This window comes from Tachysurus vachellii, chromosome 15 (assembly GCF_030014155.1).
Source record: "Tachysurus vachellii isolate PV-2020 chromosome 15, HZAU_Pvac_v1, whole genome shotgun sequence".
Lineage (NCBI taxonomy): Eukaryota > Metazoa > Chordata > Actinopteri > Siluriformes > Bagridae > Tachysurus > Tachysurus vachellii.
Genome location: NC_083474.1, coordinates 10,978,693 through 11,088,284, shown reverse-complemented (window position 1 = coordinate 11,088,284; position 109,592 = coordinate 10,978,693). Strand labels below are relative to the sequence as shown.

General features: G+C 37.7%; 6 protein-coding genes across 9 annotated transcripts; 4 read left to right on the top strand and 2 right to left on the bottom strand.

Annotated features, from left to right (window-relative positions):
* The first annotated feature begins 200 nt into the window (after positions 1–200).
* pitpnm3 (PITPNM family member 3) lies at positions 201–50,423 on the top strand. Of its 3 annotated transcripts, none has more exons than XM_060887711.1 (21): positions 201–501; positions 11,845–11,940; positions 18,811–18,915; positions 25,074–25,144; positions 25,459–25,679; positions 32,811–33,000; positions 33,687–33,809; positions 34,018–34,202; positions 35,518–35,672; positions 35,889–36,059; positions 39,505–39,696; positions 39,855–40,003; positions 41,077–41,193; positions 43,192–43,308; positions 43,416–43,564; positions 43,840–43,989; positions 46,041–46,224; positions 46,349–46,477; positions 46,604–46,985; positions 47,900–47,997; positions 50,405–50,423. In XM_060887711.1, exons 1-19 carry the CDS (start codon positions 477–479, stop codon positions 46,922–46,924), a joined length of 2,850 nt encoding a protein of 949 aa, XP_060743694.1. In that variant the 5' UTR covers positions 201–476; the 3' UTR covers positions 46,925–46,985; positions 47,900–47,997; positions 50,405–50,423. The 3 variants fall into 3 exon arrangements, with proteins under 3 accessions (XP_060743694.1, XP_060743693.1, XP_060743692.1); XM_060887710.1 differs by lacking the exon at positions 50,405–50,423 and adding an exon at positions 48,485–50,172; XM_060887709.1 differs by lacking the exon at positions 50,405–50,423 and having other exon boundaries at positions 47,900–50,172.
* A 7,873-nt stretch (positions 50,424–58,296) lies between these two features.
* On the top strand, positions 58,297–65,341 carry slc47a4 (solute carrier family 47 member 4). The gene is made up of 17 exons (XM_060887712.1): positions 58,297–58,800; positions 59,213–59,314; positions 59,444–59,512; positions 59,909–60,057; positions 60,703–60,745; positions 60,965–61,009; positions 61,093–61,190; positions 61,298–61,395; positions 61,545–61,658; positions 61,726–61,793; positions 62,643–62,751; positions 62,863–62,938; positions 63,082–63,151; positions 63,661–63,793; positions 63,896–63,990; positions 64,086–64,184; positions 64,256–65,341. Exons 1-17 carry the CDS (start codon positions 58,660–58,662, stop codon positions 64,559–64,561), a joined length of 1,815 nt encoding a protein of 604 aa, XP_060743695.1. The 5' UTR covers positions 58,297–58,659; the 3' UTR covers positions 64,562–65,341.
* slc47a3 (solute carrier family 47 member 3) lies at positions 64,779–70,587 on the bottom strand. Of its 2 annotated transcripts, none has more exons than XM_060887713.1 (17): positions 70,431–70,587; positions 70,113–70,214; positions 69,946–70,014; positions 69,147–69,295; positions 69,021–69,063; positions 68,843–68,887; positions 68,671–68,768; positions 68,462–68,559; positions 67,950–68,063; positions 67,750–67,817; positions 67,556–67,664; positions 66,427–66,502; positions 66,015–66,084; positions 65,712–65,844; positions 65,542–65,636; positions 65,414–65,456; positions 64,779–65,306 (listed from the first exon to the last, which is right to left on the bottom strand). In XM_060887713.1, exons 1-17 carry the CDS (start codon positions 70,530–70,532, stop codon positions 65,098–65,100), a joined length of 1,623 nt encoding a protein of 540 aa, XP_060743696.1. In that variant the 5' UTR covers positions 70,533–70,587; the 3' UTR covers positions 64,779–65,097. The 2 variants fall into 2 exon arrangements, with proteins under 2 accessions (XP_060743696.1, XP_060743697.1); XM_060887714.1 differs by having other exon boundaries at positions 70,457–70,533.
* Positions 70,588–77,173: 6,586 nt separating this feature from the next.
* Positions 77,174–84,599, bottom strand: slc13a5b (solute carrier family 13 member 5b). The gene is made up of 12 exons (XM_060888128.1): positions 84,476–84,599; positions 82,621–82,749; positions 82,389–82,525; positions 82,047–82,258; positions 81,723–81,900; positions 81,460–81,582; positions 81,147–81,359; positions 80,900–81,006; positions 80,704–80,795; positions 80,207–80,368; positions 78,056–78,193; positions 77,174–77,780 (listed from the first exon to the last, which is right to left on the bottom strand). Exons 1-12 carry the CDS (start codon positions 84,575–84,577, stop codon positions 77,655–77,657), a joined length of 1,719 nt encoding a protein of 572 aa, XP_060744111.1. The 5' UTR covers positions 84,578–84,599; the 3' UTR covers positions 77,174–77,654.
* A 2,993-nt stretch (positions 84,600–87,592) lies between these two features.
* Positions 87,593–100,354, top strand: wdr81 (WD repeat domain 81). Its single transcript, XM_060888968.1, has 12 exons — positions 87,593–87,825; positions 88,829–89,339; positions 89,946–93,484; positions 93,611–93,718; positions 93,854–94,047; positions 94,654–94,835; positions 94,946–95,111; positions 95,334–95,499; positions 95,587–96,432; positions 97,089–97,234; positions 97,397–97,579; positions 98,474–100,354. Exons 2-12 carry the CDS (start codon positions 88,981–88,983, stop codon positions 98,798–98,800), a joined length of 6,216 nt encoding a protein of 2,071 aa, XP_060744951.1. The 5' UTR covers positions 87,593–87,825; positions 88,829–88,980; the 3' UTR covers positions 98,801–100,354.
* Positions 100,355–100,917: 563 nt separating this feature from the next.
* Positions 100,918–107,222, top strand: serpinf2b (serpin peptidase inhibitor, clade F (alpha-2 antiplasmin, pigment epithelium derived factor), member 2b). Its single transcript, XM_060888581.1, has 9 exons — positions 100,918–101,069; positions 101,592–101,663; positions 101,776–101,850; positions 101,931–102,207; positions 102,944–103,087; positions 103,226–103,414; positions 105,942–106,084; positions 106,223–106,427; positions 106,633–107,222. Exons 2-9 carry the CDS (start codon positions 101,607–101,609, stop codon positions 106,965–106,967), a joined length of 1,425 nt encoding a protein of 474 aa, XP_060744564.1. The 5' UTR covers positions 100,918–101,069; positions 101,592–101,606; the 3' UTR covers positions 106,968–107,222.
* Positions 107,223–109,592: the final 2,370 nt, after the last annotated feature.

Below are 109,592 nucleotides of genomic sequence, written 5' to 3'. Positions count from 1 at the left end.
GACTGTGCACGAAACGCATCATGAATTCCTGTATTCATGAAAATCGTGAACATAAAGAAAATTGTGTTTTGACAAGATGGGATCTGAATTTGCGAAGAGTCACAGTAGTAAAAACGACGAGCAGTCGCATGCGCCGCTGGAGGCAGTCGAACATAAGGCACTACAACACGCACACACACACACACACACACACACACATTCGCGCGCGCGCTGGAGAGGGTCGGCGCAAAAGACTGCACAAGTACAGACCCCAGCGCGCGCGCGTGCGTGTGTGTTCAGCAGAAGCCGTGTTTCCTGACTCCCTAGAGGCAGAATGCGCTGAGCATCCAGAAGCAGGGATTAGTGTGTGGAGGTCTGAGTCGGCTTGTGTCTCTACAGGCTGCTTCCCCGCTGCACTGAGACGTGCACGCCGTCCAAACTAACTGACACTCTCCTGTCTTCTGGACGGCGGGGAAACACACAAACACACCTGCGAAATGGCTAAAGAAACAAAAGGCAAAGGTGAGTCCCAGTTGCATTTACCCTTTTTATACGTAGCCTCGGTGTTGATATTCTGTCATGCTGTATTTCGTTAACAGGTAGAAACAGTCACCGCAGCGCGTGCGCTACTTTTCCTCTCTGATGTGCAGGAATGCGTGCAGTTAACAGTAATCGCAGTCAATACTAATCACGTGCTCAATGAGCATTTATAACAGGATTTACTGTTCACAAACTTAGATTTCGCACACACTAGAACGGCTTGAATCGATGTATTATTTAAGTCAGAGGGATAAAAGTAGCATAGGTTAAGATTTATTCTTAATTCAGATTATTGGGGATTATGCATGAAGTACATTTGCACAGATTTCTGGAGTCATTGTGGTGATTTTGATTGTTCTCTTTTTGCTTAAAATATTTCTCTCGTTTCTCCCTTTAAACAGTAGAAAAGCAGTTACAGTATATTCGAGAATTTAGCAAGATTGGAAGAGATCATTTTAAGGCAGGATGCAGTTTATAAATGGTTTATAAACAGGCCTTATTTTGGAGTTCAGATGCACAAGAGGATATGCATGATGCACATGAGACCCCATGACTATGAGACATACCTGACAATCAGCACAGGGCTGTCATTGATGGGTTTGCTTTGCATGCCATGTATACCATCAGATCATTGTTGTTTTAATAGATTATGACGGCTGGTAGTTTGCAGACATTTTCTCTATAGACAGTCTCTATTGTTTACAATATGATGTGTCAGCATCGTTTATAACTACAGACAGTGTAATGTTTCATAGCATTTTTCAGTCCCAAAATTTAAGAGCACGATATTGTAGGCATTTATTCTTTTTTCAGACAGATTTACAAAATGGTCAGCTTTCTCAGAATTCATTATTTTGTGTAGATTTGCTGTGCTTTTGTTTGGAATGTGTATGTACACACACACATACACACACATACACACACACACACTCACACACAAGTTTCTGCCGTTTTCCTGAACCTCTCTTACCATTCTGAGGTTTTCTTGTCCTCTCTATCTGGTTTTGTGCCAAAACCTATAAACCAATATTAAGCTTAACAAAAGAAACTGCTACCACAATGCTAAAGTCTTATTCACATTGGCAGAGCAAACTTTTGCCATGTTGTGTATAATCACAATAAGATGCTCACTTTGCATCTTACAGGCCTGTTTAGCATCTCGCATCTGTCCACATCTGCTGCCTTTAAACCTATATTGAAACCTTTCACTCTGTGGGTGACACCATTATAGAGTTCAGTGTTTTGGACCAGCATTAGTAGATCATTAGTGCACTATATTTGTAATCACACCTCTATAAGGGAATTCCTTCAACACGAAATAGTTATAATGACTTGTACTATCCTTAATATTGAGTTTAGCTGCAACGAAGGATTAAGTAAAACTGTTCAAAGGACTAACTGACTGATAATGTAGCAGTTATTTCCCTGTTTCAATGATTATACTTTAATTAAACCTACACTTAAGGTTGACAGATAATTTGAATATTCAGCTAAATTATGTTTAATAGCTTTTTTAAATGCAGAACATTGTATTACTCTGAATGTACTCATGAACCTTTCTGTAATATAATCCATGACATGCATCCTGACAGATGTTTGCAATCTTGTGTATATTATAACATCTTTTTTTGGTGTTGGTTAAGTAAATAACACATGAACTATTCAAATCCTTGATGTAGTTTTAATAATTCGACAATTGATTTATTTTAAATTAAATAAGACTAAATATTAAATAATTAGATTTGTGACTTTTAACTGCCCACTAGTACCTCAGTGAGACTATTTGGGAGCAAGTTCATTGAACATTTCATTCTGACTGGTTGATAGTTCTCTACAGCGTATGCCTGAGCAGGATGATCTTCAGTGTTCACAAGTATTTTTGTATGAGAACAAAATAAGCTTTGCAAGAGAAGATGGAATCCTGCTTGTGAATTTAAATATTATACTTTTGAATGTTCAGGATAAAATAATGAAAGTGATCTTTCATAGCAACCATTTGATTTAACATAGTTACCTTTAAGCACTATATTGCATTTACAGTATGTTGCATTTTATCTGCTGCTGTATGAAGGGTTTTTGCTAACAGCCTGTTCCACATCCACAGTTCATTTCATTACAGGGCTGTTCCCATCTCTCTCTCTCTCTCTCTCTCTCTCTCTCTCTCACACACACACACACACACACACACACACACACACAAACACGCACACACACATACACAGACACACACACAAGCAATATAGAAATATCGCTGTTTTATAACAGATTGATGTGGTGTATTTAAAATGAAAGAAATGTGGAGAGATAATTGTGGGGTTTTTCATTTACAAAGTAACAGGATTTCCAACACTAAATTAGAGCCATCTGTTTTTCTGCCAATCTTTCTTTATCAGATCTGTCATAATGTAGTCAAGTATCAAAAAACACAATTAATTTGACACATGGGTGACTGCACATCTGTGATGGTTAAAAATAATGTTTTCTTGCTGAACATTTAATTTTTTTTGTAAAACATCAAAGCAGACAATTGTGACAGATAAAAGCCTGATAATATAAATATACGTGTCTATTGTATGACTTAGTGAAGTACTCAAACCCTAACCCTAACCCTACCTATAATAACATAGAATACTGAAGGTTTCCATGATCCCTTATAGGAAATACCATTATCAGTGTGTATAGAGTATTCATTTTAAGAGCAGCATGGTTTGCCAGTAAATGCAGTAAATTAATTAAAGGTAATATGGAAACCAAAATTCATGTAAAAGATTTTGGTGTAATTTAATAATATTATAATATAAATAATATAATAAATCATTCTATAAAAAATAGATAAAATGATCTTTAATGTTGTGTTAGACTATAATGAAATACAATATGTGCTAATAGACACAAAATAATTTTTTTATCTGCAACAACTAACTTTGACAGGGGATCAAAAGCAGAGTTAAAAATAACATGCTGTGTTTCTGCTTTTTTCTGTTGTTGCTATGGTGATGTGAATGACTTCTCAAATGTCTAAATTGCCTAGCTTAAAAGAGTAAAGCATATGTAGATCTTTGTTACAAATCTTTTTCACTTGTGCCAGACTCAATGACAAGAGACACCAATTAATGATCTTTCAGTCCCAATGCAAATGCAATATGCATAATGAACACCCATGTGTTTTTGTGTAGATATTTATATTTTATTAAGGCTCTAATACAGCTTAACTGAAGCAGTCTTGAGATAAATAAATTAAGTCAGATAAATATTTCATTTAATATAATCAGAAACATATATGTTTAGTATAAGCCATTATCGTTTTAATGGAATCACATTTCATCAATTATTTTGATTTTTTTTTAACAGTGTTTATTATATTAATATATGTAGTGTATATAGTATTTTAATATATAATATATATGTTTGGGATTGATAAGGTAACACTATATCCAACGTTCTTAAGGGCTTTAAATCAAACAATCCATTTCAGTTCTCTCTAAAATGTTTGTGTGCACTGCCTAATTTGCACAACCATTTGGATGTAGTACTGAGCTAAAAATAGACTTCCATGGGAGGCAATAACAGACAGCAGGTCCGTGTTCGCCACTACCCTGCAGTCTTTTGTGAGCAGGAGATGGAGAGTAAGTTAGAAAGACAGGGAGCAAACAATCCCACAACCATTCATGACTGCTTCAGACACTGCTGTTTAGATATATCCGTGAGAATGTAAGAATGAGAGCTATTTCCTTTTGTAGCTATGGTTCTGTAAACAACACTGTTACTCCTCGTAGAGTGATACGTCATGGTAGGGGATGGGTGTTCAATTTGTCTGGAGACAAAGGGGGCAATCAATTCAGACACATATTCTGACATTGGTGAGGCAGGAGCTGAACATGGGGATTCAACTACTAGGTCATTGTCTACTTGAAATCCCCCGGTTGCATCTAAAGACATAGCATTCTGGTACTCCATCAAGGAGATGCTGTATCTTTTAGATGATCAATGCTGAAGCAGTGAGCATAGCTGGTACCCATTTTCGGCTTCAGATATCAGTTGCACAGGCATGAATTTTGCAGCCTGGATTTCTACAGTAAGCCACACATGGTATGAACCCAACAAAAAGATCTATTGCTGTAAGCAGTGAACTGTGGAGTCCAATCACTCCTCATGGATAGCATCCCCAGAGTCCAGTTCTTACGATGATGCATAAACAATAAAGAGAGCAGAGTTTAACATACTTATCAAGTTTTGATATCAATGCTAATTGTGTGAAATGCCTGCTGAAAATGGACTAGCTTTAGGCAATGATTTTGATGTAATTCCTTAAAAATCCAGTTACAGATTAGCAGATGAATACAGCTAACCATATTGAAGCTTGTTTGGATTTTTGGTTTCTGAAAAACAGCAATCTGAACTTAACTCCAAACCATATGACAATTAACACCCCTAGAAGATACAAGAAGTGGCTTTAGATGATAGGAAAACTGTAGCTCTGATTGAAGTCAGAAGCTGATATGCACAAAAATACAAAAAAACAAAAAAAACACATGGTGGTTAGGAGTGGTGTAATAGTATTTAAATTTATTCAATCAATTATATCATTAGAAGAGTTCGTTCAGCCAGTCGATTATAGATTGTACTCTATACAGTAGCATATATTGTATTGTGGGCTACTGAGACATAAAGAAAGTTGAATAAGGACCACACATCCAGTATTTGTAACTACCTCAAAGCAGTGACAGAACAATAGTAACAGTCTGTTCATTATGTTGGAACTGTAGTCTTTATATTTATTATTTACGTTTCAAACTGGGTGTCTACAACTGTACAGTACTGTCAGTAGTTAAAAGGAGTCATAATTGGATTTTTCACAATCCACATCACAGAATAAAGAGGTGAGATCAGCGTTTCAGACAGTTTCTGGAACAACGGCTCCATAACAACTGGTTTCACACAACACAAGGATAGAGCCCTGAGGACTGGGTTGAGAAGCACTGCTTTATAAAGCCTTTCAAGTGAACCCGTTGGTTATTCCAATTCAAAATCTATTAACTTAGAAAACTAGAATCAGAGAGAATCAGTTTGTATTGTTATGTGCAAGTTTGTATCATGTTATGACAGCTTTATTATTTTGTAGCAACACATTTTTTGAAATCTCTAATTTAACCCATGCTTGAGTATTTTTGTATACTCTATTGATATTATATACCATTTTTGTGTTTCCCGGTAAACTACTCAAACCCATTTAAAGCAGCTCAGTTTGAATTCATTCAGTGCTGTGACCATGTAATCAAATTTATAGTTGTTTTTACTTCCCAGCTTGGCTGCTGTCTCAATAGCCCCCCAACATCCACCCCAACCCAATTCTTAAAGTCATTTAGTCCGCATGCTTCCTGTGTACGGTACTTTATGTGTCTTGTTCTACTTTGCATTCTCTTCCAAAAATAATATCTAACTAAAGAATGCAGTGTAGTGATGTTTTTGTCTTTGAAACATAAGCACACTTGAACATTTTATTAGCACCTCAACGTTTTCAGGGTTAGAGGGCCATATGCAGCATTTCACAGTGGAGAGTGCCACTTCAGGCAGAGAGCTACCAGATGGGAGTGTTTACCAGCCACACTGCACATATGCTGTGGGGAAACACAATCATAGAGGTGACATATTTGAAGGTGTGTGTGTGTGTCTGGTGTGTGTGTGCATTTTTTTTGAGATGCCACTGGTAGTTTAGCAGAAAAGCTGATTGTCATGTTTAATGGTCCTCACTTCTAGAAGCTCAGACCTCCAGATAGGAGTGAAATTAAAAGACTCAAATGGATTGACTTTATCTTACAATCTCGTTATCTAAATGGTTCTAAATCAGGAGCATGCACTTAAATGTTGCCATATCGTTTGAAACCGTCTAAACATAACCGCCTCAGTAATCTATTAAGCAAGTATTTAACCGTTTTCAGATAACGTTATTACAGTTGTCGTTTTTGAGTGGAAAAACTTTATCCAGTTTTAACAATATACATATTACCATTGCTCTCTTATTGCCATCATTTGAAATTCAGTCTGTGGGATTTATGCTATTTCTATTTATGGTGCATGTTTACATTTACAGCATTTAGCATGTTCAGTGTGGGCAGACAGAAATGAAGATCACGGAGCACAGCCTGTGTGACCGTTATTTTTTAATAGCATGCTTCAGTTATAACTTCAGTTATTTATTCCAGAGAGAAGCAAGTACAGCTTGCCCCCTTTTTGTTTTCTATTGCTTATGCAAGGGTTCAACTAAAGTTCAAATAAAAGCAGCATGAACCCTTTTCCCAGAATTTGGTCCCATCTCCTAACTTGCTATAATGTAAGTGAGCAACCTTTATATTGAAAAAGAAGTCAGGCCCTTTGCTTCTAGATTTTATTAAAAAGAAAACAAAGACTGTCTTAGAACCATTTCATCACTTTTCCTTTATATTTATGAGTTAGACGGAATGAAAACAGGCATGCAAACCAAGCTATGTGGTGAAAAGAAACAGCACTTCCACTGCCTCCAATAGCAAGAGACTGCCTAAGCATCAACATTTTTGTAAAACATCTTTGTCCAATTTACAGGAGATTTAGAGTTTCTTCCTTTTAAATGGACATAGAGTGTTATAACTGAGGACATTTTTGTGTGCATGAAATAGTATTAAATTTCCTCCACTAGAAAGTATAATCTCCCTGAAAACATACTGTGAGCAGACCAGCACAGCTCTGACTCCGTTAGTCTAAATTAAACTATAAACTATATAGAAAACAATCAATGTTCTTCCACCTTGAGATACTTCTTTCACTAGTCTAAGTCACTCTTTTGTGTTGTTAGGGTTAGGGTTTAGATCACAAACGAATGATCTTTGTAAGACTAGACATTTGAGATTTGACAGAAACTAATAAGCTGCAACAAATGGTACGAGATGTGCTTATTGAAAACAATGAACTTACACGACATTTTCAAAGGCTGGTGAACACCTGATCACCTGACCTGAACATCCTCTTCCAGATTTATTTCCCCTTTTGCTGTTATGACTTCCACTTTTATACAGTAACTGATTTAGACTGATTGATCAGGTGTCCACATTTGGCAATAGAAGTGTATGTTTAAAAAGATTTTTATTTTGATGTTGATTTTTAATGTTAAAATATATATTTAATTTTACATAATTTGTAATAATTTAGCCTTAGAAATCATATAGCAAGACTTTGTTAAATGATGTAATTATCAATAAACAAGAAATAATACACTTTTTATACATGAAACAGTTTTTTTATCAACATTTATTACACAAAAGTAAGTACATTTTATTTATCCATATTTTTTGGGATGCAAACAGTAAACCAAAAACCCTGTAACTGGGTATAAAAACGGACCCAAACGTAGGACAGCTAAACAAAAACAGGATTTATTAACTAAAAGAACACTAAACAGGACAAAGACAAAACCAGACGAAGACAACAGTAGATTCCGTGCTGCACAAGGCCACGTGGCACAGTTAAATAGACAAAGGTAATAACAATGGGAAACAGGTGTGTGGAGACGGGAGGAGCAGACAAAGGCGGGGCAGACACGTGACGAGGAACATAAACAAATCCACGTGGCCAAAGTCTGGGCTAAGTCCTGACAGTACCCCCCCTCAAGGCGCGGCTCCCGACGCGCCAATCCGTCCTGACAGTCCAGACGGGGTCCAGGTGGGGGGAGCAAGGCACACGGCGAGGCAGGCAGGGGGAGCAAGGCACAAGGCGAGGCAGGCGGGGGGAGCAAGGCACACGGCGAGGCAGGCGGGGGAGCGAGGCAGGCAGGGGAGCAAGGCACACGGCGATGCAAGTGGGGGGAGCAAGGCACTAGGCGGCACAGCCAGAGGGGCCAAGCGACGTCCACAGCCGAACAGGAGGGCCGAGCAACGTCCACAGCTGAACAGGAGGGCCAAGCGATGTCCACAGCCCAACAGGAGGGCCGATAGTGCGAGGCGGTATGAGACGGGATTGATCTGCCTGAGTATTCGGAATGGCCCCACGTACCTGGGGCTGAGTTTACGGCAGGGTAGGTGGAGGCGGATGTCGCGGGTTGAAAGCCAAACCCACTGACGGGGTTGGTACTCGGGATGTTCCCTGCGGTGTCTGTCAGCCTGGGTTTTCTGTGCCCTGATAGCTCTCCGTAACTGTCGATGTGCCGCAGCCCACGTCTCCTTGCTCCAGCGAAACCAATCGTCTACGGCTGGCAGATCGGTGGGTGTGTCGGACCACGGGAATAAGGAGGGTTGGTAGCCTAGGACGCACTGAAAGGGTGTTTGATTAGAGAATTTTGGGCATATTCTGCCCACATCAGGTACTTATTCCAATCATTTTGATTGTGTTGACAATATGTATGGAGAAAGCGGATGACTTCCTGGTTGAGGCGTTCGGACTGACTGTTGGACTGTGGGTGGTATATTTAACCACCTGAAGAAGGCCATCCAGACCCGCGAGGTGAACTGAGAACCCCTGTCCGAGACGATGTCCTCGGGCAGACCATAAAAGCGGAAAACGTGGTTACATAGCATTTACGCTGTCTCGAAGGCGGTGGGGAGCTTGATTAGTGGGATCAGTCAGCACGCTTTCGAGAACCGGGCGATGACGGTCAGAATGGCTGTGTGGTTGTTTGATCGAGGCAGGTCTGTGATGAAATCCAGTGTGATGTGTGACCAGGGTCGTTGTGGCACTGGTAGAGGCAGTAACAGGCCCGCGGGGCATTGATGCGAGGCTTTGGAGGTGTGGCATACCGTGCAGCTTCGGACGTACTCGCGTGTGTCCGCGGCCAGTGACTGCCACCAGAACTCATTCTGGACCAGGTGGGTTGTTCCCGTGATGCCGGGGTGACCGGAGGCAGGACTCGTGTGTAGCAGGTTAAGGAGCGGAGTGCGCAGGTGCTCAGGCACGTATGTCCTGGTGGTCGGGCATTCGATCGGTGGCGGCGTTTGTGTGTTGGCTTGGGCGATCTCGGTCAAGATGTCCCACTGAATGGGTGCGTCAGGTGACAGAATGATTCGCCAACAACTCGGACCCAGCAGGATAGCTTTAGCTTGGACCGGGCAATGTGGGAGCATTTTTTTCTTTTTTCTTATTGGACCTTTTTTCCATGGACTTCGCGGTTTATGGTGATATCGGTCCGCATTTTTCCAGTGAGGGACGCCGCTCCGCTTCCGGTTTCTCCGCGGGGGGCACCGCCTCACTTCCTGGATGCGGGCCAAGTCACCAGCCCGATTTTTGTTTTGTTTTTTCGCTGTCCTGTCGCTTCACCTTCGGTTTCCGTGGAGGACACTGCCCCACTTCCTGTCCGCGGGGGGTGTTGCAGGCCCGTGTTTTGCACCTTGGATTTTTCTGTTCTGTGGAGGAGGATTTATTTATTTATTTATTAATTATTTATGGACGGCGCTCGGCCCCCCTGTTCGGCTGTGCCTCGCCGTGTGCCTCGCTCCCCCCATCTGCCTTCGCTGTGTGCCTCGCTCCCCCCATCTGCCTTCGCCATGTGCCTCCCCCCCTCCTCCTGGACCTTGTCAGGATTTGGCGCTTTGGGAGCCGTGCCTCAAAGGGGGGGGTACTGTCAGGGATCAGCCCGGACTTCTGGCCATGTGCTTCTGTTGTTGTTGTCATGTGTCTGCCCTGCCTTCGTCTGTTCCTCCCTGTCTCCACACCTGTTCCTAATTGTATCTGATTGTCTTTTGTATTTAAGTGTGCCATTAGAATCAATAGTTATATGTGGTCATGTCTAGTCTTCTATAAAGGTTAGCAGGTCTGATTGTTTACCATGATAGTGTCATACTGTGTATAGACAATTAAATCATTATATCACACAAGACTAATAGTGATACTATAGCTAGTAAACATTTACAATTTTTTCCTTTTTACTTTCTTTGCTGATAAATTTGTTGTCACTTTAAATATCTGGCTATTTTCTAATATAAAGAACCACTTGACATGGTGTTGCACAAAAAAAAACAAATGCTATTAGACTAGACAATGGAAAACATTCTCAAGTCAGTCTCGGTGCTAAGCACTGAAGTTCATTTTCAGACCAGACCAGGCTGTAAAACATTTTGGAAGTCACAATCCCTGTTGTGCTTTTTCACCCACACCAATGTAGGCACTTTTATTTCTTGCGATTGGAAATAGCAGCTGAGTTCAATGGCAAAAGAAAGGCTTCTGACCCAGCAAATGAACAAAACACCAGCATAAGCAAATTAAACCTACACCTTTATGAAAATTGAGCCCATTGTTATTGTTTTAATTAACCCTATTGTCTTTCTCTGTCATTAAATTAAAAGGCTATTAACATTGATTTGAGTGGATCAGAACAACAGGGACCTTTGCCCTGACCCTCAATTTATGAACCCATTAAAAATTTTATGCCTTTATGCCTAAGGAATTCATAAGATTCTGTACATCTCTGTTATTATGTTGGCTTTGTAGAAGCCAAAATTCTGATTTCCTATTTAAGCTTAGACAAAAATTTATCAAATTTAATGCGGCCTAGGGCTTTCGAGCCACATGCGCCAAATTCGGATATGTTGTAGAACCTGGTCTGAAGTTTGTTGCTATTACTTTTCTAAGCGATCTGAGTATTGGTACTTCCGGTATCGGGTCTCAAAGTGGCCTTTTTTCCCATAGACTCCCATTATAAACTTTGGTGGTTTATAACTTGGCAAGCCTTCGAACTATCTACACCAAACTCGGCCAGCTCCTTTAGGGTGATACTCTGAACAAAGATTTAAATTGGTGTACCGACTGGCCTTCTGGTTGTGCCGCAGCCCCGCCCCCAAAATATGCAAAATCAAAAAACTTTTTACAACATGGACATGTGACATATCAAAACAATCAGAACAATAAGGGGAACTTCCCCACGTGTATTCTGATGATGTCACGTGATGTCACGTGAAAATAAATATTTTTGCACAACATGGGCATGTGATATATCAAAACACTCAGCCCAATGAGCGGAACTTCCTCAGGAGTATTCGGATGACATCACATGCTCATCTCCACTTGCCTCCAAATGTTTTGTCACCCTATCTTTCTGTCCACTTGCCTCCAAAAGTAACACTGACCCTAATGTCGACTCGCCTCCAAAAATCAATGGCCTTTGCGAATACTTGCCTCATCAAAGCCAACATCAAAGTTTGTCGCGACGAACTTTACAAATCTAGTTAAGTTTTGCATTTTAATTAGATACTTTTTGTTATTGTTGAATGCACTATTTCAGTCTGGATTAACTGTCTGACCCACAATAAACACCCTTGTTATTTACATAGGCTGTTTTCTGTTCTCATTTTTCTTTCTTCCCTGTAGTGACTTTACGCAAGCACAGCACGTCCCACTGGTGTATGCATAACATCACCCAAGAATCCATGGACAGCTCTGATGATGAGTTTTTTGATGCCCGAGGTTAGTGTCATGTTCCCCTAATGGTGTCCGTAATTCAGTTTTTCATCTCTGTTTTTTTTTCTTGCCTTTTTTGCATTTTTTTTTCTTTAGCCTCTTTTTAGTTACTCAAGGTGTTACTCAATAACATATCTTTAGATTTCCTTTCTGTATTTGACATATTGAAACCTTTTTTAGCAAAGTAAATATAGCAAAGTAAAACATAATTCTATGCTTGATTTTTTTATTTTATTTTTGATCTGACGTGCATGAACCAAGACTATTTTACCAACAGGACTATTTTATAACAAAAGCATACTATTTTACCACTTAGGTTATATGACATAAATGACATTCAAGACTTCCTCTATAAGCATCAAAGTAATGATAGAATATGTATGCATATTACTCAGTGATTCTTTTACTTTATATTTTGCTTTTGTTTTTGTTCATTCCTGCTAATATTCATCTTGACTCAGGAATCATTTTTTATTTAGCTCAAAATGACACTGGCTGTTTATTTACTATACTACTTCATTCCACATCAGTGCATCACTCTCTTCTCCCACTAATTCCCTGTTCCTCATTTCACTGATTTTGAAGGATGGCCTACTGTATGACATTTTCTTTCCATTGTTTTTCTTAGGAGTTCATAGGAGTTCATGTGGTATTTTTATCACCAAAACATGATTGATATTTTTTTCCAAAACCTTGTCCTAGACTTGTTTTTATAGCTCCTTGGTGTTCTTTGGTTTTCTGGAATACATTCTAGTAATTATGTAATTTCTGGTTATATCAGAATTAATTCAAGGGGGTGTAGGTGTTTGTATATGATTTCCCTATGATTCATTGCCCACAGACAAAGAATTTTCAAAAGGTTTATTTACTTCCCTCTGAATAATACAGTTCACCAAGTGGTTCACCAAGTGGCTTTAAATAGCCACTGGACCCAAGCCATGAGAAAAGACTTATGTCAACATAGAGCATTAAATGCAGAATGTAGAAGTAATATGCTTGCATTATCAACACTTCAGGCACAGAGAAGCGGCCTCTGTATTGACCTGCTTGATAGTCATGTTCTCAGTAGAGCTGGGAAATTGCATAATTCAGCATTTTCACAGTAGAGAATTACTATAAAGTACCCCTCAGTGGTGATATGGGGAGTTTATATAATTTTAGGCATACCTTGGTAAATTAGTAGCTGTATCAAACTACAGAAAGGCTGCAAATCCCAGAACAATTAACTGAATTTACCAATAAAGCTGATGCCAGCAGATGCATGGAAATGCACAGCAGGTGCACAGCTTTCATTGTTTTGGCCACTACGTTTCTCAGAAGATACATGTGGCTAAAAATGATGTCATTTTCACCTTACAAACTTTGCACAAAACTAATTTTGTATGAATGGTATAATTGCTTATGGGGGTTCTACAGTTAAGGCCAAAAGTTTACACTTACATCTGTGTTAAAGTTTTACAATGTAGAACCTTTATTGACATCTAGACAAACTACTATTTTGAAAACTTTTAATGAACACAGTTGCCCTAAGTATATTTGCAATAGACCTGTCTATTTGCTGTAATGTGTAATATGAATCCAACATGAAATTATACATAGCATCCCTTAAATGTATTTATTTATATTTATATATCTCTGAAAACCATTTTTCTTGTGGCTGCTCACTTATCTACTCCTTGCTTGTTTATCTCTCTATAAATCATTAGTCTAATCAAAATCTATGTTGAAAGACATCTTTTAAGATTCATTTAAGATTGAAGGGCTTGTCGAATGACTTTATAGTGTAGGTGGGATTATATTGTGTGGGAAATACAGCCTTTCGTTTGTGTTCAGCATCAGGTGTTTGGATTGGATCATCAAATCTATGACTATGATAGGCAGATGACAGCAGATCCCCTGGCACTCAGATTTCCTAAACAAACAGATGGACTAATCACAATCTCTGAATGTGTTTACAGAACAGAGTGTGAACAGTCATGTCATAATTTAGTTGTCTAATAAATAAAATATTGTCAGACTCTATAAATGCCTGTTTTTATATTATTCTGGTATTTTGTGTTATTGGAGGGTCTATATAGCACATCTCAAACCAAATTTATTCCTAAAATGCCTACTATATATTATAATGATTTTCTTTAGGGTGCACTTTTAAACCTCTCCAAACCAAAGCATGTTATTACTGAGACGGGCAACTACTGTATTTAGGAATATTTATAAGCACATCTCAAGTGATCATTGCTATTCATTATTTGGACTATTTTAGTCCTAAAATACAATATAGCATGACCGAATGACGCAGATACAGGTAGCAAAATATTCAGCAATGAAGGTGGCAAGAAGATTGCGAGTGATGACTATTAAATTTTAGCAGCGGCAGTCCACTTAGTCATACTAGTCATCAATGTAATTTTCACTTACTGTAGTCAAATGAGCTAGTGAATGACATGCCCATCAGAGGGAGATGAATTTTGCAAGTCAATATATAACCTTGATATAACTTCTGCTCCACATTTTAGCACGTGCTTTAAAAACGTCAATAATACCTTAATAACAGCTTTACTGTATTACTATTGTATGGTTGCGTTTTAGTGTTGCTGTCTGTAAGTTCCAGAACACATACTATTTTTAATGGTTATTTAAGGGTTCATTGGAGGGTCCCTAGCATGTACTTGGAACCCTTCCTGAAACACTGTATTGTATGGTTCTACATGAGGTTTTAGGTTGTCAAAGTGGCATTTTCTAATTTTCTATAGCAATACAATATTGTATCATAGTTATTAATATTGTTATTAATATTTTTTTATTCTGAGCAGTCTGTCTTATAGTTCAGTAGCCATGTTTCTCTTATCAAAGTCTTGAAAATGAGCAGGATGTAATTTAGCTTTTAACTGCTTTTCAAGGTATCTTTTTTCTTTTAAATATTGACTACCTTTGGTTGCCTTTATTTTATTTCGAATTATTTAGATAACTGTATGATATTTTGCATCATGAATTTCTACACCATATCATTAATAATTTCTTATGTGGTTTCTTTGATTGCCTTCTTCACAAGAAGCTTTTTAAAGCAACCATTATATTTGTTATGGGTGAGAGAGGGGATTATATATGGTGGTTGATGAGGTTGAAACGCGAGTCCGGTGTGTGTAATTAGTACGCCGGCGAGCCGCTCCGTGCGGGCGGGGCACGCACGGGAGAAGAGTCAGGTAGCTCCCTGACACCACCCCCTCCCCCAGGGCGCCGGGCGGTGCGGGTGGGCAGCATGGAACTCTGCTAGCAGACCCGGGTCCAGCACGTCCTGCCGTGCTACCCAAGACCGATCCTCAGCGTCGTAACCTTCCCAGTCCACCAGGTATTCGAGGCTACCACCGTGCCGTCTGGAGTCACGGGGCCACCTGGAGGGCGAGAAATGGGCGAGACACACGGTTTCAGCAGGGACACGTGAAAGGTTGGGTGTATGCGGTACCTCTGTGGCAGCTCCAGCCGGTAGGACATGTCACTGATCTTCCTGGAGATCCTGAATGGCCCAATGAACCGGGGGCTGAGCTTGCGGCACGGCAGTTTCATCTTCAGGTCCTTTGTAGAGAGCCACACTCGATCCCCGGGGCGGTAACTAGGAGCCTCCAGACGTCTCGCGTCAGCGTGCCGGCGGGTGTTGCGGAGGGCCCGACACAACTGGGTGTGCGCCGATTGCCAGACCCGGTTGCTCTCCCGGAACCAGGCGTCCACCGAAGGCACGTCGCTGGGCTGGTCCGACCATGGGAACAAGGGCGGCTGGAACCCCAGCACGCATTGGAAAGGGGTGAGGCCCGTGGAGTCCTGGCGAAGCGAGTTCTGAGCATACTCCGCCCAGGGCAAGAAACGTGCCCAATCTCCCTGATCTTGGCTGCAGTAAGTCCTCAAGTACCTGTTCAGCTCCTGAATCTTGCGTTCCGCCTGGCCGTTGGACTGAGGGTGGTAACCTGAGGTCAGATTCACTGACACTCCCAGGAGCTGGAAGAAGGCACGCCAAACCCGAGATGAGAACTGGGGCCCACGGTCCGAAACTATCTCCTCCGGGAGACCGAAATTCCTGAACACATGATGAAACAGGGCCTCGGCTGTCTCGAGGGCCGTGGGCAGCCCCTTCAGAGGCACAAGTCGGCAGGCTTTAGAGAAGCGGTCCACCGCTACCAGGATACACGTGTTACCCCCTGACCGTGGCAAGTCGGTCAAGAAGTCGATCCCTAGGTGTGACCAGGGGCGCCGAGGGACGGGGAGCGGCACCAACTTGCCGACGGGCAGGTGGCGAGGTACCTTGGCCATGGCGCAGGTGGAACACTCCTGGACATAGCGGGTAACCTCTTCTGCCATCCTCGGCCACCAGTAGCGAGCCTGAAGGAGCTGGACTGTCCTCCTCTCTCCTGGGTGGCCCGTGCCCGGTACCTCATGCACCGACTGGATTAGCCCACCACGGCAGGATGTGGGAACAAAGACCCTTCCCTCAGGGCAGCCTCCGGGGGCGGGCTCCTGGATGGAGGCAGCACGGATCTCGCTGTCCATGTCCCAGACAATAGGTCCCACGACGATCGAAGGGGGAAGAATGGGGTCCGGATGTCTGGGTTCCTCAGGCCCGAACATCCGGGACAGGGCGTCGGCCTTTCCGTTAAGTGCCCCAGCTCGGTAGGTGACGTGAAATTGGAACCGAGTGAAGAAGAGGGCCCAGCAAGCCTGCCTGGCATTGAGTCTCCGGGCCTCCCGCAGGTACTGGAGATTCTTGTGGTCTGTGACCACAGTAAACGGGTGCTCTGCACCCTCCAACCAGTGCCTCCACTCATCCAGGGCGAGCTTAATAGCCAGAAGCTCACGGTTCCCGATGTCGTAGTTCTGCTCTGCCGCCGAGAGCTTGTGTGAGAAGAAAGCGCACGGGTGGAGCTGTGGTGGGGTGCCTGATCGCTGAGAGAGAGCGGCCCCCACCCCCGTCGAGGAGGCGTCCACCTCCACCACAAAGGGCCTTCGGGGGTCTGGATGACGCAACACGGGAGCGGAGCAAAAGCGCTGGCGGAGCTCCTCAAACACCCCCTGGGCCTCCTTGGTCCACCTCAGGGTCCCCATGCTGACTAGTCTTGAAAGATTGGTTGTTTATGTATTCATAGCCTTTCTAGTGTTTTACCTATTACAGTCCAAAAGCACAGCTAAATACTATGGGAAGTAAAAGGTACATCCACCTTAAAAAGGCACAATATAGCAATATTGAAAGATGATTTAGACAATAGAAAAAATGTAATATAAAATAATTGGTCAAATAATTTGAGTAAAGCTAGCATTCCAAATGTCTGGAAGTTTCACTCTTATTATAGACAATTCCCAAAGGGCCCATTACTTCCTCCTTTAAAGCTACAACCCCAGTGTGCATTATTTTGACATTACATCAAAGTAAATACAACAAGAAAATCTGGAACTGCTTTTGGAAGAAAAATTATTGAGGGAAATGTGGATAAGATGTATGTTGTATAGCTGTATACAGTATCTACATGCAATTTTCTATGCCAGTTAAGAAACTGGTTATCTCATTAGGCTTTAATCTAAGGAATTGTTAGAAAATGCTTCATTAATTAATGAGCTGGCCATGAAAGGACTAAAGCAGTACTATGTTGGGAATAAAGTCACTTTATTGCAGAACTAAAGGATCTCTGTTTTGGCACTACAGTATCACCATGCCAGGTCTAAAGCAGCTCCATGGCTGGATTAAAATACTGTCCATGGCCAAAGGTTTGTGGACAGTTGACCATCACACCCATATTTGGTACTTCCCCAAACCATTGCTAAGAACTTGGAAAGACACAACTGACCACCAGATCTGAAATGGGATTTTCAACAAGCACATTTAGTGTATCCATATTAGCATATTAATTCCCAGATCTTTCATTCAGGGTACTATGAAGTGCTTATTATGTACAGTCCTTACAATTTGAAAATACAAAAAGGTAAAATACAAAAGATAAAAATAATGATCTTCCTAATAATCTCCATGTTACTTCCTTCCTTCCTTCCTTTTCTTTCTTCTAATTTAAATCTAATTTTTGTCTGATTTAGAATTTACTTTGATCTCTTTTGTTGATCTGATCTTTTGATCTTGTTTGTTTTATAAGATCTGATCTTTTTTTTTGTAGGAGCAATCTAATGCTTTCATTGAGGTGCATGATTTTTTTCTGGGATTCATCTCTCTACCTTTTATTTCAGAAATTCTTCAAACAGAAGAGATCACTTTTCTTTCTCTTCTGTATATCCAACTATATTTCACAATCTCATACAGCTCTCACTGTTTCATTAGCTAGAATGATCAGGTCCATTACTTGCTAAATGACAATAAGATCATAGCCATTGGGGCTCTTTAGAATTGCTGCAACTGTCATTTATATTAGTGTGAATGTATGTCCAAACTGTACAGTCTACTGAATGCATTGAAGTGACAGGATGTGGGAGAGTGTGAGGCGAAGTCCAATGGCAGCAGAGCTTGATGGAGGCAAGCAGATCTGACAGAGGGCTTTCACAGCCTCCCATCCACATTCTGCACTCGAGGAGAAAATTCTGAACATGTTGCTGTCACACAATGCATACTGATCTGTCAACTGTTCCATCCTGTCTTGCACAGACATGCTCTGTGTCTGTTGTCTCCCAAAAACAGTGGCTTGTCATTAGTCACATTGACAGTGCAGTTGGAGAACATAAATGGACTTTAATCTACATTTGATGTCTGCAGTTTGTTTCTCTTCTCAGATTACTACAGCGCAAAAGACAATAATGCAAGAATGGATCAGCCAGAAAGAAGTCTTACTGTATGTCATTTGTCTGATAATCCTCATATATAAACTGTTGTCTATATGATGTTTCCTACAGAGGTGTTAGAAGGGAAGACTGCTATGCTGCTGGGAATGAGTCAGTGGAACTCTAATGACCTGGTAGAACAGATTGAGACTTTGGGCCAGATTGACCAGACTCAAGGTAAGAGCAAAGGGACTGTGTATCCAGTTTTGCTGTCACTCAAACAACTCCCTAAAGCGTCACTGCTAGAAATATTATTATATCACGTTAACGACTAAGAACAAAACTGTAAGAACAAATACGGGTGCAGAACGAATGTTTGTGTTTCCCACGTTTGTTTTTAGGTGTAGAACTATTTTATTGATATAAAAGTTTTAAACATACACATTAGATAGTGCTAATGATTTAGCTAGCTCAAATAAAATAACTATATATTAATATGATGGCTATTGGCTAAAATGGCAGAAAAACAAATAGAAATATTTTATGGAGGAAAAAAGTATCTAATATGTGAGAGGGCTACAAAAAATATCCAAAACATCAGTTGTACCATAGAACACTTTGACGGACCACAGTGACATTATAAGGATGTCCCTCTAAAACTGATGAAAGGACAAAATGCAAAATTTAATGAACTGAAAATTAGGCTGTCTAGCTAAAAGTAAAATGTGGCAAATTTGTTATGATCAAAGCCCAATAGAAATTTTTAATCATACATACAAAACAAGACAGCTTATCACCCAGAAAACACCAAGCATACCCGTGGTGAAACATGATGGTGGCAGCACCATGCTATGGTGCTACTGCTTCTCAGCTGGGAATAGGACTCTAGTCATGAAAATCAGCATTAATATCATGTCATTCATCAAAAATACACACAAATTATTGAAGAGAAACAGCAGGACTACTAAACTCTGGCTTTCTACATGTGCATGTCCATGTACAGTTTTTTTTTAATGAAATGTGTTTATTGGTCTTATTTAAATTTGATACAGGCCTTATTTAAGATTCTCGATGTACAGGGAATGCAGCGATTTGGATCTATTTCAATATGAACAGTGAAGATGAAGAATGAAGTTGTATTTTGAACAAGCAATCTGAACTTCTTAACAAAAAAACTGTATTTTGCATTTGCTCTCAACGAATTCATAATGAGTCATTGGTGTTTTGGAGTTGAAAATTTCCCTGATTACTCATTACATTTCTGTGGAGCGTTTTTGGTAACTGGATTGCTCATTAACTTCAATCCACGTCAAATGTGAAATTCATTGTCACATCTTATTCTGATTGAATAACTGAGATATGAGGTGGGGAAAACATGAGGCCTATGTACATTTGCTTAAGTAATCATATCTGTCCTTCAGTTACATATTGAAGTAAGATGTGATTTTTGAAAGCAAATTAACCAGGTTCAATTTCCACTTATTGCTTGTCTCTCTCTGCTACTTGGCTCCTTGTTTCCTATATTTTACTGAGTGTTATAGCACCAAATTTTATTTAAATGTTTTGGAAATATAATATTCTATATAAAAATTCATAATAGAGTTCATATTTATTATACCACATGCAATGCAGTGGAATTTTTGTTTTTTTGTCTTTGTGTTCTTGCACACTGGGTTGAAATGGAAGAAAGCAGAGAGAGCAAGCTTGGATTCCATGTTTCTAAATGGACTGAGCGTGTAAAGGAGTAGGTGTTCAGTGGGTGATAGATTAATTAGTCTGTCAAAGCCTGGTGTGCCAAAGGCAGACATTAATTAGGAAATGCTGCAGAAAAGGCTCTAAAATGCCAGTGGTGGGTGTTCCAGTGCTAGCAGACACAAGCTGTTAAATGTTCTGAGCTGTTCTTCAGGGTTTGCAGTTCATTGCTTTTAGGTATATTCTTTTACACAGTCTCTGGAGTTTCATTTTGCAGTTCATTTCTATCCTGTGTAATTTACCGTTTATTTGACTTTTATGCTTTCAGAGGTTTAGACAGTACTATTTGTTCTGTAATGCTCTGTGTGAAAGCAGATGTCAAATGTTTGAGAAAATATTTTACACAGATGAGAAAATGAAGATGCTCTAAAGAGAAATCAGATCATTTTTCAGCCACACCAATTGCCGACAGATGTATGGATTTACACACAGCCATGCAATCTCCGCAGGGCAAAAACTGGCAGTAGAACGGGTCAGACTGAAGAGCTCAATGACCTTAAGCGTAAATGCACTTGTCACTGAGTGGGCAGACATCCACACAGTTATGCTTCACAGCTGGGATTTGGGGAGGGGATAGGTTGTAGACTTGAAGGGTCCAACAAGCTCCTGTAGGTATAATTGTCAACCTTGTATTCACTAAATAAACACAGTGTTCTATATTCCCATGTTGGTACATTTTATTGAAAGTTGGAGTGTGGCACCAGGTATAACGACAGTTAAGGACATGAGAACATGTTTCTTCATGGATGTGAGTGGAGTGCTTCACAGAGCTGCTGCTAATTGGTTAAACAGAAAGCATATATGTTTTGTGAGATGTCTGTGCGACAGAGAATATATGCATTTATGATCTGACAGATTAATTAAAGGATGGCTTGATTGATGTATAGATAATACCACACCCTGTGCTCTATCGTGTACACTGTCATCTTCAATACTGCAACTTTACACTCTTGCTTAGTAAACTTTGGATTAAAAGAAATTCCTTTTACTCTTAACTCAACTGAACTGGTCCGGTTCAGACAATCTGTCCTTTAATTAATTAATTTATTTTTTTTCTGTAGCTTCCATGTTGTTTAGTCATTTATGTTAATGTATTGGTAATAAAGTAATCAAGTTACTAAAGTAGTTATATTGCACGTAGATGTTATAACAGGATAGGAGTCTTTCAACCTAGACCTTCAAATTAAGAAAACATACCTATTCAGAAGCACTATAGAAAAAGAACACCTGTTTTGTTTCCAGCAGGTCAGGGTCAGACTAGAGCAGATGCCTGGAATCAATAACTAAGATCAGAAAGCTAATTAATCCAGAAGCCTTGTGTAGAAAGTAAAATGGCCTCCAGCTGGTTCCAGACACCATCAAAGACTTTATCCACTCTGGTCATATAAGGTTTTGGCCACACACACACACACACACACACACACACACACACACACACACACACACACATGCTGCTTATTTGTGTTTGTAATAATACAAGCTTCAGTCAGTTTTCTTTTAATTATAAGCTGCTTTCTTCACATATCCCAATTCACTATTTTTTTTCTTATTTAATTTGCCAATGTTCCCATTGCAGAATATGATGAGCAGATATGAGACAAAGCTACAATGCAACAAAGAAAATTTAGGGTGTTTAAGCACAATAGCAAGGCTGTCTTATTTTGGAGGCATGCTTGATCATGTGGTCAATGATTTTCCACTACTCCAGAAGCATGGCTGCATTTTTTCCACTCCTGAGAGGACAGTGATGTAATGGAAGGAAAATAGTCACAGATAAGCTCAATAAACATAAGCACACAGTACAAATAAAGAAACAGTTGAATTCACTTATGTGTATTGTATAAAAGTACTAAAGTTAAATTTAATGTATATATTAAATATAAATAAGCTGTATTCTCGCTTTCTTGAACATAATTATCATTAACACATTTACATCAAACGCAGTCTACAGTATTTCCTAAATAGGATTGTTGAGAAACAATTGTGCCATTTGTGTTGAACATAAAATGTGTCTTGTATTTACTTGTATATCCCTGTTCCTCTGAGGTAGATAGTCATGTTAGCTTTACTCTTGAATAAAATTTACTTCTAGGAGAAGTTTTGAATACAAATCTAGTCTTTGTTGTGAATACAAAAATATACTTTAGGAGAGAATGTCAGTGTCTGTGATTAGTCAAGTTATTTATTTATTTATTTATTTATATATTTATTCTTTTCTTTTCTTTTCTTTTCTTTTTTTTTGCAAGCAGTTATACAGTATTTGTTCCACTAAACTGAACAACAAAATATTATCAGACACAGGCAGTTTCTATTGTCTGAAATCCCACTTGACCCCTAGCCAGTATTTGTCTTTGACTTGGTACAAATCTCTTTGAGGGGGTTGTAATTGCCCCAGTGCTTAAAGGGGTGCATAAAACTAGCCTACAGTGGTCAGTCTACCTTGGGTTCTTCTTCTTGGCTGATTTGTTCTTCTGCTATTGTAGCCCATCTGCCTCAAAGTTCAATGTTTTCTGAGTTCTGAGATGTTTGGTGTTACTATTGTGAGTTCTGTGGTGATTCATGTTATCAAAGAAATCCTGTCAGCTAAAAGAAATCTGGCATTCTCTTCTGACCTCTCTCATCCCTCTCTCATTCCCCTGACAGAATATTTTTGGGTTGTTGTTTTTCTTTTGCACCATTCTGTATAAACTGTGCATTACAATTCCATCAGATCAGAGGTTTATAAAATACTCAACCCAGCCTGGCACCAACATGCATACTATGGCCAGATCATGTGTTTTTGGCTGAGCTAGCATTCATGGCACCATGCTGTGAATATGGATAGTTTCTTCAGAAAGTCTGATGGTAATTTAGTGGATCGATATTGACTCGGGTGAAGTCCTTTTCACTTAAAACAGTAAGCTATACCCAGAAGGTTTTCCAGTTTTTAGTTTGATCCACATATTTGGTGGCACACAATCTTTTATCGAGCTGTTGAGGACAGAGAAGGATTCTACAGTATGCCTCTATGCTAAAGTTAAAAATAGGAAGTGCATTATTTTCTTGCATTTTATGTTTGTTGATCAGAGTTAGAAAACTAATTAAGATTATTTTAATGGCACAACATTGTGCCAACATGAACCATGATGTTATTAAAAGAGTAACTTGAAATGATTCTGTCCACTTGCTGTAACTTGGGCTCAAGGAAAGCAATGAATGTCGAAATTATATTCAGTTTAACTTTCAGAACTTAGAGTCACCAATGGTGTTCAGTGGCTGTGATGAAGGTGATGATGAGAAAGGAGAGCTTTAAAACTTGAATGTGTTTGTTAGTGTGAATTCTGGAAATGATGGTGGTAGAGAATCAGGCTGGGTGTGGTGACATTGGCCTCTGTCATTATACCCCATCTGGAACCCCGAAGACAGGATGCAAAATCCAAGTGGGACCCACAGAGCTACGTCAACATCAGTCCTCCTCGAGTTGAGCTGCGCCTGCTGCTCCAGAAACTCTAAACATTGCAAAGCATGAATGTCACAGAGGGCAGCTCAGTGTCAGTGTGTCTACTGTGTTTCATGTTGCTTCCTTGTAATGCACTTCATTCTTTTTACTCATTTATTAATCACTCAGAAAAAAAAAAGTCTTCAGCACAAACACTGGGTCTCCTCCCACTTTCCAACAAGGATGGTTCAGATCACTTACAAGAGGAGGAAAGGTCAGGGAGCAGTCATATCCTTGAACAAAACAAGATTATGACTGTAAGATACCCATTGCTGTAGTAAACAAAGAAACAGCACAGTCTGTACTTCAAAAATCTTTTCTCAAAGGGAATGTTTTCGTTTTTGGACAACCAAAGTGAGTTATGAGACAATAAAAGACTTTTATTTCAGATGAACAGATACAATACAGGACAATCAGGAGAACTTTAATGGTTTGGGCTTAGAGACACTGACAGCACACGCTAGATGAGTAACTGAATTGTACACTGAACTCATGCCACAGTTTGTCCTGCACTAATCGCTAGTCTGTGTGAGCAACTATATTATGCCTCTTAAGAATTTTTTTGTGTTTTTGATTGTGATTTTATTAAAAAATAAAATGGATATTTGAACCCTTTTTGTTATAAGGTTGAACCCTCTTTATCTTTGCAGACTTTTTTTGAGTTAATAATCAAGAACAACATGTTAAAATATTACCTTTCATTGTATTAGATATTGGAGAACAGGCTGGGATTCAGAATTCACTTGAGAACATGAGATGAGCAGTGATTTATGGCAGAAGAAGAGAGTGTAGAACTCTCAGATGAACAGATACAGGACAAGAGGCTGAATTGTGATGGTTTCAGCACAGACACTGATAACACACTTGATGGAGAACCAAACTTTGCACTGACTCATCCTGTACACTATCCCTGTAAACCTGCACCTCCTGTAAACTCACGTGAGATGTTCTTTCCTGTGTCAATTTATTTACAGATTCTGTCATTTTATTTAGGAGAGGACAGTACTGGATCTACTGTACTGGAGCAAATTTGTACCTGTGAATTTACGTGACATTACCTGTTACGGTTACTGTATTCTCTCTCTCTCTCTCTCTCTCTCTCTCTCTCTCTCTCTCTCTCTCTCTCTCCCTCTCTCTTCTCTGCTCCCTCTTGTATGCTGTTCAGAGAGCTTGTGCCATAGTGACCAACCTAGGTGTGTCCACCATAGAAGCATTGATGTATTAGGAAGCCTTGAGGTAAAACTCAAATTATCTATTTAATGTTCAGTTATATCAATAGTGTATGTGCTATTGATAAAAGTACATGCACAGTGTTCCAGTCTCTGTAAAGTTCATCATGTTTACTTTGTGTTAACAAAAAAAAACCCTCTTCTCCCTGCATAGCACATGTATTTATAGGGTACATTTAGATCAATGTGCATAGCTCTGTTATCCTTTAAAAAGTTGAAATATCTCCACAACCTGTTTTTTAACAGTTTTTAAAAAAATACAGCCTAGTTGTCTCTTTTATTTGTTTATCTGAGTCAATTCTCTCTCCTGTTTGCTCCCAGACAAGATGCAAGACCCAGGTGCTTGTGTTGGTGGTGCATGGAGGGAACATTCTAGACCCAGCCAGTGGTGACCTGCAGGCAAAGGAGGCAGACGTAGCCATTCTGTCCTCAGTGCTGGAGAAAGTGGCACAGGCACACATTGAAGCTGCCACACACCAGATACTAATCAAGCTGGTGCCCTGTCCTGCTGTATGTGCAGAGGCCTTTTCCCTGGTTTCCAAGTGAGTCTTGATGTAGCATTGTGAATAAGGATATCATACTGTATTAAAGAATTATAGCATTTATGTAAATTATAGAATTCAAGTGTTATAGTATTTCTCTGTGTTGAGTAAATATTTTATGGTATTTTGTATACATTCTTACTTTTACCTAATGATATTATAGATTCTATACATACTACAAATATGTGTGACATCATTTGGTGGATAAAGGAAAATTTCTCATTCTCTCTGAAAATCATGATATGCTTACTTGGCAAAATATGCAAATGTGTAAATTGTAAAAAAAAATATGTAAAAAAATTGATTGGGACAAGTTTACAGTTGCTCCTTTGACTGAGTGATTCAGTCCATACAGATAATTGGACATAACTGATGAGAGACACCTCAGTGAACATTACTATGATAAGTTCTACTCTACTTCTCGTACAAATGACAGAGAGAATTTTTGATACTTTTGATATTAACATAAACAATAATCTATACATGAAAAACTGAGATTTTTAAGAAATGACAAAGTTTTTTTTTTTTTGAGGTTTAAGAGATGACAAAGTTGTGGGAAATGATCTAGTGTTGTCTTGGAACCTATATAGAACAGGACCGAAAAGGAAAGAGGAAGTGATCCAGGACAAAATTAGGACAGTATTAAAATAACAATCCTTATTATAGCTCTGAGTTAATGTAAGAAGGCTCTGTGTAGATCAGAGTATGGTCCACATATAGGTGTAAACTGGCAGTGGTAGAACAGAACAAATTTCTTTGCACCCTGTTTGTTCCAGTGAAGGTCATCATTTTAGTCCACACTTCCTTCGTTTTGTTCCAATCTTTTTGTCTATATAATTGTCCTTCCTCCTGAAGATTTTCTTTTTCATTACCAGCCTCACAAATCTGATCATTTTCTCCTGACCTCAAGGACTATATCTTCTAATTCAGCATGTCTTTATTTTAGGTCCTTTTTGTGACAGACCTTTGTTGGAACAGTAATATTCAGGGTCCTCCCAATGCACATAGCCGGAAATAACTATGCATGAATTGAGGTGATCTTTTGTGAGTTTGCTAACCAAAGGATGGACTTGGCTTGCTATGTCTGTGGTGTCAGCAGAGAGTAGGACACACTCAACCAAAGCAATGGCATGTGAAAAACTCCTGAGGTACTAACAGTACTTTGGCTGCAGTCCAACAGTTACTGTACTTGCTATTTCTTAGATAAGACAGCTAACCATTTTTTTTATCTTTATTTACATTTCTACAAAGAGAAAAAGGAAAGTTAAAGTTGATTCATCGTCTTTAAGAGAAATATTCAGTAAAAAAAATGCACAAGGTCACAAAAGCATTAATCAGTCATAAAACAGAGATAATATACCTGCTAAAGAATTCGTTTTAATCTCTGCATACTGTACAACCTTGGGGCTATAACCTGCATTCACAGAAAGCTATGAACACAATTTTTCATTAGGTGGAGATTAAATAGCATTCTTCATTCATATTGTACTGCTTTCTACTTGGAGAAAATATTACAGCATTTGGCAGACGCCCTAATACAGACTGATAAAAATCTTTTTATCTAATTTTATTCAACTGAGCATTGTCAGCTTGGTGGACAAGGGATTCATTTTATAACCTTCCAATCAGTAGTCAATCACCTTAACCACTATGTTACCACATTCCTAATAGTTTACGAAGTAGTTAACTTCCTACTAACACTCTAATTTAATGTCTTATTTAACTATCTTGCTACTGGAGACTAGTAGCACAAGGTGAAAATCTACAGAAATCTTCAAGTGCATGACATGACGGCTCTGTTGTTATACAGGCATAGGAAGAATACAAATGCATACCTAATTGGTAGAACAATTATCACTTATAGTTAAAATTATTGTTACTGCCAGCGTTTAATTCATGTCTCTGCTAATAACGCTCTTTCTAAGTGGTATAATAAGATAATAACGCTCTTTCTAAGTGCAAACTTCAGCAGTCTTTTTTAAAGAGCTTCTTTGTATTCGGTGGTGTAGTTTCTGAGAACTTCTTTTCTGCTCCTGTCATGTTTCCATTTGTTGCCTTTTGAGATGTCAATGCATGTGCATTGTGCATTGTATGGAATCATTGTCTTTTGAAAATGAAAGTAATGAAACATTTATTATTGCTTGATCTTTGCTCTGTGACAACCTTGAGCCCATTGTTCCCAGGATAGACTTCCATACAGAGTAAACGTGATTAGGAACATTTGGCACAATTAATGACTTTAAATGTACTAAAATAGATGGCACTAAACTTGGCAATTCTAGCAGTATACTGGGGCTTTTAATGCATAACCACTTGAAAGTTGTCATTACAAAGAACAGTGCAAAGTACAGAAAACTATCAGTGGTTTGTGATGTAGTTGATAAAAACAGCTTGTGAATCATAGCTGTGCAAGTAAACATACAGGTCACGTCAATGCAGTCATCTGAATTAAACATTAGTATGAATGTTTCATATATTCATGTGTTCATTCATATGTACTGAAGTGCTTTATTCTGATCAGGGTCACTCTCAGTGTCATCTCAGAATACACTGACTTTAATGGATTACAGCAACTGATGAACGGTTAAAAACAAGAAGTCATGTTTTCATTTTGTGCAAAATGCTGTTCTGATACACATTAGTACAGTTGATATTCATTAGAGAATGTTTTAAAGGCCTGTCGGATGATTGGCGAACATTGTTGCTAATCAAGGTCTTATCTTCATTGGTATAGTCATTTACATTCAGATTGGCCACCAGTCCACCAAACAATCTACAGTACCATGTCATTAAGCATGGATATATCACTCAGTGGTCGCACAATTGACAAAATGATAATTTTTCTTGCTTCATTGGCCTTCATATTTACCATATCTGAACCCGACTAAGCTGGTGGTTCTTTGTGGCCATGTGCAGGTGTGCAAATGAATATTTTGCAGAATCGGTCATTGTAATCTTTAGAACAAAATCTAATGCAAATGCATGCTGTTAAACTGGATGTACTGTATGTACCATGTTCAATAATTAATACCAATATTATCTATAAAAATACACTTCAAATTTAGACTAGAAGTAGGTGTAGGTTCGGGTTTCCTTTATAATTAAGTCACATTTGATTTCACTGTGGATGAACATCAAATGTAAAAGAGATTATGTGCTTGATGCATCTAATGTTTAGGAAAGAACCTTTGATAAGTTTCCCGAATGAGTAAATTGAAACATGTATCTGGAGGTGTGAACTTTTCTTTGTAACTTTAAAAATTAAATAATTCAATGTCTAACTTATCACAGTATCCTGATGTCAAAGTGGTGGCAGCGTCAACCTTACAATGAGCTTTATTAAATTTTACTTTAAAATAACAACAAAAATCAGCATCCACATGGCTTTCCCCTAAGAAGTGATGAGCAGAAGACTGAACCCCTCAGGGAAGAGTGTTCTATTAGCACACATGTATCCTTCCGATGTAGGCACAACATGAACAACACTTATCATATGCAGCTTGTTTGCTAATTGGGGAGACGTCAGTTTCTGGTGGTAGTCATTCATGTAATATCCGCCTTACCCATGCTGCTAAAAGGTTATGCTAATTAAGGCATGATAAAAAACACGATGTGCTGTCATTTCCCCATTTAGCACACAAGGTTGTTGTGAATGACATGCTAACATGTCTGGTGTCTAGAGTGGTTTAGTAGTTTAAAGTTTAACACCTCTGTGGTTTGTTATCCTTTTATGAGATATTCATGAGAACAGGTAAACCTAATAAACCTCTAACAAGGTATAGCCATTGAAAAATGGTGATATTGATTGTCTTGCTTAAATCCAGCTAAAGCTTGGCTATTTTGAGAGCTGACAGATATCACCTGTAGAGTGTCCATGTAGGGAGCTCAGCATGCTTTATTTCTAAACCTTTGAAGATTTTGTCTTTCAAAGCACAGAGGCTACAAAATACATCTCTCTAGGACTGATTAATATATGACCATGGTGTTAATGAGGGCTACAGTTACAGTTTTCCAGGTGTCAGATCTGCAGTCAGGATAATTATGTCCTTTAGGAAAAAAGTCACTGTCATCTATATGGAAAACAGCATATTGTGCTGGAGTCATTATGATACCACGTTCCAGCACGTGCATATTCCCTGTTTCAACAGCAAAATAGTAGTGTATATTTCTTCAAGCACAGCAAAACAGTGACAGCATTTTACAGTACCTCTACCAGCAACTGTTTGCGCAATAACCTAATCGTATAACTTAAATAAATAATGGCAACACAACACAATTTTAGAACCTACCCTACCTAGTGCGGCTTAGGGACTAAATGGTGCTCCGCGTAAGAACACTGATATTTATCAGATGCGGGTATGCACAGTTGAACATAACGGATGTTGATTCCATGGCCATATACTTTTGCTTTATATTTCCCTTTATAACAAAGAAGTTTCCTTTAAAATTCCCTGCTCTGATTGTTACAAGTTAGCGACTGATTGTTACAAACAACACGGAGCATGTTATAAGGTCAAAGCAGGTGAACTTTATTGACCAGGAACTAGAGATATTGTTGCACAAAGTAGAGCCAAACAGAAATGGTTTATTTAACAGTTTTTAAGTACCTTTGGCAAAAAGCACTAGAACAGAGACCAATTAAAATTTAAATGAAAAAACCAAAGCAACTGATGAGCCACTCATTACTCTCCACAGTTTTCTATGCTTTCTAAAAACATCTTCCTCTCTGTGACAAGGCTTCAAACAAGGCTCATTCCAATTGATCCTTTGATGTGCTTTTATATGATCTTATTGTACATTTCATCTGCATCAGCTGTCTGCACCTTGTTGTGAGAACCATAATTATGTAATTACTCTCTCAATTATGATGATGTAATTGACAGTAAGTGGGATAGAAGCATCTCATACTCAGTGCAGAGTCAAGATTTCAGGCACAACAAACCTTGATAAATCACATTCTATGCATGGACTTTAGGTTTGCAAGGCTGGTTTTCATGGTCTTCGTGCATTGTTTGTCAATGTAGGTCAATGCCTTGGATAATATAAAAAAATCAACACAGACACAGGAGTCTTTTGATCAATACTCATACACAAGACATGATATAGGTCAAGGCTAGTTAAGTTTCAGAAACATTTTTATTAAAGGCATTCATTAGGTCTTACATTGTTCTGTTTTTTTGCATAGCTCTTGTTATCTTACTGAAAGTCAGTGAGCTTTATAAATTCCATCTGTCCTCCTATGTGAGGAATCCAGCAGCTACAGAGTTATCATAAGTCTGTGACTGATCATTCATCTCACCCAGATTTTAAAATGAACAGCTGCAATAATATCACTGCTGAAAATGTACCTTTATAAAGATCAAGCCTCACTCCAGACACAATTTTCCTCCCATTTTTCTCCCCAATTTGGTCACCTGCCAATTCCCACCCATTAGCAAAGTCTTTTCTGTCATCCAACTACTACCAACTGGGGTAGGTAAAGGCTAACATATGCCTTCTCTGAGAAATGTGAAGCCAGCCAAATGTATCTTAGCTGCTATTCATGCTGTGTCACAGGCATGTGTGTGCCCTCTTCCACATACAGGACACCTAGAGATGCCTGTGATCGGCTAGTGTTGCTGTGACTGACAGAGAGAGACTATCCCATCCCTGGGGATTTTGCTTTTGTGACTCCAGCCATATTTGAGTCCGGCATCAATCTTGTGATCCACTCGCATAGAGAGATGATGCCAAAGAGTAAATTGGGAGTTTGCTGTCAGATGTTTTTTTGGAAAATAAAATTAATAATGAGCACTGTGAGTGAAGGCTGCTGTTCAGCTATTTATATGATATACATTACTCCCCCGGTCCAAAGACATGCATGGTAGGTTGATTGGCATCTCTGGAAAAATTGTCCCTAGTGTGTGATTGCGTGAGTGAATGAGTGTGTGTGTGTGCCCTGCGATGGGTTGGCACTCCGTCCAGGGTGTATCCTGCCTTGATGCCCAATGACGCCTGAGATAGGCACAGGCTCCCCGTGACCCGAGGTAGTTCGGATAAGCGGTAGAAGATGAATGAATGAATGAATGAATATATATATATATATATATATATATATATATATATATATATATATATATTTATATATACACATAATAAAGGTAACTTTGCTTACATTCCATCTGCATGCCTTCTTCAAATGAAGGCTGCTGAATGAGACTGCACTCCTTCCTTCCGCTGAGCCTTATACTGTAGCTGCACAGAGACCTCAGATGCAGCAGGCATTTAAGAGAGAGAAAAATGTATGCATTTATTAATTGCTGAGCCAAGTATTCAGTTGGAATCTAAAAATAAATACAACATCAAAACCGAATAGGAATGCAATACTAAAACGTAGACCTTGGAAATAACATTCAGATAGGCACCGGGGCTTGAATCATACAGTACATGCATGTTGCTCTAACTTAACTTAAGGAACAGCAAGGAAGGCATGTGAAATTTTAGCCTCAGTAAAACTGAACAAAATCTAGCAAGTTAGGACTGACAGTCTGAACGTATGATGCTTTTTTCTGCCAAGTTTGTGATTGTCATGATAAGCATTTACTTTTACTGCTCATGCCATTGCTAGCATTGATGTGAGCAGAGCTGTTTTAATTGTGTGGCTAAGGTTTACATGTATTACAAGCACTAGATTTGGCTACAAAGCTTTAAAACTGGGTAGTAAATGTATGTAATAATAATTATATGGAGTGACAATGCATGCATAGTCTTCCATATTCTGATGCTTCATACAAAGTGTTAAAGACATCCAAGGAACATCAAGCTGCAATATTGCATGATCTTGAGTGAATATACTGAGCTTTCTGTTACTGCTATGTTTTTGACCTGAATTTAAAGGGCATATGTGTCTATAATTGGAGAAGACCCAGTCCCTGGCTCTGACACCCTCTCAAACTTCATCTCTCCATCTTCTTGAGCAAGGAATTCTTTCAATTTTGTCGCGTCAGATTAAGTTTGTATAAGAAGGCAGAATAGTGTTATCTCTGGTAAGGCTAGCCTGGCATCTCATCTCATGATCAGGGTTGTATTTGCAAGATTTGTAACCTTGGTTTTGTTTACATGACTGTTATCTGATCTCTATTTCTGACACAGCCTGAACCCCTACAGTTATGATGAGAGCTGTGTGTCAAGCAGTGTGGATCACCTTCCACTGGCAGCACTTCCTCTCCTCGCTATTGCTGCACCACACTACCAGGATGCTGTGGCAGTAGTTATCGCCCAAGCCAATCAGGTCTACCACAGCTTCCTGCAGTCCCCTGAAGGACAAGGCTTCCATGGCCAGGTTGGTCTACTGTGGATCAGAAAGCAAACTGTTTTACTAGACTTCATTATGTAATTATAATAGTCGGGTTAGAACTTTTGTACTGAGAAGCTGTTCAGAGCTGGTCTTAATGCAGCATTAAAAGGCTGCCTTCATCACTGTAGTAATAGGGAGAATTTGGTGGGGGTGTGTGAGTCATCACTGGATGAGTCATTTCACAGTGGGAGAGGACTCTCCCTCTCTCTGCCATTTGTCCTTGTTTCTTAGCTCACTTTGTAATTGTAGTAGTACATGACTCTTAATTTACAATGCACAAGTGATTTCAAAAGGAAGTGTCCTTTATTTATTACAATTATATTCACTGTGCATCATCTGAATGGACCCAACCACTGGGCTACTGCATGACTAACAACCCTCCTGATCAAGAAAAAAAAGATACACAAGATTTTTCTCATAGGCTTTATCCAGATTCAAATGAAATCCAAGCATAGTTAATGCATGACAAATAAGTAGTTAAGAAGCCACAGCAGATGTTTTCTTGCTTTAATTAAGGTTATTGACAGTCTTATTGAGCTGTGCCCACCACTAAGATGTCCAACTGTGGTTTTACAGCACATTGTTTTTGCTGTAGGTTTTGACTTGTGTGTGTGTGTGTGTGTGTGTGTGTGTGTGTGTGTGTGTGTGTGTGTGTGTGTGTGGTACACTAGGTGTGTCTGTTGGGTGACTGTGTGGGTGGTGTGCTATGTTTTGATGCACTTTGTTTCAGCAACAGCCCACAACATGACAGCCCTAGTCACAGAGGGAGACACAGCAGTATGGATAGCCTAAGGGTATGTATTTCAGCCTAAAACTTCTCTGTAGCTTGAGGCTGGATCCTGACTATAAATTTTACTTAGATTAACTCCACAGTTGTCTCACTCCCCTCTTATCTGTCCATTACCTCAGCTGGTTATTATTTTTTGGTTTACTTGATAAAAGTGCTACTTGTAATGGGGATTGTTTTGTCCCAGCTGTAATATATGTTCCCATCCAACACAGAATAACCTTGGGCTTCTAGAAGAGGCCAACTTGGGTCTGTGCTCCAGTAAGCGTCTCAGCAAAAGTAACACTGACATCTCAGCCCCTGATGGGAGTTGTGTGAGGAGGAAACGACTCATTCGCAAACAGAGTGACTCGTGTGCTATTAACTCCTCCAAGAGACAGCAACAGCCAATACTCAGCAAGTAAGCTTCACAAACGAAAAAATTCTTTATGTTTTCTGTATCAATATTATGGCATATTCTCATTACAGCTAGGATAATACATGATAAGAATGCTTAAAATGTCATACAAGCTTTTAAATTTGCATACCTCAAATTAGCCTGGTAAGCCTGAGCATATGTGTGTAGCTGGCACTTGGCCATGGTCTCAGTGAAAGTGTCAGTCTCCTGCACCCTGCCATTATGTAGCCCATCTGCCTTATAGTCTCTGTTCCTGTGTAAACATGCAAAATGTGCATTTTGTGCTGTTTTGAAATTTCCCCTAGATGCCTGAGATTCTCTATGACGTAGACTAAAGGATTCCAATCCTGGATACTTAAAAATTGGAAAACTGGAAGCAGCGATGAGTTGAATATCTGCCCATTAAAGAACCTGTACATAGTTGTATAGTACAACAAAACACAATGTAAAAAATCTGCAGACTCTGTTGAGTCTCTCAGTTTGCTTTTTGAGCTATGAATGGAATTTTAAGATATTGATATGAATCTCTGTGATTAGAGACCATAGCTTGGAAACTACCATCCTGGTCTTGGTCAGCAAATAGCAAATAATGGGAAAACAATGGAAAGTCATCAAAGCTCAGCTTACTCCAGGATGTCTGCTCAAGATTTTATTTGATGCCGAGTTATTCTCTGGCTGACTCCTTGCCTCTGATAAATAAGTTTTTCAAGACATGTTTGCATTCCTGGACCATTGTTGGTAACTGAAGACAAAATCAAAATGAAGAAAGTATTGGAAAAAACCCATCTAGCTTTCTTTCTATTAAAAATGGAAAAAATGTTATGTTATTCCTCCAAGGCTAACATTTTCATCTTTTAAACTGTCTACAGGTACAATAATGTATATGGAGCGTGACTATGAATGATTGCAAGGGGTTTATATTTTGATAGACCTAACATCTCATTACAATAATTTCTTTGACATCCAAATTTGTAATATAAATTCCGGAAATGGACCTGTTGATACACAGCAGCTACATCACACAGCTCACTGTTTGAAGCTAAAAAGTCAGAGGTAATTTTTCTGTATATATTTGATTGTCAAAGATGATGACTGAGGCTGCTTATGGATGATATTGCTGACTAAAGGATTTGCTAGGATTATGTTCAGGTTTAATGTCTGTTCCAGACATTCTAGACAAGATTTTTGTATGTAAATCTTATCTATTATGTTATTATCAAACTATTATTCTGTGAATCTTAAATTCACAATAGAATGGTAAGGATACACTAGACATAAAAACACTGATTTACACATACTTTAATATGTTTATGTGTAGTCAGGTCCAGGATGGAATAGACCCAGGCCCTGGAGGAAGCAGTCCATTGATGAATCCAGGCCGTTTTGATTTCGAGGTGTCAGAATGTTTCCTGCTCGGCTGTCCACTTGGACTAGTGTTAGCCATGAGACGCACCGTTCTTCCTTCAGTCGAAGGTGAGTGTGTCATACTAAAGCACTGTACAGTCTGTGACACATTGTCATCTCCATGCACTGTTAGTTTACACATGTTACACATGCAGACAGTTCAAGCTTCTCCAGAAAAGTGAATTGCAGTGATTCCCATTACAGTGGCTTCAGTGTCACTCCATTGCTCTATAGAAAACATAATGTTTATTAAAAAAAAGTAATTGTTTCATTTCTTTTTGGCAGTGACTCAACTACAGCCTGCTTGCTCTCAGATCTTCAACCTGTTCTACCCTTCTGACCCGTCAGCCTCCAGACTGGAGCCTCTTCTGCATTCTCTCTTTCACCGGCTGCCTCCATTCTCTGTTCCACGGTATCAGCGCTACCCGCAAGGCGATGGTCGCTCTACCCTGATTGGTGAGGAAAATAGACTGAGCCTTGATATGCTTGCTGGGCCATTTATTGACCACCCAGCAGTTTTTATGCATGCACTAATAACCTCTCCTGTTTAAACCGTCTCTGAGAGAATGTTTAATTTGCTAGATTGCAAGGCACAATTTGCTGTCCCAGCTAAAAGCAATTAAATAGTATAAATGAAGTCATTTGCAAACTTTGAGTAATGGAGAGACAGTTATGTAGCTTCCAGAAAATACCTCATTCTTACTGCAAAGTCATTGATACATATATATTTATGTTTTTTATTATATGTTAATGTATAATTTTATGTAACCAACTAAAGATATAAACAATTAAGAGCTTAATATTTTTTTTTTTTTTTTTTTTTTTTGCCCAGCCACCACCCCCCCGACTTCGGAGGACAACTTTATTTTTATTCATATGAAGGTTTAACAAACATAAAATTTTTTTTTAAAAAAAGGGATTTCAGGGGGGTACACACCAGCTAGGTACACATATACAGACAGACAGACAGGCAGACATAGAGAGACATAAACAGACATAGATAGACAGACAAAGACAGACAGATAGATAGAGACAGAAAAACAGAGAGACAGACAGACAGGCAGACATAGACAGACATAAACAGACATAGATAGACAAAGACAGACAGATAGATAGAGACAGAAAAACAGAGAGACAGACAGACAGACAAACAAACAGACAGAGACAGACATAGACAGACAAACACACAGACAGAAACAGACAGACAGACAGACAGGTGAGAATTTATGAGTGTAGGGTTGGTATATCTTATAAGATCTTAAGATTTAAAGTATTTTTAAATGTGATTAAAGGGGTATGACTGATAGCCTCCAAAAAAATAAATTACAGTTACAATTATGTGACTTAATGAACACCCTATTTACCGTAAAGGGAAAAAAAATAATTATTTGGTGAGGATAGACATCAGTAAACATGCTCCCACACATTCTGGTTTAATGCAGTAATTAATTATTTTAGCCACATGGTGTGGCTCTGGAGCCGCCCCATGGGTAAGGTACTTTCTTCATTATAGTCATCAGAGATCCGCTCTTCAAGTCTGTAAATGTGATTAATGTCTCTAATATCCAGGAATAGCTGGCCTGGTTGTTTGTTAATGGTTTTCTGGACATGCACCTTGATTTTGTTTGTGGGATAGTTCCAAATGCAAATAGTTTATTCTACAATTATAAATTATGACGTGTTTGACAGAGAAAAGTTCAGAAACCTTTTTTTTTTTTTCAGAAACGTTCTCAAACCATCACATTAGTGGAGTCTCACAAAATGCTGTCTCCTACTTTTTGCAGCTTTACCAAATTATTTTTGGTCTCGTCTCTAAACTCCATCCTCCATGTACAGAGAGTGGAGCCCCAAGTCTCTTTTCAGCTGGTTTTCTCAACACCAACAGTCTCTTACTTTTTCCTCTCATGCCGTCTTTGGTCTCTCCCATTATCTTTCATCTGTTAATATCCCACAGTCTAATACAGTGTTAGACAGAAGGCAGAAAATAGAGAAGACAAAATAGAGAAGCATGCAGAATAGAAAACAGTGTATATAGGATACTGGTGTTTATGGCACTGTTCAGACTTGGTATTAACATCCATCTCGGGCGATCATATCACAAGTGGATGGCAAAGATGAATAGCTGTTCACACTAGGTATTTTCTTGTACTGTATCTCAAAGACATCTGCAGTGACCATCTGCAGAGGCATTGCATGCAGGTTGGTCACATTATAGGTGCTTTTAGCAATCACTTAAGGAAAAAAAGAGGAAAGTAAAAACTAAAATTTTAATTACACAAAGTGTATAAATTTACATTCTGGGTTGAAAACAAACAGCTCAGTTATTCTACAGGGTTATTACAATGATCTCTATTTTGGTATTGTTTGGATAATGAAACTAATAACCTAGTAGCTGTGTCACACCACCAGCCTGGATACTGGATAATGTTAATGTAGAGAGATAGAAACTGACCAGCAAAATCACTCAGCCAAGCATTTGTGATTACTTGAGTCATATATTATTACAAAGCCTTAAGTGCCTTAGACTTGTTGATTATTCTGTTTTCAGGAATATGTAATATTTGCCTATTCTTGGTCCTGGAGCAACCACTGTCTTGTAAAATTTTGTATTTTCCTGCACGCTAATCAGCTAAAAAACAATCCAGGGTTAGAGTATGTTAGAGCAGGGATAGGACCAGGGTTGGGATCCTGTGATATATAAAGACTGCACCACTGCATCTGTATTCTTCGGCTAACTCCAGAATCTCTAATGACCTCTCTGATATCTCCTGTGCTGAGAAAATGCATCTCTGGGAAATTCTGGCTTAGAAAGCAGTGATTTTTTCATCAGAACTCTAAGCAGTAGGCAAAATGGTGCAGTTGAGTTTGCAGAGTCAGTAACACATGCAGGAGAAGGAGCCTGATGTAAGATGAAGTATGTCAGCAGTGGCACATCATTAACTTTTGTTCTAACCATACAGTACCTGTCCCAGCTGATGAGCTCAATGACTAAAGTAATCATCGCTTTTTACAAGGTACAATTTTACTGTACTTAAAATTACCGGAATATATTAAGACTTTGCAGCAAGTGGCAAGTAAATTAGCATATTTCTACAGATGGGAGTGTCATGTGAGAGTAATCAACGATGGCTGAATCGGGAAACTGAGAGTTTCAAGCTCATCTATAGGATAGATATTTCAGTTTGTGTGAATATAGCAATCACAGACATATTTAGGTGGCATTTATCTGTCTACCTATTATTTTTTTGAGAGACAGAACCATGGCTGAAACGGAACACAATCTTATGGGCCTGTGTAAAATTTACACATATTTACGTTTGCAACCTGCTTTCTACATCACTTCTGTCTTAACAGGCTTGCAAATAAAAAAAGCTAGTCGAAGAAATAGTTGTTAGTTTGCCTCTGTGCTGAATAATAGTCGGTGTGGCAGACAGGTAAAGGGATACATTAATTCAGAAAATTCAGTGAAGCATTAAAGCTAAGTGCTTTCATTAGACAGCCTGTTGAAAGGTTTAAAATCTTTTTTTAACTAAACACAGAAATAGAAGTAGGGCAAGAGGATACCTGTGAAATCGGGTCAATTGAATAAGGTCATTGTTTCTATTTACAGAAAGTGGTTAAGAGGTTGACTGTTTACTCTTTGTTTTTTTTTCCCACTCAGGCATCAATGTGCGTCAATGCAAAACATCTAATTTGCAATTATAATGAGAAAGAAGTCTAATCCAGATTAAACAGGGAATGGATAGGAAGTTATTAATTATACAAGCCTGTTGAAAAGATTTGCCAATGTGTTGTGAATAAGCTGCAAAGCATTAAATTGTATCTACATTTGTGGAGCACTGATTCATTTTAACCGAAACATTGCTCGCCATGCTGTATTTTTACATTTCTCACCTTCTAGCTGATGACATCCATAGCCACCCTGATGTGTTCCTGGATGAAGAAACTGTGCTCTCGTTCTCTCCGAGGGTAAATGATGCAGAGGGAACAGTGAAGCAGGTGGTTGGCAGAGGCCGCAGGGCAAGTCTGACCAGCACAGACAGTCAAGCATCCGGCTGCTGGGAGAGCAAGCTCAGCTGTATCATTGCCAACAGTGAGTGTGTAGGCTGACTCTGTTATACAAGCTAAACTCACCCACACCCACTCTGAACTGCTATTCTCTCAGATATACTCTAAAGGTTAAGCTACAGATGAATTACATTTACAGTTAATAATTTATTATTTTGCATGTGTCTGTGTATAATCTTTTAGTCTCCAGTAACTGGTGGGGCTCTAAACGGCTGGACTATGCTCTTTTTTGTCCTGATGTATTGACTGCATTCCCTACTGTGGCTCTGCCTCAACTCTTCCATGCCTCTTACTGGGAGTCTACTGATGTGGTGGCCTTTCTGCTCAGACAGGTAACACATCTATTACATCCTAGATCATTCCTCTTGGTATTATGGCACAAATATAACTCTATTTTGTTGTGTAATATTTCATGATTTTACTTGTTTACTTGTTTAATGACTTCATGCTGATTGTTTAATATACTTAAAGCAAGATGTAACATTTCCCCAAATTATGAGGAAACTGAGGAGATGCTTAGAACAAGTTGAAAGGTGTTTTATTGTTTTTTTTATCTCTACTTTCACTTTTCAGCAAGTCACCTATAAACACACACATATACATGGCTCTGTGCTGGACTCTCTCTTTTACTCTCTCACTCTCTCTCTCTCTCTCTCTCTCTCTCTCTCTCTCTCTCTCTCTCTCTCTCTCTGTCTCTCAAGAGACAGGCCTGGGACATCTCAAAATGCATCTCTTTATTTTCTTTTTTTTTCCATTTCCTTTCTTTGCAGCAATTTTATGCATGTACACACACTCACACACACACATACACACACAGATCATTTTGGTCTCACTCTCTGTCTTTCTCTAAAGGCACTTCTCTTTTACTCATAACAACACTCACTGCAATTTAGAGCATTCTTTAGTAAAATACCTTGCAGTTGTTCAATCCTCACGTGTTACCTGCTCCCTCCATTGACAAAGCAGCGCTCGTGCGCGCCCCCACTTCCACACATCCGCACAAAAGTTTCCGTTTATGGTGTAAAACTGTACTGCAGCTTGTTTTCCTGTGATACAGTAGGCTCTGGATCTATGATTAGATAAATGAAAGAATTCTGAATAATAGGAGGAGGGGTTTTAACGTTTTTAACTTATATCTTAGACAAGTATGCAAGAAAGTTGTCTTAGTTTTAGTTTATTATTGAAGATATTTTCTAATTTATGGTCTCAGAATTTAAAAATCTAAATACAGCATGAGAGAAGGTACATTTTCAACTAAATTTTTTTATTATTGGGACAGAGAATGTTTTTGTAGTCAGGGGTTTTATCAATGTCAGAAAACATATTTACGTTTATAATATAGTGTATTAAAAATGAAGAAATATATTGATCATTGGTTGCCCATGTGTGTTTGTGTGATTGACAGGTGACACATTGTGACTGTGTGAAGTCTCAGGAGGCAGACAGCTCAGACTGTACCTCCTTTTCTCCTTCCAGCCCCAGAGAGAAATGGCTACGGAGACGAACACATGTTAAGCTTAGGGTGAGTGGAACATAGGTTTCTCTGACTAAACCCAGAAGTGAGTCAACTGCTGAGATAAATATATGTCTAAGAAATAATGTCTTAAAACAGGATTTTTTTTCAGCTTATTATACAACATCAGGAACTGATAGGCTGATAGTTTTTTATTTTGAATACAGTTCAATGTTCATGCCTTACATTTTTTACTTACCCCATTCTTCCATTATTCCATTATTTGATCATTTGCCTATCCCCAACGAGTACAGTAACTAGATCTACACTATCATGTGGCAACTACAGCCTAGGGAAGATGAAATCTAGTACTGTATGTACCTCCTTCACAAGATGTAAATACAGCCACTGTATCGTTTCAAATGATTGCTCATGCTGTGTCACAGTGCAGCTGTGCATAGTTATATAAAACCTAGATGCTGCTTTGGGCTTGGCATATTTTTATTCCCGCCCTTTTGGTGGGAGCAAATATTCAGATTTCTCCCACTAAGGTAACTAGAAATCATATGATCCATGAAGATAATAATGTACATATCAGCAGATTGGGCAGTGTTTGGTGTGAAAATCTTTCTTCACATATCCCAACTTTTGGGGGTTGACGTCTGAGCACAGGGTCAGCTATGATACAGCACCCTAGAGCAGAGAAGGTTAAGGGCCTTGCTCAAGGGCCCAACAGTGGCATCCCTGGGGCTTGAACCTCAATCGTCCTTGAACAACCCAGAGCTTTAACCGCTTGAGCAGCTTAACCCTATTTCGCATATCCTTCTTTTATCAAGCCGGGGTCTGAGCACAGGGATAGCCGTGGTGCAGCACCTCTGTAGCAGGTGGGCCTAAGAGCCTCGCTCAGGGACACAACTTTGTTACCTTGGCAGTTTGGAGGCTTGAACCGCAACCTTCTGATCAGTAACCAAGTGCATTGACCACTGAGTCACCACATCTCCATATAATAGTTGGTGGCTCATATATGGTTCAGTAATTGTAGTTGGATTTTAGATTTGAGATTGGATTTGTGATTGAATGCACAATTTTATTTCTTAATTATTACTGTAAATTTATCAGCTAGGCTATATATTATCTACATTTTATTAAGCTAGTTTGAGACAGGTTCATGCTATATTTAGCTTACATCCTTACTTTACAATTTATATGTCGTAAAGCTATTTTTAGGTGAAGCTTAGTGTGATTTTGTACAATTGAAAGGTATTGCTCATTTATTTTACCTTAACTAAAAAAGTTCCTGGTTTAATTTGTTATTAAGCTTTAGGCTTAATTTTATTATTAAATATGCAGTAGTTTCAAAATAGTTGTAGTCAGCAGGCCTTGGTTTATGATCTGTTATATCCTAACATACATTTGCAATAGGCTACATCACACGGCTTGCAGGGGTGAAGCACCAGGTTGTAAATGACTGAGTGGAAAGGACCTACACCTGTGGGGAATTTTTGTTCAAATATTTTTTTGTTTTAGTAAGCAAGCAAATAAAGGAGGAGAGATGAGGCACATTTGAGAGAGAGAGAGAGAGAGAGAGAGAGAGAGAGAGAGAGAGATGAGTTGTGTGTGTGTGTTCAGGCATATGTAAAGTGAAATAAAATTGCTGCAAATAAAAGGAAAAATGAAACATAAAGATCTGCCTTTTGAGTTGTCCTTGTCTCTTGTCTGCTTATTCACAGTTAGCTCTGTAACGGTGTCTCAGACATCTCTTCATAGCCCTCCACTGGCTAATGAGTGATGAATTAGTGTTACTGTTAACAATAACTGTAAGAATTTAAATGTTAGTATTCTGGTTGCTTTGTGCTTGCGGTCAGGGTGTCTCAGTTGTTTCCCCAGTTGTGAAATGAAATTTACTGTTGGAGAGTAGCATTTATACAGAAGAATCCATGGAGTGGTGACACCCTCTTTTGGAAGGAACCTGAATTGCAAGAAGCTGTATTTTTGTGACTCATATTATATTCCACTGAATAAAGAAAGCAAAAAAAGATATGCGTAAGCTCTGTTTCTCCTTTACAGAATGTCACCTCCAACCACAGAGTGAATGATGTCATTGCGACCGAGGAAGGGCCGCAAACTCTGGTTGGTCGCTTTATGTACGGCCCTCTGGACATGGTGACTCTGACAGGGGAGAAGGTATGACAGCAAACGATCATTAACCTCTTCAGACAGAAACACTTGTGAGGTCTGTATAGTTTAATCAGTATATTTTTGTCTTTTTTATCAAACTCTCATTTCTGTAGGTGGACATATATTTAATAACACAGCCTCAGTCAGGGCGCTGGGTGCACTTTGACACTGAGGTCACCAACAGCAATGGCAGAGTGTCCTACACTATTCCTGACAGCAAAAAGCTCCCTTTGGGAGTTTATCCTGTTAAAATGGTTGTCAAGTATGTTCATGCTTTGTGCCTATTTTTTCAAGATTGTTTTTTTTTCTGTGATGAATAGTTTTAGCATAATTTGGCATAATTTACTAACTCGAGACTGTCTGTGTAGGATTTGCTTAAAATGAACACATTTCTAAAACATTTTATTCAGGGTGGATGCAGAGTAACTCTGCAGTAGGTGATTGTGATTGTTTTCAAGGCCATTTATTTCATTTACTCTTTTTTTATATTTATACCCCTTTTATTTCTCCTGACTTATTTCTTGACTTGACCTGCAGGGGAGATCAAACAAGTGCAGAAGCTTTTCTGACTGTGCTGCCTCGGGGAATGGAGTGTGTGGTGTTTAGCATTGATGGGTCTTTTGCTGCTAGCGTCTCCATCATGGGCAGTGACCCTAAAGTACGGGCTGGTGCTGTGGATGTGGTCAGGTGAGTATTAATGAATTAGAGAAAATAAACAGTTACAGAAAAATAAAAGCAAGTTCAGGTTAGGAAGAAAGTGGAAATAACATATAGTTAAATATTTAACTATAATTTTATTTATTATATTTAACTATAATTTCCTTAATTAAACATCAGCTGGGGGGCACGGTGGCTTAGTGGTTAGCACGTTCGCCTCACACCTCCAGGGTCGGGGTTCGATTCCCGCCTCCACCTTGTGTGTGTGGAGTTTGCATGTTCTCCCCGTGCCTCGGGGGTTTCCTCCGGGTACTCCGGTTTCCTCCCCCGGTCCAAAGACATGCATGGTAGGTTGATTGGCATCTCTGGAAATTGTCCCTAGTGTGTGAGTGCGTGAGTGAATGAGAGTGTGTGCCCTGAGATGGGTTGGCACTCCGTCCAGGGTGTATCCTGCCTTGATGCCCGATGACGCCTGAGATAGGCACAGGCTCCCCGTGACCCGAGGTAGTTCGGATAAGCGGTAGAAGATGAATGAATGAATGAATAAACATCAGCTAGCATAACACTGTTGTTTGGTGGAGGTCATCCTCAAACATAATGTGAATTAAATGATCTACAACTACAGACATATTTTTGCACTTTGGGCACCTTCAGTCAGTTAAAAGGATAATCTCACAGTGTTGGTAGCATTCTGCTCAGAGAATAGTAATGCAAATAACCCTCTCACTCTCACTCATTTTCTACCGCTTATCTGAACTACCTCGGGTCACGGGGAGCCTGTGCCTATCTCAGGCGTCATCGGGCATCAAGGCAGGATACACCCTGGACGGAGTGCCAACCCATCGCAGAGCACACACACACTCTCATTCACTCACACACTACGGACAATTTTCTAGAGATTCCAATCAACCTACCATACGGACCGGGGGAGGAAACCGGAGTACTCGGAGGAAACCCCCGAGGCACGGGGAGAACATGCAAACTCCACACACACAAGGCGGAGGCGGGAATCGAACCCCCAACCCTGGAGGTGTGAGGCAAACGTGCTAACCACTAAGCCACCGTGTCCCCCAATGCAAATAACCATTCATTTCATTATTCAAAACGTTAAAATTTATTAAAACCAGAAATATTTTTTAAAATACAACATATAAAAAACATTTAGTTTTTTCTAGAAAATAAAAAGATTCCATCCAGAATGGTCATAAGACAAAATGCTTCTTTGCAGCATATATTTGACAGCATGTGGCTTTAAACACTGTCTCCTTAGCAACCACATATCATTTTAATTTTGGTTGTCTAATTACGTTAGTTATCTGCTCCACCTCTTCAATTATCTGTACAGTTCAGTTTACCAATTCACTTTCTTTACTTTCTTTTTTTTTTAATGATTCAAACTGTGTTCTTTGTTTTAGGACTAGAAAAGAAAGCAGGTCTTTTTACTTTTAACCATTTTTCGTATGTATCTCAGTCTGGCATTATTGCAAAAATATTAGAGAAATTATATAACAACTATTATTATAATGTAACTTTCTACCTCAAACTTTGAGCATTTGTCCTGGTCCACCTTTGTACAGTATATCCTGCATTAATTTAGTTAGTGTTGTTTTTTTATTTCCCTTTAATTGTTTGTTTTTTTGTAGATCTTTATGCATATACACATTTTTTTATTATTATTTATAACCTTTGTTTCTTATATTTATGCAGCTTCACTATTATTACTACTGTATGTACCAACACACTTAGACAAATTCTCGTACATGTAAAGTACCTTGCAATTAAACCTGATTCTGATTCTGATAACGAGGAAGAATTTTAAATTTAAATATTATAAAATCTAAACTTCTATATAAATAAAAATCCAACATTTTTTCCAGATATCGTAGTGTCTAGAAGTCTGAAAAGAGCTCATGATCATAATCGAAACAAAGAAGGGGTTGAACTGTAGGCTCTTGGTTTGTAGCAATAATCTTGGCGTAATTATATTCTGACATATTAATAAATGCTACATTTCAATTCAATCCATCAAGGGGAGGATTACTACAATAGTATCTAGGATAGATGTTGTGTTTTGTTTTTAGACACTGGCAGGACTTGGGTTATCTTATTATCTACATCACTGGCCGTCCAGACATGCAGAAACAGAGAGTGGTGTCCTGGCTTTCACAGCACAACTTCCCACAGGGCATGATCTTTTTCTCTGAGGGCTTGGTGCATGACCCACTGCGGCAGAAAACCATCTTCCTTAGGAACTTGATTCAGGAGGTACTGTAAGATTCTCTTGGTCTGGTGTTCTGTCCTCTCCTCACTATTAAATCATGCACATGCACCCTTTTGCATCACAAAATTCACAAGAAGGTGAAAAATGCTTTTTTTCATGTTGTTATAGTGTTACATTAAGATCAACTCAGCCTACGGCTCCATGAAGGACATCTCTGTCTACAGCATGCTGGGTCTCAGCCCCAACCAGATATATATAGTGGGCAGACCATCCAAGAAATACCAAAACCAATGCCAGGTGAACAAATATTTATTCATTTTTATATGTACCAGATATTGGGACTCTTGTTGTTGGTGCTTTGCTTTGCTTCCCCTTCTGTTTCCTTGCATCCTGACCTGACTGTGAATTTACTACTTTGCGCAGTTCCTCAGTGACGGCTATGCAGTGCACCTTTCATCACTGCAGTTTGGCCACCGGGCCCGGGCCAAGAAGACTTCATCAATGCGGATGGTGCTGCGTAAGAGCTCTTTTGGCTTGTCTTCAAAGCCAGATTTTCTTTCCAAGCGCACACACTTGCGACGCACCATGTCTGTGCAGCAGGCCGAACCTCCCATGAGCTTGATCCCCAAACCGGAGCGTGCCCAGAGCCAACCTGAGTCCAATAAAGATAATGGGGGTAGTGAAGGAGGTAGCAATGTGATGTGGGTGCGGGCAGGCATGCACCGGGGTAACACCACTCCCTGATCACAACGAAATCCAGAGGGATAATAAAGGAGAAGACATGGTTTCTCCTTAGAGTGTCATGGTAAGTGTCTTCTCTTCTGACAGTTATTTATACTGAAAGTAGCAAGTATTGAGTGTTAATTATGATTTTTCTCCATACTGTCCCTCTTGTATTCTCCATACTGTCCCTCTGTTATTCCTCAGAGGAATTCTTGGTCTTTCCTATACACACTGACTCACTTTTCCATGTGTCTGAATCTTGTTTTCTACTGCACACTGTGTTCATGTATTTCCCCCAATGTGATGCACTTTAACTTTAAAATAAATGCCTCAAACCCCCTCAGTACTGATTTACCTACAGTACACTATACCGAGTTTGGATTTCCATCATTGTAACTTAGGAACTAAAGCATTTATGAATGCATTGCCCTACTAGACTAGTCAGTTACAGCATTTGGCAGATACCCTTAACCAGATCAATTTACATTTTATACCACTGAGCAATTGAGGGTTAAGGGCCTATCACAGGGGCCTAGCAGTGGCAGCTTGGTGGACATGGGATTTGAACTCACAACCTTCTAATTGGTTGCCCAACACCTTAACCGTTTGGCCACCACTTCCCAAACAATCCATAGTCCATAGTTCAAACAATATAGAGGGAAAGCTTCTTTTCATTTTCTCTAATAGGCAAGTTTTCCTTTTTTCCAGGAGAGCCAAATTGATATTCATTACCAAACCCTAAGTAGAGCTATTATTAGGAGCAGCTTTCTGCTTGTCTGCTCTGTCCTTGCTCTCAACGATGCTGAATTTTGAATGCACATTTCCATTTTAGCTGTCAAGGGTCTCTTAACTGAAGACAGATTGTTCCGGCTTTCTCCAGTTCACTTTTTTACTTAGTGTAAAATGATGTTTGCTTCATGAGATTGTGTGGGTTAACTGATTATGTTCCTGGATAAATATGTTCCTCGTTTCTGTTTTTCTTTTGAATTAATCTAGGTATTCAGATGGGCTTTCTTTTGAGGATTTGCACCGTCAGTGTTCACCCTTCAGTGCTCTTTTTCTCTTCTGCATTATCTTCACATCTAAGCCTTTGGGTGAGGCACCACAAATCACATCTCTGCTTCAAATCTCACTCTGTACAGCTTGCTTCATCTCCCTGAGGATTTGACTCATCATACAGTATGTTATGCAAAATCTGTCTATTCCTCAAGTCCCCTGTTTGAGTCAAGGCAATAACAAAGGTTCAGCAGATTTGAAATGATCAGTAAGTATTAATTAATTAGTAATAATCATAACCTGGAAGTATCACTATCCAAGTTTAAGACTGTTTGTGAGTTTCATATTTTAAATAGTCAGCAACACAGAGGTATTTTTGCTTGGTCTTGTGAGGACTTGGCTTGCTTCCTGGCTATTTCTTGGTATTCTGCCAGGCAAGAAGATAAAATATAAAATTCCAGCTGAAACATCCAGATGTCTAAAGCCCAAGGAAATTTACACAGTTGAAGAGGAGAGCTTTAACATGCTGCTTGGGCAGGTTTTTATGCTGACTCCTGCAATAATCCTTCTGTGTAAATATTGCAGACTCAACACTGCATTTTGAATATCTGTCCATGAGCTAGCTGCAGAGATGAACTGCTAGGCTGACCCAAACCTGCTGTTTCATGGCACAGCTCATAGCCAGAACAGTGCACATGACAACATGGAACCTGTGCTAGAAGAAGTGCTGAACGTCTCCCTACTTCTGTGTGAGGTCATACCTTATCTCCCATCTCTCATGCCTGTTATATCAGTAGCTGTACTGTAGATTGACTACCAGATGAAATGATTATCATACATCAGTGGCTTCTGTGCCCAATATTTTCCCTGCCCAAATCTGCTTTTTTAAACTGTAATCTGTCCAGGAAACATGATTTTGAAATATTTAAAATGGGGAGCAGCTTAAGTGTATTATATGTATTGTGTACATTTGTGATATTCCTCAATTTCTCACTTAGGTGAATATTGTAACTTGCACTAAATCAAATTGATTATGGTACTATAGGTGTAATTGTTTTATGGCTGAATACAGCGATGTTTACCATTCAATAATGGTTTTGTATTTGTATTGTAATAGTGGTTGTTGTTGTTCATAAGGTTGTGAGTGTACTGCCCTGATATTACACAGTAATAAGGTAATTGTTTAATCTGATATTGATATTGTTTACATATAAATGGTTCATGCATAGACTTAACACTACAGGCCAAAGTTTGAATGTAACACTACTTTGGGGAAAAAAGAAATGAAAGAACTGGTTACATATTATGCTGGTCAGTGTGAAAATAAAGGTCCAAAAAAGTGGTTCTTTAAATTTTCAGACCTATATATATACCTTAATGAATTAATACTTGAATAATTATTATTTTTAGCTTGCTTTAATTTGGCAAGATTTATCAGTCAAAAAGATCTTTACAAATCCATAACAGTTCTTCTATGGCACTCGGATGAACCATTTCTTGCACTTTTAGTTTAAAGGGTTTAATGGACTGTGATCAACAAAGATCCTGAGAGTTGTTTGTGTATAACACATCAGAATATGGGTATTACTCTTAGGTTAAATTAGGTTGTTAGTGATATGACATCACTTTAAAATATTTTTGAAACTTGAAATATTCATTGCTTGTTTTCATATTGACTTATACAATCTATATAAATTAAGATCAGTATGGCATATGAGATGTTAGTCTCTTGTGTTGTATTAATTGCTTTTTTATTAATGAAAACTGTTTCTTTTCTGAAAGAGCAGAAAACTGCAATGTTTCTTAATTTGCTTAACCAAAGTTACACTTGTATAACGGACATATCCTTTATATAGACCACTTAGTGTGAAGTGTGTGTGGGTGTGTGTCCATGTGTGTGTGCATGTATGTGTGACCATACATGCAAAACAACATGTCTGTGTTGTTTTGAACTGTTTTGTGTTTATTGTAAATGATTTCTGTCCTTACCCAGAGGTCATGTGACTGATAAATACAGTCTGAAACTGAGCCTGCAGTTTGAGACTATGTGACAAAGGAATTTTAAGACAGACCTTGGTTTGTATGAGCCTTTGTGAAGTGTGAACATTTGTCACTTTCTGAATTAGTATACTCAGTATAGGATTGTATTTCCAGCCTTATTGACGTGTGTATAACCTTTCAAAGATATAGACTTATCTGTATATTCAGAGAATATATTTGTATTTTATTCAACTTATTTATTTTAAGATACAATAAAATTGCTTTTGGCTCAGTGTGTGATGAAACCATGTATCTTTCTTCTGTCTTATACCTTCAAGTAATCTACAGTAAAGCATTCGTCACATCTATACAGTTCACCAGAAGTTCAAAATAAAAGTTTGTATTTAATGTTTAAAATATTTACAATTAGCAGAATATTCCTGATTTTATAACTCAAATATAATTGATGTACTCTGAAGTGCTACGAAAACGGACAAAGGAACAACACATTTTTTTCTTCTTAAGGGGTCTCCAGTGTCACGCGATCATGAAGTGCAGACCCAACCTAGACATCCTGGTAAGAAATTAAAATTATTATGATTTAGCTACATTTACATTTACAGCATTTGGCAGACTCCCTTATCCAGAGTGGCGTACAAAAGTGCTTTTAAGTCTCATTGAATACATTAACACTGGTTCACTAGGTTACAGGCATAAGATACCATGAACACTGTTCACACATGAGCCTAACTGTACAGATGCAGCGGCTCAAAGTTGTTCTTTTCCAACATGTGACTGACCTTAGTCAGACTTTCATCACACCTTTATCACACGTTTAGCAGACTTTTGTCATGAGCCCCCCTCTCTACAGGCAATGAAGGACGTGTGAATATTCTAATGTAGCCACCCCCATTTTTAGCTGTTGTAATGCAATTCCAGGGCACAACCTGAAGATGGGGCTTTGCTCACAAATACTTTCTGACCCTGACTTTACAGGTCAGAGACAACATTTTTTTAAGAGTATAGAAGCAGTTTTCTCTTTCACCTTTTACCTGTCCAGCAGGAAGATAGTAGGAAGGACCTGAAACTTTAATGTCATTATCACACACTGGAGAGAGACAGACATATGGATGTTGTATTTGGTGACACTGTGGGTTTTGAACTTGTGCAAATTAAAGTCAGTTTTTATTATATATATATACATATATATATATATATATATATATATACATGTGTGTGTGTGTGTGTGTATGTGTATATATATATATATATATATAAATAGATAGATATATATAAATATATATATAAATATATATATATATATATATATAAATATAAATATATATATATATATATATATATATATAAATATATAAATATATATAAATATATATATATATATATATATATTTGATTTGAGCCAAGGACAAGATCTTTTCAGGACATGCATCTATGACCTGTTTAGACTTTAACCCTCTTATTACAGTATGTTACAGGTCAAACTGACCTCAAATTGCTAAGGTTTGTCATTGCCATAGTACATATGATCTTTATATAACCCTTGTGCAGACATGGGGTCTATTTGACTCATCTGGAAAGTTTAATGTGTCATAACTTGGGTTTCCTTCCACATATTTGCCTGAAATTTACCAGTACTGTTCCAAACTATGAACATTGCAAGTAAAATTAATACTTTCCTCCTCAAGTCCTCCCGAGTCAATTTGACCCGGCCACATTTAGTGGGCAATAGGTCACACTTTTGCCCTTTTCAGCGCAATGAACATACATACAGACACAAAAATGCACACATAAAATGTCCACTAACACACACACTCGGACCCCACACACACACAAATAGGGCATTGCATTTCATTAGGCCTCCAGAAAAAAAAAGCCACACATTTGTAAATATTTCACACTTTTGATATGCCTTTGCCTAGCAGAGGGCAAAATATGATCTAATGAAATGATGCTACACACACACACACACACACACACGTTGTGTTTTCATATTCAAATCATATTTAATGGTCAAAATGGTTTCAAAACAATCTCCTGGCTTTCAAAGAGACAATGCCCCGAGATAGATTCATTTCAATTATGCAACACCTTCTAACAGACAAATTTGCTGCGGTCTCCGACATCTGGACACGCTTCAACAAGAACTGTGCTGAGAGTTTCACTCCAGGAGAACACTTGACCATAGATGAACAGCTGTTCCCTACCAGGGTTCGTTGTCCATTCACACAGTATATCGCAACCAAGCCAGACAAATTTGGGATCAAGTTCTGGATGGCCACGGGTTTGGAGACCAAATATGTCTGCTATGCATCTCCTTACTTGGGAAAGGACCCCAGTCATCAGAAGGGAGAGAGGCTGGCAGAGAGCATGGTCATGAATCTGATGGAGCCATTTTTGGATGATGGCAGAAATGTCACGTCGGTCAATTTCTTTACTTCACTGTCACTGTTCTTCTTTTGTTTTTCTTGAAGACCTGACACACCTCATCTTCACTGAACTGAATTTTAGGTGTGTTGGATTCGGTGTTTACAGGAGGTGAGAATTGGGCTTTTTCAAACCTACAGTAGAACTCATTCAGGTCGTCTGCCAGTTGTTGATTCACCACAGTGCTGGGGGATGGTGTCGTGTAGTTGGTGATGGCTTTCAGACCTTTCCACACTGAAGCTGAGTCGTTAGTGGAAAACTGAGCCCGTAGCTTTTCAGAATAATTTCTCTTTGCCACTCTGATCTCTTTTTCTAGTGTGTATTTGGCCTGTTTGTACAAGACTCTATCCCCATGAGCACTTTGCACAAAAATGCTGAAAGCAGCACATGTGAGAACCAGAAACTGAGGTTTGTTGGATGGATATGTTTCCTACTGTAAGTGCAACGTGTCAAAGCGGTACAAGAGGTGTGATTCCCCCCTGTTGAGATTTTCACAGTTCTTCAGCTCGATTCTCCTCCTGCTTTTGTTGTGCAAACACACCCATCACCTGTGAGGCCAGGTACATTTGCATTTGTTCACTCAGAGTAGCCCAGATCCAAGGCAGGGGAAACCTCTGTGTGTGACATGGAAACATTCAGAAATGCCCAAATAAATAAATGCCTAAATAAATGCAAAATAGTCTGTTTTGTTTATAAAAAATTGTGTGAAAACAGAATGAAAAGTTGCTAATACAATGACATGGGGTCTATTTGACTCATCCGGAAAGTTTAATGTGTCATAACTTGGGTTTCCTTCCACATATTTGCCTGAAATTTACCAGGATTGTTCCAAATTATGAACTTTGCAAGTAAAATTCATTTTGTCTATTTTCGTTGAACTATTTGTTCATAAAATAAACACTTTACTCCCGAGTCAATTTGACTCGACCACATTTAGTGGGCAATAGGTCACACTTTTGCCCTTTTCAGTGCAATGAACATACATACAGACACAAAAATGCACACATAAAATGTACACTAACACACGTACCCAAAACACACACACACACGCGTGCGCACGTGCACTCACACACACACACACACACACACACACACACACTCGGCATTGCATTTCATTAGGCCTCCAGAAAAAAAAGATACACATTTGTAAATATTTCATACTTTTGATATGCCTTTGCCTAGCAGAGGGCAAAATATGATCTAACGAAATGATGCTACACACACACACACACACGTTTTCATATTCAAATCCTGTTTTCTCTCTTATTTATGAATTTAGTTGCTTCAGTCAGCTTTGACCTGGGGATGTTTGACATACACCAACCAGTGGTTATCCAAAATAATATTTAATAATTTTACTCAAAAATATGGCATAATTTCATGAGGTTTGTTGTTTATAAATTAAATATAATAAAAAGCATAAGAGGTGTAAAGGAAGTTTTATTCACAATAAATTATGCCATGTTTTTGAGTGGTGTGTGTGTGTGTGTAGCCCGTTTTTGGGTGATCAGATGGCATCTGGTAGGCAAAATAGACATAAGTGTAAAATGTTTACAAATATAAGCTGATCACGCAGAATGCTGATCATTGTAGAATTTTTGATTTATAAGCATTCAAGTCAATTTGACCTGGAAAAAAACAGGTTTTATTATTTACTGACATTAAAAATGGTCAAAATGGTTTTAATTTAAATTTAGAGACGTTTCATTGGTTAATGCCAGCAGCTGTTACACTGATCACGGCGCCACCTGGTGGATCAACGTGTCATTGCAACAGATGCGCGTAGGGGGCGTGAATAAGGCAGCTACTCATTAACTACGTCAGAGCGAGGGAACAAGATCATTGTAGCACTCCTGGTGGATGTCTGGCAGAATCACACAGTAATCATGCAGTGATCATGCAATAGTCAAACAGCAATTCTGAGCTGCTGCATCAGGTTAAATACATACCTACAATAAACAGGGGATTAAGTGCTAGTTCAAGTATTTCATGAAGAAGTCTTCAACCGTCGTTTGGAGATGTCTCAGCTGCACGGACCCCTAGGGGAAGTTCATCCCACCATCTCAGTGCCAGAACAGAAAAGAGTCGTGTTGTATACTTACCTCTTAGCCTGAGAGATGGTATTACCAGTCGAGCAGTGCTGGTAAGGTTGGATAACGATAAGGGCTTTGAGGTAAGAGGGAACTGGTCCATTTTTTGCTTTGTAGGCAAGCATCAGTGTTTTGAATCTGATGTGTGCAGCTAGTGGAAGCCAGTGGAGTGAGTGCTGTGCTAGCATAGTTGGATCTCACAGAACTATTCTGTTGCCCCGATGAAAAAGTTAACAATGTTCATTATTCGAAGGCATACCATTGAATTTTTTTTTAATATTTAACTCTAGTGTATTTCATGAAATGTAGCCTAATATTACTGGCATTATTAAATATGACTTTTTGTAGCTTGCTGGTTGACAAGCAACAATGGATTAAATGCCTTTTATGAATCAATATGATAAATTTTTACCTACAGTAGGTTTAACACAGCCACACCACTGTAAGGTATGGCTATGCTGTAGTTTATAGGTAGATTTTTTGTCAGGTTTTTACAAAACAGTCAGGCTCAATCTAAAAAATTTGGTAATGCTCAACCATACAATTAGAACAATTTTTGAACCTAAATATATCCTTATTAATAAATAGGGTTTTTATTCTACCATATATTCACATCCAGAGACATCTGCTCACAGTTACTTCTGGACATTAGAGGAGGACTCTAAAGATCAAAAATCTCTCTCTATCCTGGCCTCCAAAACACAGCATCTTACATAAGCATGTTACATAAGCACTGTTCTGAACTGCAGGTTTGACCCAGCAAACTCATGGGGATTTGTTTCCCACTGACTGCTCATACTGGAAAGTCTTGCTCTGTGCTGATCACTGCACTATTAGTTATTAAAATGACTTTAAAAATGTTTGCGTCCCCTGACTGAAGAGTTAAACAAAGATCATCTGTCTTAATTTGCACAGACAAATATTGACTAATAACTAAAATACTTACTGATGCAGTTTATGGATATAAACTTTAAAACTTTAAAAGCTGTCTTTATAAACTGTCATAAATTAAGTCATAGATATATTTATGGCTTGAGTGAACATGTACTGTAAGCAACAGATTTTATGGGTTGTAGAAAATGTAATGAACTCTCTATTTCATCAGCCTCAAGTTATTATTATGTCTTTGGTTCAAAGGCTTTTCTCTTGTGTAACCCATCATTAATATTTAACTTAGTGTAATGCCTTTATGCCTTGGCAAAGTATTTTACAGCAAATTAACCCATTTTTTTGCATACTATAAATACACTATTTGGCAAAAAGTAGTGGTCACCTTCAGGAACATGCAGCCCTTCCCTGAACTGATGCCATAAACTGAATGTGTTTGTATGATGATGTATTAAAATGTTCTTTTCTTTAGAGGATAAGCTTAAACATGTTCTAGCATGACAGTGCCCCCGTGCACAAAGCAAGGGATTGGAAAAACACAAAGGGCCTGACCTCAACATCACTGGGAGAAACTAGAAGCAAATCCCCAAAGCCACTCTCCAAAATCTAGTGGAAAGATTTGGAAGAAGTGGAAGAAGTGGAAGTTAAATCTGGAATGGGATGTTCAAAAACACATGGGTGTAATTAGTCAGATGTCCAGATACTTTGGGAACAGAGTGTGCAGCACTCACTGTATAAAAACTTTTATTGGCCATTGGATCACTTGAACTTTGCACATTTTCTAGTGATTGATATATTACTTAACCTAAGCGAGATTCTGGATTAATATTTTAGACAGTTCTCTGTACCATTATCATAATAACACCAAATAAAATGGATTTTTAGAATGTTTTATCCCCCAGGACAGTTCCAGAAGCTTGTAGAATCTATGGCAAGTCACATTGAAGTTGTTCTGACAGATTGTATTGGGCCAACACTTTACTATCACACATGCATTTTGATCCACAGGCTTCAAGGGCTTAATAAATGATTAAATCAGTATGAATATGATGTAAATCATTGATATGATTTAGCCTTCATCATAACCAAATATCAGTCCAATCCATATGAGCATCAATGGGAGCCGTTATATAAACTGTGCTATAAACATTTTTCCTTTAAACCTTCATTTGATGGGAAACTGGATTTTCCAAACCAAGAAAATCCAGTTTCCCATCAAATGAAGGTTTAAAGGAAAAATGTACCTTAATAGCTAAGAGTGAAACCTTTGTGTCTGTCTTATAAATTGATCACAGTTTATAGTATTGCAAACCATTATGTACTGTTTACAGACATACTGTACAAATTCTGTGTGCATTCTTTCTATTTTAATGAGCTCTAATATCTCATGAGTCTTCAAATGAGTTGTTCCTTTCAAATGTTATAAGCCAGTGAGGCTTTATTGTGCTAATTGGGAAATCTTTAGAAATGCTAAAAAAAAAAAGCTTTGTCATGGTGACCTGTGACTTACAGCTGTGGCAAAAAGACTGACTCCTGTAGTGACTGTGGATTTAACTATAAAACATAACATTGTTTGTTTGTTTTTTTATTGACAGTAAAAGTTGAGTCCAGTTCAAATGTGTATCAAAATAAGTCTGGTTCCTCACAAGGTTTCTTCCTCATTAAATGCTAAAATGCTAAGGAGTATTTCCATTGTTGAAAGTACAATAAATAATTTTCATTGACTTGTTTGTTATTTTAAACTTTGTTTCAAATCCTAAATAGTTGTATATATTTATCATAACAATGTTATATATAACAAAAAATTGTTAACTCTGCGAAATGTAAGGTTAGTAAATATACATTCTAATAGATAATAGGCACAGTTAGCTTTCTGCTAATGATAACAAGCGCCCAAACATTTATAACAAAAAATAAAAGATTCTTATATAGATGCATTGGCACTATATGAACATATAGATAAAGACTGGTTTGGTGAAATACTGGTAAGATTTCTGGTATGATGACCATAGGTTTATTTCATTTAAGCATAATTTTAAACATATGAATCTTGTCTGCTTTTAGGAATGTATTGTGTTTTTCTGTGGAATACGAATGAAATCTTTAAATGCAGTTTTATAACTTTTCATTTTTTGTGCATTTAACATGCTGTAGTTTTTTTAATTTCTCATTAAGATGATGAACATGCAAAGGAAACACATGTTTCAGTACAGGAAGTATAGATATTGTTGAAAGTTTCCCCATGTGAAGTGTTCTTGTAATGTAAAAACTGAGTGGTAAATTGTTTGTATGAAAATGATATATGTGATTATCACTTAAAGAAAATCAAGATTCTTAGATATGATTTCAATTTTATTTGAGAAATCTCCCTTGAGAAAAACTCTTGAGAAAAAGTCAAACAGTTCAGTATGAAGCCTTTCATCTCTGATCTCTTTGTTTCCCGAGCTCATGCAACAGTTCCTGAGTTTCCTCCTTTTCTTTGAGGAATATTTTTTCACTATTGATCTGGGTAACCCAGTTCAGTCATTTTAAAAGTAGACATGAAATGTTTAACTTAGCAATACTGCACCTTTCATTATGGTGGTGATTTCCTTTTTAAAAAGCCACCTTTGTCCAACTTCGAGGCAATACGCTTGCTGTGGGGAAAAGCGTTCATGCTGTGAGTACACTCTTAAAACAAGGGTCAATACTGAAATATTAACCTGCTTTAGTTTATTTCTAATTAAGATGATTAACATACAAAGGAAACATATTTCAGTTCAGGATGTACAGTATAGATATTGTTGAAAGTTTCACCATGTGAAGAGTTCATATAATGTATAAACTGAGTAGTAAATTGTTTGTATGACAATGATATATGTGATTATAACTTAAAAGAAAATCAAAATATATTTTGTTTTGAATATTTAATAAATTGTATGGAAGGTTTACATTGAATATTGCAGCTGCTTAATGCAGTTTTGTCATATTAATGCTTTATTTTCAATTGAATATATATTCATTTATTAATATAAAATATTATATGCTGTAGCAATTGATAATTGAACCTTATTAAAAGGAAATATGTTTTTAAAGCATAGTTATCTTTGACAAAGCTCTGAATATTATTAATAATTATTAATTACTTTACTAATACTAATGTATTCAAAATGCAAATTGAAGTTCTAGCCACTACTACAGGCTTGCAGTTCCCATTGCTGATTGAATCAAAACTCACCACTGTCTGCATCTTACTTAATCAGTGAGCTTTTAAGAGTTGTGAAACCTTTTCCCTAGAAGTCAGAGGAATGCAAAGCTGCAGCTGAGACACTGTTGCCTTTGGTGAGCTTTGGTTTAGTGAGGACCTCTGAGACGATCATGGATGGATCTAACCGCAGAGCTGAAGCTCCTGCCTTGGAACCCAGTTCCAAGCTCTTCTGCTGTCCCAGTATGAGACGCTGCCTCCCTCTGGCTTACCGAGAGGAACTCTACCACATCCTGAGGATGACTGGGCCCCTGGTGAGTGATTGCAAGCATATGCAAGAGAAAGTATTAGCATAATTGCATGAGCTAGTTTTCTCATTGAGCCTCAGCATAGAATGTTTGTCTTGTAGAAAAAAAAACAGAGAATGATATTTTGGTATGAACAGTTGTTCCTGACATTTTATTGAGCAGTTCTTGCCATTTTTATATATAGTTATGTTGTTGTTCTTATTGTAATATTATCATGACTGTAAACATGGGTAGTGGTGTATAATTTGGATTTTACAAGTGGCCATAGCACAGTATGAAGAAAATATAAAGAATCATATAGGGAAAAAAGATCAATCGAAATACAGTGCTATTATTAAAATTTTTTTTTTTTAACTCTGGACAGTTGTTTATTGCCATTAGAGTCTTTCATGTCTATTGGTTGTGTTTGTTTCCCCAGCTTGTTTGCCGGTTCTTGAATTTCCTTCTTTTCTTTGTGGTCACAATGTTCTGTGGCCGCCTGGGGAACACTGTACTGGCAGGCTATGGCATGGCTTCAGCTGTAAGTGGCCCACTGTATCCCTCTTTAAATTAATGATTTTGCCGAATTTGTCAGAATTAATTATTAAAATACTCTTTCTTTCTATCATGCACATTTATGATAAGTGAATTCCAATTTCTGTATTTTTAGACGATAAATATAACTTCTGCAGCAACTGGATTAGGGCTAACTATGGCCTGTGATACACTGGTTTCACAGGTAGGTGAATAAAATGATCTCTTTTATTGTCCATAACTAAAATTATGGAATTATTTGATAAATATTTTATTTTAATACTTTAGAAATGATTTTAGTCTACTTCATTTACTAAAGCAAGAAACCTAGCAGATTACTGATTATATTCATGATAGCAGTAAGAATGTGGACTCATTCACCAGACACCCTTATCCAGAATGACTTACATTTTATCTAATTTTTATACAAATGAGCAATTGAGGGTTAAGGACCTTGCTCAGGCACCTGGGATTCAAACTCACAACCTTCCGATAGTTTGTCAAACAGATTAACCACTAGTGGCAAGGTGTAGCAGCCATACCATAAATTTCATTTGCATCAGTAATTAAGATTCACATTTATATGTGCTTATGTACACAGACATTTGGCAGTAAAAACCTGCTACATGTAGGAGTAATCCTGCAAAGAGGCATTCTGATCTTGCTGCTCTTCTGTCTTCCCTGCTGGGGTGTGCTTATTAATGCACAGTCCCTCTTACTCCTACTGGGACAGGACCCTGCTGTAGCCAGGTCAGGCATACTTTATATTTGGTCATAACAGGTTCAAATGATTTATTTTAAACAACTCATTGGGGAAGCACAGCCTTTTTCATAGCCTTTATTTATACTGTGGGTCGAAGAAAGGTATAATGGTCTTATCTTATCTTATCTGTATACTGTATATTTGTAGTGGTAGAGGTGGCAGAGTTCAGTATAATACGCAAATTTCTATTGAAACGGAAAGTACACAGAAAGAGTGCTGCTGAGGTTGTAATGAAACCAGTTGACATTAATAATGCTATATACAGTATGTTACATATATAACATGGACTACAGGTGTATATTATTGCCCTCATTCTAACAAGTTATTGTTCATCAACACAGCTAATCAATTTTACCAAGAGAGGCTTTTATTTCTCCTGAACTTTTAAATGGTGTTGGTTTGTTTAATTTTCATTTTCTCCTCACATCATCCTTAAAAAGCTGGTTGCTGTATAAGGAATTGACAGCTAACTTAGACTAATAAACAAATTTCAGAAATTAATGCAAATATTCAGGATATTTTGATGTTTGCAATGTCAGAAATGTTTACACCCAATTTCCTGATATAAATATTATCACAGGGTAAATATTATCATAAATGTTCCTGTTATTTCTCCACTGTTGTTTTTTTAGGGTAGCCCAGATCTATGTTGAGGCATACCTTCCTGCTATTCCAGTAAGATTAAATTTACTATTTATTATAAATAAATATTTTACTATATATTTATTACTATAAATATACGATTATTATTATTATTATTATTATTATTATTATTATTATTATTATTATTATTATTGTTGTTGTTGTTATTGTTGTTGTCATTATTATGTAAACAGTATAATACATACATGTGTAGGTCTATGCTCATATTTCTTTTACGTTTGATGACTACAGGCAATATTTCTGTACCAGCTGCAAGTGTCTTACCTCCAAAACCAGGTTTGTATGATGGAGTGAAGTCTCTGTTATCAGTCAAAAAATGCCCAAAAGTATCTGGGTCTTATATTGGTTTCTCTGTCCAGGGAGTGATTATACCTCAGGTGTATGTATCTGTGGTGTCCAATGTTGTGAATGTGCTGATCCACTACATTTTGCTATTTTGGTGGGATCTTGGAGTACAGTTAGTATTTTGCATTCATTCATTCATTCATTTAACATTCCAGTCTACTCCTGAAAGACAATGGGTTTTCTCATTTCTGTGTGCTTGTTTTTGTCATTTTATTTCAGTGGATCTGCAGCAGCCAATTGTTTTGCTCAGGTCTTTTCCTGTTTCAGTTTATTTGCTTACATTCGCTTTAAGAAACTACATGTTAAGACGTGGGGAGGTGAGCATGTTCCTTTGCACATGACAATACATTTTACCAGTTAATACTGATGCTAATGTGCCCTACAGAACATTCCTCAGTTAGATAGCACTGAGTCTGTACAGTACTGTTACGCAACTTTCATTCATTTCTAATGCTTTTCATTACAGGCTGGTCCTCAGAGTCACTGCAGGAGTGGGACGGCTACATGAAGCTGGCTATTCCTAGTACACTAATGTTATGCTTTGAATGGTGGATCTATGAAATTGGAGGATTCTTAGCAGGTGACATCTTTGAATATTAATTGGAGTGTTACTGTAGAAGCATAACTAACTGTGCTCTTTCTCACAGGAATGCTAGGGGAAATCGACTTGGCTGCTCAGCATGTGGTTATAATGCTGGCCTATATAAACTACATGGTAACACAATCTGTCTTGCTATTCTGCTTTGAATGAAGCATTATTCTGCATTAATGAAGATGACTCTGTTGTGTACATTCATTTTAGTTTAGCATTCAATGAAGTTTAGAAAACTTGTGTACATTTGTAGATAGATAAGTGCCAAACGAAGTGTTGAACACCCCTGGCGCTTCTCCATTAAAGTGTTTGTATATGCTACAGTAAGCAAAGACAAATATAAAAAGAAGGATGTCCTTTTTGTCCCAAGGCATGAACTCATTTTATTTGAAAAATTAATTTTACTTATTTGCCACTCAATTGGATGTATTTAACCACGTTAGTCTGTTTTCTTTGCTGATGCCAGGTTATATTAGCATTGATTCCAGTAACTAAAAAATTACTAGGCATTAAATCCAAGTCTAGCTAATGTTAAATAATAGATATGTACATGATATTTAACTTGTTATTAATTAATTATCAAAAAACATACGTTTAGTCATGCCTATGTTTTCCGGTAAAATCATTTGACAATTATCCTATCCAATTGTTATTGCTTTTTTACAGTTACTTTTCATTTGACATTCCATAACTAACCGAATTTCATCTCTTGAAAAGATTTTCTGTTTATTGTTTAATACATGAGTAATTTTAAAAGTAGCAACCTTCATACTTGACTTGAGTATATTTATGAGTGGATACTTTAAGTTTTCCAACCCTAACCATAATCCATACATGTCCTTCTTCTTAAGCAGAACTGTATGCCGTGCTTGTTTTCTGCACATATTGTGTGTGTGTGTGTGTGTGTGTGTGTGTGTGTGTGTGTGTATGTGTGTGTGTGTGTGTGTGCGTGTGTGTGTGTTTTACCTGTAGATACCAGCTGGAATACAAGGCGCAGCTTGTGTGCGTGTAGGTAATGCACTAGGAGCTGGAAATACAGCTGGAGCCATTCTCACTAGCAAAGTTTCTTTCATTTGTGCAGGTAACAACACTATACACTTATATATTTCCTATATAAGCAGTACTCATAATCACCAGTTTAAAGCACTATTGCTTGAACAAAGGCACTTCATTGATTTGACTCCCTTTCTAGCTGTATTGGCAGTCATTCAGGGTGTAGTGCTTGGTGGTACAAAATCAGTCATTGGATTTTTGTTCACTTCAGATGAGTAAGTACAGAGATCTGTTTTTTAATATTTCAAACATTTTAATATTTGAATAAGTTCATTTTTCTGTGAATATTAATTAAAGGTTATTTATAAAATACAAAACAAGAAAACATAAAAATTGCTTTTTGACTCATTATTTTCAGGACCATAGCAGAGTTGGTTTCTGAACTCATGAGCATTTACTGCCCCCTTCAATTCTTTAATGGACTGCTGGTGAGTTTTTAATTCCTCTCTACTCTATTATATGCACTATACACTACAATGGGTTCTTAAAATGTTGTTGACTTCGACCATTTAAACTGTTAAAGAAATTTAACAGACCCCCTTAGTGCAGGACTGTTTGAACATCAACATGATTTAAATGTTTACAATAATATTATGTATAATTAATAGATTCGTAGATATTTCTCTTCCTGAACTTGACACCAACAGAACACAGGTTCAAATTGATATTATTTCTAGGCAATCTTTTTTGTGTTATTGAAAACCTAAAAGATATAAAAAAATCAAGAACCCCTGGGGGTCATTATGCTATGCTATGCTATGCTATGCTCAAGCTTCAGCCCTTCTCTTGACACATTAGTGCCTAAATAATATATAATTGTCTTTTACTAGTTTGTTTAAACTTTCTGACATTTTGGCATGACATGACAATATTTCAGTACCTACATCAGCCGTGATTGCGTTTACTAGATGTGAGATTATGACTGTTATTTCCTCAGTGTGTGGGCATGGGCATAGTCCTGGGCACTGGGAAGCAGGGGATTGCAGCCATCGCTAATCTAATTGGTTATTACTGCATTGGACTTCCATTAAGTATTGCTCTGACCTTCCCAGCAAAGTTACAAGTCGCTGGTTTGTATTTTTCAAAATAATTGTGTATAAATAATATTAGTATAAACCGCATTGTGCTTCATCTCTAGGCAAAAATATTAAATCTCTTTTCATTGATTACAGGCTTTTGGTGGGGCCTTTTTGTTGCTGTCTTCTTGCTGTCAATCTTTTTCATTGTCATCATCTTCAAATTAAATTGGAAGAAGTTAACAGAAGAGGTATGTCCTGTCATGTGTGTATCTCAAAGGAATTAGTTATTATGGCCATAATAAAATGGGTTTCATAATTTAACGCTGGCACTTATGCATTAAAGGCTATTGAACGTGCTGGAAGAGGGAAGAGCAAAGGCATAGAGTTTAGATCCAGCCACCGGCTCTCCGATAGCTTCTTCCTTGCACTCAGTAACTCAGAGGTAAGTTTCACTTCTTTACTGGATAAATATTACCAAGCACAACGAATAATATATTACTCACTGTAAATCAGAATCAGAATGGCTACACATCTGTGAGCTCTCAAGATGAGGCTGAGGAAAGAAGCACTTCAGTGGCTCAGCAGAGATTGAGAGAGACTCAGGAAGGAGAAATGAGAAAAGTAAACCAACTCTCAACCGCTCAGCTCATCATCAGGAGAGGTCTGACTGCTCTGACTGCTGTCTTAACCCTCAGTGTAGGGATGATGGTCCACTTCATCCTGCCTCTGCCCCAGGTGCCTTCCATCACCAATAGCACTTTGGACTTGCAGAACTCCACTTTATCTTCTCCCACTGCCACAACAACAATGTCTTTTTGAGACTGAGAGATCCTTGCTGGATAAGTGTTTTTGTTTGGTATTGGTAGTATATACTGTATTACCATTATAGTGTATTGACCTGTCTAATATAAACTACCAGGATAGAGAATGATATATTAACTTAACTAAACTAAAGTTGATTGCCACTTTTCTTTACTTCTGGAATGTGAGAAATGTCACCAATGTATATGCAGTAAAAACACAGTGAAATTGTAAGTAATCCAACAGTAATTATCTCTTTATGTAAAGAAAATAACAGGTTAATATTGTTTGAGAGATTGCACATCTTGTAGTATATAAATAATGGAACAAACTGCCTAAACAAAGAACTAATATTGTCCCTTAAATAATTGTAACAAAATATGCATTTCTGTAACTCTTGAAATATATGACAAGAGATTGTAAAATTATTGTATGCAACATTATACCTTCATGTAGGCTTTGGGTTGAAGTCTGCTACAGACTGAATGTCCATACAATAAATTCCTTGTGACTATAAAGTCTTTTACATGGCTTCAGGCCAAATAAGCATATTGCTACCTCTTCACAATCACACTTAAAGCAATCCCTACAGCCAGAATAATGAACATAGCCATTAGAGTCAGGCTTCTGCGGACCACCAAGACCCCTAAAGGTAGCGGCTCCCTCGTTGTAGTCATGTTTTTCAGATTCTCCGCCAGCCTCTCAGTGTCAGTGTGAGGGCCTTCATCGGTGACATGCATGTTGTCAGACTGCTCTACTGTATCTGCCAATAAAAAGATTCTGTTAAATGTGATAAAAGTTTGCCCATTTCTTTTTACGGTTAATTTACGCTTACTAAACCAATAGTGCCAAGCAGGACAGGATTCTTACCATCCCCTGTGCAGTCCAACTGAATTCCTGCTCTTATCAGTGCCTGTGATCAGGGCATTATGTTAATGTCACTGATGTAGAAGGGGTACAATGATAGATGCAAATCAAATGATTTTTAATTGTCTCACCTCCTCTGTGGCTTTCAGCCAGTTTATCTTTATTAGGAGAACAATGAAGAAAATGGACTGCATGAACACACAAATTAAAAGGCCAGTCCAAAGACCTATGAGACAAGAGAAACGTAAAGCATGAACTTACACAAAAAGAGAGTGGGTTAGATAAAAATTTATGTTCCTACCAAATATGCCCATTTTAGCAGCAAACATCAGAGACACTCCAATAGGAAAGCCTATGCCATAATATCCAACCAGGTTCCCAGCTGCCCCATACAGCTGCTTTCCTAAAGCTCGGACAATACTCCCACCAGCTGCCTGATAGAAAAGAAATAGAAATAGAATAAAATAAATAGTTTTGATACATTCTCAAAGTACAGCTTTGACTAGTCTGTAAAAATGTTTTAAATAATACAATAATAACCATGAATTATGAAATTCTCCATGAAGTGTACAGAATTTAAACTATAACATATCTGATTACTCACTGCTGTTGCGTCAAGGACATGGAAAGGGGCATAGAGCACCATTACGCTACTGACTCTCTCTCTGATCTGTCTGTGACAAGATACAGAAAGTTTGTCAACTGACCGTTTAATTATTTCTCACTACATTGTATCATATAACCACTCCAAAACCAAAATGTCATGTATTATATGGGCAAAGTTCAGCAAGAAGTTAAGTCATTATAAGAAATCTGAGTCATAGCAGTAAAACTAGAGCTTACAGTGTATATGATTTTAAGATTACATTCATATGAATGAATAGTAGACAGCGCATTGATGATTTGAGGGCATCTAAAAAATACATCTAAAACTGAGTGTGTAAAATGACAATCATAAACTGATTTCATTCACAATGCTTTGTAAATTCATAATAGATTAAGTGTGGGGCACTCACTCATCATTTGAGAAGATGTAAGAAATGACATCTTTGCTACTGCCCAGGATAACTGCCAAGCACATGGAGACGCAGACTGTTGCAAAGCACAGTATAATTAACAGAGAATATGTCAGTGAACTATGGGATTGATACAAGTGTGCCAGCCACACAAAGATCACAAGTTTATAGCCTTAAGAATTCTGCTATATAATTATACAACAAAACAAGACTTTTTAATTGTCTTACACTTTACTGTAATTAATGATTTAATTCATTTCTGGTGTCTTTATGCCACTATAATGTAAATATGGTTGTATGTTTAGATAAAACATGATCTAATGGTGAATAACAAACAATTTCTAAATGGTGGAAAATATGTTGCATACAAGCTTGTTTTGTGAGTGCATCCTAGAGTAAAATATTTTTTTTTGAATGAGCACCAGGTCCTTCTTTGAACCTGGCAAAAATCGGTAAGTTATCAGATCAATTCCCATTTAGACGTAAATCTTACAGCTCGATAAACAACTGAGGCAGTATAAAAAGGTGCCCATATACAGTGTATTCAACAATTTCCAACAGAAATGACCTTCGATTGGAAAAGAAAGCACGGGATAATGATTTTCTAAATAGCAGGTCATGGAAAGAAAAACAGGAAAAGAAAATGGGGAACAATGTTGCACAGAGTGTGTTTTTGTTGTCTCACTTTTCTCAAACAAGAAATAATTTCAACAAAGACATGCCATCTAGGTGCTAATAGAAAATGGGGTGTTTGAGAGGCATTTTCGATGCACTGTGGGCTAATCCTAACCCTGGGCATCTGAAATGCACTAATAATAATAATAATAATAATAATAATAATAATAATAATAATACAGTAATAATAATAATAATATCACATTTTAAACAAATGTATCAAAGACCATTTCTATAAAAAAAAATGTCCACCTTCTGCTTTTTGAAGCACAACCACATGCAAGACCCAAAAGAAGAAGTGAAAACTGTATACATATCAAAACTGTACATATTATCAACCAACTAAGAAAGAACATCACGCTTATCACCTCTATAATTTTCTATGCAAACATAATATAATGAAACCTAATGATTAATAACAATCAGTTCAAATAATCAATGCACTGAGAAGTACCTGCACAGGCTATAGAGATCTTGGCAGACAGTTTGGCTTGTTCAGCATCCCCAGCACCCAGAGCATTCCCCACTCTCACACTGCCTGCCACACTAAAGCCTATAGGAAACTGGCAAGAGTTTGGATAGTCTTCATACATTAATACATTAATAACACAGGGAAAAACTTCATCAGAATATCCTTAAAGTAATTACCATATATGCAATATTTGCCAGTATATAAGTAACTGATTGGGATCCCAGCTCTACTTCACTTATCAAACCTGCCATGTAAAACACATGCAGAGAAAATAAGCAACACCTCAGGATGAATTTTAGATTGAAACATTACCTATAAAGGCTGTGGGACATTAACATTAACTAAGCATTATTATGTTATTCAAAACACATTTTACCTGCCAAAAATGCACCCAGCTCATAGGTCCACCACTCTGCGCCCAGCATTACCATGCCTGGAATGCCCAGCCGCATAAATTCATCCCATTCCTGAAGACAATCCATGGACAAGCCTGCACAGAAGAGAAGGAAGAAACATTGGCTGTACATATTAGTTTGACACAATCATAGTGAACCCATGAGTAAATAATTTCATGTCTGGATTTACATGTAGTGGACATATATGTATGCTTAAAAAAGTTCACCTTGAATTTAGTTAACCTCTTTTGACAATATTGTGACTTTTGTGAAAATAAATTGAGATATATATATATATATATATATATATATATATATATATATATATATATATATATATATATATATATATATATATATATAATACAAGATATTCTTGTGTGTGAGCAAATCAATTATACTGCTAACATCGCCTCATCTTGAGTGAAGACGTGATCAGTTGAACTACCACTGAAACCACTACAAAACATCTGGTTCTATTATATGAACTCACCTTCCCAAGTGTCCTTATAAAGACCTTTATAGATGATGTAGACAAACAGCATAATAGCCATGGAATAATCTGCGGCAACACTGGCTGCTGCTGAACCACTATAAATAAAGGCAACATTAATAATTTGTTTAATTATATTATCATCTCTTTACACATAATATAGTATGACATTTCTATACTTTTAATCATCACTGATTTTCTATACTCACACAATGCCAAGATCCAAAACAAAAAGGAAAATATAGTTGAAGAAGGCATTGATCACATTGCCTACAACTCCAGAGATGACCAATGGCCATATGACACCCTAAAAGGACATGCTTTATTAAATGTTTTTATTAAATGTCACAGCCATACTAACTTTTTTTTTTACTTACTTACTTGATTTTGCAGATATGTTGCCTCAGCTATGTATGTAAATAATCCCTTATAAGGGAAAAAAAAACAAAGTATATGATTCCTCTTTGCAAACTGGGTTACTAGTGGTACTGAATACTGAATTTCAGTATTTTTTTGTTTTGTTTTGTTTTAGTGTCATCAAGTCATTGAATATACTTACTGGAAGAGCAGCCATGTAAATGTTCACATATAGCTGAGCTTGTCTGTAATGAATAAACATAGCTGACTGGATACCAAGTATTCAAATAATAAACAAAATAGACATATTTATTTACAATAAACCTACCTGGCAATCTCAGGGTTCTGTTTAACAGCAATCATTATTGACTCTGTGTTTATTAAAATGGCCCAGCAAGGAAAGCAGGCCAACATTAAGATGAGAAATGTCCTCTGCAAGATCACACCAACTCGCTTAAGGTTCCCACTTCCAAATGTCTGTTAGTATCATTTAACAGAAATAGTAAAGGTTTATTAACAGCAATCAAACATAGTGAATGATGGGATGTTAAATTATGCACAGACGTATATAGTGTTTCCTGTAACATATGCCTCCCTATAAATATAGTGTTTCCTGCAACTTATGCCTCCCTTTCTTCTTAGCATCTAACAAAATACTTGTCAGTGTGTATCCCTATAAACTGCGCAGTAAATCTCCAACATAGCTTTAGGGTTTGTTTGTTTTTTAGCTTAGTCCTGCCAGAATAAGAATAGTTTTAGTCTACAAGACCACAAAAAAAGTTTGACTAGATCAGTATTTAAATAGACTTATGTAAAGGCAAACAAAACTGCCTTGTGATTTTAATGCCACGTAGAACAGTGTGATTAATATAAATTCGGTAGAAACTTTAGTATATTCACTTACTGTATATTCACAAATATTATAAACAATTTTGGCAGATATACCGCTTAGCTTTTAAGAGATAAACATAACATGTATTTTTCCCTAAAAGGTGTCAGCAGTCAGTTAATCAATTTAGTCCAGACATTTAGAGGTGATTAGCCAAGTGCTTGTATATAGTAAAGGTAAACGTGAAGAAATCCATCAGTGTGTATGTGTGTGTGTGTGTGTGTGTGTGTGTGTGTACTTGAGATATTAATGTGGCACAGGCTGTTGCCAAACCATAGCCCACGGAAGATGCTGACACGTTGATAATCTGTAAATAAGCCACCAGAATAATACAGGTCATTAATACTAGTCATACTGGTTAACCAGATAAACATGGACTAGAGGGAAGGGTCTAAATGTGCTTACAGCTGCAGCAAGCGTTACCCCGTCCAGGGTTGTCCTTCCCAGATGTCCACAAAACACAACGCTGACAAAACTGATCAAGTAGACCATAACGTAGGACAAAAACTGGTGTGATAAAACAAGTCGTAGGTTATTAAAGTGAACAAAGACATTTTAAAGGCTGTTCGACCAAGGATGTAGTATTGTCATTAGCGAAAACGCATAATAGCCACGAAAGCTGGAACCTCGTGAACGCAGCATGGCACGTCAATAGATGCAGAGCTCCCTAAACAGTAAACAAAGCAGCTATATATAAAACATACACAGTTTTTATATACTAACCACAGGGAATGCCAGAGTTGACATACATTTCACTTCTTTTTTGAACTCGACGGGTATGAAACGAGTACACCGGAGGAAACCTCTTTGTAAACTCTCAGCCATCTCTTCAGCTTGTCGGAGAATCCGATTGACGAGGACTGACTCTTAGGTGAGAGGGTTATTACTAGACAACGCATTTTATCAGACCGTTAGTGAACTCCGCCCCCAATAAAGTGAACACTAAAGCACAGCATAGGCGTATCTGAATTATCAAATAATACAGCAATGTGGTGCAGTGTAAACTGCTTTACTGAAAAGATGTATGCAAAATAGTGGTCACGGTCTGAGAAGAGATCCTTTTATATTATTATTATTATTATTATTGTTATTATTATTATTATTATTATTATTATTATTGTTAGTAATGTTTTATTATTATTATTATTATTAGTAGTAGTATTAGTAGTAGTAGTAGTAGTATTTATTATTATTATTATTATTATTATTGGTAATAACAATTTATTATTATGATTATTATTAGTAGTAGTAGTAGTATTTATTATTATTATTATTATTATTATTATTATTATTATTATTATTATAATCACGAAAGATGGGGAAATAAACGTGCTTTTTATTTATTTTTATGGTTTATTATCCACTTATGGACTGGATAGAGTCTATAGACTTTATAGGGATTTAGGTAGACTTTTATCTACAACTCAAACACACACACACACACACACACACACACACACACACACACACACACACACACACAAATACTTTTTTTTTTAACATATGTGACGTACCACTAGATGGCAAGATGACTGTAGGTTTTTAGAAAGAGTTCTCACTTTTCTATAAACTGTTGACCAGCAGGTGGAGCTGCTTTCACAAACTGCAAAAAGCTCAAAGGCGAATAGAGTGATGTGACCCCCCTCACTAGTCACATTTCCCTTACTACAGTATATATACAGTGGATATGAAAAGTCTAAACACCCCGCTTAAAACTGCAATTGCAACGAAATGATTCTGATTAAACTCAAATAAAGATCAACTGTTTCTGTAGAATGTATGTAGGATTTTCTTGGTTGCATTCAAATGCTCAGGAAACAAAAGAAATTCCAAAATGTTGGATGTACCATGGTACATTGTGAAGTTCATCAACAAGTGGAGAAAATGGGGCACCACAGTGACCGGGTCACGTTCCAGTCTTGTCAGCCAAGAACAAAAATCTGAGGCTATCATGGGCACAGACTCACCCAAACTGAACAATTAAAAACAGGAAAAGCTAAACTGTACAGTTTTAATGGTCTTATACCTATGATAGAATCAGATTCTTTGTTATAGACTTCTTGTCAGCATAAGCTATACATTTTCTTGCACCTCAAATCAGTCTGGTTATTCTCCTCTGGTATGTCTCATTAACACTGCATTTCGTCCTACAGATAAAGTCACAGTCTCGCTGATGTTAACTCAAGCTCTTGACCTGATTTTATGCACTATGCTGATACCACATGATTGGTTGACTGGATAACTGCTTCAATAAGTTGGTGTGCAAGTGTTCCCATTAAAGTAGACCAGTGTATACTGCAACTTAATGGGGAAAAATACAGCACATACACTGTTGTACATTGTGTAAAGTGTCAAGTCTAAAGTATCAAGTGGCAGAGGGAGGAGAAGGGGGGAAACAAATGAACAGTTTGTCAATTGATTTGGTGATATTTATGATGCAGATGCAGGCCTTCTTTAGACAACCTCTTAGTGATGGGATGCTCTGAAAATGTTTTCCAGATAGCAATTCAGACAATACACAGTAGACAAGAGACAATAGATAGTGTGTTGGGTGACTGAGGTCTGAGGTGATTTTGTATGCTTTATTCGTACCACGATCAGTAGATATCCTCTTTGATGAGTTCTGCTTGAATTCATGACTTTCTGTTGAGTAACTGCGTGTAACTGCATAAAGTAATGCACCTAGTCAGGATGCTCCCTGTGGGACAGCAGCAGTGGGGTCTTTGAGTCTAAAAACATGATTAAAAGGAAAAAGACACCTCCATAAAGGTTTATTTAATTCATAAGATGAATTATATTTTCACAGTCTTAAAGTTCATGATTTTTATACCTTTACATAATCATGATATAAGTCTATATTTATTGCCTCCATATCCTTCTCATCTCAAACACCCTTCTTTTAGCTCTTAGCTCATTTCCCCTGTTCCCTAGTTTGAAACCATGCCCACTTCCCAAGTCTCTGCCAACACAAATTGCTCAAACTCATTGGCATTCTCAACAAGTTCAACTTTAACTCATTAGACATGTGAATATATAAATACTGCTCAATTTATATGCATTCCCTGCTGGCACTGCTAAGTCATTTTTACTCATGTTCTAATTTGTATTTGTTGTGCATGACTTTCCTTTGGTTTTTCACCAATTTGTACTTACATCCTGCCCGGTTTGTTGTTTTGGAGACTGTTACCTTCTTGTTTGTCTTAGGCTTTGTTTTACCATGGTATAAACAAAAAACCTCAAAGTTTATTTTAACTTGCATATGTATCCTGCTGTCTGGTCCAATCCTGATGCACTTCACAAAATTAAATAGTATGTTGCACACCACAGTGCCGTTGAATTCTTAAATCTTATTGGCCAGAAGGTATTGATTCATTTTCATCAGCTCTGACAGTCATAGCCTAATGATAAACACATTTATAAACATGTTATTTTTCCAAGAGGAAAATACTATAATGATTTTGTGTGAAGATACATTTATTGTGAATAAACTTTTGGTGTCAGCCTTTCATCATAGTTGTAATTTTTAAATATATTTTGAATTGCAAAAGTACTGTTTTTAACCAAATCATGGTCAGAGGAATAATACAGATTTGGTGAAAATAGGCTGTTGTCAGACATAGGCAGAACAAACCTTTGTACAAAAATATATATCTGAGAACACGTTTCTAGCCAAGAATTATTCCTATTATAATTCAATGTAATGACGACTCAGAAAACAGATATACAATATATTGCTTTAGATAGTAGGTTGTTGGTTTAATGGGATTACATATAATGGGGGAAAAATCTCTTAATGTAAATATCACATACACAGCAATGATTGAGTGAACAATGGTTCCAATAATTTTGTAACATTTACTTAATTTTGAATGATGAAGCAGGTTGATATCTTGCTAAGAGTTCATGATTGAAATGACCCCTTGTCATGCCACCTCAGCAAAGTAAATTCCTTGCTTACTTTAGTTTAGAAACAGACTTTCATGTATAAATAGGCCTAACGGGTACACACCATACATGTTCTTGTTTCAGCTGGATAATGAATGGGTGTTTGAAAAACAGTAAATGAGAGAAAGGCACTGTAATTATATCTGCCCATGTTCCCAGACTCATGATCATAGTGTTCAGAGTGGCACTGCACATCCAACTGCTTGTTAACTGCTTATTCGTTAGGCGTCTGACCTCTTAATTGCCTCAATAGTAAAATGAGATTTTGTGGTCAAAGGCAGGGCATTGACTTTTTTACAGTCACGCCAGTCTGCCTCTCCATGTTAAAGCTAATGGTGTATATTTCACTGTAGACCCTCACTGTGGATCAAGAAGAGTGCCTACCTTTGTGTCGCCCTGCTCTCAGTGTTAATTTGATCTGATTCTCAAATCGCTTCAACCTTTCCTGACTAAAGGTCTTGTTGGTGTACAGGTAGCATGTGTGACCACATAGAAGGAGATTATAATGGTTGTGAAACCAGGTTTTTGTAGGAGCTGTTATTATTTAACTGCCTCTGCTATGTCTATGCCCATGATGTCATCTGATATAATTACTGTGGTGACATATTTGACAAACAGAGGTTGGATTTGTTTACTTAAGCCTTTAAAAAAAAATCAAATCAACAACAGCTAATAAAATGTCTGATGTGTCTTTTGAGCTTAGCATCTATTTGAGTATATTCTGGTTATGAGACATATTTTGACACAGTTTGAAATACACATCAAATTTTTGAACCAACATTTTCCCACTAGAACTAATATCCATATTGCTGAGATTAGTATTTATATGTATCATTGAATTTGTTATAGTTGAAGACAGTATATTTGTTTTGATTGTACTATAAAGCTACAATTTAATAATTCTCAATCCTTTAAGTCAGACACTGCAACAGTCTTTCAGATCACAGCTTTGCTTGATTAATTTGTCTGCCCAGATCTTTTCAATTCAATTCAGTTTGTTTGTATTGCACTTTTAAAAATTCACACTGCCTCAAAGCAGCTTTACAGATGTATAGAAACAAAAATAAGTATAAAAATAAATACATACATTTAAAGTTTAAAATGAATTTAAAAATATTCATTTAAATGTATAATACTATATATATCTTTAACATCTATACCTAATGAGCAAGCTGGAGGTGACAGTGGTGAGGAAAATCTCCCTGAGATGATATGAGGAAGAAACCTTGAGAGGAACCAGACTCAGAAGGGAACCCATCCTCGATTAGGTGATCTGTTCAATAAAACTTCATCCAAACCTTCTTGGGTCTGACAGAAATCTTTTTCTACCAAAGATGATGACAGTTTGTTTGGAGACAAGTGTACTTCATCTCAAAAATATACCTTTACTTGTGATATCATCAACCAAGTACCATATTTTTGAAACTACCATAGCTACTACCCACAACCCTACATGATCACCACAATGATAGAAATAATACATAAAGTGAAAAAAAATCACTATTTGCATTTATTTTGACTAAAAGTAGAACATCCCCAACATCAAACAATCCCAAGAAATTCTGGCTACAACAATGTCTTTAGCAAAACCACAGCACTTGCACAAACCTTGTATTGTCCCTAAGACTGATTTTTTGTTTATCGCATGTCATCATCAAAAGAACAGAACTATAGAGTATTACATTTCTGAAGATTTATTGAGCCTATATTTGAAATGGACCACCTTAAATCAACTTGTGTCTTCACTAGCCTTGATCTCAGAATTGTCAGATTGTAAGGGCCATGAAAGAAGACTGCCTTTAGCAAGTTCCTAGTGTTCCTTTAACTAGTTCAATTTCCAAGTGTTCCTTTAACTAGTTTATGTTCCTAGTGTTGCATTGTGTTAATGGATAAGCTAAGGGGCATTCAGTAAACTTGCCAACACCCAAAATATTAAAGGACCTAAAAAAATGAGCTTTGTCCATAACCCACCAAAATCTAGATAGGTCCTTTAACATTTTTGGCTCAATTCAAATATTTGAGATAAATAAGTTATATCTTCTCACAGTGTTGCTGGCTCCATTGTCTCCACTGAAACACATCCCATGATCCTCAGTTAAGTTTCTGGTCTTTTGACCTGTTCACCCACATACACAATCCTATAAAAGGCCCGATCTTCAAGTCTTTGAAACTCTCACTTTAAATCGTGAGCAGTGACATTTTTGACATTTTATTCAATGACTATTGTATATCTGGTTTTTAATGTGTTTTGTTTAGTTTTTGCCTTTACCTATCTCAAAACCTTTTTCTCAAAAAACATTCCTGGAGATTGTTTTGTCCTGTTCTTTTTTAAAACCTACCTGTGAAAATATTTGGTTGAAAAACATATGTAAGGTATACATCCACCATACCTCATCTCTATATTACTGTACCACAGTTAAAGAAAAATACACATTTAATTAAAGAGCATGACTGGCTCCACATTAAATACTGTAAATGGGTAAGAAGTAATTATAGATCACAGTGTACTTTCCACTTTGTTGATGTTCTTGGCCACTGATGTGCTATGGTCACTTTTGTCCTGTGCCATGATGGCAGTGTGAGCTTGACCAAACTTTAAATTTGAGTTACATTAGGATCCGTTTGAAGTAATGTAATGTAAAAAGTCTGAAGGTCTGCACCACAAAGTTACATAATGCTTGAAGAATAAGCAGTTAACAAGTGGTTAGATGTGCAGTATAGTCTGGGTTCTACTTTCATGTTAGAGATCATAGAATATATTTCTTCACTTTCTATAACTGATTAAGATGCTTATTACAATTCAATAAAATATGGCTTATATTTGTCTTTATCCATCTCTCTGTAACTATAGTATAAATTTTTTTTATTAAAATGTAAATTATTTTGAGTTAGTACACATGGTAAAATATAACAAAATGGAACAGATAAGAAAACGTCAGGTAATTTGGGAAAAAATATAAAACGAGAAATGTAATAAACGTTTTTTATTAAAGATCTTGCAACAGAAATTGAAGTTCATGTTTCCCTTTAAAGTGCTAATCAAAAATCAATTTTTATACTAGTGAAACTAGTGATTTTTTTTCTATTAAGACTGACTAAATTGTATGATTATTTTGACATTTAAGTAATAAATAATCTTAAACTTCACAAAAACTTACAAAACTTAAAATCATATTTAAATTTAAATTTCTTTAAACACTCACACTGACCCTGTTGAAACAGGTCCCAACCTGAAACCTTAGGGTAAATAATTACATGTAAAAAAAATTTCATACAGTACATAAAAATAGCGCACAATGTTTTTAAAAACAAACACACATACTGCTGGAATGTCATAAGCCATGATGTCCGTATTTGTTAGGCTGCTAAGGAAAATATGTTGATGGCAATAATGAGCATAGGGTTCATTTAAACTGACAAGAGAAAGTGTCCTCATTGGGATTTCTTATTATGATCCAAGCAGTAAATCCTTCTTAACAATATGATATTGAATTGTACTAAATATAAACTATGTTTGAGTATTAATAAATATGACTAATAATATATAATAATATTAATCCAAAATTGACAGAGATGATAATTTCTACAACAAATGCTGGCATATGAATCTTAGTCAAAATAAAAAACTCAACTTAGTAAACACAAGACTCATAATTATAATTGCACTTCCCTGGTGACACATAGACTGAGATTTAATGACTGTTTTCTTTTCAAATGTAATCCATAGTTACCTTAAATATGCATTATATTTATAGAAACACTAATCAAACCCTGGCATCAATGACTTGGAAGTTAATTTCTGTAATATACAATTCCATGTAGATGAAAACATTTGCAACAATTGCAACTTACTGAATCAGGCTGTTTGTGTTAATAATAGGAGCTGTAGAAAAACCCCCAAAACAAAACACATGGCTAGCCCATTACAGATGGAAGATGAAAAGCCCATATTTGGGCTTTGAATTGTTTGCTTTGTCTCTTTACTTGCATCTCTCATGGCTTTCACAAGCCTGTGCTGTTGGCCCATGAAGGAAACGAGTCCAAATGGAACATTGCCTTTCCCCAGGTGTTGATGGCCAGTGTGATGCAGAAGATCCCTATAATGTTCATCATTATGCCAGCTTTTGCCTTGAATAGATAAAAACCACCAAATGATTAGATGAAAACAAGAATAAACCCAACACCATGACAGTAGAGCTTATGTGACCTAAGATTAAATGTATAATGGTCAAAGGCAAGGTCATACTGTATGTAGTTCTAGTTATTATATACTGTGTTAATAGATTTTAATAATAGATCAAATGCAATGAAGAATTCGTGATCGGTTAACCTAAATAAAAAGTGGACAAATTACTATCCAATCAAAGACTATAGCTTTCATGAGCAAAAGAGAGAAGCCTCACCATGTCCGAAACCTTGAGGTAGCCATAGGAGAATACAATGGCATTGGGAGGTGTTGCCACGGGTAACATGAAGGCAAAAGAAGCACTGAGTGTGCAGGGCACCATGACATACAAGGGGTTCATTCCAATGGAGTGTGACTAAAAAGCAAAAAATGAAACATTAAATTCACTACATTCGGTTAACCCGTTACTATAATTCTTTAATTTAGATCACTAATTTAAGTGGCGGGTTTCTGTGCAGCGAGCCATTATTTAGTGTGTGTAAATAAGCTGGGATTCTTAAGGATGATACATTCGAGACTGACTCATGTCTGCAAGAAAGCAGCCGCTCCTTAGAACTATTGCACTTGGGGAGCAAACCATAACATAACACCTGACGCATAGTAATTTAAGCTTTTGAGACATGGCTTAGATCTTTTTTGAGTGTAAAAGAAGGAAGGAGGTTGAGGCTTTTTGTATGTGCTTGCAAAATGAACATGACTGTCACAGGTAAGACCATATGCTTAAATATGATTAAACAGGAATGACCTTAATTAAGGCAAGACACTACAAGTAGGAAAAACAATTCAAGGCATGTCAGACATTTCTTTATATAATTCTTGCATCATTTTTTACCACTGTAAATACATTTGTTTTTCAAAATGTTTTTTCTATTTACAGAACCAAAAAAGCTCTCTTTATAGATTAACTACATTCATGACATTCAGCAGATTTATTCCAGTTCTTCCAGCCCTAAATAAGAAGAATATTACACAGGAACATTCCCAAAATTGTTATGTCTTATATTAGTACTTAGTATTGTATTGAATAAACAATACAGAAATAAGGAAAGAACAATTCAACAAACATATCTGTAAATGTCTCGATATCATCTTCTACGGTGGCCGAGAAGTGCAAAACAAATTAACAAATCCGAAAACAAATTAACAAATCCGAAAACAAATTAACAAATCCGAAAACACATTAACAAATCCGAAACGACAAGTCAGACAACCTGAAAACGGTACAGTAGGTATCGTTTTTGAGTGGAAACTTACCGATCATTGGACAAGACACCTGTCACTCAAGATATAGAGGTATGGAATCTTATGTGTAATGTGTAAAGTTCTCCGTTTAAATATAAGAAAATAACAGAATTAATCCACAGTAATCCATTCCATCCATCCATTCAAACTTTTCCCTGCGGCAGACTGTTGAACTTCATGTATACCTTGAGTGACAGGTGTCTTGTCACAAACTATACCAACCTCTTCCGGGTTGTCTGAATTTTCGTTGTGTTTTCGGATTTGTTAATGTGTTTTCAGATTTGTTAATGTGTTTTCAGATTTGTTAATTTGTTTTTGGATTTGTTAATTTGTTTTCGGATTTGTTAATTTGTTTTCGGATTTGTTAATGTGTTTCCAGATTTGTTAATTTGTTTACGGATTTGTTAATTTGTTTTGCACTTCTCGGCCACCGTAATAATCTTCACATTGAATACATCTAATACATAAACTCTAATCAGTAGTAATCTTGAGTGTACAAATTTACTGTATTTATGCATTTGTAACTTATTTAATTAAATATCCATGTACTTGAAAATATATTATATATTATATCAATATTCAACTGTCTGTGGTACTAAAATTAATCTCTTCTCAAGCATTTTTACAAATGAATATGTAGAGCATGTAGAAATAGTACATGTAAATACACTTGGACCTCATTAACTCTCAATTTTGAACTCCTTTTGTACTCCCCTTTATCCCTCTATTCGTTTATGTGCCTTGAATGTCACTCCTGCCTGGTCCATTTGCAGCCAAGTCTCATTGTAGAGCTTGGTAAGTTAACTAAAGAACAGCAGAGTAGCACAGTTTGGGGAAGGAGATAGGACAATTTGCCTGTGAGCACAGATAGGCAGCTGAATTGGGCTGCTTGAGAACTTGGCTGACTGGTGAATGGGTCCTCTAAAAGGGACTGAAATAATTCAGTGAAAAATGAATGGACAATTGGGTGTTGTGGATCTGGGCCAGGGTAGTACTTTAATACTTTCTGTGCTGGAACTCACCCACATAGAGTGTACACTCACTACTACTACTGCTGCTGCTGCTACTACAGTAAACTGCAGAATAGAGTCTGTTTAATCATGACTTTATTTCATTTTGTCCTTACCATGGAGGCCAGAACCGGGAGGAAGAGGGTAGCTGTTGCCACATTGCTGGTGCACTCAGTGAAAGTGGATATCAACAGACATAGGACAACAGCTATAGCCCAAGGAGGAATACTATGCAGAGGTGTCAACTGATTCCCCATCCATCTGGATAGACCTGATTCCTGGAGCAAAATATATTTAAAAATAAAGATAATGGCCTCTTACACTTTGAGAGCAAGTTATTCAAAATTTTTGCCCACCCCTTAATTATACATCTACAATATTTTACACCGATCTACATTTTTTTGAAAAAGGGTTTATCAAAGGATCTTGAGGAAATTGTTGGAAAAATTTCTAAAAGGAAAGTCAGATTTTATTCTACAAATAAGCATTAAGACCGTCCAGAGAGACAAACTATAAAACTCTTTAATGTACTATATGGAGTCCTTCATTAGAAAGCAGAATGCAAAGGTACACATTAGGCAGAAGGAGAAAATGGTATACGGTTACATATTACCTCACTCCCTTTGGCCAGTGCGAATCCTCCCCCAAGGAGCAAAACTATGTTCCAGGGCATTTTCCTCTGAACTACCTTCCATGTAAGCAGAGCTGACATTGGGATACCCAGAGACAAGCAAATCCAATACTATGAGTCAGTGAAATTCACATCACTTCATAATTCATTATTTTTGGTGTAGTAAGGTGTCTCCTACCTGGACCAGGACTAGCAGGTGGCCAGCAACAAAGGGTCGGCGGTGTTGATGGCAGAATGAAAAGAAGCACAGCGATGAGAACTGCCACCGTGGCATCTGTCACATACCTGATGTTATAGTAACAATGAGAAATTATTCTATATTCAGTATTCTGTTTAATCCTTGTCATATCCAAAAACCACAATTATGATTTATTGAAAATTCAACAAAGTAAATGAAAGCTTTGCAAACACAATGCAACCCATACTCAGCTTCTGAGTTGAACGTGTGTGTGGCCCAGCCGGCCACAAATCCAGGATCTCTGGTGAACCACAGGATAACAAGTAGAATAAAAAGAGCCAACACACTGAACTCTCCATATGTCATGGGACCCAGCAGCCGGTGCTGCTCTCGGATTACATTATACGCCGCAATCTCTTTCTCTGTCTTCATTGCCTTGCAACCCCATGTCTTCCTAAAGCTAGTGAAAGGAGAGCAAGAAGAAACAAAGAGTGGGACTCAGGTTGTACTGGTCAAGCAAGGATTTTTTTTTTTTTACACTTGTTTTGTTTAACACTTACTTGAACCCCATGAAAAGAAACTGCAGCCACAGCCAGGCTAATGCTAGCATCAGGATCATGTTTGGAAATGCAAAGCCAAACCAGGATGCAAAATTGATGACATCACCATTTTGTGGGAACAGTCTAAGGGAGAACGAGGAGACATCACTTAGTATCATAATAAAATAAAAAAGAAAGAAAGGAGCAAATAACAGAATAGTAAAGTCTGTTATCAAATTGTTTAAAAAATGAGGTTATCATCACTACTTAGTTGTAACACCCACTGATTCATCTGTCCCTTGAGTACCAGGTTGGGGCCTGTGCCTGTCAGGGTGGCTGTTCCCCCAATGCTGGCAGCATAGCACACGCACAATGTCATGCCTTTACATATCTTTTTTTTCTCTGATGCCTGCTGATGCCTGGTAACTTCAGTTGACATGTTCAGACCACTTAACACCACTGCTGAGAAGAAAATAATCACGACAAACAAATAATCTCACACATTAAAATACAAAACATTTGAAAGCCATTCTATTAGATAGGGCTAAAACTGGTGTTATATGATCCCTATCGTCTATGAAATATATAACACCGGTCACATATCTGACCTTGCCCTTCTTTTTGTTTAACCAGCTCATTGTTTTGTGTGTCTGATGCCTGGTTGGGCTCCACGCTGGAGTTCAGTGGGACTGTTTCAATTTCCTGGTTGTTCAGTTGCTCCAGGACTGCCTGCACTATGGGGACCATCATTGCTGTGGTGGCGGTGTTACTGATCCACATGGAGAGGAAGGCTGTAACACCCATGAACCCAAGCATTAAACTGTATTCAAACACAGAGGAACAAAGAAAAACAAAGAAAGTTGGCAGTTCAAATAAAAGTTGGCAGCTTCTTAAGATGACTATGTGGAAGAGAAACTACACTTCTTCTATTTTAATTAGTGGTCACTTACAGTGCTGGACGCACTCCTACGAGGAGCAGCACTCGGAGAGCAATGCGCTTGTGTAGGTTCCAGTGCTCGACAGCTACAGCCACCATTAGGCCACTCACAAACAACATATTAGTGTCCTTTAGATATTGAATGCACACCTGAGGAATGACAGGTGAATAAAAACCCATAATTCACCAAATGGTGTGCAGAAAAATTTATAGCCTAAATATGGAGCCCTTAAACATGGAGATACCTGTTTTGACTTCATGATGCCGAACAGAGGAAAGAGGAGAGCAGGCAGCAGAGAAGTCACAGCCAGAGGGAGAGCTTCTGTGCACCAGTACACTGCCATCAGTGATATCACGTAAGCACAGCTGGCCTCCTGGAATGCACAGGATCATCAGACCACACACTCAAATGATCTTAAACAAGTAGTTCTGCAAAGACGTTCAAGACGAGATAAAAAGTTCAACTACAACTCTTAACAGTTCTTTAGTATATCTTGAGGTTTCATGTAGAACCTTACAACTGACACTTGAGGTAAAACATGAGGTAGAGATGTGAGAGATGATCCAGGAAGTGGTGAAAGAAGAAAAGGTCCTGGATCATATAGACACAACTGTCATTCAGGCTCTACTTCTAATACAGTAGTGTGGAATGCCATGCTATAGAGCTAACAGCCTAGTTATTACATGTTAAAAGGAGGGACTACAACAATAACACTTCAGTGTGTAGTTCGGATTCTGCACTTTTCTGATATGTCATCAAACATTCTGCTCAGGGCATAGGGATTTACAAACATTCGTTATGGCTTCTAAAAAACTAATAAATAACTGATCGTAATGAAAAAAAAATCTTGTTTAGGAAGCATAATTGTTCAAAGCACTCCAGTACAGAGTCATATAATAATCTCCTCCCTATGTCACAACTTCCTCTGCTTATGTGAGGCAGTTCAGGGTTCCCTAAAGTTTTCTTTTGTTAAAATCTCCACACAAGCATACATAAATATACATTATTCTATTTATTACTGATTTCTTATAGTTACTAGCTTGTTAGACTGGATGCTTACTCTGAACCTCAGTAATCCACTAAGTAAACCTATAATAAAAATACTAATTAAGACCATGTATGTTTGATTCATAGAATGTTTCTAAATAAAACAGAATTTTACAGAATTTGTGATGGCAAGAGTCCATAGAATGTATGTTACAGTTAATAGTTAAAAAACTTTGGCTGCAAAAGGTTTAAGAACCTTTCCTATAAAAATTTCCTATAACACACAGGGTTGAATTTTTAGGACCAACAATCTTTAGAAACAGAAATGATGCTTCCTTGCTTTATAGCATCCTCATCATTTTTACATCGAAATGACCATTTCTATTTTACATGGGACTGATAACTCAACTTGATTATAGTCAGCAGTTGTTCAACACAATTTGTGAAGGTAGGTGGCTATAAAGAATGATGATTCTTTAGAATTTGTGTATTACTTAAACAAAGGCAGACAAGGGCCCTCATCCATGTATATAAGTTCAAGTAGACTTTTATAGGGTCGTTTTCAAACGCTATTAAAGCATTTAATACTTTCAAAAAGAGCCATTCAACAATCATAGGGGAATTATATTTCTAGCATTTTTTACAAATACAATAATCTACAATTCATTGATTTAACTATATAAAAAAATTTAACAGAAGCTTGTTTCAATCTTAAAAAAATGGAAACATGGTTTTACAAAAGAATGAAAGAATTAGAGATATTAAGTAATCTGTAGCTTGATGCATTTCTAGACCTCTACAGTTAAGCCATATGAGGAAATAGAAGGGCAAATCAACTGTTTATGCATTGTGATAAGCAATGTTCAGTGTTGCATTAAATACTACTACTAATAATAATAAAATTAATGATAAGTAGTAGTCAGAGACACGTGACATGCATTTGGTCCCACAACACATAGATGCAACTGAAACTCACTCAGCAAATAAAAAGGTCAAAAGAAGTTGTTATAGCTTATTGGATCGTCTTGATCCCCAATGATGCTACACAATGTTGTCAGATGACTAATATAAACATACGTAAATAAAGGTAAATGAAGGTGAAGTTGACGTACCCTTGTACCCACATACAGTGGAAGAGGAAGCAGAATTAGAGGCGTAAAGAAAAGAAGTATGCCATTCTTTAAGGTCCAGATAGATTTGAGGATGGGTGACATCTCCAAATGAATGAAGAGAGATCTTGGGTAAAGAATTAGCACACTGTCAGACTTTTTAAACTTAGAGAGAGAGGGAGAGGGAGAGAGATGGAGAGAGGGGAGGGAGGGAGGGAGGGAGGGAGGGGGGAGGGAAAGAGAGAGAAAAAGTGAGAGAGAGGGAGAGAGGGGGGGAGAGAGAGAGAGAGAGAGAGAGAGAGAGAGAGAGAGAGAGAGAGAGAGAGAGAGAGAGAGAGAGAGAGAGAGAGAGAGAGGAAAGGGGGGGAGTATTCAAAGACGCAGTAAACACTCCCCCAGCATATGACTGTAATCCTGGGCATATGCCTATTTAAATAAACAAACAAACAAACAAACAAATAAATAAATTCTCATGCAAATTATTCTGTCTATAACATATATTCACATAATGAATGAATGAATGAATGAATGAATGAATGAATGAATGAACGAGTTTATTTATACTTAATCAGGGGCAATGCACAGAGAACATTAGTCTAAGAAAGAAGAGATGTCATGTGCCAGGTTATAGCAAAAAAAATGCTAATTTCCACCTGCAGTCCCTAGAGAGATGTTACAAAATGTATCACATAATGTATAAGATCAACAGGAGATCACAGTGTAATCTACAGTAATTGGACCACAGCACACCAGCATGCTTGTCAGTAGAGTTAAAGAACTTTTAGTTACATTACAGCACCCCCTTGTGGTATAAAGGTGACATTGCTCTGAGCTGTTTACTTTGCGTTGTCCGTCCTGTGGGCTTCAATCATCTCTTAAACTACTTTCCTCCATCTCCAGGTTTGTTCTGTTGCTCTACCTTTTTCTCTCTTCCATGACTCTCCATCCTTATATTCCATTACAAGATCTTTGGTCATCCTCACAACAGACTAACAAAGGGTGTCAGGTCTTTAAAAAAGTTCGTCGTTTCAGGTCGTTTTCTTCTCAAAATATTGTTGTTTTCTTTCTACATAAAGCCTATTTGCTATAATATCTTACATTTCATCTATGCCTTTTGTCAGACACCTTTACACAGAGTAAAAAAAAAATCACATCTTGTGTTACAAAGCTGAGATTCCAAAATCTATGTTGTTCATTATTTAGTGGTCAGGTAAAAGGCAGTCAAGATCATCATGTTCAAATCAATACTCAGGACAGCAGACATCAGGGGAACCTACTGGTCTATGGTTTACCAAAGACAGACCTAGTGTCTGTGTTGAAACACCAGGTGGCACTGCCATGTCAAGGATGAGAGAATATGAACCCATGGAGGTTGAAGGAATCAGACTGGTGATGGAGCCAGAGTAAAGAGCAGGGATTTATTGAGCGTATAATATGAAACAAAGACAGGAACAAGGGCAGATATATATGTAAATACTGAGTGAGTAGAAAAGCAGAGATCACTGAAACAGGTAGAGACATGGTCTGACACACAGAGTGGATCTGGAGCGACACACAACAGTAAGCCTAAAGCTAGATCAGGTCACTAACAAAGACACAAGATGAATTAAAGTGACATAGAGGAAGATTTTGACCTCGTGGAAACAAACAGAGGGAACAAAATGCTTGGGTGTGACACTGGTGATGGATTGTCATGAGGCAGAACTGGGTAAATAGGCTGCAGTTTTATAATGGCAATAAATGTGAGATGCTTGAAAAAAGTGACTCTTTATTTTTTAAATAAAGACAAATTATTGTTTAATAAACCATGTGTTGATAATAGGGGAAAACTGTAATACTGTTGTATTTTGCACCATATAAAATATAATTACTACAAAAACCTGATCAAACATGAAAAATGTCACAGCCCAAGCTCAATGATGTAGACATTTCAGTAGCACAACAACCACTTATGATATTTCATCTGTAACAAAAAAATATTAATTAACTACAACATTTTATTAAATACTGTATGTTTAGCTAATTTTTAGTATGCCATTGTTAAATGTTAGATATTGAGCCTGTAATCTAATATTATAAATTGCCTAATAAAATAGAAAACATTATAGGATATTAAACTATAAAATATTCTTAAACAAGAAGATAAAGTTACTTTCAGTTTAAATTACAGATTTTCCTTATACATAATAAGACAGACATAATAAGACAGAGTGCTTTGTCTGTACATCAAATGTTAAAATGAATTTGGGAGGATAGCCTGTTTTCCTCAGTATTTACTTTTCAGTTTTATATATTTAAAATTTTTCAGTAATTCTTAGTTATTAATGAATTGCAAAGCTCTTGTCTGAAATGTTCCACTAAAGTAGCAAAGTGGGTTTTCCCCCCAAGCAACATTACTATGAGTGTAGGCACTCTGCCCAAAATGCAAAAAAATGAAATAAAAATGCATATAATTATATTTGTATATTTGTATATATATATATATATATATATATATATATATATATATATATATATATATATATATATATATATATATATATATACACCAGGGGCCCTATTAAAACCAGAGGCCCTGCACTACATCCATCCAAACGAATCCTCTTCTAGGGCTAGCAAAAAAACTATTATATTTTTAGGAGGACTGTTCATATATTTCCAGCATGACTGTGAAATGCACATAATAATAATAATAATAATAATAATAATAATAATAATAATAATAATAATAATAATAACAATAATAAGTATTATTATTGTTATTATTATTATTTTTGTTGTTGTTATTATTATTAAAATATCAAACGGGATGAAATCAGACTCTGATCTGACTTCTGATTCTGATTCTGATTTCTCGCCTTGAAAGCGGCACAAACAAAACTTTTATTTTGTAGGAAATGTCATATGACTTTTGATCATCTAGCTTAGCAGTTATTTTCAGCGCCCATAAGACAGTCACATGAGTGGATTTTTCAGCTTTCGCTTGTTGACAAAATGCAGCAGCCTGCAACCGGGCTCTAAATCTATAAACCAGTGTTTTTGCCCCGTGTGGTAATAAATGCCCTTCATAAGTAAATCCACATGACTGTTGTATCAGCGCGTTTGCGCGCGCACTATGACGACGGTCACGTGCACACGGACACAACATCATGGCTTCTATCAGTACAGAGGAAGCAAATAATGTCGCCTGCCAGGAACTAAAGTCCTCTTTAAGGCAGTTCACGTGATTTTAATTTCCGTGTAGATTTCATTGCATGCCTGTATGGGTGAGTTAGCGGTGAGAAGCTGTGGGAGCTGACATGACGGAGACAACTGTTACACACAACAGTTTGTGAGTGTGTCTGACTACAGAGGTAAAAATCTGTGAGCTAGTGTTAGCTAACGGTCAACAACACACTGGGTTTTAGTGCCTGCTTATCATTGGTGCTTTTCCTTTCAGTCTACTTTCATTTCCTGTTTTCTGTTTTTATTGGTTTAACCACTCTGTATTTGTATCTTTAAAACCCTGTCAACTTATTATTATTATTATTATTATTATTATTATTATTATTATTATTTACTTTGTGTTGTGGGAAACCTATAATATGGACAGTGTTACAAACAAATCATAATACTGAAAAAGTGCATTACTGAGCATTAATGAACAGCCACGACTTTGTAATGGAAGTGAGACACATTTAAATATGTAAATCTTCAAAACTGACGATTCTGATCAGAAAAACTGACAATAGTGATGTAGTTGGGATGACAGAAATGCTGAGTTAGCTATCTCTTGTGTACTCAGCTTCTTTTATCTCTGGTGCTCTGTTTAAGTTACTTCAAGAAGATGCATCAATGATGCTACCCACTGTTTGAATCATTACACGCGTGCCTTTGTATATGTGTATATGTAATTTATGTATTCATGCATAGACTCTGGTCTAGTGCTGAGCATGGGTTTCTGTCTTTGTGGGGTTTCTCAAGGTTCTCAGGTTTCGTCGCACCTACCAAAAGCTAAACAGATGGAGTGTTGGCAAATCTGATTTAATTGCTAATCTAGACTTAAGTGTGTGTGTGTTTGTGTGCGTGTGCATGTGCATGCATGTCTGCATGGTGCCTGGCAATGGGCTGGCATCCCCTCCAGGATGTATTTCTGTATTACACCTATAGTTCACTGCATTCTCTATGACCCTGACCACAGTAAAGCAGATACTGAACAAAATTCATGAATATTCATGTGTAAAGATGTCAATGATTAAACTCATTATTCTTGTTCCTAGACAGCATGTAGTGGAAACCTTAAGCCATTTCAATTCTCGAGTAGTTGTGTTTGATATTCATGTGCCTTTTTGTTTTGTTTTGATTGTTTCATCTTAGAAATTCAATGTTCGGCGATGCTCACTGTTCCACCCATTTATGAGCTTCTCATGGAGGAATAGGAGAGTCCTTATGTTCCTTTCATAGAGGAGCAATACAAAGCTTTGGCATCAAGACTTTGGCTTATACTGCTTAAACCTTGAGAGGTTGTCATGGAGTGGCTGGCCTCAGCTTTAGAGCGGGACCTTGGAGTGGACCAGCGGCAGCTTGGTCCAGGAACACGACCCCATGAGCTAGTGGCACTGGTTTCAACCCGCTGGATTATGGGACTTAGAGAAAGGAGAGTAACCCGTTGTGCTCGTTTCGATTGTAGTAGTGATGGAGATATCCGTACTCTCCTCCAGCGCTCTCAGGTAAAGTTACCACCTGGATGGACTCGTGTTTGTATCCAAGGTCTAAGGAAAAGCAAGTTGGGGTATAGGATTGCTCAGGAGCCTGCATGGAATGGGGAATTCTTCTCCCAGAACTCTTTCATGAGACAGATGCAGGAAGTATCAGAGTGCAACATCAGGTAAATAACAAGCATCAAGAAGTATCATTGTTCAATACATGTCAGATGGCCTAAACAAATATTGGAATTAATAAGTTAAGTTAATATAAAATTGGGGGATACAATATAAAATAAACCAAATACAACATTTCAAACTTTATCCTGTTAAAATGTCACAGTATCCGAAACAAATATCAAGGCATGAGAGTGTTACATTTGTTATATTACTATAACAAAATTTTATTGACATGACAAGTGACTTTTTTTTTCTATTCAGTGAATTCTTAATAGGTTTATACACTATATGGCCAAAAGCTTGTGGACACCTGACATTCCTAATAATTTTTGCCACAAGGTTTTAAATATGTTACACAGGAATCTACCATGTCTATGTACTCTGTGACAGAGTTTTGTAAAGAACTGAGATTATTAGAACTAAACCCGGATTAGGATGTTCAGCAAGCACATATGGGTACAGTGGTCTGTTGATGACAAGCTTTTGGCAATATATTGTAGCTTTTGTTGTAGTAGCACCATACTGCATTTCTATAAATATAAGCTGTACACATTCTCATGTCAAAGATTCAAAATATTTACTAAGAGCTGATTTGGCTGTTTGTATTACAGGAATCTGTGGAAAGAGGCATATATGAAACATGTGCAGCCATATGCAAATACAACAGACCAAACACAGGTGTTGGCCATTGATGCGGTACAAAGAGCTTTGCAAAAGCTGTTTAACTGTACATTTATTTCCACTGAAAGGTTGTCACCGTCCCTCTCTCCAGCTAGAGAGAAGGAAAAAGAGTGTCCTCTACCATTTAGTTCTTCAGCCCTCAAGCAAAACACAGAAACTCTGTGTCCAAATGTGGTCCCAGCTGAATGCTTGCTTGAGTCAGGGGAGGTGCTGTACATCATTCTCCCATATACACAATACTCCCTTCATGACGTTGTCACCTACAGTCCAGCTAAGCTTGCCAACAGCAGTGCTAAAGTATTGTTCATTTTGTACCAAGTTCTCATAGCTATGCGTGAATGCCATGCATCAGGACTGTCATGTGGAGAGCTCTTGTTGCAGGACATAGATGTTAATGAGCAGCTTTGCAGTCGTCTCAAAATATCCCTAGCACATTACGAAAAAAATGAGGAGGACAGCAATACTGCGGAACATGCAGTGAGACGGCAAAGGCCAACAACTGATGATAAAGCAGCTAAACATGTAAGAAGTGACATCAGTGAAGAGCACTGCCAGGATTGCCAGGATTATCTCAAATCTTTGGCCCTAGACTGGGTTCATGGTAGAGTCAGCAACTTCTGTTATTTGATGGAACTCAACAGATTGGCTGGAAGACGTGAAGGTGACCCCAACTATCACCCAGTTTTACCCTGGGTGGTAGATTTTACTGTACCATACGGAAGATTTCGTGATCTCAGGAGGTCAAAGTTTCGTCTAAACAAGGGTGACAAACAACTGGATTTCACTTATGAAATGACCAAAGAAGCTCTTGTAGCAGCAGCTAATGGAGGTAGTGGAGGCCACTTTCCTTCTGATCTTGGTGCATCAGTTGGTCCTAGTGGATCAGGACACGCAGATCATCTCCATGTACCCCATCATATTTCAGATGTTCTATCAGACATTACCTACTATGTCTACAAGGCTAGACAAACACCCAAATCAGTACTTTGTAGCCATGTTCGTTCTCAATGGGAGCCCAATGAATACCCAGCTAGTATGGAACGTATTCAGAGTTGGACACCAGATGAATGCATACCAGAATTCTACACAGATCCTTTGATATTTCGGTCCATTCACCCAGACATGCCAGATCTTGAGGTACCTCCATGGTGTAGCTCCTATGAGGAGTTTATTGCAGTGCACAGGCGGCTTTTAGACAGTCGTGAAGTTTCCCAGTACTTACACCACTGGATTGACCTAACTTTTGGTTATAAGCTGACAGGTAAAGAAGCAGTAAAAGCCAAGAACGTTTGCTTACATTTGGTGGATAACCATACCCACCTGGCCAGCTATGGAGTTGTTCAACTGTTTGACCAACCTCACCCACCCTGCCTTGCACCTTATCAGTATTCACCAGCAGAGCCTCCCCACCTTGATCCTATCAGAGTGTCAGCATGGCAAATCCCACCTCTTGAGACTACAGTAGATGTGGATAGAACGGTCCCAGAGGCAACAGGGTGTGAATCTAGTGGTTGGACCATGGTTGATAGGGATGAAGAGCTTGAGCAAGGAACAGAGGCTCTTGATTCCTTAAGTGCTATTGTTTTGGCCACAACCTCTATGCCAGTACCTATTGTGAGCTCTACAGGAGGGAAGACAATTGGGGATCATTTAGTATTGTCTCCCTCTCACAGCTCTTTTCCTGAAGAAACTGCGAGCAGTACCATAAATACGCTTGGATCTATGGGTAATATTCTTCAAAGAGGAAACACAATTAGTAAAAAGCAGGAAGGTTACACAAACACAGATGATTTCAAAATAAATTTACCAGAAGGATTCAAGCCTTTACAGCCTTTAGAAGAGTTGGAGAAGCTTAATATTTTCCTAGCTAAAGGGTTGCATTCCCAAATTCAGAATACACTGGATGTAGACAGGAGAGAATTAGGTACCTCATCAAAAGCACCCCTGTCTTTTACAGACCTATTTCACAGAGACATGCAAGCCCTTGGTGTTTTCATTGCAGAAATATTTTATTCATCAAAACTCCAATGTTTAAAGCCAGGCACATCTTTGAAAGGCCGTTATCGAGCAGTTATGAAATTTTGCTCTGCCAGTCTCAGGGACGTCCCACTACCATTCCATCATGCACTTGAGAGCCTTCTGCAGATTCACAAGTACACATCTGAGACGGAATCTTTGAACTTGCACTATGCTGGCCTACCATTTCTTTTCAAATATGAGCCAGTTTATGAGGGCCTTCCACCACCAAATCCTTGGCAATTACTTAGTCCTGTGTTATCTCCATTACCTTTCCCTGAATATTTCCCAGCACTTCATCACTTCATTTTCTCTTACCATTCCAAGATGGCATCCATCAACAGTGTTCAAGGTCGGGATATTGTGTTTAGCTTATGGCAACAGCTGCAGGCTCTTCTACAGGGTGATATCACTGGAGAGGGACTGGAAATTATGTTACCTTTTGTTCTTGCTTTAATGACAGAAGAATCTACAGCTGTTTATGCTGCCTGGTACTTATTTGAACCAGTCTCCCGTGTCCTAGGGCCACGCAATTCCTCAAAGTATTTGATAAAGCCACTGATAGGTGTATATGAAAACCCCCATTGCCTTCGTGGTCGTTTCTACCTCTACACAGACTGTTTTGTACTACAGCTTATAGTGAGGCTTGGCTTGCGAGCTTTTTTGTCTAGCCTTCTACCTCATCTGCTCCAAGTTATCACTGGTTTTGAGAGTTGTCGCACAGGGGCAGGAAGTGAGTGGGATGGGCTTAAAGCCTTAAGGAGTGGTATGGGTGGCTTAGGAGAAGAGGAGGAAGACTTTGAATGTGTGAATGGCAGGCCATCATCAGCTGCCTCAGCTGGCAAAGTGGGAGGAGGCAATAGTGGTGGAAGTGGAGGTGTCGGGGTTGGAGACCCAGGCCTTGTGGACTACTCATCAGGCATCAGTCTGAATGACCAGGTCTTTATGGCTGATGGTGAGGACTTTCAGAATGGCTTTTATGTCAATAATGGTTCATCTGTACCAACAGCTGGGGTATCTGCTAAACTGCAAGGCAAGAATTCTGCAAACAAAGAACAAGACCAGGAATCTCTAAGTGTGGGTAAACTAAGTGACAAGAGTAGTACTAGTGAGGTATCCATTGGAGATGGAGACTCCACCAAGGATCGTGCAAGTTTAAAGTCTGCTGATAGCAGTCAGGACTTAAAGCAGGCCAGTGATGGGGAAGATCAAGGTGATCTGGAGGACGAAGATGCAACCGTAGAGGAGAAAGAAAGCACAGTACAGAAAGTTCCTAGTCTTGAACTGACATTATCTGGGTGCACAGAGGAGTCTGAAGCCACAGTGGGTACTCTAGAGGGTGACTTCATGAATGGAATGGTTCAAGAAGAGAGTGACAAAAATATAGGGGAAGACGATGAAGAACATGACCCTTCAGAGAACTCTGAGGAGAAAGAACACAAGATATTATTAGGTAAGTTGAAAAAGCACTTGGAGATAATGCATACATAATGTTGTTTTGTTAGAAACGTTCTGTGAATTCAGGAAATTTGAGAATTGCCCTTTGTGCCCGAGTAATTTTTATATCCATTTTAATCAGACACTGTCTGTAAGACCGTAAGATGGCTGGCTGCTAAATTGGGGCCCACAGTAACCTCTCGATACGTAGCTAAAAACCTTCTGCGTCTTCTTACTACATGCTATATAGGTAAGAATCAGATATATGATTCATGTATGTAATATATGTATGTTTCATGTCATTTGTCTTTATTCTAAATACTATACTATTGAGCGTAGATTTTCTCATAAGTCTTAATTCAGTTTTTAACATTTCTCCCCACAGGACAGGAGAAGCACCACTTTCTGCTATCTGCAAATGAAGAGAGTAGCCTCGACTCTGCAGGAAGTGTATATGAAAAGAAACCAATTGTCGGTGACCAGACTTCAAAGCCAGTTCTTGATTGTCTCATCTACATAGCCCATCTGTATGGAGAGCCTGTTCTAACCTATCAATACCTACCATACATTGGTTACCTGGTAAGTTATATGGTCTATTCTGTATATACCTGTCTTGCAAGAAAGCATGAATATTCTCATCTGTTTGGAGTTCGGGGTTGTTTTTAAGTGTTTTTATATCCCTTAAAACACATAACACGTAGTACATATCTAAAGCAATAATAATCTTGCAAAAATAATAATCATTGGGCACCAGTCATTAAGCTATTATATGATAACTAGAGGGATCTCTACTTGTAAAATGCCGATAAAATAGTTACTCTTTATTTTACTTACTGTTATTATCAAACGTAGCTGTTGCCACTCATGCCCTTTGACTGGCTTGGATGGTGACCAGTTGGCCGACTTGGCATTATTCTCTTGGTGATTAGTGTTTCCATGAGAGTTTTAGCTTGGAAATACTAATTTACTAGTCTTTTTTTTTAGTTATTTAGTAAAAAAAAACCTCCTAGGACATTTGTGTGATAGTTATTTACGTGTTAAATTTTGTGTATATTGTTGTTTTACTGAACGCAACAATGTACACAATTGAACACTATTTTAATAGCTTTGTGTCGATGCATTACTTAGACATCATTTTATACCTATCTCTAATATAATTTTTTGTACTTTTATAAACTTTGCCAGGTGTCTCCCCCCTCTTCCTGCCGCCTGAATACTCGTAAGGAAGCAGGCCTTCTAGGTGCAGTTGTGCTGACTCAGAAGATTATAGTTTATCTGTCAGACACCACTCTAATGGACATGCTGATGAAGATCAATCAGGATGTACTTCTGCCCCTGCTCGACCTGCTCACCTCACCCAAAATGGGGTAAAGTCACGTACTTAAGCGCTTTTTTCAGCTCATTTAGCTACAGTGACAGCCCACAATTTTTTGGCAATAATTTTTCATTATTTGTATTTATGTGGCTGTTTCTGTAGTTTTCCCAGTGGGGTACAGTCACGGTCTGCTGTGTGTTTGAAGACCCTCAGTCTGATGGCACTGATCTGGCTGCGAATTGGCCGAGAGATGGTGCAACAGCACATGGCAGACACACTCTACAAGTTTTTTCAGGTCTTCTCCTTGCTGGACTGTCTGCAGAACCAGGTAGCCCAAGTTGGTTCATATTAATTCTATTGGTACATATTAATAAACAGTAATGCATCTGGTTTGATTTGGCATATTGGGGGCTTTTATTGCAGTCATTGATATTTTTTTTTATTTTTTATTTTTTATTTTTTTTTTTTAGAACCATTACTTTAGCCTCTGCCTTTGTTTAACTTTCTTGTTTTGGTAGTTTAATGATTTGGTTTTTATTTTGCTGTGCAGATGGAGAAGTTACCTCGAAAAGAGGTTGGAGAGTACACGTACATTGATATCAGCACTCCAGGGGGAACAGAGGTTACCTGTGAACTGGGGGTTCTGGAAGAACTTCAGGCCGTTTTCAACCCAGAGATGGCATATAACGCCTGTATCCCTATGCAGTGTCTGATTGGTGAGAAAGTTCTCTTTTATTGTTTTATGGATATTTATTAATAATTAATTAATTAATCTCCCATTTTATGTTTTGGTTTTGTTTTAGGTGACACTATTATTCGCAAAGTAGTTCCTAACCATGAATTGGTTTGGGGACTGGCTATGACTCACTATAACAAATTGAGTCTAGGAAGCCCGGAATCAAACCTAGCTGGCAGTCAAAGAGCAGAGGTGCCGATTTCTTTCAAGAGCTTCTCTCCAAGCTTAAGCCACCAGTTTGGTTTTAGCCCTTTCCCAGCCCCCTCATCCACTTCAACTCCTCTTAGTGTGGATACCCTCCCTGAGTCTGGAACGTTTGGCAGTCACTTGGTAGGAAATCGCATCCAAGTAGCACGGGACACTGAGCCAAGCGGAAGTCCGAGTCAGTCCTCTTTTGATATCTGGGGACGGTCTCATATGAGCTATATTCCATCAACAAACCTTGTCAACTCCATGTTTGCCTCGGTATCGGTGGGACCAGTTTCCTCACTTTCTTCATCCTCTTGGGTTCTGGGTCACACTCCAGAGGACAGTGCACTGAAGCAGGAACTTCCTCGCAGTAGTCGTTCTCTGCAGGGCAATTGGCTGGCATACTGGCAATATGAGATTGGCTTTAACCAGCAGGACCCACGGTTCCATTTTCACCAGATCCGCCTGCAGAGCTTTTTGGGCCACTCGGGCACAGTTAAGTGTCTAGCTCCAGTAGCTGGGGAAGACTACTTTATTTCTGGAAGCAAAGACAAAACTGTGAAAATCTGGCCACTGTATAATCATGGTGATGGCACTCGTGAGGTGGAGCCTAAGTTGACATACACAGAGCATCGCAAGTCGGTGTTCTATGCTTCACAAATAGAGGCGTTACAAGAAGTGGTGAGCTGTGATGGCACTGTGCACATTTGGGACCAGTTCACAGGTAAGAGGCAAACCTAACTGTATAGACAGTGTTTAAACTACAGTATGTAACTTTTGATGCTTTCAGGATTTTAGAAATATCTCTGGTGCATATATTACTGCACAAAATATTTTGTAGACTGCATAAATGAATCTAATGTTTGCACGTGTCATGCCAGTAAATATTTAGTGAAGATTCAAGAAGTTCACAATTTTGTGGCAGGAATTCATGGTAATATATGAATTCTTAGGAGCACTTTGTTCCTAAAATGAGTTCTTTACTCAGTCATTAATGAAACCTATTTTTCCTTTTTTCCAATTTCAATAAGTAACATTACAGTGGCTTTGTAGCACGTTTGCCTCACACCTCCAAGGGTAGGGGTGTGATTCCTGCCATCTGTATTTGCATGTTCCCCTGTGAGTCTGGGGATTCCTTCCCCAGTCCAAAGATGTGTGCTATAGGCTGATTGCCATTTCTGAATTGTCTGTAGTGTGTGTGCACAATTGTACCCTGTGATAGGCAGGCATCCTGACCAAGGTATACTCTGCCTTTTGCCCGTGTCTCCTGGGATAGACTCCAGGTTCCCTGCAACCCACTACGAAAGCAGTGTAGAGAATAGAGTGAATAAGTAATATAATGGAGAATTAATAATAATATCTTTTTTTGTGTATGAAAAGGCAAGCAAATTCGGTCTTATGATGCACCTGATGGAAAGAATCCCATCACAGCTGTCACCACTATGCCACCTCCTCACTGCAGCGTGGTGTATGCCAGTGCTGACTCTATCCTTCGTTTTATAGACCCACGCAAGCCTGGCTATCAGGTACGTCCATCACTTCCCAACATACCATCCCTGTCTCATTGAAAAACCTAAAGTTATTGTTCTATTGCCTTACAAATGTAATTGATCGGGTTTGATTTTGTCATGCGGCTCACTGTGGGCAGTGAGATTGTAAGGTACACTGTGCTGTTCCCCTACTTTCAGCATGAGTTTCGTCTGGCTTATAACAACCTGAGTGCGGGTCTAATCCGTTGCTTGGCTGTGAGCCCCGGAGGACGAACAGTGGCAGCCGGCTTCTCCTCAGGCTTCATAGTGTTGCTGGATGCACGGACAGGGCTGGTGTTGCGAGGATGGCCTGCTCATGAGGGAGATATACTGCAGATGAAGGTGAGTATGTGCTTCATGCTTCTCAGACATGTATGTCTAGTGAGTAGTTTTTACAGATCTGTGTCACTATTTATATTTATAACAAGGTCAAGGTTATAACAAGCAGTACAGAACATTGTGTGAATACTTGTGGTGAATCAGATAGGCACCTGGGATTTGTCACCTGTTGACTGAATGCCCTAACAGTTGTGAGCAAGATGTCCGTGTGCTGCACAAAAGCCCAGTGTAAAATCCATTTAATTATTTTCAAAATCTGTTGTTTACAAGGTCAACAGGTTACTGAAGATTATCATTAATGAGATGAAATGTCTTATTTACTAAATGGAGCTATTATCTAACATGTTATTACAAGTATTTTATTGTTTCCAACCAACAAATAAAACTTAAATCTTGGTCATTGTTTTCACAGGTTTACTGTGGATTTCTAGGACTTAATTCATCAATGAGGATTTAGGACTTATTTTTTGGTGCAAACAGTTTTAGTACATAGCAGTTAAAGTCTCATATTCATAACTTTCTTTAGTCTTTGAATTTGTGGAAAAGTATTGTGCTTCCCACAGTGTGAGCAGAAGTTGTACCCTGTCAGTTTGTTCAGAAGCAGTCAACAACAGACTACAGCAAAACAAACTTTATTTAACCTTGATTATGAGGGTCAAGGAAACTGCCTGGGCCTCTGCAACCCTCAGGTTTAGCAAATGTGCACATGGATTACTCATTATTAACACTGATATGAGAAATGCTATTGATTTACATTCAAGCTACATAACCATTAGTAATTATGGATCAGTGTATGTGAAAGCTGTCAACCTTGAATTGGTTTCTTTTATCCAAAAATCAATGCAAAGACTTAATGTATTTGGTTGTTTGAATGTGCATATCTGTGTGTTTTTGCAGGCAGCAGAGGGGAATTTACTGATTAGTTCCTCCACTGATCACACTTTGACAGTGTGGAAAGATCTGGAGCACAAGCCTCTTCATCTGTATAGGACTCCATCTGATCCCATCCATGCCTTTGACCTCTATGGTGCTGAGATTGTTGCAGGAACTGTAGCTAACAAGATAGGGGTGTACTCCATGATGGACATCTCTGCCAGCCCAGCTAGTTACACCAAACTTAGCTCTGAGAACTTCCGTGGAACTCTCACCAGCCTGGCAGTGCTGCCCACTAAACGACTGTTGCTGTTGGGTTCTGAGAACGGCGCCATCAGGTTGCTGGCTTAAAAACACATGTAATACTTCAGCACAAGCAGCCTTGATGTTCAATGTCTCTTTTATATAGTTTGTCTTTGCACCAATGCTGGCTCGTCCTCAAAATGAAAAAGCAAAAAACAAAGACGATGTTCATCTGATGCCCTTTTCAGCTTATAGTGGGGAGCTTCTGTGACTGATTTAAGTTATTTAAGAATGTCTTATCACCTTAGACTTACTAAGGTTTTACTGAATATTCAAAGTCTTAACACAATCAAAAACATATGATCAGCTTCACAACAGTTTATACAATTTTATACAATTTATCTATGGGGTTTGTGACCAGCTGATGTTTATGTACAAGAAATAAATGGATCTAATTTCTTATCCTGGAAAAAGACAAACTGTCTCTTTAGATGAGCGGATAAGAATTGCTGCTCAGGAATGTTGAGCCTGTCAGGGTTCTACAGTAGTGTTTACACTTTCAAAATAGGTGTAGAAATTCACCAAAACCCCACTGTGTGAATCACAGATCAAACTTTGTCAATGCGATAATGTCACCATGCACCTGAGACATTGAACTACTATGCAGTATTTGTTGGTTTTTATTGCTATTCTATGTTGTCCAATGTCCTCTATATCCTAAGTACCTTTTAATCATGAACAATTAATGGTATAAAAGGTATTTTTCAGAATGCCATATCCATCACTGCATATTGATGTCATATATGCAGTCAGTTAAAAGATTTACTTTCTTTACAGGAACTCTATATATGCACAAACACAGTAAATGAGGAAATATCTAGTCTTAGATTATCTATGAGGAGGGGTTGAATTATAGGTCAATAATCCCATATTAAGTGGGATTTACATTTTAGGCTAACAGTGAATTCACAGAATAATCAGTCCTCATAATTATATTAATACTTTCTCTTCTGTATACCTGTAGTAATATTTTTATTTGTTATATACAGTATACATGTGTATCCTAAAATCTAACCACTTATTATAGGAATATAAAATGTATGCAGATAGTAGTCTCTTATTTGACATTCCAATTAGGCACTAATGAAGTTCTGAGTTTGTAAAATTTGCTAAGTAAACCATGGTGTTACATGCACAAAACTCTACACTGCGTTTGATTAGAAAACAGCACACATAACAAAAACAACAAGCTATTCCTGATCAAAAATCTGGTCATGCTTATGCTTTAGTATTGAATTCAGGTTACAGTTTCTAATTTGAGATCCATCACTTGCAATAAACTCTACCTGTTTTATCTGACATATTGAATTTCCAAGAAGTTTGGGAATTCTTTAGTGAGACAAGTAGAATGAGCTGTTCTGTGTCCAAGTCTCTCACACTGATCATCTCTCAAACTTCATGTCTTCAAGACACTTTTGTAAGTCTCACTGCAATATATGGAATTGTGTAACTCTTGAGTAGGTTATTACTCTCTTGAACTTAAGCTTAACTTATTTTTTTTTTATTATTATTTCAAGCTTTGTGATTTTTTTTCCTCATGTACTTAAGAAATCAATTTTGGACATTTTCAGTAATTTGAAGTAAACTCAAATTGAGCAGAAATGTTAGTTGTTGCTGTTTACTGTTTAACAAGTGCTTTTTTGAAACGGAACAAAAAGGATTAATCCATATAAGTGCAGCATTATCCTGCCCTTGTGAATGCAATTGGCATAAACAGTGTTAATTTCACTCTTGAAGGTTTGCTGTTTAGCAGCCACTAGGAAACCTTGGCCCAGAAGGGCAAAGTCCTTCTTGAGTGTTTGACATTTGATGCATCTGGTTTTAGAGAGCTCTGTGGCTTTCTGTGTAGGACTATATAATATATTATATTTTCCTGTCTCTTAATAGCAGTAATTCACCAGCTGACAATCTTTATTGATAATCTATATACATAATGTTTCAACCTATCTCTCTCCTCCACTTATCTCTATCCCTGTCTCTCCCATTAACCACAGTGCTTCTGGTAAATGGCGTAGAACGCACCCGCTGCTTCCAGCAAGCAGGTTAATCAGAACTCTGCATTAAAATAGTCCAGGATCCATTCTGTTTAACGTAGTCATATGTTACACGACCACATGAACTATACATCTTGTACTTGCCGTTTGTGGAGTCAAGATCTTTCTCAGTGTTTACATGTATGTGAGTTATATGAAGCACAGATCAATGAAAGTTGAAGTGTAACTGCCTGCTCATTGATTGCCAAACTTTAGGAGAGGACAGTTTTCCTTTTGACCATTTGTGTTTTTTCTCAATTTAGGACTGAATAGTAGTTTTCCAGGTATGTTCCATTTTCTTGTACTAGTCTGCATAACATAAATTATGGTTTTATATACAAAATATGGTTTAAACTAAAATGTTGAGATTATTTAGTCTTGCAAATGTGTGCACAGTAATATAAAAAAGAATCCGAGTCTCTGCCCTTTGCTTTCAGCTGGATCATATTTAAGTTGCCACCAGTGAAACGAAATGTTATTGAAATAACTGTTTTGATCTTTTTTTCCTGTTTAATATTGAACTCTATACTTCATGGAGTAATAGATTGCAATGCTAATTTGTTTAGGAATCTGTTACCATAAAAGACTATGGAGAGCAGACAACCAATTAGCTTTAAATCTTTACACACTGTGTCACTGAAATTGATCACAATTACTCTCTAAACTAAATGCAGTTCTGGCTTCTGGCATATTGTATTCTGTTTCAAGTTAAACCATACTTTTGCCGATAAATTACTGAGCCTGAAAGGAAATTTATGAATATGCTGCTCATATAATCTGCTTCAATTTAAAACATGTGATTTCAGACTGGCTGTTAAGGCATGGATCTAAGATTACTTGTACTCCTTTTCCTCTATTACTGCCAACAAGGCTGGACGGTAAACATTAACATTAAATTTAGATGATTAACGTCAAGGTTTATTTTTACCTTTACTTCTCAATCCCCTATTCCATGTTAAAACAGCAAAGGATGGTCTTGCACTTTTACAGGAGGATGTCGTTTCAGAGGATGAAAAGCCCTCTGTGATTCCTCTCACACACCTAATGACCAGCATTCCAAGAACAGTAAGAAGTTTGTTCACTGATTGAATCTTGCATGTCGCCTAATCTGATTCAGAAGACTTCAGTTAATGTGTTTCTGGCAGGATATAGTAAGCTCCAACGTGTCCCACACAGAAGAATTTACTCCAGATGGCTTTTCTACCTCTACCTCCACTGCTGAAAATGCAGAGAGCTCCTCAGAAGAAGACATGGATGAGTTTTGTGGTTCACTGAATTCTAAAGAACTTCGTCAGGCTGTAGGTAGTGGGATTATGAAGTTTGGTCTGGAGCTGTTGGAAAACCTGAAGGCAGATCCGAAACAATCAAATATTATTATCTCCCCCCTCAGTGTGTCCTTAGCTCTCTCTCAGTTGGCTCTGGGTAGGTTTCCCACATGCAACACATGACCAATTTAATGCACATAACTCACGTAGCAAGTAAATACTGTAAATAACCGTATATCTGCTTCTTTTTCGGCAAAATTTAAACCTGTAGCAGGTTTAATTAAGTTATTAATTAACATGTTTGGGGGAAAACACAGTAAAGTAGTGGCCCACCACAAGCCAGTAGATTTCAACTAAATTTTATTTGTGTAGTGTTTTGTGTAGTGTTAGGACATTCATAAAAATCATGATTCATATAGAGCAGGGTCAGTATAGATTCCACAACTCTTTGAAACTATTAACCATTCTTTCAAGTGATTTGGTGTTTTGATGGTGTTGGACAGATACTGAACCAAAATCTCCAAAATGTTTAACTAGGTTGATGTTGGGACGCTGTGAATGACAGATGGTATTTGATTTAAATAATTTTCATACTTGTTCACTCATTTAGTGAGCCAGTCATCCTGGAAGAGCTCATTACCATCATAATAGAAATGCTTTACTATAGGATGTAGATGATCAGCCAGGGAAACTTAAATGTATTAATTTGCAATGAATTTTAGAACAGATGAACCCAAACTAAGGCAGGAAATTGCCCTTTGTAAGATAACAGCAATTTCTTTTTCCACGTTTTTACATATTCAGTAGTATCACTGGTGTATGGAACGTGGAACCTGGCATATGAAACAATCATTTAGAGACTGTTAATAGTGTGATGTATGTATGCTCATCAGGAGCAAGAAATGACACAGAAGAACTCCTCCTTCATCACCTACATGCTGGTACAGTGCCATGCTACCACAAAGCAGTGAAAAACCTTCTCCACCATGTCCGTAAAAACAACCTGCAAATCGCAAGCCGCATCTACCTTGCTGATGGTGAGTGAGGGGGGGAAAAGACTCCAGTTATATTATGACATTGTGTCAGTGTCATTGATATGTAGCTCTTAATCATGACATTTATCTCTATAACTGCTGAAAACATACTACGTCTATAAATATTTTTTCTTTCTAAAGGATTTAAGCTAAACCAGGAGTTTATGGAAGAGTCTTTCAAAATATATGATTCAAAGCCTGTAGCCTTGACCGATCTGGAGGAGATTAATGAGTGGGTAGAGAAATCCACTAATGGTCATGTTACAGACTTCCTGTCCAGTATTCCTCCCAACCTTGTAATGATGCTTATCAATGCTGTGCACTACAAAGGTAATACAGTATCATCATACATTGTCCTACATGGTCAGTACTTCAGAATTATAACACACTGATCCCTAGAGGAACTCGATTGTTTCTATGTAAGATGATTACCGGCCTGATATTTGTATTCATGTCCTAAGTATTCAATATTTGAACTTTTTCACACTTGTGTACTGTTACAAGCTGGACCTGAATTTGGTTTGTTTCATATCATATGAAATGAATCTGTAGTAAATAATATTAAAGAGGGTGGGTGGGATGGTGTTAGGGGTCAATATAGTTTGAAAAATTATTTATAAATGGGGAAAAATTTGATTGCATATTCATTCACCCAATTTAATGTAAATTAGTTTAGGTAAAACCAGTTACTATTTAAGGTCACAGAATTATCTGAATGGAGTAAACCTATATTCAATTCCAGTACAATGTCACATGGTCTGACTGTTAATAGACCCTTTTCTTGAATATACCAGTGTTTGTTCGTGATCGTACCTAAACAAACAGCATCATGATGTTCAAAGAGCTATGAAAACTACATCCAGGCAAAATATCATTCTGGCTTTGGTTAAAAACAAGGTTTGGTGAACAACAACCACACAACATGGCACAAATCTGGACTATTGTGAGTGCCACTTTAGTTTTTTAACTATTCCTCAGTGGATAGGAAGTAATGCTATCTATTAAAAATCCAACCACTTTGACCTCTAAAAGTCCTGGGGCTGCTGTATGCAAATTTCTAAAATGTTCTTTTGTTCATGCCCAAATCTCTCTTTTTTCACCATACATGGCTGGTGTTGTGTGGTTAGTACTCTGTTTTGGTATTTAAATATCAGTCCTGCACTGAACACTTTTATCAAACTATAAGCACATACATTAGTGGTTTTGCAAAGGTATATCATTTATTTGCACACACATCCCATCTAAATGTGTGGTTATAGTGGTGGCAATTTATTTTATTTTAGCCTCTAGTGGGCATATAATTCTGTAACTGTGCAGTAAGCCAGTTTCTCATTTTTGAGACAAAAATAGCTTTGGGATAGTCATTTATTATTTACATTTTAGGGTTGATGTACAGAAAATTGGATTAGAATTTTTTTGTGTTTGCTAAGAAAATTATTAACTATTTTTTGCAATAATTGCTTGTTGAATTTTTTTCACTTCAGGTTATTCTGCTATACATTCATGAAGAATGCACCTACCATGGGGGCTAGTACGGTGGCCGAGAAGTGCAAAACAAATTAACAAATCCGAAAACACATTAACAAGTCAGACAACCCGGAAGCGGTTGGTATAGTTTGTGAATGGAAACTTACCATCATCGGATGAGACACCTTTCATTTCATCTTTAATGACAGGTGTCTTGTCCAATGATCGGTAAGTTTCCATTCACAAACTATACCTACCTCTTCCGGGTTGTCTGAATCGGTGCACGAAACACATTAACAAATCCGAAAACACAACGACAATTCAGACAACCCGGAAGAGCTTGATATAGTTTGTGATTGGACAAGACACCTGTCACTCAAGGTATACATGAAGTTCAATAGTCTGCCGCAGGGAAAAGTTTGAATGGATGGATGGAATGGATTACTGTGGCTTAATTCTGTTATTTTCTTATATTTAAACGGAGAACTTTACACATTACAAATAAGATTCCATACCTGTATATCTTGAGTGACAGGTGTCTTGTCCAATGATCGGTAAGTTTCCATTCAAAAACGATACACTACCGTTTCCGGGTTGTCTGACTTGTCCTTGTGTTTTTGGATTTGTTAATGTGTTTTTGGATTTGTTAATGTGTTTTCGGATTTGTTAATTTGTTTTTGGATTTGTTAATGTTTTTGGATTTGTTAATGTTTTTGGATTTGTTAATTTGTTTTCGGATTTGTTAATGTGTTTTCGGATTTGTTAGTGTTTTTGGATTTGTTAATTTGTTTTCGGATTTGTTAATTTGTTTTCGGATTTGTTAATGTGTTTTCGGATTTGTTAATGTGTTTTCGGATTTGTTAATTTGTTTTGTACTTCTCGGTCACCGTAGGCTAGTATTTAGTATTTAGATTAAACATTAATGAGTATCTTCCAATTTGGGACGTGGTAATTTACATCAGTGATGCCGTGTGTCTTTTTTTATCTTCTTCTTCTTTTTTTGGAAAGTAATACAAGCCCTCTATTAAAAAACAAAACAAAACTTTGACTACTAGAAATAAAATGGTGTTCAGTGTAAAATGTGTGTAAATATAGCCGATTTTTTTTTGTTTGTAGAGAGCAATTAAACTGCTCCCTTAGAAAAGAATAATTAAATTTGCACTAGTAAAATCAGTAGGATTTTTGTATGATGCAACATGTAAAAACATGTATTCCTATAAACAGTTTAGTAGTTTGTGACATTATAGTAATAACAGATAATATATTATGAATATAATAAATCTTAATAGCAATAATAGTTTATAACATTTTGTAGTTTTAGTTGCCATAAAAACCTGGAATAATTCATGTAATTACTGACTGAAAATGACTTCCAGTCTTCTTTTTTCAGGAGAGTGGCTACGGCGCTTTGACCCTCACTTCACCTCTAGTGAGCCTTTTTATATTGATGAAAAACAAGTAGTCAATGTTGACATGATGCTTGGGCCAAAATACCCCCTCAGACTTTTCAACCATAATGAACTCGATGCACAGGTAACATTATATACACTGGACAGAAAGTCAATAACCTCAAGTAGATTTTTGTAAATTTGTTTTCTGACTTTATTTTCTTCATTTCAAGGACGTTCCTCTAATGTACACCTTTTGTTTTGCTCTATGCTTTTTTTCCAGATTGCACGTTTCCCGTTCAAAGGGAACATGAGCCTGATAATTGTAATGCCCATGACAGGATCAGTTGACATGTCAGCTATTGCAGCCAAACTCAATATCTCAGAACTATATAATCAGTTCCCACGTGAAAAAAGTATGCAAGTTAAACTCCCCAAATTCAAACTGGATTTTACTCAGGAACTTGAAGAGGCCCTGACAAGCATGGGTAAGTCAGGATCCTTACTACATGTGCAGAAGACATTTGTTTTTAAATGAAGTTGATTATTTTCACTCACTACGAGAACAAATAGAATCAATACCAAACTAAAAAAAGATTTAAATCAATGATAGTATTTTAATAATAATTACAGTGAATAATAATACTGTATGCTTGTCTTGTTTTTATTTATTTATTTATTTATTTTTTGCAGGTCTAGGGGAGCTCTTCTCGGGTCCTAATCTGCACGGTATCTCAGAGGGACCCCTGCTGGTCTCCAGTGTACAGCACAAGTCCAGCATTGAGATCAATGAGCAGGGAGCAGAGGCTGTGGCTGCAACCAGCGTAGCTGTCAGCCGCTCCAATCCCTCTTTTACAGTCAATCAGCCTTTTTTCTTTGCCCTTACAGATGATTCCACTCAAACACCACTATTTCTGGGGGTTATTTTAAACCCTAACCCTAGCGGAACTGCTGTAACATTAGGTCCAAGCCTTTCAGATAAAGGAGAGTTTCTTAGTAAAGATCTTTTTGACAAGCCACCGAAGTAAGGGGGTTATTTATGTCTTTAGCACTGGTCTGCCTCCAAATAACCAAATCAAAATTTGCAACAAAACTAGGCTCAGTTAGACTATGTTTAATGACATGTTACAAATATGGCAATGACATATAGTTGAATTTTTAAAAGTTTCTTTTATATAAATGACCTTTTAGCTGAGAATCAAGCTTAAATTGACAGCATTCAACTCGCAACAGCAGTAAAATAATGTTTTTGATGATTAAATAAATGTATTTTTAAAAATGAAGTTCCTGTGTATATATTTCCATCACTGGCAACATCATACTCTTATGTGGAGATTATTAAAATCCTCCTTTCTATTTTAGTCTGGTTACTAAAATTAGATCCAAGAATGATGAAACCATAAAAATTGAAAGGAAAAAAAAGTAGGAACAATAAGCACGGAAGTGTGTAAATGAGGTACATAAAAAAATAAGAAATATAACACAGCCTATGTATGAAAAAATAAAATATAAAAAAAACCCACAGTCTGAGTTTGCTTATTATATTAGAACTTAATGTAAAAGTAGTATAATGGAGTGATTCTTTTTATTTAAGCATGTAGGTGAAGACATTGTTTTTTCAGCTGTTTTAAATACAGTTAGTTTTGTCCAGCTTAATTTAATAGTATTTTTTTTTATATTTTTTATATTTTTATATTTTTTTAATTTAATAATATTCAAGTTTAAAGCTTTATTTTCCCAGGCTGGTCATATTGAAAGGAACACCCAACCTATTTTCTTTCCTTATTCCTTATAACAGACCTGATACAACTCATGAATGGTGTGATAATCAGCTAGCATAGATGTGTCAGCAGTAGGTAAACCTTCCCGATCTAGAGGGTGATGGTTGCTGAGATATGTTTAACTGTTCCATTCTATCATGATTCTGCTTGACCCAGAATCCCTTATTACTCTACTCTGTATTGGCACACTGGAAGTGAAATGAACTGAAGTAACTGCCCTGACTGTCACTCTGTCTTCCAGCAAACAATGAAGCAAACTGCATAAATTGAAGCACTTAAATGAGCTTGAAATTATTTAAGAAAAATACACTAAAACAAGAAAAATGATTGAACTTCTCTAACAGGGTTTGAGCTTGATGGTATTTTTAGATCCTGTCCTATTTATATTAACATGAGAACATGGTTTTTAATGAAAGATACAGTGTATCAATTAAAGCAAGGGATTAAAACTTGCCCAACTCAGCAAGGTTATTTGCTTATGCTAAAGTCAATCAGTCCACAGAATCAGTCGGCATTTTGGTTTGGCTACATCTAGGGGATGTTCTCTGGTCCGTTTTTGGCTTTGTACATGTCAGTTTTATATCTGATGTGGGGCGCTACAGGATGCCAGTAGAGGGACCGTTGCAATTGGGTGGTATGGAAGATTTTGGGAAAACAGGTCATATGCAGCTGCATACTGATTCAGTTGCAGAGGTCAAATGGTCCTTGGAGCTAGACCTGTCAGAGCCAAAACGTAGTCGTCCATCCTCAAAATGCAGTAAAATGTCCATCCTCAAAATGCCAGGGGACTGATATAGTACAATACAACTGTATTATAAAGAATAATAAAAAGGGTGGATTTAAAATGTCTATTATTTGGATCATTACGTTTCTATTTAAAAAAAACTGACATAATGTAAGAATATTAATACTGTGCGTTAATTTGAATCAAACAGAAACTGGAATAAAACATACAGGGTGTTAATACTTAGGCACAAAATATGACTTACATATCTTTCAGCAGTTTCCTTCAGCCTGCTGAACTGAGGATCGCTGAGACTGCGCATGTTTTAATGGCCGTAAGATAATAATGATTTTTCATAATGTTCTCATGCTTGAGGCAGTTTCTGTGAAGACATTTTTCACTACCAAAATATGCTGCCTGTAGTTGTCTAGTTGCCCGGAGGCACTTTCTGATAAGGCCACAGTAATAAAAGTAGACAAAATAACATAAAATAGTCTCCTTGTGCACGAGAATGTGCCTAATAACTATTGTAAATAGGGTGCCACTTTGATTTACCAGGAGAATCAGCCTTAATCTTCAGGAGAGAAAAAAAATCCCTGAGAGGTTTTGTCAGGTTTTGAGACACAGTAATTTTATGTCATGAAAATACAATTGTATTAGGGTTGGCAGATTTACATGAGAATTCCAAAATCACCCAAAAATGATCCCAACACCAAAACTCAAATTATCACATAAAAAGCTTAAAAATCCTCATGCACTATTACCATACACTATGGTACTGATTTCTGATACCTCTCTTTTTATACACGAGCAGAATTTTCAATAATATTTTTCAACAACAACAAAAAAGTTGAATCTAATCTAATCTAATCTAACAACAATAATATTAATAATAATAATAATAATAATATAATATAATATAATATAATATAATATAATATAATATAATATAATATAATAGGGGGCACGGTGGCTTAGTGGTTAGCACGTTCGCCTCACACCTCCAGGGTCGGGGTTCGATTCCCGCCTCCACCTTGTGTGTGTGGAGTTTGCATGTTCTCCCCGTGCCTCGGGGGTTTCCTCCGGGTACTCCGGTTTCCTCCCACGGTCCAAAGACATGCATGGTAGGTTGATTGGCATCTCTGGAA

What these genes read in the sequence shown, in the direction of transcription:
- slc13a5b (XM_060888128.1), bottom strand. Translation starts at nt 84,577, where the DNA reads ATGTCACCCATCCTCAAATCTATCTGGACCTTAAAGAATGGCATACTT. An exon ending in CTCAAGGGACAGATGAATCA is followed by an intron (nt 81,583 to 81,722) that starts GTGGGTGTTACA and finishes GTTCTCCCTTAG; the next exon opens with ACTGTTCCCACAAAATGGTG. An exon ending in ACCTCAAGGTTTCGGACATG is followed by an intron (nt 77,781 to 78,055) that starts GTGAGGCTTCTC and finishes TATCTATTCAAG; the next exon opens with GCAAAAGCTGGCATAATGAT.
- wdr81 (XM_060888968.1), top strand. Translation starts at nt 88,981, where the DNA reads ATGGAGTGGCTGGCCTCAGCTTTAGAGCGGGACCTTGGAGTGGACCAG. An exon ending in AGAACACAAGATATTATTAG is followed by an intron (nt 93,485 to 93,610) that starts GTAAGTTGAAAA and finishes CATTTTAATCAG; the next exon opens with ACACTGTCTGTAAGACCGTA. An exon ending in TCTTACTACATGCTATATAG is followed by an intron (nt 93,719 to 93,853) that starts GTAAGAATCAGA and finishes TTCTCCCCACAG; the next exon opens with GACAGGAGAAGCACCACTTT.
- slc47a3 (XM_060887713.1), bottom strand. Translation starts at nt 70,532, where the DNA reads ATGGCTGAGAGTTTACAAAGAGGTTTCCTCCGGTGTACTCGTTTCATA. An exon ending in CAGAACCCTGAGATTGCCAG is followed by an intron (nt 69,064 to 69,146) that starts GTAGGTTTATTG and finishes TATTCATTACAG; the next exon opens with ACAAGCTCAGCTATATGTGA. An exon ending in TTATAAGGACACTTGGGAAG is followed by an intron (nt 68,064 to 68,461) that starts GTGAGTTCATAT and finishes TCTTCTGTGCAG; the next exon opens with GCTTGTCCATGGATTGTCTT.
- slc47a4 (XM_060887712.1), top strand. Translation starts at nt 58,660, where the DNA reads ATGGATGGATCTAACCGCAGAGCTGAAGCTCCTGCCTTGGAACCCAGT. An exon ending in TGAGGATGACTGGGCCCCTG is followed by an intron (nt 58,801 to 59,212) that starts GTGAGTGATTGC and finishes TTGTTTCCCCAG; the next exon opens with CTTGTTTGCCGGTTCTTGAA. An exon ending in TGGTGGGATCTTGGAGTACA is followed by an intron (nt 61,191 to 61,297) that starts GTTAGTATTTTG and finishes ATTTTATTTCAG; the next exon opens with TGGATCTGCAGCAGCCAATT.
- serpinf2b (XM_060888581.1), top strand. Translation starts at nt 101,607, where the DNA reads ATGGATCTAAGATTACTTGTACTCCTTTTCCTCTATTACTGCCAACAA. An exon ending in ACTGCCAACAAGGCTGGACG is followed by an intron (nt 101,664 to 101,775) that starts GTAAACATTAAC and finishes GCACTTTTACAG; the next exon opens with GAGGATGTCGTTTCAGAGGA. An exon ending in TCTCTCTCAGTTGGCTCTGG is followed by an intron (nt 102,208 to 102,943) that starts GTAGGTTTCCCA and finishes TATGCTCATCAG; the next exon opens with GAGCAAGAAATGACACAGAA.
- pitpnm3 (XM_060887711.1), top strand. Translation starts at nt 477, where the DNA reads ATGGCTAAAGAAACAAAAGGCAAAG. An exon ending in TGAGTTTTTTGATGCCCGAG is followed by an intron (nt 11,941 to 18,810) that starts GTTAGTGTCATG and finishes TGTTTCCTACAG; the next exon opens with AGGTGTTAGAAGGGAAGACT. An exon ending in GCCTTTTCCCTGGTTTCCAA is followed by an intron (nt 25,680 to 32,810) that starts GTGAGTCTTGAT and finishes TTTCTGACACAG; the next exon opens with CCTGAACCCCTACAGTTATG.